Source organism: Amblyomma mixtum, chromosome 3 (assembly GCF_055824585.1).
Source record: "Amblyomma mixtum isolate Tamu chromosome 3, ASM5582458v1, whole genome shotgun sequence".
Classification (NCBI taxonomy): Eukaryota; Metazoa; Arthropoda; class Arachnida; order Ixodida; family Ixodidae; genus Amblyomma; species Amblyomma mixtum.
This window is the reverse complement of record NC_143014.1, coordinates 427,357,450-427,501,628: the sequence shown is the minus strand read 5'-3', so window position 1 is coordinate 427,501,628 and position 144,179 is coordinate 427,357,450. Positions and strand designations below refer to the sequence as shown.

General features: G+C 48.4%; 1 protein-coding gene across 1 annotated transcript; it reads left to right on the top strand.

The window, feature by feature from the left end:
• Window positions 1-53,789: 53,789 nt before the first annotated feature.
• On the top strand, window positions 53,790-120,521 carry LOC149358002 (uncharacterized). The gene is made up of 10 exons (XM_089576713.1): window positions 53,790-53,951; window positions 84,762-84,969; window positions 85,206-85,312; window positions 87,238-87,440; window positions 89,667-89,838; window positions 108,093-108,264; window positions 110,133-110,233; window positions 113,219-113,360; window positions 115,331-115,600; window positions 120,382-120,521. Exons 1-10 carry the CDS (start codon window positions 53,790-53,792, stop codon window positions 120,519-120,521), a joined length of 1,677 nt encoding a protein of 558 aa, XP_089432839.1.
• The last annotated feature ends 23,658 nt before the right edge of the window (window positions 120,522-144,179 follow it).

Sequence of the window (144,179 nt, the reverse complement as noted above, 5' to 3'; positions counted from 1 at the left end):
CCACTGTACGAGCTAGAAGCAAACCATACAGCCTGGTTACTTTTGACAAAGACTGTACCTCAGGCGCTTTTCGCCTACGTGTCAGAGACGCCAAGGTACAATTAATTTCATACCGGAAGGCTATCGCAGGTTTTCGAGAGCAGTGCTCGATGGGTGTCTATGTGCACTAAATAACACTAGCGGTGCTTCACCTATTCGGGACGCTGTAATAACGTCGAGGTTCGCGCTACGTGGCCAGACTGCAAAGCCATGTATTGGAGTGCAATCACCTGCCGGGGTACATTTTGCAGCAGATGTTTCTGGGGTGACAGCTCGATAAAAACCTGAATCGCCGTGACCCGCAAACAAAGAGCCATAAATGCGTGCTAGTACAGCTGCACTTTTGTGGGCATAGGTTTGCGGGCGGTTGACTGAATTACGAATGCAAGCGCACATTTGTAAAAGTATGCCAAGGAAAGAACAGTGTTACACAGGGTAAGAATGTCCGGAAAAAAGCTTCCCACAACAGTTACGAAACACTTTGCTTATCGAAGACAAATCTAGTATTCGAAAGCATCACCATTTATTCCTTTTTGGTACAACGAGCTTGCCTTGACAGTCGCAATATTTGCTATGATTGTTTTATTTTCACAGAAGTGGTATCTGAAATGAAAGGAAACGAGTCACAGATAATTTACAAGGTACTGCCATGGTCGGCAAGGCAACAGGCATTTAGTGCACGCCTAGCGAGGCCTCGTGTCCGATTACATGAGACCATTTGATACAAAATGGGCTGTTCGTGCGATGAACAGTAGCCGTATGGAAGTAGGAATAAACTGTATAAAGAGTGCATGTTGAAACCCGAATTGAACCATCCATTATACAGCATATATACCCTAACAGGAAGGGAGAGAAGAGGGCTCAGTCCAAGTCAGACAGTTGTCTTGTGATAGCCGGGTCGTTCTCTGGAGCAACATTTGAAATAGAATAGAAGGCAACACCGTAAGCACCGCAACAACGCTGATATTATGTTTTAACCGAGAAAAGTTGTTTGACTTGTGTTTTATAGCTAGTTACTGATTTGAGAACAAGCCATACCAAAGAGTTCCCGAAACAAGTTGAATAGTACCGCACTTTAGTAATTAATTGACTGCTTTACTGAAACGGGTTGCGGCCGGTTTTGTAATATACGTTATTTTCCTGATGTTGTAGACAAATCAGTACGCTCAGATGTCTCGAGGAGTCCAGATTCACCACATTTTATTTCGCGAAATACTCTTAGTGCTTGATGTTGCAGAAATATTTCAGCAAAGTCGAGATGTTTGTGTTTCTAGAAAAGCCCTTGCCCATAGTAAAACTTGACGCTAGGCTAGTCTGGGCTTAACTTGCCTATAATGATGTACTGATAAGTTCCCGATAAATTATGATAACCATTTTGAAAAGAAAATCCCAGTGCTTGACGGCGATGGATGCAGCTGGGAGCTGGAAAAGGGTGTCTTGCTCGGTATGCTTTACGTAAGCGAGCGTGAAGAACCCGCAAACGTGCGGCGGGTAGAAAAGAAGAAGAACGCATTCTGAATGTCTGCCGAACAACCTTTGCGCGACACGAGGTCCCTCGCCAGTCCCATAATCCAGATTTAATATCGCGGACAATAGTGCACAGGGCACGGATTCTGAAGTGGTTGCCTTTCAATAACATGCAGTTGGTTTCGGTTTGCGCAATTGGCTGGCGCAGGCTGTATAACGACAACCGCAGCGTTGGATAATCACGCGAGCCGAACACAACTGGTTGGGAAAGCCAGCCACGCAAAATCCTGCCCCAGGACGCGCGAAAGCCCCTAAATGATTCAGGGGCTTGAGGACGCGCAGCCGCTTGCGTAAATGCGTCACTGCGTCACCAGAGTCACCTAGGGGTCCTAGAATGGAGCATCCATGTTGCGCGCGCCAAGGGGTGCTCGTCTGGATGCGTCCTTTCTGCATACCTTCGGATTGGTGCAAAAATCGGCCCACGCAGTGTGTTGTCAAGCTGGTGCGCTTCTCAGTGTATGCCGCCACTCTGAGAGGCGTAGATAACCTGTATTTGGATTTTACCGCCAGTGCGGTTCGGCAGGCCACCGTCCCTTCTATCAGGAATGGACACAGTGATAGGAAAATGTAGTGCCGCCGGCAATACATTTTTGCGGGCGCTCGCACGACCTGGGCACTTCTGCCCACGATAGTACGCGCCGTCGACATTGGTGCAAATCAAACAGGCGTGAACATTCAGAACAGCATGCTGCCGGATGTGTAGATGAAATTCACTTCACAGTTTTTTAAACAATTTTTGATTTTCTTCAATGAGCCCTCGGTGAACTGGCATTCACACATGCATGGCCACCTGTCTTGTATTCGGCGCCGTTTAAGGGTACAGACCTTTGGACCGGTCGAGAGGTTTGTCGAAATGCCTCCTGTCTGACTGTCGCAAACCTGTTTCAGGTAGCGACGCGTATGGTGCCCTTTTTGCAAAGGTCTGTACTGTAGCGTCGGGAACTGGGCACGATGACGGGCCACTGTTAGGCGGCGAAGTCCAGGCTATCTGCGTCGTTAGCGATTTACCAAGCAGAGCGTCAAGAAATGGTCGTATATTCTCTGGCGTGCCCGAGCTGAAACGCAGTCATCCGGGTGGTCTAAAGGGCAGCGGCGTTGATGCGAAGGCCACGTTGTAAAGCCCGGTGTCCCAAACCTTTTACTAGGCCCAGATTTACATGGCAAAAATGCCCTCAGGGGTCTTGATCAATGGCTCCCTAAGGTCACTGGTTTGCGGATGGTATGCAGCTGTTCGCAGACAGGTTATGCGACTGTAGTGAAGAATGGCCTGTGTTAGCTTAGCCTTAAACGCTGTTCCACTGTCTGTGATATGAATTTCGAGCGCCATTGAGGTGGTGGTAACAACTTCGTTTTAAAGCAAAAAATTAAAAAAATGCCCTGAAGGGTCAGCTCCTACAGGCCCAAGAGTCCGCGGGCCTAGGTTTCCCGGAGAACGCTTTCCACCAGCCTTGTTTGGCCAGCTGGTTGAGCAACTCGCGGAGCAGCCTCCCGTGAGGGGAGGATAGGTTAGCTACGGAGGGTAATTCCATGGGCTGGGGTTATTCCCCACAGGTGGTTTTGTGCGACTAAGGGCGATGTAACTTCAGTGGCACTATCGTTTTATGGAGTTTTTGCATTGGTGCAATCGGTCACATGGTGGGTCACTATAATGATCCACTTTTACTTGATCTAGACCTAAGAAAACATCCAAGTGGATCAATTCCAATACAACATGAAGCAAAAAGTGACTTGGCTATACGCTCAGGCTCGGCCAGTCCTGTGTACGTTACAGAAAGTAAGTAACCGATTACAATTAGAAATACTGTAAAATGTAACTTACTACGATCATTTACAGCCTCAGAAAAGGAACTGAACAATTAGAACAAAGTAATCGATTACTGTTTCGTTTTTTTCCTCTATGCTGCTATCGCCTTAACTCCATTTCTTCAGACTGCAGTGAGCTACTGCGGCTTGCTTGATATTTTGTTAGACGTTATTACTTTCAAGATATGAATGTTTCGATGCTGTCGTCGCTAATTTTTCCACGTTTCCTCGTAAAGAGGACAACAACTACGTTGAACGCACACACTGTGCAAGCGCTGCAGGGAAGTGCGGTATTATAAAGTTCAACACTTTGCGCACAAGCTCGTTTTTGCTCACACATGCCGGCCGCTGTGGCTCTCATTGCCAGTAGCTTGCATCCGAACAGAGAGCGGCCAGCTCACGAGGAGCTGTGCTACCCTGCCCCACGTATTTATGTACTTGTGTTTAGTTTGCTTAACTGCCACGGCTACCACTGCTGACGCTGCAAGGCATCCCCTCAACTGTCGTGATGCTGCCTGCTAACCTCCATCTGCAACTGTGTTTACCTAGGATTGGTTCATTGTGGTAGGCTGTGTGGGCATGCATCACGCGTTTTAAACTGTTGGCTACGGCCAACGTGCTGCGAACTTTTGAAGGAGCTCGCAATATTCCAAAACAGTCATCTCTAGTGCAATTTTTTATTGCTGAGTTCTGCTACTGTACAAGCCGACCGCCCATACAAGAATCGTAACTTTTTTTTTCACGAATTTCCTCTGACTGTCGTATCGAACCGACGGCTGATAGGATATCTTGAAGAGCAGACAGTGAGCCAATAGCTGAAACATCCATGAGGGACGAGGCTCGCACCAGGGCGGCTCACTGCGGTTGGATTCGAAGCTCCGGCCTCCTTTCCAAAGCAGTGCTCGTAGGAAAGCCGAACACTATAGGTTGGGCCGTGACTTGTAGCCATCTGAAGAACCCGGCGGATATCTGGTTTACCGAAGTTGCGGAGCGGTGGCCTTGTTGTCAGATCATCTCGCCTCGTATTCGGAAGATGCGCGGTTCGATCGCCAGTTCCGCCGGGTACCCATTGGTTTTCTAATAGGTACAAGGTTTTCTTCCCCAACGGGGCGCTCTGCTCTACAGGGGGAAGTGCCTGGGAAAAAGGTCTCTTAGGCCAAACCACATACGGGGAAAAATTCAGTATGTTCTCAATTAGAACTTTTTACTGGGCTAGTTGGTACACGGTTTTTTTGTCATAACAAAGAGCAACATAAAACGGACACGAGAAAGATGGGCAGGACGACGTGCTAGTGACAACTGATCCCTTTACTGGAAGAAAACATCGCCACACCACCTATCAGCAGCAGCACACGTAAAAATTAAATAAGGCACCATAAACACGATAAGAGAGAACGCGTTTAACAAAAGACATCTAAGAGCGATAAACGTGTCCGATGAATCTAAGAAAGAAACGGCAAAGATGACACGTAGTATAGAGAGGGCCAAAGTAACATGTAGGAGTGGTATCTGACAGGAAGAAAACGCAATTAAAATGCATTAAAGAAGTAAAAAACAAAAAAAAAAACATGCAACATCATAAAAACTTCGGAAATGATTTTTTTCATTGTTCACTTAAGTCATCATCAGAAAAAGCACCGTACACGTGGTCCTAACTCAAAGGAATCTTCTTAAAAAGTCTTCTTAAGACTTGCACAAAAAGTCGGATGCATCGCTAACGCAATTCAGGCCCTTTTTCTCATCAAATGAGCTTCCTTCAATCCATGGGCAACACGTTCACCTGTTCGACCTAAGACAACTGCTTCCTCAAGAATAAGTCTGCATGGGGGCGTTGTTCAGAGCCCTTGCAATGAAGCAGCAGATTCTAACCCGTTCCAGTCCTCATCAAGCGTTCATGCTCCCTCAACTTTTCATTTAAACAAAATCCCGTGTGCCCATTATATACCCTACCTCATTTGAGGGGGATCTGATAAATAACCCTGTTGTTACATTCCACGAACCTATGCATGCGTGATTCCTTAGGTTTTATCTCCGTTTCTTCAGGCATTTATGCGCGAACACAACGCGACCATTTTACATGGAGCAGAAAAGCTATTGGCACCAAGTACTTTGAAGCTACTTGTTTTCAGGTTTTGAGGAACCCGGTGGGAGTAGGGGATCACTTCTGGCCTAACTCTTTCATCATCGATACTAGACTGCTTACGTTTCATGCTTTTCATGCTTTGAAGAAGGGACTCAACCACACCTGTGAGGACAGACCCGGCTTTTCGAGCCCTCACCATCTGCAAATTGATGTTCATTTGCATGTCATGACAACGACCACGACAACGATGGCTCGCTTCGCTGCCTTCGAGTGCATCGATTCATAAGGTAAAAATTGTTTCCCGGCACGAGGTCTGTGGAGAGCTCCAAATCTAAAAACTGCAATTTATCACAACCCGGCTGTTCTTCTATTAATTCCAATCATTCTGCGTGCTCACTAAAATTTATTAAACTCTCATTTACTGTGCTTAGTTAGGTGTGTGAATCCTGTGTGTGGAGATGAATAAAAAACAGAACCGCCGTCACGAAATGGCTTTGACGCCTCTCAAAGTTTTTTGCGAAGTAAGCGAACATTAAGAGAGCAATTTTCGGCTACATATTAGTCAGTGTTTTTGATATAAGCATTTCTAGTATAGTAATTTTCTCGGAGTAATCCAAAATTTTCGCAATGGCAGCGCACGCACGGTGATCAGGTAGTCTACCGATTGTATGAGACCTCTCAATTTTAGGGCGTTCAATATTCAACTTCTCGAAAATCACATTTATAACTTTGCTTAAAAAGTCATCGCCGTCTTCATCTGATTCTTCATTGTGGCGATGCAGGATGATGTTATTTCGTCCAGATCGGTTTTTCAGATCACCGATCATCCTTTCCAGATCAGAAATCTTAGAATATATAAAAAAATTCCGTTCATAAACTCTTTCCCGTACAAAAATGCTTCTGGCCAGAATAGTTCAGTATGAAAGGTCATTCTCTACTTTACATTCATAGATTACCGGGAGTCGTCCTACCCCTCGTGGCGCAGTGGTACAGCGGTTAAGCGATGGGGCCACTGCTTTGCGATGGCAGGCGTCCCCAGCAGTGGGCCTTCACAAGGGCTAGGTTACTTATCCCGAGGGACCAATCAATAATATAACTGTCACTGTGCGCAGTGTGTGGGCGCAGGGTCACGCTACCTATGTGGCTTACCTGCCTGCTAGATTGTTTTCTTTGGACCATCTTCCAGTGGCATGGCCGTGACTTTCTGCTCACAACGCCGACGCCGACAACGCCGATATCGGATTTTCTGGAGAACGTGGCGCTTAACACTGTCGCGTTAAAAGTAAAAGTGCAAGAACGGCTAGGGCTAAAATACGCCTGCACAGGTTCATGCCCGTGTCTTGCATGGATCTACACGTTCTCGTCTTTGCTGCGTTGTTTTACGGCGTACTTGCCCCATTGAACGACAACCCGTTTGTATGTGTGTGTGTGTGATAAAACTCGGTGGAACCCATTGAAGATGGAGTTCGCATGCAACCTGACAGGTGGCAGTTTAATGATTTGTCGCACGGGGCTGCACGGCAAGAGCAACCTGGATCGCAAAAATTCCATCGGTGGCAGCACCTGCATGCCATCCCATGGTAGTGGCGCACCGCTTAACCACTGCACCAGGGTTACAGGAGGGGTACGAGAACTATTAGGGATGTATGAATGTTATGTCGAGAAAGAGCATTTGTGCATATATAGGCATTAACCCATTAGCCGTCCCCTCATATCCTTAAGGAGGAGCGCGGCCGCGGTACGGCGGCGACGGCTTTTCCGAAGTTAGCGTGCAGATCAGACGTCGCGCAGGCGTCGCGGCGGCGGCTACGTAGATACAATCAGAGGTAAAATTGCCAGATCCGTGGCGACGGGCTAAATTACGCCACAGCTCACGGCGACTGCGTTCACAAAGTAAGCAGGCGGGCTTACGCCTTCTCAAACGTAAGAAGTCGTAAGTATCTCTGCCGTTTTTTTTTTCCACGATAGAGGGCAACGTGGAGCATACACTTTTCATTCTGATTATACAAAACGCTCTAGAAGTATTCGTGGTTTCAATCGAATCCTTCCTTTATGCGCCTTCTATGCGCCCCGCCTCCGTGCTCTGTGTAATCCTCCGAATTCGATGTAGCTGGATGGAAGCGGCAGTGCCATCGGATCGGACGCGGAGGACCTACAAAGCGGTTAAGGGATATTTCTCCTGTCGATCACTGCCGTAAGTGGCGCCGGTGACCCGTTTTTGTTCCGGACGTAATCTCGCGCCATGCTTTTCTTCAGGCGATTCATTGCCGCTCTATCCCGAAGGAAACCCCCACGCTAGCAGCAATGTTTGCCGTTAAATTGAGGCTCTCCAAGCGGTACCGTTGGTTAATGTTTTTGGAAAGGAAGTAAGCGATTATCGATAATAAACTGCAGAAAAAGGTAATTCTCCGGAAACCTACCGTTCTAAAAATATTTTCGATTAATTCCAAAATACCAAAGAGTTGCCTTATGACAGGTAACGAATTACTTGCGGCGCGTTACATTGAACTTTCCTTGCGACTGGTTCAAGAAAGCTGGTTGGAAGGTGAAAATGTTCGTTTAAACTATTAAAATGGCTCGGTTGCCCGTTGAGCTTTCATGCTGGCGGGAGAGATCATGACAGCCGGAAGCAACAGCAACATTCACGGCTTTGTTGGCGGCTGTGGCAAACACATCGCAGCTGTTCACGAGAGATTGTGCCTTTAATGGGACCTGTTGGTGCTGCATACGCATCACTGTTAACCTCTGCGCCGCCACGTCCCAACCGTGAACATCAGTGTCCCTAGACAACCGTATGTGCAGCTGCGTAGACTGGTATACGGTGACGTTCAGTTTGGCATCGGCGGACCGGCGGCGAATGCTATGCGCCTGAAAGAAGCGTGGGATGTCAAGAGTGGGCGCAGCGCCCGTAAAGCGAATGCATTAGCCATTGTGGAAGCTAGGTCGAAGGAACACACCGGCCCTACCATTCTAGGGAGGTGAATTACGTCAGCAAAGGCTTTCTATAGATCTTTTCACTGTTTACACCTTGTCCGAGCGCGCGTGCGTGTTATTCTGCTCTGCGCATGTGCAAGGGATGCCTCTAAGCAATCCGCCAATCAGAACGCTGCTGGCACAATGCAGTGTAAATATGGCTGCGTTCAAACGGCCAAATGCGAATGGTTTGTTTTGGTTTATAAGGGTTTAACGTCCAAAAGTTACTCAGGCTACGAGGGACGCCGTAGTGGAGGGCTCCGGAAATTTAGACCACCCGGGGTTATTTAACGTGCACTGACATCACACAGTACACGGGCCGGCAAATGTGAAAAGGTCTATAAAAAGCGGACATCGGTATGAGCGCCGCAAAGGGGGGTGGGGGGGGGGGGGGGTAAGGATAGTCGCTTCTCTCGCATCTGCTGTCTTAGCTTCGGCGCAGGCGGCTGCGGTGGGCGACTATTCCATCTATTTCTTGAAATTTTCGATTCCTAGACTTCCCTTCTATTCACACGATGCAGTGATAGTGGTCCGGCTGGAGGCAGTGGACAGGCGCGTGCTCTTTCCTTGTCTTTCTTTATACGCACACGCACCGGCACGCACACGCAAGCACACTCGCGCACACTAGAGAAGTGTCTTAGCTGTCGTCAAGAAAATATCCCACAGCATTTGCACCGATCTTCCAATACCAACAGCATCCAACAGAATGGCTTTGAGTGTCAGCGCCTGTGTAGACATTTCACGCACTGGTAATTAATGCGCTTTGTCGCCCTTATGTTTGCTACTGGTGGCCACGAACACCAGATGAAGTGTTTAATTCGGTGACGTCCCTGGCGCGAACAGCTTTTCACTCGAATCAGCCTTGTTAAGGACATACCGTAATATATTGCGAAGTATAGAGCGCAGGCTCTTAAGACGAAGATTCTTCGCCTATAGACAGTCCACGCTAACAAGATCAAGCGTCCGTACATTGTTTTTCGAGGAAAGGAAAGGTGCGGTAGCTCTGTTATTTCTTGGTGAACACCTGAACTGCACCATGAGAAAAGAATGGAAGGACGGAGTAAATTAAGGAAGGGAAAAATAGGAGCCGTAATTTAGGGCTGCGGATAAAATTCGGCCATCTGCAGCTCTTTACGTGCACTGACATCGAACACCATACGGGGTGTATTTCAAGCCTAGCTTCCACTTAAACGCGGCCGCCGCGGCAACGACTCAACCCGCGTCTGGACCGGCCGAAGCGCAGGTCGCGACATGAAAGCGCTGCGCACGACGAGACGCACGCCTCATTCGTACTCATGATCTCCCTCCTTTTCTCCTTTCTTTATTACTTCACGGAACAATCCACGTCTCCAGCTAGTCAGAGACTGCCACCGCGCCTACTTTTTCCTCGCAAGCATATCATAAAAAAAAAATTGGCAGTGGCTTAGCTCTGGTTAAGCCTGGATATACAAGCGAAAAGCTGCAGTTATGCTTTGTTTGACGTCATGGCTGTCGCAGTTCGCGCACAATGCACTGGGAGCACCACGATAACGGCGTAGGCAAGCGCGTTATTAGCCCTCCTTTGGCATGCGTAGTAACTGTGGTAAACACGCGGCTGCAACGAAAGGGCAAACGGTGGCGAGGAGGCGAGCGCGCAGTAGCCAACTCCCTCGCTACCACTTCTGGGTCTTCTTTTCCTCCTTCCATGGGGAATTTATGCGCCTCTTCTACGGCCGCCGCCGCCGCTGGCGCGTTCTCGCAACGCCTAGCGAAAGAACGCTCTCCTCCCGGGACGGCGGCGGCGACCGCGCGGCAGCGGCGAAGGGTAAAACGGTGGCGAGGAGGAGAAGCGGCGACGTAGCGCGCGCCGCGGCGGCGCCAAGGGGTGGCTCGCCCGAAGCGCGGTGTTGACGAGCCTAGTGAAGCTTTTCGCATCAAATCCTAGACACAGAAGCGCACTCTGTGGCTGAAGCCTCCCCCGCTCCTTTAGGCGATCAGACGCAGAGTCCGCAGAGCAAGGAGGCCCATGTCTAGAGCAATGATATCGCTGGTGGTGTCGGAACATTACTCTGGGGCTGTGAAAAAGTTGCTTCCTTTGGTCTCTAGACTGTCTGTTGTGGCACCACCATCGGCAAAGAAAACATCATTGCAGGTTGCTTTTTGGCTGGGAGCGCAAATGTTTCGCTGGCAATCAAGACGTTGGCATGTTCGAGTGCAGCTTCAAATCAATCAAATCGTCTTTATTTCTCTCTCAAGGAGAAAAGGGGGGACGGGTAAAAGCCGCATGACTGCGGCTTGACAAAGCCCGGCCCCCTCTATGTACAGTTCGGCAGTATTGCTCGTGCACATACAGAATTAAATTTCACACTTCCTCTCAGACCTAAATTTTTTTTTTTTTGCACCCTACAGAACAAAATCACTCCAAATGAAAGCACATGCAGTTTTAAATACATTCGAAACACACATTCTAGAACACATCAGGTTTTAAACATAAAAATTTCAAACACACTCTGATTAAAAACACGTTCAGTTCAATAATTTTCAATTTTTTTAAATTCTGGAAAAGACGTTACCTTTAGTGGTAGCAGAAAATTAAGACATTTTACAGCAAAAAAGCACCAATAAAAAATAAAAGGCACCAAGAAAAACACAAAACGCAATCATACAAGAGAATCATGTGATGTTGGCTGCAAGGAAATGTGCATGTAGCGCTCGTAATGACAATTTTTCCGGGAAGGTATCGATGAGCGCAAGGCTATTTAGAAGAATAGCAGTATGATACGAAATGGACTGGCGACCGTACTCTGTACGACAGTGAGGCACCACCCATGCGTCACTGTGACGTGTATTGTAAATGTAAGTGCGGGGGCGAAGGTTTAACAAATTCAGGATGCTGTGATTGCACGCCGATACGGATGAGCGATATGTACAAGATAGACGGTAAGGATAAATGCATTCCGTGGGAAGAAGCTTATAGCGCAAGAAGTAATCGGAAGTGTGTGCATGACAAGGGACATTAGCAATAGCACGCAAGGCACGTTTCTGGCAGATTTTAAGTTTCTGTATGTTTTCTTTCGTTGGAGTTGACCAGACTAAATGGCAGTAGTTAAGTGTCGACAAAAATAGTGCGTTATAAATTAAGCGTTTAACTGTTGTTGGCAAGAAGTTGCGGTGTCTGTTTAGTATCCCGCAAACCTTATTAAGTTTGTTGCAAAGCCCATCAACATTCCATCATTAACATTCAAGAAAACCTCGATCATTTGGCTAAGATCAAAGTGTATCGTGCAGGAGCTCGGGTGAATGATGCGAGGCGTAAGGGCCGTTGTACGATCGCTTTTGAGCGGATCCGCCAGGCAGGCGGACTGGCGGACCGAACGACCAGACAATAGGCATTCGCCCCGTTCGGCAGTAGGGAGGAAAGTCGGTGAACTTCAACTTTGGGGCGGACGAGCGAACCGCCTGGCGACCGAATTGCAGCGATTGGCTGCTTTTTACGTGACGTAGGCATCCGCTCTTGCCGGGGCAAGATGGCCGTCCGTCGACTGAACTGGGGAGCGAGGCATAGGTCGTGGCTGTAGTGGTGGCAGCTATGCCGCGAGGCATACTGTATTGGCCACATGTTGATATTACGAGTGTTCAGAGCGACTGCAAACTTCTCCGCGTGCAGCAGCGGCGAGCAGCGACAGTTTCCCGAGTTGAAATCGACGCTTATGTAGTTGACAGAGCGCCTCTTCAAACCGACGCAAGACCTACGCGTTGGCGGTGTCACGAAGTGTTTATATGGAGCTGTTTGTGGTTGCTGCAAGCGTTCCTAATTCCTGCGAGGATCATCACGCACAGCGGCGAACAACAGCTGCTCACGGTGAACTTCTGTGCGTGTATGAGCTGCCTAGCAGTGACTAGTATCCGCGTAGTGAAAGTGATTGCGATCGAAGCGAGTGCTTTTACGTCAAGGCAGTGAAATGTGCACCTTCGAGAGCTCACTACGCACGCCGTGCTTTCCGAATGCTGAAATGAACGTGGCGTTGTGCAGCTAGTCGCATTCTTTGCGATGGTTGCAGTGATCGCGACCGAAGCGTGCACATGACGTTGTTGCTGGCTACGCATTCGTTACCATTTTGTTCGCGATTCGTGTTGGCACTGTGCTTGAGAATTGCCGTGTGTGCGACTTGACGCGACGCGAGCTTGGCTGCACGGCCGTAGGACTGTTTTGCGCCGACAAGAGCGATGTCGCCATCCTTCTGCGCTTTGGTGCTCCATTCAGTACGTTTTGTGATGATGGGTGCTCGGGTTACGACTCGCCGGAGAAACTGTGTAACCTGTGTGAACACATCGGTGCAGTGCAAATGTATCTTCGGGAGCGTTATTTCTTTTTATTTCCTGCCGACTGTGCGCACATTTGCCTGCAATAAACATATCGGCGTGGTGAATGAGTGACTGAACACTCCTCTAGCCATTTCGGTTTAGGTTGTAACGACATGGTATTACGCGATTACAAACAAGAATCATTGCCGCTTTTAAATAACGACTGATTGACAGTGTACAAATCTCTAATATGTGCCAACTCATAAGTCTGTTTTTCATGAGCATTTCAATTGATGTAGCGCAGAAAAAAAAGTGTGGCAGCAGCTTATGCAATCAAAACTGTCCACAGAGCAAGTTGAGCATAACGAGTCTTGATGAAAAAGAAGAAAAAAATATTGAGAAAACCTTTGCCATTGCTTTTTTTCTCTTTTTGCTTAGCAGTGTTAAGTCAATATTGACAAATGCTTGGCAGTATTCAGTTTAAGTGGGATGTTGGTTTCCACTGCAATCAGAAAAATACAGTGGTCTTGAAGCACCTCATAAGCAATGACAGTGTCTGTTGTTGATTTTGCTCATGGTCCTTTTCGATCCGGAGATCAGTGATACGAAACTGGATGTGTTCGCAATGCTATTGTTGCAGAGCTGCTCGCGAAATCGGCTTTATTGGTGTTCAGCGATTGTTCTGCGGCGCTTCCTGGGTCAGCCGCAGCAGTTTGTTTAACAAGACATTCTCGAAGCTTTGAGAACGTCTCGTCGATGCACTTGCATATGTCTGTCTGCTACCACCTTCATTTGCCTGTGACTGCTTGCTACAGACATGACTATTTGCAGACTGCAAAATAAGCCCTCTGGAGCTGGTAAAGCTACGCTAGGAACAAAGACGATGGTAACAACATCACTGCACAGGGTACGAATTCTTGGTTTGTCGTCGTCCCTTAGCACAGTTTCGACATGCCAACTTGCCAGCGGTGCACCCCACAGTACGTTATGATCAAGTTCTGCGAAATTTACAGAAAGCAACAACGGGAAAATAAGCAGGTTGTATAGGCATATCTAGTGCATGCTGTACAGATAGCTTCCTGCCTTATCATAGCCTGGCCCCTCTGTTTTTAACCCTTCATCACCCAGCACCTACGGCCCTATTTGTGTTATTGGCATGTGCTGCAAATCACCAAACCCATTTCATACTCTTGACCCTGCTAGATTGTTTTGGCCCATTAAGTTGTTTGATTCACATCGGCAAGCTTTTAGAAGACATTTCTGCAATAGCCAACTTTTTCTTGTTCTTCACGCACATGCACCTTGACTGCAACATCCCCCTGTGATGCTTTTGTTCTTTGCTTTGAAAAAGCATGCGATTCCCCTATTTATGTGAGGCTGGTTTTCTCGTGCTTTAACTTGCATTCAATAGCTCTAAACTGGATCCAAGCTTAAACAGCCAGCGTTCGGCAGATTTCCCTTGCCAATTCTTATGTATCTTGCCTTCTCCTGCAATCTCAGACGTCCGCCAAAGCACTCCTTTGGGCCTCAGCTTTTTATTACTTGCATTATTACCGTCCCTTCGGTGTTTTGTCACATGCCTTCACTGACAGCCATATGGGGTCTGCCATATTGCAATCAATACCAGCATTTCCGTTCTCCAAAACAACAATTAGCATGCCCTGGATTGTCCTGTTTGCTAATGTTACTAAGAATGCACTAATATTGTTTTTTATTGTCAGCATTACATTTTGGCAACTTATAAGGCCTTCCGATAAAGGTATATTCACTGTATACTGGTTCAAATACCTAATGATCCTCATACACCCACCCACAATCTAGGATATTTACACAATGACGTGTCGTTAGTATCACTGTCTTCCAGGTTACTTGCATTCAATTAACCATGCAATTATTACGACACACAATATTTATGGGCATAAACTATTGCACTGGTATAAAATTGAGAAAAAAAGACAAATCAACACCATTTCATCACTGGCTCACGGGCATCAAACTCAGTGGCCCTATATGTGCCCCGCTACAAACCACACTGAATTTCACCCATGGCAACAAGTAACCACGGCCATGAAAAGGTTGGTTACCATTCACAGATTTTCCTGAATAGTTTTACTCCACGTAAGGACAGCTTTCCTGATATTAGTATGTCATCTCTCCAAAGCGCTATTGCTCATTTCAATTATTGTTAATACATCCTGTGCTGCTCTGTAATGCATTTTCCTGTTTTTTTATTGCTCCTTGATGCTTACCTGCATATCGTTTCATTACATTTACTTCCACGTATTTTGCTCGACTGTGCACTCTAGAGGTGATTTTTTTTATATGTTATGCTATAGTAAATAATTGACTCACTACATTTGTATAAGCGTTTCTTGTCCTCTGTCATTTGCCATCTGTACAGGAGCTGAGCGCACTTGTCATGCGGGCTGCCGCTATTTTTCTCCCCTCGTCACTCAAATTGCAACTCTGTTCCGACAAGACCACTATGTAGATGCTGAAATAAAGCAGCGTACGCAGGCATATGCTGAAAACTGTAGGCATGCCTAGGTTTAAGTTTTCACAACTGAGGAAGTCAGTAATAATGCTAACCAGAAGACACGAGCCTATGTACAATTGTCAACAACTTGAAATATTATGATACTAACCATTATTCGTGCAGTGTTTCAGGGGAATCCCCCCTCGGTGGAGTAGATTTGCAATAACAGATGAATTTCTCACAATCATCCACCCAAGTGCAGCCTTAATGCTACAAACAAAAGCTCTACCACTGTGTAGCCTTTTCTTTCAGGCAAATATGCCCCCACTTGTATTGATGCTAATGAGCATTTATTCTGTTTAGAGAAAAATAATTGCACCAAATGGGCAGGAAAGCACCATGAGCATACACCATGTTGAAATCGTACCTCAAAGAGGCGCACAGGGGGATGAGAATCAACCGACTCATTCCCAGTTGCAACAGAACCGGTCTGCACAATGTCAACATGATAGGACGGAAGGCCCAAGGCTCACTACAGTGCTCAAGCCACCTCTTTCAGTGGACAAACGCTAAAGCTGCTCTCAAAGTTAAAACTACTTATATTGTACGCGCCAGTTCTTTCCACTGTGTTAACATTCATTTCATCAGTGTGACCCTCATACATGCGTGGAGACAACTAAGACCAAAGCCAATTTGTTTTCAATATGCACTGTAAACTATACATCATAGCATTAAACAACGCAAACACCAGAGAAGACTCTTCTCCATTGTCTTAGTTGTTTAGCACTATGGTGTATAGTTCAGTCCAACCAGCCCAACTTTCCGTTATTGTAAGATGCACTGTCAACAAATGGGGAAGGGGTGTAGTGTAGGTTTCAAAAGCACCCAGCTTGGAGGGCATGATCCTACAGTTGCACAAATTAATAGCCTACGAAGCTTCATGCTATAGGGTGTCAAATCCCTTTGTACTCAAATAACTTCACGTAATCAGCATTGCTGGAAATGTGCTGCAACTAAAGCAAAGTAGTGTTACTGTTCAGCAGCACATGCAGCATGGCATCATTTGAAAATGTGCATGGTGCAAAGTCACTGCAATCCTTTTATGTACACCTAGAATGCAACTGTCAAGTATTGCCTCGAGCAGTTCTGTCAGAACGAAATGACTGAAAGGTTAATGTGCTGCTCAAGCCAAAAATGCCCAGTCCACAACACAGCACCTTGGAACACATGTTCTGTTAAGTATACACTCACAGGAGTGTTCAGCTTGTTGCCCTGCATTGGTGAGGTTCTCTTGAATTGGTTTGTCCTGTACATATCCATTATAAGTAACATTTGCTATGCAAAGTGTTCCAGAGCTTATATGGACATATCACACTACATGGATGTCAGTAAAGCGCACCACGGCATGAGGTTGCATGCATAAGGAGTGAACAATCTGCAACATGAGCAATAGTTGTTTCAAACTGCATGTTTATTCAGTTTGTAAGAAGAAAGGAATCCACAAGACGGTTGCCCGCGGTGCTCCTCAGCGAAACTGCATCTGCCTGTTGATCCGCGAGGTGCAAGCACCACTACTGTAGGCTGTGCTTATCACTGCACTGCACTACAGTAGGCCCCCTATCCGCCACCTGGGGGCTGCGCTCTCTAGCAGGCAGGTTCTGCCGAGAGTGCCACTGCATGGTCTGGTTCCCCAGCCGTTGAAAGGATAGGAAGGTGGAAATGTGAAGCACCTAAACACATAATCAGGGCACATAAACAAAGGTGCTGGCCAAGGTGATACTCGACACAGTCCAGAGAACACATGGAGTGGCACATACACATTCAACAATCTCGGAAAAGGATATGCACACGACCGCACTGTGGGCTGCAACACCTCCATACAGCTTCACAGCAACCTTTGCCACAAGCCTGAAAAGAAACAAAGCCACAGACAGACAGGCACAGGCACAAATAGACAAAGGAACGAAAAAAATGAAACGTCATCAGGCATGGCACACGCAAAAGATGAAAACCTACAGGCAACGTTCACACAACAGAATGACATGCACATGTACATGTGATGCGAGCTGTGCAGCCAAGCCAGGGCACTGAATGTGGCCGAATGGTCTGAACCTGGGCCATCCGAGGACCTCTGAAAGGGCCCGTTGAACCAGGCTCAGGCCGAGAACTGGTAGTGGCAGCAGAACGACAACACCGTTAAGGACTCAAGAAATGGGAACCCAGCCTACAAGTGCGCAACACATGTAGCGTCCTAGCACTGTGCTGCCACTGCAAGCCAGACATTGCTTGAATTCCGAAATGCAGCGCACAGAACACATGCAGATGGTTATTTACAATGCAGTGCGAGCTGTGCAGCGAGGCCAGGGCACTGAATGTGGCCGAACGGTTTGAACCTGGGCCATCCGAATGCCTTTGAAAGGGTCCGTTGAACCAGCTGCAAGCCAGAACATGGCAAAGGCGACAAAGAGTTCATGTTCCAGGAAAATGTAGCCTTCTACTTAGGACGTACAAAGCCAGATTCGAGTACTTTGTCCTGCCATGGTACACGCCCATGATCACTGAGAAAGTACCGCAAGAACTGTTCTCGCACTGTTTTTGCCCGAACTGTGTAGTTGTTGCTGCTGCACTGCCGGAGATCTGAAAAGGAGGGACCTGTGTTTGCATCAGCCCTCCACTGGCCATCAATTACTTGCCCATCCTCCGCCACCCTGTCAACATCAGCTGGAGAACAGTACTGAAATATGGTGTCCTCTTCGTCGTCCAGTGTCCTCAGGTAGTTGTGCAAAACTACAACGGCATACACTATAGCATCCAATGATATTGTAGATGCCCTGATGTCTTGACGAAGGATTCTTCACCGGTTAGCCAAAATACCAAATGCGTTCTCTACAATTCGCCTAGCTCGACAAAGCCTGTAGTTAAATATCCTTCTTTCTGAATTTAGGTTTGCTCCTGGGAAAGGCCTCATGAAATTTTCAGAGAGTGGGAAGGCCTCATCTCGGACCATGACATAGGGAAGTGTTACAGAAGTGCCTGGGAGCAGTCGCAGCTCTGGTATGGACAGGTGTCCTGCTTTTAACTTCTTCCCGAAGTCAGAGTCATTGAATAAGCCAGTGTCCCCACGAGAACCACACTCCCCAATATCTACTAAAGTGAACCGATATTTGGCATCACACACAGGAAGTAAGACTATGCTAAAGGTGCCCTTGTAGTTATGGAACAGACTTGCAGAGTTAGCAGGAGCCTCTATATCAATGTGTTTGCCATCAATTGCTCCAATACAGTTTGGGAAGTTCCACAGGCTTTCAAACACGGCAGCTATACGTCTCCAGTGGGCAGCTGTTGGGTGTGGAAGGTACAAGGGCTCGAGAACTTGACGCAAGGCAAGGCAGGTTTGCCTCACTATACGACCAGCCATGCTACCGGAGATCCTATAAGACTTTGCTATAATCCTCATCGTGGAACCATGTGCCAGGTACCTGCAAGTACAGAAAGCCTAGTGAGAAGGATGAATCGAAAACACTGAACCTATATTAAACACACACTGAAGCCCAAATAATGTCACTGAGTGAATAAACAAGCACAGTCTATGTTGTTGAAGGGTATAATCAAGAAATGCAAGCACATGCATGGTGCCACCCTTCAGTGCAGTCATAAACAGGTCAGGTGAGCATAAAATAAACCTTCAACAGCATTATTCTTCTATTCACCAGACTAATTCTTCAGCATTCTTACGAGCTGCAGTAATAGGACTGATCTGTCAGGCTTCTTGCAACTCACTTCTGCCCGCTTCACCTCTGCCTCACATCACAGAAGTGGTCTGCTGTTGTATGCTGTACAAATCAGTGAGCAGAAGGGCTCAGCCGTCGAGTATAAGGACCCAGCAAGGTTTGGCAGTTATATTTGACGCACAAGGTTCAATACCCTTGTCTCTAGGTGGTACCTGCTTCTGCCCACAGGTAACCTGAGTGCGAGGGGCACTCATACTACAAATGCCTGTATGCATTCAAGCAAAGACAAATCCTGGCAGACTTGCTGCAATACCCGCAGGCACTAAAAAGCAGCTTCATGATGTGTTTGCGTTATGCCACCCAAGTGCCAGACAAATGCAGTGAAAGCAACTTTTTCTGTCATTAGCTTGCACTGGTGGAAGAATTTTAAAGATTTTAACATCAGTTTCGGTATTGATTCAGTTCCGTACAGAATACTTTGCTGACATGAATTCCAAGACTGCCCGGAATGGGAGCTGGGCACAGTACACTTACAATAAGCTTTTCCAGTGCTTAGTACATCAAAAACAAACACTGAAAAGGAAATAATAACCTTGTCTTTTGTAAAGGAGGCAGAACTATATTTCGTAAAAAAAGAGTAGATCTCATCTCAGTTAAGGTGTCTGACGATAAGGTGTCCTGACTGAAGCAGATACAACCCGCAGACGTGAAGAAAAGGAAGCCACATGTTGCACCTCACATAAGGTCACTTAGGAATGAACCAGCAAGCAAAGTAGTCGAGGACCTGCTTTGCTAATAAGATAAAACGAAAGCAGTCGATTGAAAACAGCGTTACTGCAGTCTTAGCTCTGAGCTGAAGCCGTTGGAAGGCTGAAAGAATGAGCACACTTGGGCAGCTCACAGGAGCTAATCATGAGCATTTACAATCACACTGTGAGCACTTTTACACCGCAAAAGTTTTAAAAAGCTGAAGTTATTAAGCATACACTGGCTGTCATTGAAAGGCTACACCACAAGGTGTTGTGGGAATCCTGGCTTTGCGCCGTCGCCTTTGCGCGGCTGTGCCGGCCGCCCGCGTTGTTTCTCCTCTTTCCCTTGCTCCCGCCTCAGGCGGTGGAGAGGCGGCTGGGTGACTAATCACTGTCATTTAGCCACAGCTCCGCCCCGGCTCCCCAAGGGCCTTTGCCATTGGCGCCTTTTTGGCGGGAATCCGGGACCCGTTTTGGCGGCCGCGCATCCCGCGACCGTCCGAGCGGGGCCCAGAGAGAGAGATCCCTCCGAGACAGCGTAAGGTGCGTACGTTACTGTTTGTCCGTGCCGGCCTTTGCCGTTCGGACCAGTGCTTACTCGAGCTCGCCCGCACGTGTCCTCTGACCTGCAGCGGCTCGAGCCTGTCCAGCGGGGTCCAGCGACCTCAGACAGGCGTACCTTGCGTTGATTGCCCACTCTCTCTCGCAACCGGCCCAACGGTCGACACGAGAGAGAGATCACAGCACTGCCGCGGGGACATTCTCCTGCAGCGGCGTGCTAGCGGCGCATATTGCTCGAGTCGCTTCGTGCGCGCAGCGGAGCCTTGCTCCTCGCGCGCCCCCGGGACGGGGTGACGATTGAGTGTGTGTGTACTGCTGGAGGATGACGTGAATAAACGTCTCCTTTGTGAGATTGGAGGCCTATTTCTTTGCGGCGAATCGCTCTCCTCCCAGCGGAGGTTGAGTGCGCCGCATCGGTGTCCCAGTGTGTGTGTGGTGACGGCTGATCGGGGCCCTTGGCTCGCGCGAAGCTCGAACCCGCGGTGGGTGGTGGCCTGTGTCCACGTAGAAACCCACAACTGGCGCCCAACGTGATAAGTCATTGGCGCTTACGCTTTTGATGACACATTAGCCGAGCAGGTCGCCTTGCCGATCACGCTTGCGCACCATGTCTACCCCCAGCGGGGCACTCGGTAGCTACATGTCGGCTCCCTACGGAGTTGTAGCGTCGTTTGATCCGCTGGCTGCTGTTCCTTCGAATAGCCAGACACCGTGGTTGGCCGCGGCCCCCGTTGGGGTTTACGGCGCCACAACCCAAAATGTCGACCACGTGGCTCCCATTGGAGCTGTATCGGAAGCACCCTGCGGTGCATCCGCTGGTCACATGCCTCAGCTGTGCACGCTTTCCGCCCAGTGCGAAAGCAGTTCGTGTCACGCTGCCGCAACCGGCAGTTTCGAACAGCAGCAGCCGTGCCCCGCGAGCAGTCAATTCTGCTCTGGGAACGGCGAGGCGCTGGCCCGGTTCCCTGCGGAAACCGCGCCGCTCATCGAACTAGGAGCCTTGCCTCCCTCGTTCGTGCAGCCCGCCCAAGCCTCCACTGAGGCAGGGGTGCAGTGCGCTCAGTTGGCTGATGCGGCTCCGCGAGCCTGCGGGTCGGCTGGCGCGCTGGGCTCTCCTGATACAGCATTGCGACTTTTCCGTGCAGTGTCGAAAGGGGAGCACAAACGTGGTAGCTGACGCGCTATCCCGTGCCCCACTCGCCAGCGGCGCCTTGACGCCTGTAGGCGGAGGGGGCGAAACAGCGGACGAGCCGCCGGGCGGCAAGGAGGGGGAGCCCGCAAACGGGTTAACCCATTCCGCTAACCAGGCAAGCAGCGCTTCGCAAAGCGGACGAGAGGCAAAGCTCTTCGTGAGCGCCTCGGAGGTGCCGACGCGAACGGAAATTTTGGCTGCAAACCTGAGTGGGGACGAGACCAGGCTCCCCTCTGGGATGACTGGAATCGTTTTCAGCCCTAAAGAGCTACTGAAAGCCCAGCAAAATGACCCGTTTTGTCGCGAGGTGAACGACGGTCTCAGGGAGACGGAGCGCCGTGACGCTACTTGTATTGTAGCGGGCGCAGGGGGGCAGAAGCCAGCGTGTGTCGCGGCGAACCCCGGGGATTCATATTTGCTGGACAATGACGGGCTCGTGCTGAAGTACATAGCCACCGATGACGAGTCCATTTGTGGGTTTCTACGTGGACACAGGCCACCACCCACCGCGGGTTCGAGCTTCGCGCGAGCCAAGGGCCCCGATCAGCCGTCACCACACACACACTGGGACACCGATGCGGTGCACTCAACCTCCGCTGGGAGGAGAGCGATTCGCCGCAAAGAAATAGGCCTCCAAGTTCACAAAGGAGACGTTTATTCACGTCGTCCTTCAGCAGTACACACACACTCAATCGTCACCCCGTCCCGGGGGCGCGCGAGGAGCAAGGCTCCGCTGCGCGCACGAAGCGACTCGAGCAATATGCGCCGCTAGCACGCCGCTGCAGGAGAATGTCCCCGCGGCAGTGCTGTGATCTCTCTCTCGTGTCGACCGTTGGGCCGGTTGCGAGAGAGAGTGGGCAATCAACGCAAGGTACGCCTGTCTGAGGTCGCTGGACCCCGCTGGACAGGCTCGAGCCGCTGCAGGTCAGAGGACACGTGCGGGCGAGCTCGAGTAAGCACTGGTCCGAGCGGCAAAGGCCGGCAGGGACAAACAGTAACGTACGCACCTTTCGCTGTCTCGAAGGGATCTCTCTCTCTGGGCCCCGCTCGGACGGTCGCGCGGCCGCCCAAAACGGGTCCCGAATTCGCACCGAAAGGCGCCAATGGCAAAGGCCCTTGGGGAGCCGGGGCGGAGCTGTGGCTAAATGACAGTGATTAGTCACCCAGCCGCCTCTCCACCCCCTGAGGCGGGAGCAAGGGAAAGAGGAGAAACAACGCGGGAGGCCGGCAGCCGCGCAAAGGCGACGGCGGAAAGCCTGGATTCCCACAGTGTATATAGCACTTAGGCAGAACAAAGCATTTTACACATTAAATTGTGTACTGTCAACTGTCAGACCAAAAGCTGACAATAAGACAATTCCTCCCTACATATGGTACACTACAGGAAAGGCCCGACATGTGCATTTCGTCTTAAGATTTCACTACACAGTATCCACAGTTAATGGCACGATACTTCACGGCACTGTAAAAAATGATGAAAAAAATGTAACATTAGCCCACCTTAATGTGAATGCCAGCTTCTCTCCGGCCGACAAACTGACTACCGTACTTCTACGAGGTTCGATCAGGGGTCTTATCAGCTCTACGAGACGGTCAAGCCTGCACAATGACATGAGCAGAATGAAACACTTGGCTGTAAAATAAATATGATAACGGCATGAGCCGCAAGCATGTTCTGCTGACAAATACCGCATATGCGGAGCTCTATGGTGCTCCTAGTACACATTTAATCTGCTGAAGCCGCGGCACCGCTGGACACCGCTGTTCCGTGTCTGCGCGACCAAGCCAGGAAACATGAAATAGGGTTTGGTTTGGTTAAAGCAACAAACGTATTGCCTAACTGTCAACTCTGGTCTTTTTCCGAGGACCACTCTCGAGCCTGCCTGCGCGGTGAGCGCTTCACTGAAGTTAAGGGTGCAAAGAGGTCAGTGCCAATGTAATAGAAATGTTTGCGCGTGTGAACAGGTTTTGCATTCTAGGCCTGCTTCTTTATAGTAAACTTGTCATAAATTGTTCACATGTTAGTCGCACGAAAACGCACTTCTGCATTACAGCGAGTATCAGCATCTGCATCTGTCGAAAGCGTCAATGCGGCAACAACGCGGCCACACGTGCGAAGCAAACAAGGAAGATATGAACTTGTACTGTACCTTTCCACAGACATCCGGAAGTACTGGAAGAAGTCTGTTCCATCTCCATCCCTCATGTCCCGGACTAACATGAAGTACTCGCCCAGTCGACGCCGGTCTCTTAAAAGACGTCGTATAGGCTTGCGCCTACGCTTACGCTGCTGCTGAATGACTGCGTCGGCAGCGACGAACTGCGCGACTGATGGCCAGTTCACCCTGTTTGTGTTGCCCATGTAAGCAGTCAAAACCTCTACAGCCGAGCAACTCATCTGGTAGCTGACGAGAGCCGCGTACAAGAGCAAGAACTTCAAAAACCACGCCATGGCTATGCCGAAGTTCAGCCTAGGTGCCGGTCGCCGAGGAGCAAAAAAAGACCACGATTTCGCGCCGTCTAGGTTGCCAACAGGAGCATGCTATTGGATCGACGGCAATGCCGGGCGCGCCAATCGGAGCGCTTAAACCATCCGCCTCGTCCGCCAGCTCCAAAATTATCGTACAACACCCATTCCGCCCCACACCCGAGCGGAGGCTGAAAGCGAGCAGTTCGCTCGCTGGCGGATCCGCCCGAGAAACGATCGTACAACGGCCTTTAACGAACGTCCAGGGCTTGCAAGCGGGAATAGGCGCAGCGGAACAATGGCCGTCGAGTCCACATTTGCGTTCGCGTTAGGAGCAACCTGCCGAGGCCAAACGTAAGGCCTGTGCGAGGCCCAGAGTGCGGACCTTGAACTTCAAGCACCCCTCAAAATTGTCAAGATCCTCAGGTGCGGGCTTGTCAAGCAGAAGCCTCGCGCGAAAGATGCCTGGATCAAGTTTTAGCCCGTGAGGCAGAAGTAACCTATGATAGGTCACTACATTTTTCATGCGACCGGTCCCATGGCTCCGCGCAATGATGCGGCGACGAAAATTTGACTGACAGCGAAAGTTGTAGTATCTTAGTACAAGCTATTTAGTAGAAGCGATTTAGGAGGTACAACAGCAGCCGTGTAACGAGTTACGCGTAAAGCATTGTTTATTCGCAGTCGAAACCCTCCGTTCGTTTTGTAAAAGGGAAAGACACATAAACAACTCCCATTGTAGGTGGACACCACGGCCACGTGCCTCAAAGCGTGACTGGGGTGTCCAGTGACCCAGGGAGCCAGTTATACGCCTTTCATTTCCTCGAAACCACGGAGGGTTACGGCTGCAAACAAGACACCACTGGGAATTAGACTATCTGCTTCGTGCAAGCGGGCTCTGGAGTCCGTGAAGTGCGGCGGGAACGCGATAGAACCGAAGAATGCAAGCGTGAGAAGGCCAAGTATACACGTGAGCGTATAGACGTCAAAATGGGCCTGCCACTCCACCTCTCGGCAGCTAATGCCAATCAGCTTTCAGAGTATTATTAATGCGCCAAGACGGTGTGCTTGGATGTAAAAATCTTTTTCTTGCGAGCTGGCATGCAGGTACCTTCTGTAAAATATTGGATTTCACTGCGGCTATTCACCGCTTTTTTCACACATTTTCCACTGCGTTTGGAACGAGGTGGCGTCGGTATTTTCGTCGTGGGTAAAACAAATTATGATTAGATTGCCGGGCTTTGCCGGTTGCTTTCCGATGTGTTTCAGTGCACTGCGTCTTTTTTTATTTTGGACCTGCTAGTCTGACTTACGCAATGACCCTCCAGTGGCCATTTTGATTAGATTGAGGACCACATTTGCTTAAAAGCAGACTGTGCAGAAGCCTCTTGCGTCAAGCGCAATCTGACAAAATGCAGCACGTGACGTGTTCATTTTCTACTGCAATATGTGTGTCACTCGATCAACAGAGCGCTGTGTGAGTAGACTAAATGAAGCTCCTCCTCCGCCTGTTTTACATTTTTTACGAGCATGAGTTCAACATTACTTTTTATAGGTTGCATAGGGCATTCTTATCACAGATTTGTTACGGAATAGTCTACAAGGGCTTGGTAGCGCTTAGAGTTCCTGCTCGTACCTAAATTTCTTCCGTCAAACCACGTGGTGATAATTCCTACCTGTTCAATCTCCAGGGCGTGCTGGCTCGTAATTATAAAGTTAGAGTGTCACGGCTTAAAAAAATTGACATTGCTATATCTGCCACGCGCTGCTACAAGACGTTTGAGCAGCATATTCGGTTGGCCTGGCAGAGGTAATTATGCCGCATGAGCATATTTCGCAGTAACCGAACGAAGGAATCAATCCACGTTGGAAGTGCAAGAGACCAACAAGCATATGGTGGTACCCTAACCTTCTCTGCCATGTTCTAATAAGCTACTTTTGCCATGAGTCGTAATACGAATGCTGCAGACCATTGGCAGTAAACAAGCTGAAGCTGAAATGAAAACGTTTAGAATTGTTTTCGTTGGTGACGCGCTTGCTTACTGATCTAATCCACTTTAGAGGACATCGTATGTAGGAAACGGTACGAGCAGCGTAGTTTAAAAGCTGACTGAAGCGGAATACTTTGCCGCGTATAAATGGCATTTTATAGAGGTATCTTGAAAGGGAGCGCTGAAAAGAATATATCTGTAGATCAATGGAGTGCGTCAGGAATTCATCGTTAAAAGTTTTGCTTTTCAAACCGAAACTAACAAAATGCCCGCGATTTAAAGCCGTTTAAAAGTAACACTCGTGACCGGGGCGGCTCGCAACCGAGGCGGGCGAGCTCGCGTTGCGAGAGACGCGAACGCCGATCTTAATAAGTTACTTTTTACACTGTGTGCCAACTATCTGAAAGCTGTCAATTTTTTTTCCCCGGTCTGCCGCCATTTGCTTTCTCCCGTCTGCCACCGACAATATATGTCGCGGCTGGTACAGTTGTAGCGCAAACTTCATCAGCAGTCATCGAAGACAATGTGTATTCCCAATTCATTCATTCCAATTCAGGAAAAGACTGCTCCCTAAGGTAATATAAAAAAATTAGAGCACCAAGTGCTTCACAGCTTTCGCGTTTTGGCGCACTTAGGAAACGCATCGATACTTGCTTCGTATTCGGCGTGCGTGTTTGCGGACCGGAATGCTGCAGTGTCATACGAAGAAATTCTGGACGGAAACATTTGTCAATAGATGCTTAATTACTAACGAAATATTTTACAGATCATAAGATTTCACTACAAAAATCTGTATATCCGCAAATCTTTCCTCGGCAGGCTTGTAGGTTTTTGCTGTTAACGTTCTCGCTATCGTCAGAAACGTTGCCCAGTGGTGTTCTATGGCAGCCTTAACGACTCCATGTGAGCGAAGGAGAAACTTTAAAAAGAACATTTTGTTGCGCGTCGGAAGATTGAGCCACTGTCTCAAATATTTCCATAACCGCCTCTTACAACAATTCACCGTTGCCTCAGTGGTGCTGAAACTGATGCCCAAGAATCCTGGATTTGGTTCCAGTATATAGTACTCGCGCGTGAAATTTCTAAAGAGTCTTCCACCTCACAAAACCAAGGGCAATCAAACCATTAAAGGGTCCCTGATATAATTTGATGGGCATAATTTAATGCAACAGATCTGTAGAGGATGTCTTTGTGGGTATTCGAGCCAAATTTGAATGCTCTTTGTGGACCCTGTAATTTAGAACTAATTTATCAAAACCGCTGCTCGTGGTAGTTCACAACCGATTAGGGCGACACATCTCACTGCGAATCCCCTACCCTGATGACGTCAGAGGGCAGATTGGGCGAGCTTAAAGCCTGGCCCTACTGCCCACTCACGTCATCTGGGTAGGGGATGTGCGGTGAGGTGCTTCGCCCAAATCGGTTGCGAGCTGCTGCGAGCAGCAATTTTTATACATTATTTCTAAATTTTAGGGTCTACGCAGAGATTTTAAATTTGACTCGGTTCCCACAAAGCCAATGCATTCAGAGCCAATGCAGAAACCAATGAAATCATAGCTTTAATGAGAGAAGCAGTAGCGCGCAGCAATGGGACATCCCACCAATAACCAAAGCAGAAGAAAGGAAAGCTTCAGGAGCAATGAAAAGGGTGGAAGCAGCTGGTGAGGATCAGGTAACAGCAGATTTGCTGAAGGACGGAGAGGAAGTTATGGTAGAAAAACTAGCCACCCTGTGTACGCAATGCCTTGTGACCTCGAGCGTACCAGAAGTTTGGAAGAACGCTAATATTATCTTATGGTTTATGGAGGCTTTAACGTCCCAAAGCGACTCAGGCTATGATGGACGCCGTAGTGAAGGGCTACTGAAATTTCGATCACCTAGGGTCCTTGAACGTGCACTGGCATCGCACAGCACACGGGCCTCTAGAATTTCGCCTCCATCGAAATTCCACCACCGCGGCCGGGATCGAACCCGCGTCTTTCGGGTAAGCCGCCACTGAGCCGCCGTGACGGCGCTAATATTATCTCAATTTATCAGAACGGAGACGTCAAGGACTTGAAAAATTACAGGCAGATCAGCGTACAGTCCGTTGCCTACAAAGTACTTTGTTGGTAATCGCTAATAGAGTCGGATCCACCTTAGAGTTGAATCAACCAAATGATCAGGCAGGCTTTCGTGAAGGACACTCGACAATAGATCATATTCACACTATCAATCAGGTGATAGAGAAATGCGCAGAATATAAACGACCCCTATATACAGTCTTCATTGATTACGAGTAAGCGTTTTAATCAGTGGAAACCTCAGCTCTCATGCAGGCATTGCGCAATCACGGTGTAAAAGAGTGTGTTGTGCAAATATTGGAAGATATCTATAACAACTGCACAGCTACCATAGTCCTCCGTAAAGTCAGCAAAAAAAATCTAAGAAGGAAAGGTGTCAGGCAGGGAGAGACAATTTCGCCATTGCTATTCATCGCCTGTTTACGGGAGGTAGTCCGAGGCCTGGATTGGGAACCGTAGGGGATAAGAGTCAATGGAGAATGCATAAGTAATCTGCGATTCGCTGATGACATTGCCTTGCTAAGCCACTCAGGGCACAAACTGCAAAGCAACATCAGTGAGTTAGGCAGGAAGCACAGAACGATGGGTTTGAAAATTAACATTCAGAAATGCCAAGTAAACTTCAACAGTCTAGCAAGTGAACAGCAGTTCGCAATTGGTAGCCGGGCGCTGGAAGTAGGACGGGAATATTTCTAATTAGGGCAGGTAGTGACCACTGATCTGGATTATGAGATGTAAACAACTTTGAGAATAGGAATGGATGGAGCGCATATGACAGGTTCTCTGAGATCATGAATGGCAGTTTACCAATATCCCTAAAAAGAAAAGTATAACAGCTGTATCTTACCAGTACTCACCTATTGGTCAGAAACGCGGAGGCTAACGAAGAAGGTTCAGCTTGAGGTAAAGACAATGCAGCGAGCTATGGATGGTAAAATGATAGGTGTAAAGTTAAGAGATCGGAAGCAGGCGGAATGGGTGAGGGAACAAACGCGGCTTAATGACATTCTACTCGAAATCAAAAGGAAGAAATGGGCTTCAGCAGGGCATGCAGTGCGAAGGTAAGATAACCGCTGGTCCTTAAGGGTAACAGAGTGGATTCCAAGAGAAGGTAAGCGTAGCAGGGTGCGGCAGAAAGTTTGATGGGCGGATGAGATTGTTGAGGATTTGCGGGGTCGCAGCGGACCACCAGAGAGAGACGACCAGCGTGGCAGGCTTCTCGTTCTGAACTGCCCGTGCCGGGTGTGCGCCCCGAGCACGCGCTGTCCATCTTTATTTTTTTCTAGCACGCGCTGTAACGCCGATCTCAGCGCCGGCGCTTTATAGCGTCTCCGGGCGCTATAGGGCCCCCCGCCTAGACGGAACGGCGAAATTTGCGCGCCGACGGGGCAGAGATGGGGTAGCGAGAGATGGAGAGTCCGGTAAGTTCATGTCAGGTGCCGGGAAGAGCCGTAGGGTGGAGTGCGAGGGCTCAGGTGGACAAGCCTGGCTGCTTCGCAACGGGCGAATGATGCTGGGTGCCAAGTTGACAAAGGACATGGGGGCAGGGGAGGCCATGATCGGACCGTCACCGACTGTAGTGCTGCCCGCGGACACAAGTGTCTTCGGTGTTGGGACGTTGGAGCTGGTGTCGGTGGGAATCGGGCGCGCCGAGTACATCGTCACAAGCGCTGGAGTGGGCGAAACGGCTCCGTGGACTGACAGCAGCGGTGCTGCGACGGCAGCAGCTGTAACAGTATTTGGCACAGGTGTGACTGTCAACACAACGGTGAGAGCCGTGACAATCGCGGAGGAAGTTGCAGGGCTTGATGTCAGGTGCTTGGGTGAAGCGGGATCGACAGTCCGGAGCGGTTGGCCACGGATGATGCGCGTGGGAGCATGGGCGGCGGTAGGTGGGTGCAAAAAGGTGGTTGCAGTGACAGGCCGTGCAGCTGAGACTGCTACATAAGATGGCTGGCTCGGAGCAAAAGACACAGCTTGTGGATGAACAACTGACGCACTACTCGATGTGGGTAGCTCGACCATTCGTTGCCGAAGGTGGCTCAAGTCAGGCACCAAAACAGACGCTTGCTGCGGCAGTGTCGAGCTGCCAGGGTCAGAATCCGAGAAGCGGTTGACCGTACTGAGGGTTGGGATGGGGTCTCTTGGGCAGACGGTGTGGCCGCCGGGGTAGTGGGGCTGGTATGTGGCATATGCTGCGGTGGTGGCTTCAACCCCACAGCAGAGGCCTGCAGAGCTGTTGGCGGTAGTGACGAGGTAGACGGAGATGCCGGAAGCCTCGGCACGGCTGCTGCCGCAGAGTCGTCCTTGGCTGCAGGAGGCTCTGGCGACAACGCCACTGAAGCGCAAGGAGGCAGAGCCAGAGACGCGTGTCGGATAGTAGTGGGAGCAGGACACGAGGCGAAGCTCGTGCGGATCCAACCTGGTGTGGCGTCGAGAGAGACAGCCGGGCTGGAGACGCTGGACTGGAGTGGCGGCGAGGCGGCGAGGGGCTGCTGAGGCGGGCCGAATTCTGATGAAGGCTGCGTGGGCGCGGGCGAGGCCGGTGCAGGGCCAGAGGCTGGCGGCGGCGAGAACGGGTCCGCTGCGTCGTAGAGCGGCGGCGGAACGTAGTAGGCGCCGAAGTCCGCCAAGACGGCCGCACGCAGCTCATCGTATGGCCGGCAGCCGAAGGCAGAGTAGGTGAGCCGACGCAGGAGGTCGGGCGGGAGGATGTCGCAAAGGACTGCGTGTTTAAACGGCTGGATGGTGATGCCGTTCAGGTACATCGCAGCCTCCAGTTGGGCGAACCACCCGCCGACGCCTGCAGGCCGGAACGCCGGGAGCGGCGGGTCGAAACTTGGGTGCTGCCAGTACGCCATGCTAGGACGCCGCTGGGATAGAAGGCACGGTTCGCCGGGTCACCACTGTTGAAGATTTGCGGGGTCACAGCGGAGCACCAGAGAGAGACGACCAGCGTGGCAGGCTTCTCGTTCCGAACTGCCCGTGCCGGGTGTGCGCCCCGAGCACGCGCTGTCCATCGTTATTTTTTTCTAGCGCGCGCTGTAGCGCCGGCGCTTTCTAGCGTCGCCGGGCGCTATAAGATTAAGAAGTTTGCGGGGATAGCGTGGCGACAACTGGCAAAGGACCGGGTCATTAGGAGAAACATTGGAGAGGTCTTTGCCCTGAAGTGGGCGTAGTTAGGCTGATGATGATGATGGTGACCCACAAAGACCACCCCAAGAAATCTGCTGCACTGGAATGTGCCCATCAAAATCATTGCAGGGTCCCTTTAATTAGCCTTGAGCCCACTTCCTCAGCCTGTCCCACCAAGTCATCTGTAATCCGCTGGCGTCCATAGGACAGCTAAATAAATGATGTCCCGCACTGCGTTACATCTGGCATGTCAAGTAATTGCTTGAAATGCCACTAGAGACGGACATCGCCTGCTACATGGCTTTAGCGGCATTCAGACATGTGGTGTATCCCTCCCTAGGCGAGGCTGAGCGGGTGTGACTCGATGGAAACGTCACAGCTTCGGCAGGCGGCGAGGTGATCTACAGTCCATCTCACCAGATCTCACCAGGAAATAGCCTCTCAAATATTTCAGCACTGTGGAACTATTTTTAAAAGAATTACTGCAGTAATTATAAAGGTACAGTTTTTCTTTTTTTTAAATAGAGACAGCGTTTCAACCACAGTTTAAATAAGCGGATAAAATCCGCAAGAACACAGCACTGCAGAGACCTGCAGCTGTTTGGTGCGCCGCCATTCGAAAACTTGGCGCCCGTTGAGACTGGTGCTCTTTCCTTCCGAGTGATGGAGTCCCCAGTGACGGATTTACGGGAGAGGGAGAAAGAATTTAAGCAGCGGGTACCGTTCTAATAGGCTCAGGTTGCCAATGCATCCATAGTGCTTGAAACGACTCCTGAGGTGTAGTGTCAGCTTCGACAAAGGTAATTTAGGCGTTTCTTCGGCTGGCACAACAGATCCCCTCCTCAGCCGAAAGGTGTGTGTGGAGGGTGGAGGGAGGGGAAGAGGGACTGGTAGCAGCCCTCGCTTCACGCGTCGCGAAACCTGGTAGCTTGTGGTCTGCGGGATTTCCGCGGACCCATTTCTTGTTTTAGCTGGTGATTCGAATGGTAACAGCGACAGTCAGCTAAGATTGCGGCTACCTAATTGAGTATGGCGCAGGCGAGGGAGTTCCGACGGTTGTCTGCGTCATGCAACAACCCTCCCTCTCGAGCTTCGTAAACGCTCGGAAAAGATAATATCTTTTATCTAACAAGCCGAGAAGTTTGTCACGATTTTGTTTTCATGCTATACGAGGGGGTACCCAAAAGAAACCGGACTAATTTTTTGAATCGGCACAGCTACTGTGGTACCGCGTTTTGCCGCTAGGAGCGCATAGAACGAACATTTCAGAGTCAGCAAGCCGAGTGCCGTCGCTGAAGGAGGTCAGACTAGTTTAGGCAGAATTTTAGAGTGACGACTGTTTTGTTTGAGTGTCGTTTTTGCAATGGCTGATTTTCGTGAAGAGCGTGCGCCGGTGAAATTCTGATTTTTTCTCTGAAAAAGTGGAACGGAAACTCTTGAAATATTGAGAAAGACGTTCAAGGACGATGCTATGGGGACAACTCAAGCGTTCCTGAATTAAATCCTGAATCAAAGCAACAGTCATGCCAATGGAAAACTTCAAATTCACCTCGCCTCAAGAAAGCTTGTCCGGGGGAACCAAATCTCAAAACAATGCTGATTTGTTTTTTCGACGTGAGAGGAATCGTCCATTCAGAATTTGTTACGCAAGGTCAGACAGTTAACCAGGCTTTCTGCTTGGATGTTTTGAAAAGATTGGGCAACAGTGTTCGGTGGAAGCGGCCTGATTTGTGGCAGTCGGGTGACTGGTTTTTCCACCATGGCAATGCCCCTGCTCACACAGCCCTGTCTCTACGACAAATTCGGACCAAAAATGACATGACCTCTGTTCCTCAACCCTCATACTCACCCGACCTTGCCCCGTGCTACTTTCTTTGTTTCCTAGAATGAAAAGACAGGTGAATGGAAAGCGTTTCGCTGATGTTGCTGAGGTGAAGAAAAAAACGACGGAGGGACTGTCAAGCATCACAGAAGATGAATTTAAACAATGTTTTGAAAAATGGAATAAAAGGTTCGACAAACGTATCATTGTAAGTGGAGAGTACTTTGAAGGATATTGAAGGTCTGTGCTGAAAATGTGAACAAATAAGTTCAAAAAAAAAATAAGTCTGATTTCTTTTCGGTACCCCCTCGTACGCACCACAGTTAAATACTTTGCGACTAAAGCTCCGCTTCAGTTTTACCTCAAGCTCCAGTATAAAACGTCGATCTAGCGAACCTTATCAGGTGCAGCGCACACACTGCTTATATTATCCAGGTATTGATGACGAACCCGAAAAAGACAGGCATTCAGCACAAGCACGTACGACCCGGCCTTGCATGACGCACACCTTTAGCGAAGAGGAGACACACCAGACACTTGCCAGAGAAATCTAAAAGCAAGAGCGGACACTCCAATAGGCCTCAATGAAGGAGTTAGTTTAAAGAGAAAAGCCATGAGCACTACATACCGTCTTTCCCAAAACTAATCAGGTAATTAGTTTTGTTTCTTGCGCAAGTAACGGAGCCCTTATGACAACCTTTCAGCTCTAAATATGTGAATAGAAAACGAGAACCCTTTTTGCCTTTCAAGAACTTTTGGCCTTGAAGGGGGCCTGTAAGAGCGCCACCATATGGCTGAAACGCGAGGTCTTTTGTCTGGTTAGCTTTCGCAAAGACGGTACACTGCCTCCCAAGAGTGTTTGCACTGATAAAATGCACGATGACTAAGTTTCTTTTTGCCCTCATTGCACAGTTGTTAGCGCTTGCTGCGAATCGGCTTCATGGGCAATTGAACTAGTTTGGTTTTTTCAGGCGCTCTAGAAGAACCTCATCACCAGTACACTGCCGGGTATAGTGTACGTTCCTCTATTTTCTGTGTGGGGCATCTTTTAGACCCATATTCACCCACAAGTGTTTCGGTCCTTTTTAGGGACACTTGGTAGTTTGATTAGCGCCTTCCCTTTCAGTCACTACGCAGTATTGTTGAAAGAAACGGAGGAGCCACCACTCTGGCGCAGTGTTCTGGCAGAAGGCTGTTCTCACGAACGACGCGGGTTCGATCCCGGCCGCAGAGGTCGAATTTCAAGGGAGGCGAAATTCTAGAGGCCCGTGTACAGTGCAATGTCAGTGCACGTTAAAGAACCCCAGGTGGTCGAAATTTCCGGAGCCCTTTACTACAGAGTGCCTCGTAGCGTGAGTCATTTTGGGACGTTAAACCCCAATATATCATATATCATACCAAAGAAACGGAGGCATCACACTGAAGCAGTACAAAAGGGATGCCGCCTCCCCCCAGCAGGGTTGCTGAAAAGCTGTCCTATCTGTTCAACTCCCCGTGAAAGTAAAAAAAAAATGTCATATCCAATAAAATTCTGGCGCTGACACTGAGCAATAATTGGGCAGAGTAGCGAATAATGAAAGGAGCAAAAAGACGTGTGATCTTGAGGTCATGAAGTGATAGTAACCCCTCTATTTTGGCAACAAGTCGGTATCTACACGGCCCTCGGGTTTTAAAGCATCAACGCATTTGTCATAAAAATACTCCATTTAGAGCACATATCAAAAGCACATCGAGTTAGCTGCAGAGGGTCACGCTCTGGACGCTAGAAGAAAAAGGGGATACTGCTGTTAATGATCCTGAATCATTGGCTATGAGGGATTAGCTTTGACCACATGCGGTTCTGTATTTTCCACTGATATCGCAGAGCAGAAGCCACACTAGGGAATGGCTCTTTTTCTCCCTTCGCACTGAGTGCGTCTGCATTGTCATCGCTTCTCAGGCTGACCCATGTGATGCCGCTGCCATGCAGGATCAACGCGCTGGGAGCTCTTCTTAGCATCAATCACGTAAGGCCCGGATACCTGATGATCCCTACCACAGTGTAAAATGACGGTCAGTGTTACCTACGTGAAGAAGGAGCAGTGGCATATAAATCTAAAAATATGAAAAGAAAGGTATAACATGCTGGCTTAGCAATACCAAATATCGCAATCAAAATAAATGCTTTTCACGAGAACTTCCCTCATAGCTTTCTTTTTTTTCTTGAAAAGAAAGCACAAAGTCTCGCTCGACAAAAATAAAAAGGAGTAAGAGGACTCGTTGGCGTGGCTAAGAAATAGGTTATTGCGTCGTTGCAGCCACTTGATGGGTTTGCAGAAACTAAACAGAGCTGCAACCAACCTGTTTTTTACTTGCATATGAAGTTTGAATCCTTTTATGCTGATGCTTTTTGTATTGGTTCCGTAAGTTTGGCAAGCTGGGCACTAGGACAAGGACACAAAACACAATATTTTTTTGAGCGCTTCGAAATATTTTTTTTGGATACACTGAACCACTAATTCTCATGATGAAATATTGAATTTTGATCTGCTTCTCACATTCCCTCCGCATACCTATCATGCGGCTAAGATCATCATTGGTGTCGGAAGGCATGGAATGACCATTATGTAAAGCCTTCTCCCCAGTGCTTAGATCATTAGCCTGATTCGGTCGCTATCATGGGAAACGGCGACAGAAAGTGTTGTGGTGGCTACTAGGGAACACACAGTGAGAGCGCGGAAGGGAGCTTACGTTTATCTAACCTGCAGCACATAGCTCGCAGGATACCTACAATGCCACATCCGCTGACAGCTAGATATTGTGTTATCAGGAGTAAAAAGACCACGACAGTTTGTGGTCAAACAAGAGAATTTACTTGTATGCCACAAAACTAATTATGCGTGTTGGATGACGCGTTCTTTTGGCGCGGTCACGGTTTGGACGCATAGTCTCAGGCTACTTTTATTCGGTTTTCCATAAAAATGCCTCACAGGTTTGGGTTTGTGCGGCGCAAAAATTAAGGTTAAGGAGTAGCTTGATGTGATAACGAAGGCATGTCAGTTTTGGGGAAGCAATTCGTTTACTTTTTCTCTAAATGTGAGGTAAGCTCGTGGTCCCTTTTTATATTAACCTCATCAGTGTCAGAAGAGTGGAGAGTTGGGCTTGTTCGTTTACGATCATGTTGGGAAAAGCGCTAACACAGGACGGGGCAAGGACACAAAACTGGTGCTGACTATCAACAGGCGTATATTTTAGAAATACAGATATAAATCCATACAGCAACCTCGCAATCAAGATAAAGTGATTCAACTTGCTGCGCGAAAAGGTAGCGACGAAAAAGGCACCAGCTCAGCTCATGACGAAAGAAAATTAACTAGAGATGAACCGGCAAATAGGTGAACGGGGGTAAAAACAGGGTGACCGGGTGAAAACAAAATAAAAAACAATAAAATGGGTAAAGCAATTTTAACTGCTACGGGCGCGCGTCAAGGTTGAAATGAAGGCAAGTGGCGAGGTGAATGGCAGGTGCTCATTTCGAAAGGAGGAAAAGGATGACAAAACGACCGCAAAAATGGAGAACACCAAATAAAGTAAAGGCACATCGGGGAGGCTGCTGGCGAGTATCAGGACTGATGCCCAAGAAAAGCGGCTTCGTTTGAATGTAATGCGATAGACAGCGCACTGACACAGCTTTGATCTTTCTTATTGATGATAAAAGCTGCCCAGATTTCTCTAGCCGAGATTTCTCTTACACTGCACAAATAGGTTGTGGTGCTTTTTCTTACATTAATTCCGTTTAGTCTCTTCCCTATTCACACGTTTGCGCGGAACACTAAGTTTGTTCGGGGCAGAAAAAGCTTAGCACCTTAGTGCTAACCTTAGCACCAAAAACGAAACTTAGCACCTATATTCTTGAGCTTGTGGGACACACTATACACATAGGGAACAACGACTGTGCGCGATCGTTTGATGTCCATACGTTTCTTAAAATTTTCGCAGATTTCCTGAACACGTTTTTCTGCCAGATTGCGCAGCAGCTCCTGCGGGAAGCCAGCGGATCTGAGCCGGCTAACCTGCGAGTTGAAGCTGGTGAAGACTTGGTTTTGGCTAGATCTGTAGAGGGCGTTTTTGATTGCGGGCGTGGCGATGCCGCGTTTGATAAGCTTCGAGTGCGCGGATGTAAACGGCAGCATGCTCTTCTGCGAACGGGGTGCGTACTGCCAGCATATGTGGCCAGGGGAAAGGTAGAGCAAAAGATTCAGGAAGCGAAGCTTGTAGTCTTTGGGATATGGAAAGACCTTTTAGGTGTAAGTAATATTCGGAGATGATGCGGGCGGCCTCTTCAGAGGCGTTTTGGTACAGGGAGCTCTTGAAAATTATCATATAATCCTCAACATATCTGAAAACTGTAGTGAGTTGTGGTCTCGAGGCTGGCTGCTGAACTGCTTCTTTATCGGGCAAGTAGCAGCTCGCTCAGAACTGGTGCGAGGCAGGAGGCGATGCAAACAACTTTTTTGTGTATACATTTTTCCTTCGAACTTGACCAGGAAAGTGGAGAAATAGAAGGTTAGTAGCTCCAGGAATGTGCTCACACTGCATCCAACTGCGTTCTGGAACTGAACACTTCTGCCGATGCCGTCAGTCACAGTTTCGAGCAGCGCAGCATGCGGCACGGAGTAGTAGAGGTCCTTGACGTCAATGGAAAACAGGTTCATGCCAGCGGCACACTCTTCCTGTTGGAATTCGGCCATAGCCATAGAATTCCTAACGCGGTAGGGATCTTCAATCTTGAATCTGAGTAGGGAATCGTTAAGTAAACGCCGAGCGGTTTTTGCCAAGAGCTCCGCTCACAGACAGTGAAACGGAAAGGGTTACCCTTTTTATGTGTTTTGGCAGGGAAAAAGGCATCGAGGCAGAGTTTTTCGCCGTTATTTATCGACGTTGCTAGTTTTCTTAGGTTGGCTTCTTCACACTTGCTCAAGGTTTCGGCCTTCGCCTTCCCTAGACGCACCTTGACCCGTTAAAAGCTGGTAAGCACAGCTTCTTTCGCCTTGTAGCTGTAGTTCTCTGAACTCAACACCGCAAAGCCACCTTCATTGTCAGACTGCAAAGGTTTTATGCCTGCAGCATTTAGGGAAGCCTCTGTCCCAGCAACGTCAATGTTTGGTCCACACGTGGAACGGACAGGCAGAGATTCCACACCTTCCAGAATGCATCGGTCAGCTTCAGGCTTCGTCCTCGCCTTTGGGCAGTGCGTCGCACCAAGGCGAGCATTTCTGTCTTATAGACATTTGGTTAGGTGCTGAATTTCGACCCTCGATTGAGGGTATTCAGGACATCCGGGGGCAATGTGACGACACCTATCTTTTGAACCTCTCAGCGGTCGGGCGGCGCTGCATGCGGACACGGATTGCGCCTGTGCCGCATCCTGCGATCGGAGGCTTGGAGACAGGTACTGCTTTTCCAAGAATGCCTGTTCATCGCCTGCAATTAAGTCTGCCAGCGGGCTGGATGCCACAGTAGGTTGCAGCAGGAACTTCAAATCGCTGACCGCACTACCGAGTTCACTTGGCAAAAGTTGTTCCTTCCGCTTCCAAGAAAGTGTACAGCACTGCCTGCCCGAAAAAAGATTCACTAGATAGGTGGCGCCACATTGCCCCCGGATGTCCTGAACGCCCTCGAGTGAGGATCGAAATTCTGCACACAACCAGAGGTCGATAAGACAGATATGCTTGCCCTGGTGCGATATACTACGTCAAAGGCGAGGACAAAGTCTTAAGCTGACTGATGCATTCTGGAAGGTGTGGAATCTCTGCCCGTCCGTTCCACGTGTGGACCACACATTGACTTTCGGGGACAGTGGCTTGACTAAAAGCTGCAGGCATAAAGCTTTTCCAGTCTGATAATGAAGGTAGATTTGCGGTGTTGAGTTCAGAGGACTACAGCTACAAGGCGAAAGAAGCTATGCTTAGCAACTTTCATCAGGTCAAGGTGCGTCCGGGGAAAGCGAAGACCGAAGTCTTGAGAAAATGTGAAGAAGTCAACGTAACAGGACTAGAAACGTCGATAAAGAACGGCGAAAAACTCTGCCTCGGCGCCTTCTTCACTGCCGAAACACATAAAGAAGGTTCCTCTTTCCGGGTCATTGTAAGTGAGCGCACCACGTGGCAAACACAGCTCGACGTTTACTTGAGCGATTCCCTACGCAAACTCAAGATTGAGGATCCCTATCTGATTAGGAATCTTATGGCTCTGTCCGAATTCTTGCAGGAAGAGTGTACCGGTGGCAGTAACCTGTTTTCCGTTGACGTCAAGGGCCTCTATTACTCCCTGCCGCATGCTGCGCTGTTCGAAACTGTGTCTGACGGCATCGACAACCACGGAAGTGTGCAGTTCCAGAACGCCTTTGGGTACAGCGTGAGCACATTCCTGTAGCTATTAACTTTCTATCTATCCACTTCCCTGATCAAGTTCGAAGGAAATATGTATCCACAAAAGAAAGGTTTGCATCGGCTCCTGCCTTGCACCAGTTCTCAGCGACCTGCTGCTTGCCAGATATGACATGAGTTTAGATGCCAGTCTCGAGACTACAACAGAGTACAAAATTTTCAGAAATGTTGACGCTTATTTGGTAATTTTCAACAGCTCCCCGTACCCAAACGCCTCTGAAGAGACCGTCCGCACCAGCGCCAAATTCTCCTTGCACCTAAAAGATCTCTCCGTAACGGTTGAACATCCCACATGTTGAACATCCTTTCCCCTGGCCACATCTGCTGCCAGTACGCATCCCGCTAGAAGAAGAGCATGCTGAAGTTCACCTCCGCGCACTCGAAGCTTATAAAACTAGGTATCCCACGTCCGCAATCAAAAACGCCCTCTACAGATCTTGCCAACACCAAGCCTTGACCAGCTTCAACTCGAGCCTGCTCAGATTCGCTGGGATCCCGAAGGACCTGTTGCGCATCGTGGCAGGAAAACTTGTTCATGAAATACGTGGAAATTTTAAGAAGAACCATACAGACATCGAACGATCGCGCACAGTAGTTGTACCCTATGTATATAGAGTGTCCTACGAGCTCAAGAAGATAGGTGCTAAGGTTGGCGTTCTTGTAACTTTTCCTGCCCCGAAGAAACTAGGTGCTCTGCGCAAACGTGTTATAGGGAGCAGACTGAAGGTATTGAATGTAAGAAAAAAATACCATAATGCATTTGTGCAGTGTAGGAAAAAAGTTGTGTACGAAATTCTGCTGTCCTGATGCAGGTCCTATGTAGGGCAAACTGGAAGATATATTAACGTCAGGTTGCGCGAGCACGCTAATTCTCAAAATGCCACTATGGGGTCTAACTTAGTCATAAAAATTTTGTATGGCTCAGAGGAAGAAATACAGAAAGACACGGAGACAGATAGAGCGCCTTTCTCTCCGTGTCTTCCCGTGTTTTTTCCTTTGCGCCATTGAAAAATTTTATGACGAACCAACCAGCCCAACAGCAAGTACTTCTAACTCAGTCATTCACCGCACCAAATGCAAATGCTCTCCCCTCCTTGACAAAACCCGCATCATTACGAAACATTTCAGCCAGCATGCTCGAGAAATCTGGGAAGCTTTTATCATCAATTCAAGTTTATTTGGATCTATACATGTACAGATGACGGGAGTGCAGACATAAAGCCAAATGGATTTGGCTTGACGGGGTCTGTACCCCTACAGAAATGGCACTATGCACAATAAACTGGACAATTTAACTGCGAAGTTTCTGAGAAAGCTGTATAGCTTTCCTGTGTAGCCGTATGGCTGCTCTCGGGTGGATGGCAATGAGTAATTACCCCCTTATTACAAATCTACTCCACCTTGGGGGATTCCCCTAAACATTTGACCAACGCAGTTCCCAATTCGAGTTATTCATCAATTCGCTCTCGCCCTACCATAAGCTTGCTGTCCTGGTTAGCTCAATTGGTAGAGCGACTGCTCCGGTGAAGCGGTGGTCCTGGGTTCGATCCCCGGACCAGGACGAATTTTTCTTTAACTGCGAAGTTTCTGAGAAAGCTGTATAGCTTTCCTTTGTAGCCGTATGGCTGCGCTCGGGTGGATGCCAATGAGTAATTACTCCCTTATTACAAATCTACTCCACCTTGGGGGATTCCCCTAAACATTTTACCAACGCAGTTCGCACTTCGAGTTATTGATCAATTCGCTCTCGCCCTACCATAAGCTTGCTGTCCTGGTTAGCTCAATTGGTAGAGCGACTGCTCCGGTGAAGCGGTGGTCCTGGGTTCGATCCCCGGACCAGGACGAATTTTTCTTTAACTGCGAAGTTTCTGAGAAAGCTGTATAGCTTTCCTTTGTAGCCGTATGGCTGCGCTCGGGTGGATGCCAATGAGTAATTACTCCCTTATTACAAATCTACTCCACCTTGGGGGATTCCCCTAAACGTTTGACCAACGCAGTTCCCACTTCGAGTTATTGATCAATTCGCTCTCGCCCTACCATAAGCTTGCTGTCCTGGTTAGCTCAATTGGTAGAGCGACTGCTCCGGTGAAGCGGTGGTCCTGGGTTCGATCCCCGGACCAGGACGAATTTTTCTTTAACTGCGAAGTTTCTGAGAAAGCTGTATAGCTTTCCTTGGTAGCCGTATGGCTGCGCTCGGGTGGATGCCAATGAGTAATTACTCCCTTATTACAAATCTACTCCACCTTGGGGGATTCCCCTAAACATTTGACCAACGCAGTTCCCACTTCGAGTTATTGATCAATTCGCTCTCGCCCTACCATAAGCTTGCTGTCCTGGTTAGCTCAATTGGTAGAGTGACTGCTCCGGTGAAGCGGTGGTCCTGGGTTCGATCCCCGGACCAGGACGAATTTTTCTTTAACTGCGAAGTTTCTGAGAAAGCTCTATAGCTTTCTTTTGTAGCCGTATGGCTGCGCTCGGGTGGATGCCAATGAGTAATTACTCCCTTATTACAAATCTACTCCACCTTGGGGGATTCCCCTAAACATTTGACCAACGCAGTTTCCACTTCGAGTTATTGATCAATTCGCTCTCGCCCTACCATAAGCTTGCTGTCCTGGTTAGCTCAATTGGTAGAGCGACTGCTCCGGTGAAGCGGTGGTCCTGGGTTCGATCCCCGGACCAGGACGAATTTTTCTTTAACTGCGAAGTTTCTGAGAAAGCTGTATAGCTTTCCTTTGTAGCCGTATGGCTGCGCTCGGGTGGATGCCAATGAGTAAATACTCCCTTATTAATAAAGAGGACAGATACAATAATGGATAAACGAAAAAAAGCATTAGTAAACATTCTATAACAGAAGTACATACGGGAAAAAAATCAATGATAGAATGCTGAAAGGATTTAAATAGCAGAAAGCGTATAGCATAAAATTATACAAATAAAATAGCTTTGAAATTCACAAGCATAAATAATCAGTTACGAACAAGCAAAGAAAATTGGTTAGGCCTTCATGGCGTCAGTGTATACTACAGCAAAGCAAACAAAACAAAAAAAGGAATCCACAATGAGCCCATAAAAGGAGAGATACGTTGTTATTAAGTTTCTAATGAGTTTAACCAAGATGACAGTGTGTGGCGTAACATTTGTTGACCGTAGTTAGTGCGCACTTTAGGAACGTACCATGTTCCTCTGTGACGTGTGTTGTAAATGTTAGAACTCATTGTCAATAGACATAAATGCTCGAAGAATTTGGTGTCCTGTTTTTTCGCAGTAGTGAAACGCTTGAGTAAAATACTACGATATATGGAGGTGACCGGCTGTAAGTTAAGGGCACTGAAAAGAGGCTGCGTATGAGCGTCATATGAGGAATTAGCGATAGCGTGCACTGCTTTCTTCTGCAAAAGATAAAGTTTTGTGATGTTAGACATTGTGGTGTTTCCCCAGACTAAATGGCAGTAATTCAGATGGGACAGGAAGAGACAGTTGTAAATCAGCTTTTTCGCGCTCAAGGGAAGCAAAAATCGAAGTTTCGTTAGTATTCCCACAACACGAGCAATTTTGTTAGCAACTGAGTCTGTACAAAGATTCCAAAGTAAGTTCTCTTGAAATACGACCCCGAGGCACTTAATGGATAAGAAAGATCACACCTGTGTCAGTGCGCCGTCTATTACACTACTTTCAAAACAAATCGCTTTTCTTGGGAATGAGTCCTGATACTCGCTAGCAGCCTCCCTGATGTGCCTTTACGATTGTGGGCGTTCTTCTTGTTAGTTTTCACCAGATTATCCGGTTTCTGGTGTCGCTTTATCGCCTCTTTTTCTCCTTTTGAAGTGAGCACGTGCCATTCACCTCGCCGCCAACTTTCATTTCATCCATGCCGTGCGCCTGTAGCAGTTTAAAAATTTTTTACCCATGTTATTGTTTTTATTTGTTTTCAACCGGTCACTCTGTTGTTACCCCCGTTCACCTTTTTGCCGGTTCATGTCTAGTGAAGTTTCTTTGTCATGAGCTGAGCACGTGTCTTTTTTTGCCATCTATTCGCGCAGCAAGCTGAATCGGTTTATCCTAATTGCAGGGTTGCGTTATATATATATATATATATATATATATATATATATATATATATATATATATATATATATATATATATATATATCTGTGTTTCTGAAAAAAAAAGCCAGTTGCTAGTCAGCGCCAGTGTTGTGTTCTCGCTCTGTTCTGTATTAGCGCTATTCCTGAAATGTTCATAAACCAACAAGCCCAACTCTCCCGTCTTCTGAACTGGATCTTCCTTAAGGAAATATACCTGTGTAAGCGCTCGAAAGTTTTCTATATGCGTGTGAAAACTTTGTCGACTGCTGTTTATAAGTTAAGTAAAAGGAGGAACATCGCTTCATATCGAAACATTTATTAGGTCGATGTTTCGGCCTGAAGCTGCCCTGCATCAGTTTTGAAGAACACCCGCTTCTGACCGAAACGTGCAGCTAATATATGTTTCGATATGATGTTCCTCCTCCTTTTATTTAACTTATATGTATGTATATAAATTGAAATGGCATGACGTGATGGCAAGCCGATGACTGAGATGAGATGACGGATGAAAACAGGATGATTTAATGGCGGACGGTCTGGAGCGAGCCCTCCTGCCCGCCCCAATGCTCTGTTCGTCGTCTTCTAGTCCGTCACACTACTCAGGGCAGTTGAGCGACCGTCCCGATCGCGAAAGAGAAACTCGGAACTGAAGAAACAGTAGGTGTCAATGGAAGTAAAAAATTTTGGAGTACACAAGGAGGTGAAGGGCTTGCCGCCACGGTGGATGAGACGATCAGCTGATGAGCGCTGGCCCACGAAGCTTCTCGGCCACAGGCCACCTGGAGCCCTCGGCCGAGGCCCTAGACGCACCGAACAGTACGGACAGGGGGCTGCGTTCTTAGTTGTATGCAGCATCTCGGGTCAGTGAGGTCATGTAGGGTCTTTTAGCGGCCGCGTCGTCATTTCGTCCTGTCATTTGGTCGGGGCGCGGGACGAGGCTGGGATGAGCGGCGAGGTCGGTTCTGGTCTGGCGGGCTGGGCACCGCCGGGTGGTGCTGACCAGGTACACACGGCCGACGAAGGATGCCGAAGCTCCGGGGATAGGATGGCGATGAAGGTACCCCTCACACCAAATGTTACGCGACGGCAAGCCGATTACTGGGACGAGATGACTGTTGGTTGCAGGATGATTTATTGGCCTGGCGCGAGCACTCCTGCCTGCGCCACTGCACACAGTTCGTCGTCTTCTTGCCCGTCGCAATATACTGTACATATGTATATATAGCACAGATGGGCGTTCACTGGCAGTCAGCTGTTCTAGCAGTACCAACCGCAGCACGCGCTCGCCGAGAGCAGTGCCGCTGCGGCGCGGGCACTTCGTCGTTTCAATGGCCTCCGGTGAAATATGAGCCATCCTGGCGAGTCAAGGCATGGTGCACATCATTGGATCGTGTTAAGGCTTCAGGCGGCTAATGGGAATGGTTTCACTGCCACGAGCGCGTTGGTCAGAGGAGGCTGTCAACAGTTCCACGGTGTAGTTCACGGGGGAACTCTTAGAGACAACACGGTAAGGACCTGATATTTGGCGGGGAACTTGGACGACAGGTCAGGAGTGCCACAAGGGACCTAGAGCCAAACAAGGGAGCTGGCAGGCAGGCGGATAAAGGGTTGACCAGAAGCGGGACGTTCTATCTATCAATGTTAACCGCAGCACGTGAGGGATCGGGCTGGTTGGCTGCACTCTTCGGCATACTGGTCGATTTCAGAAGGAGGCAAGAAGTCAAAGGTATTAGGATGGTAGGGGAGAATGGTGTCAGGAAGGAAGCTAGGTTAGCGTCCTTAAAACAGGATGAATGGGGAAAAGCGAGTGGTAGACTGGACGGCGGTATTAGAGGCGTATGTGACAAGTGGCAGTACGAGGTCCCAGTTGGAGTGATGGGCAGTGATATACATCGTGAGCATGCCACAGAGCGTCGATTAAACATTTCGGCCTGCCCCTTCACCTGAGGATGGTACGCCATGCTTTTTCTGTGAACTACGCGTCATTCGTCTAGGAGCGCCTGGACAACATCTGGTAAAAGCACGCTGCCGCGGTCGCTAAGAGTCTTGCGGGGAGCACCGTGGAGAAGAACGAGCTGGCGAAGAATGACGAAAACTACTTCGCTAGCTGTAGCCGCCGCTATAGCGGACGTCTCGGCGTAGCACGTGAGATGGTCTGCGGCAACGGCAATCCAGTGGTGACCGAAAGTTAAGGCGGCAGAGGCCCATGAAGGTCGATGCCCATACGATCAAACGAACGGGCAGAGCAAGGTAAATGCTGCAATGGTCCGGAAAGGCGCTGCGGTGGGGTTTTGCGGCGTTGGCAGTCAAGGCATAAGAAAATGTACTTTTGTAGAAAGGTGTACATGCCGCGCCTGAAGTACCGGTGCCGAAGTCGCGTGTATGTTTTTAAGAGACCAGCATGAACGATCTTGGGTTCGGGATAAAAAGATGCATAGACCTCAGCGCGTAATGGCGAGATAAGAAAAGTAGCCGTCTTCGAACATCTGGCATGTTATTCGGGCATAAAGGAGACCGTATTGCAGAGTGAAGTGGCGGGCTGATGAATCGAGCGGGAGGCCGCTGGTGTAGTGCGGCTGGAAAGGAGTTGCACGAGAGAGGTTATCCAGGCGTCTTGATGCTGTTGCAGAAGCAAGTTTTGAGGGCGTAATGAAGAGAGCACTGTGTTAGTGCTGGAGATGGACGCATCGTCGGCAAGTAGCGGTGACCTGGAGAGGGCGTCGACGTTAGAGTACTTGTGTCCGGAACGGTATATGTCTCAGATGTCGTACTCTAGAAGTCGCAGTGCCCAACGACGAAGTCGGCCGTGTGGATCCTGCAAGGACGACCGCCAGCATAAAGGTGACTACGTCGAACGGGCGACCGTAGAGGTATGGTCGAAATTTGGTTATTGCCCACAAAATGGCCAAACATTCTTTTTCGGACACGGAGTGATTGATCTCGGCTTTAGACATCGTGCGGCTGGCATAGGCGACAACATATTAATGAAATCCAGGCTTAAGTTGTGGAAGCAGCACCAATGCCGTTGCCGCTAGTATCCGTGTGGATCTCGATGAGAGTGTTCAGATCGTAATGGCGAAGAATGAGTGGTCAATTAAGGAGCCTGAGTAGTGTGACGAAAGCAACATGTATATATATATATATATATATATATATATATATATATATATATATATATATATATGCATACACACACATTTGGAAGAGGCAAATCTCTACTTAGTGGTCGCTAATGTCACTCACACACAAGCTAGTAAGTCATTCAACGTTTCAGAAGATCTTGCAAATCTGGCAAGGAAGTTCATGATGTTTGTAAAACCAGTGGATGCTGAAATATCAGTAACTTCTCGTGCAGGACTTGACAGTCGCAAAAAAGACATTATAGTGTCTCACAATTACAATAAAAGTGTTTAAGAAGAAGGGCAACACCCCTTCCTTTTTTCTTTGTTCTGCGCGCTTCTTGACACATACACCAGTCAAAAATTACTGTGTCAGGGAGCTGGTAAACCACGTCTCGGTGAAGGCTAGGATTTCAAATTCATGGCTTAGCGAGGTCAATCCATTGTTTTTTATTACCGAAGCTGCGCACGTTTAGATTATAGAAGGAACAGAAACGAGACTGATCCTTTTTGTTACTGCAGTATTGAATGACACAGCATCGTGATAAGTGCCTTGCCCAGATGAGGCTTCCATCTCGAAGTGGCGGCGGCCTGAGACGATTGCAATTTTAATACCAGTTTTTCGAGGTCGCATTCGCCATAAATCCGTATAATGCTGGCCCCTTCACCTCTCCGTAAAAACACGTGCATATGTTCGTGCCACGTGAAATCAGAGCCTTTTTCTTCACTTTTCGCTCGTGCTAGGCATAAAAGGTGTTTAATGATTGCACTACTGCTATCTAACAACCATATGCTTGACGATGTTGTTTTGAAGCTAAGAGCGACTTCTCATCCATTTTTCTTTCAGACCGCTCGATGAAAACCGATCAGTCACAACAGGTTCTTACCCGGCCTTGCCGATAAGCGAATGAGAGAATCCAGATTAGAATCTGCTAGTTCCGGGCGCCCCAGTTTACGTGACAGGTCATTTAGGTTCTGGAATTAAGAGCTCCACTTCTCGTATGCAAAGCTGAAGGCCAAATGGCGGATGGATTTGACCTGTAACTGGAGGCTCGCCGGAGGTGTGGCTGTGACCTCATGCCACGTGACTTGTTGCAGCTGCTACCGCTCGTTCCGCCGATGCGCCGACCACTGCTACGACCACTCGCTCAGTTCTTTCCTTCCTCCATGATCTCGCCAGTTGCGTCACGTGAGTAACCACGTGATTCGCTCTTGCTGAATAAAGACCAGCGCTCGCCGCCAAGACACCGCATAGAGCCAGAAGCGGGCACCGGGAGGAGCTCGACTGAGCATTGGAGACGCCGGGCTGCTTCAAGCGATCCCTACGACAGAGAGCTTCACGGAGCAGCGCTGGGTAGAGATAAGTCGCGAAAGCGGGTTTGCCTAGTTGATGAAACCGATGAATAACGGGAGGTATACACTATCACGATGGAAAAAAAAACGCGAACAGAGCGGAGCTTACGCGCTCCGCTGTTCGCATTTCTTTTAAACACGCCCTTCCTTCGATACTCCCAAAAAGATGCCAAGGTTCCCCGTGATGCATTCTAGGGCCGCTCTAAAGTCTCTTTCTTATCACCCAGGTGAAAGCGCCATCAAAAGAAATTCGAACAGCGGAGTGTGTAGGCGCCGCGTTGTTCGCGTTTCTTTCCATCGTCATAGTACGTCTGGAGAAGCAGCGGCACAGGCAACAAGAGTAGCTCATGCGGAAAAGAGCACCGGATGCTGCCAACGTCTCCGCTTTGACATCGGCCACTGGTTCGGTTGCCTTTCGCTCCGTATAACCTGGCTGAGCCGAGCTGAGCCACAACCATTTTTCAAGCACCAAACCGAAACCAAACCAAACCAAACTATGTCGTAAATTTCTATGTTGTTGCTTCGGCTGTATTGCTCTAGCTTATTTACCAGAACGCCGCCGCGGTGGCTCAGCGGTTATGGTGCTCGGCTGCTGACCCAAAAGACGCGGGTTCGATCCCGGCCGCGGCGGCTAGAATTGCTTTGGAGGAGAAATTCTAGAGGCGCGTGTACTGTGCGATGTCAGTGCACGTTAAAGAACCCCAGGTGGTCGAAATTTCCGGAGCCCTCCACTACGGCGTCTCTCATAGCCTTAGTCACTTTGGGACGTTAAAACCCCATAAACCAAACCAAACCTATTTACCAGAACCTTCATTTTTTAATGCGAAAGTATTACTAGGCTATGTCGTCAGCGAACGTGTCACAAAACATATCCGCAGCGATTGTGGGGAACTAGAAAGAGATATCGTCAGTAGAGTGATTATAATCGAAAGAGGGTGATTTGAGGATGCTGCGCAATACTTTGGTGTCGATCGAATGATTAGTTAATTAATTAGAGCCAAAAATATGCGAAGAGTGAGTGTGGCCACAGCAAAAGTGGCGCTAAATTTGAATCGCCAGAAGTTCAGTACCACGCGAAGTACCACGTGATTGGGCCACGTGACCGGAAGTGTGAGCGGAGCGAATGCGCGGCGCCAAATTTGAATGTTTGAAACGGAGCGTTGTAAGAAGTAGAGAAATTGCACAAATTCTCTCATTGAGATGAATAACTGATCGCTAAGGAATTGATGCGTGATCGATTTGTGATTCATAAGTGTCTGCTAAGTGATCGATGAGCAATGGATAAGTGATCGATAAGGAATGTTACATCATCATCATCATCATCATCATCCTGACTACACCCACTGCATTGCAAAGGCCTCTCCCATGTCTCTCCAATTAACCCTCTCCTTTGCTAGTGTCCGCCACTGTATCCCCGCCAACTTCTTAATCTCATCCGCCCACCTAACTTTCTGCCGTCCCCTGCTACGTTTGCTTTCTCTTGGAATCCACTCCGATACCCTTAAGGACCAGCGGTTATCTTGCCTTCGCATTACATGCCCTGCCCAAGCCCACTTCTTCCTCTTGATTTCAACTAGGATGTCATTAACCCGCGTTTGTTCCCTCACCCACTCCGCCCTCTTCCGATCTCTTAACGTTACACCTATCATTTCCCTTTCCATAGCTCGCTGCGTTGTTCTTAACATAAGCTGAACCCTCTTTGTTAGCCTCCACGTTTCTGCCCCATAGGTGAGCACCGGTAAGATACAGCTGTTATATACTTTTCTCTTCAGGGATATTGGTAAGCTACCATTCATGACCTGAGAGAACCTGCCATACGCGCTCCACCCCATTCTTATTCTTCTAGTTATTTCCCTCTCATGATCCGGATCTGCGGTCACTACCTGCCCTAAGTAGGCATATTCTCTGACTACTTCCAGCACCTCGCTACCAATTGCGAACTGCTGTTTCCTTGCAAGGCTATTGATCATTACTTTGGTTTTCTGCATGGTAATTCTTAGCCCCACCGTTCTACTCTGCCTGTCTAGCTGATTGATCATGCTTTGTAGTTCTTGTCCTGAGTGTCTTAGCAAGGCAATGTCATCAGCGAATCACAAATCACTCAGGTATTCTCCATTAACTCTTATCCCCAACTCTTCCCATTCCAGTCCCCGGAATACCTCCTGTAAGCAGGCAGTGAAGAGCATTGGCGAGATCGTGTCTCCCTGCCTGACACCTTTCCGAATTGGAATTTTATTGCTGACTTTATGGAGAACTATAGTAGCTGTGCAATCGTTATAAATATCTTGCAATATTTTCACATAGCACTCTTCCACACCCTGATTCCGCAATGCCTGCATGACAGCGGATGTTTCCACTGAATCGAATGCTTTCTCGTAATCAATGAAGGCTATATATAAGGGTTGGTTATATTCTGCGCATTTCTCTATCACCTGATTGATAGTGTGAATGTGGTCTATTGTCGAGTATCCTTTACGAAAGCCTGCCTGATCATTTGGTTGACTGAAGTCCAAGGTGGTCCTGACTCTATTAGCGATTACCTTAGGAAATACCTTGTAGGCAAATGGACAATAAGCTGATCGGTCTGTAATTCTTCATGTCCTTGACGTCTCCTTTCTTATGAATTAAGATAATGTTAGCGTTCTTCCAAGCTTCTGGTACTCTCGCGGTCACAAGGCAATGCGTATACAGGGTGGCTAGTTTTTGTAGCACAATCTCTCCTCCGTCCTTCAGCAAATCTGCTGTTACCTGATCTCCACCAGCTGATTTCCCTCTTTGCATTGCTCCTAAGGCTTTCTTTACTTCCTCCTTCGTTACTGGCGGGATGTACCATTGCTGTGCTCGACTGCCTCCCTCAGTAACTTGATGATTACATTCGCTACTGTGTAGATTTGTGTAGAACTCTTCGGCTAATTCAACTATCCTATCCATATTGCTGATGACATTGCCCTGTTTGTCTTTTAGCGCATACATGTGGTTTTTACAAGGAATGATACATGGTTGACAACAAATTGTAATGGTCGATAGGTAATTGGTCGATAGGTGATTGATTCACGTGTTCCTCAAAAGGCATCTGTTCCTCAAAAGGCATCTTCAACAAGCTCCTCCTCCAACAAAACTAATTGCATACAACTCTTTTGTACGATCGGTACTCGAATATGCGAACGTTGTATGGTTTCCGCATACTAAATATCTCATAGGAAAATTAGAAGCTATCCAAAGAAAGGCAGTAAGATTTATGTTTAACAAATACAGACCTACTGACTCACCCATCGAACTACTCAAGACAGCCGGCATTCTCACTCTGGAAAATAGAGCTAAACTAGCACGACTAAAATTCCTTTACCAGTTACTCCATAATCAGCTTAACCTTGATAAAACTAGGTACCTGATGGCCCCAGAGACAAGACCTACACGTCACAGACATTCAGAAACATTAAAAGAGCACAAATTTCGTACTGACGGCCTGAAATACTCCTTTTTTCCACTTACAATAAGAGAATGGAACACCCTTGACCACTCCATTCCCCGCAGCATATCACTAGATATCTTCACTCAGTCAGTAGAAAATTATCTTCACTCGTAAACACACTTGAATTCTGAACCTTTGTTGACGACTTCCTTTTTATTGGCTTGCTATTTTTCTTACCAGTGCTTGTTCGTTTCTAATGTCATATATATCCCATGTATTGATTATGTTATCTTGTCTTGAACTAACTGTACAATCCGACGATCCTATTGCTGTACCCGTGACTTTTATGTATTGAACCTTAATTAAGTGCGACACTGTAGTCGTTTTGTATTGCCCCTTCAATCCTTCTTGTTCACTCTTTGTGTCCATTATTCATGACGTTGTTGTAGTTTATACTTTGTTGTGCCTTGTTCCAGCGCCCTTCCTGTTAAAATCCCCAGTGGATTGACAGTATCTCTAAATAAATAAATAAGTGATAGATAAGTGATCGATAATTCATCGACAAATAATGATTAGTGATCGATGAGTGATCGATAGGAAATTGATAAGTTACTGATGCGTGTTAATGATCAATTGTGTGCGCGATATAAAATATGTTTCTGCCAAAAAGTTTCCAGTGAGTTTGAGGGGTTGAGGGAGTAACATTCCGACATGACGTCACAATTACGTGAAAGACACGAGGTGACGGCGCCGTTCGTTGTGTATGTTACGTCTCATTCACGTGAAAGACACGAGGTGGTGCGCCATACGCCATTGGCGGATTGCGAATGTGACGTCACAATCACGTGAAACACATGGAGCTGGTGGGCGACATCCACGTCTGTCGCTTTCTCGCCGCCGGTGCGTGCGGATGCTAACCGTGTTGATGACGTGGTGTTTGACCGAAAGGCAAAGAGCATCAAATAGAGGTGAAGAGAGACAACCATTGCCGTGAAAGCGTCAATGCTTTCACATTCTCCCAACGCCGGTTGCCGCAGTAATGTCTAACCTTTTGGCGCAAGGAATGTTGCCAGACTCTATTACTTCAACTTTTTTTTTCCAAGCGGCAACATCCTTGCCCTCAGTATCTAATTTTACCATACTTAACTGAGTATTTTACCATACTTAACTGAAAACATGTTGGATTGAGTCCTCAATTCCGTCTGCATTTTCTAACAGTTCACAAAGGGCCTCAGCCTTTCCCACAGGTGGAAGGAGCAATAAAAGCTTCTCATTTACGTCGATCAGCTTAGATTCACGACTACAGCTTTCTGGCGGTATGGAAATGAATCCATTCCTTTTCTTACAATTACAGTCCTACTGTTGCAGTTAGCCTTTGGAAAGTTGGACATTACTGCGATGCCTGCTAGAAATGACGGCGGAAACAGCGGAATAGTCTCCGATATGATGTGAACAGTGGCATGCTTTCCAAAGGCTTTTGTGTAAACTTCAATATCCGCGTATTTTCGATTTCCGTGCTTTATTAAAAGTTCCAGCTTTTTTTTATAGATTTTCATTTTTCTCAGGGTTCCTTCTTTGTTCAGTTACTCTTCTTGTCGAGAAAAGCTGGAACGCAATGAATTTCCGATTTTGCTGTTTAATAACACACAATAATACGCTGTGATCACCATTCTACGGCGGCTGTGTCTTCAAACAGATCGAAAATCGCATTTTACACAGTGTTAAACAAGAGTTGCTCTTAGAACGCGAACTAAACCTGCAGCAGAAATCGCAATAATTTAAAAGTTTGTATTTGCAAACTCAGTTCATGTCCCGCCTAAGCCCATGCGGAGGCGAAAACCTAGGCTCACATGGAACCGGCAGCTGAGACGGCTGCTTTAACTGTCTGTTACCACTGGTGTCGGTCACCAGTAAGTCGAACGCCAGGGTACTGAGTAGCCTGGACTTGAACGAACCCCCTTCCTGATTACTGCACGCCCGTGCAGTAATTAAGTGCGGGCAGCCCTCTGTATCTTGCACTTCCTCACAATAAGATCGCAAATCATAGTGAAAAGCACCACTTTGGTATTCTTTGAAAAGAGTGACAAAATATACGGCGCTTGCGTTGCTTTCTACCATTATCCATCATTGTCTGACGCGTGCTTTTTTTTTCTCCCAGGCCAGCTCCAATACATTGAAGACAATAGCGGACACAGCTGTTACTAGGCTGATTTCACCTGCTTACGTATCTTCGCAGGCAGGGGGCTGCTTTAAAATCGGGGCCGTAATTTCCAGCAGGAAACTGACAGCCTTCAAAAAACGTTCCACCAACGCATGCGCATGTACTAGATTGCATGTTCCTACAGTTCTTGACCTGCAGCTGTGGAAATTCCTCTCGGCAGTAATAAGCGGCTTAAAAATATCATTGGCCGAGGCTTTATTGCAGCGGAACAAACTCTTGCACCCAGGAAAGGAAATTACAAGCGATGTCTGCACAAGTTTTAGCGCCGGAGATGCCCTCAGCGTCCGGAGAAGAGGCCTTGGGCTCAGAGATATCTGTTGTAATTGAAGACTGCGTTGTTAAGTCTCGAGTCGCAGGGACAACCATTCCAAATGTCAATTTTTCAACATTCTTCACTGAAGCTTGGCAAAAGTATGAGTACCGAACCGCACTGGTGAGCTAAACAATGTTTCTAGTTCTTTGTTCGGGTCATGCATTCACGGGTATTTCTAAAGAAAACAAATTCACAGCCGAGTGAAGGTTACGTCTGAGTGCCTGTTTTTCTGCGCGGTGCACCGTTGAACTAGCCCTGTGATGCGCTAGAGCGTGGCGCATTATGCTGTACAGGCATTGGCATACAGCCCTATAGCGTGAGATGGCATAACTGTAAATAGAAAAATGTGAATTTTGCAGAATTTCACTCTTGAGTTTGGAACAAATGTTAGGTGGGGCATCGACACGCTGTGGCTTGTGATGCGTGGCGGAAATAGCAAAAACTGAATACTATGCAAAACCGAGTCCTTTACCTGGGTGGTTATACCAAAAAGCGTGACGTTTCCCGTCTATACTGGGAAAAAGTAAAAATGAACAAGCGCGGCTGGCTTTGGAAGCTTTCCACATAAAGGAAAACACGGTAGATTGTATCAGTGACACGTCCGTGGCTCTGTACGTTGCCGAAATCAACTTTTTGCGTTCGCGTCTGCGTTAACAGCCGTTGGCATGACTATTGTGATTAGAGATTGCTTTTGAGCATGCGTGGCCAGGTGTATAAGTAAGCGTTTCAAGGAAGAAATAAACAGTTGTTAGTGCGCTTGTGTGTGTCCCTGTGTCTTTTTTCGTGGTTCGTCCTTTGATTGCGCATCCTTTACCTTCACAACGTCTAAGCACTATTGGCCGCAAAGTCTAGGGGCGCGAGCTGTCCCATACTCCTGGTAACCTCTTCGCTAAGGCTGATGCGTGCGACGGGTCGCCTCAACCCCTCGCACACACACTAAATTCAGGGTATCCTCCTCCAGAGCCTATTCACCCATACTGTGACAGATTTAGATGCCAACCGGAATATAAATGTTACTTCTACATCAGTGGAAACGCCGACTTTAGCACACATATCAGCGGCCGACGACAGCAGACACGTTCTGCAAATATGAGATCATGCGCACTCTGGAAAAAAATTTAGAGGGGGCACTGTGGTGATCCAAATTGCGATGAGGCGAAAGCCTTTCGACCAACGCTCTCCAGCGTCCTTGCGCTAGACTAGGAGAACTGTTTATGTCTTTGCTGGAAGTCGGCGTAGCATATTGGTTAGCACGCTCGGCTATGGAACGGCAGGATGGTGTTCCGATTCACGCCATGCACAAGATATTACGATTTTTTTTTTGCTCATCGAATGACACTTAGCGCACAGATGCGATGCACAGATACCGCGCACAGGTTTTCGCTCTATGAGCCTAGAAAGGCTATACTCTTCTCGGTTAATGACTAGTTAGTCATGACTTGTGACTAGTAGTGACTAGTTATGACTTTCACTTCAGATGTAACGGACTGACGGACAGAGCCATGGCTGCGAGCATGAGCCATTAAACGCTTTCGCCTCAAAAGTTCATTATCCAGCCAGTCGAGCTGAAACGAAACCGCTTAGCGAAGCAAGTGAGCTCATGCAGAGGGTGAATGCCTCCAGACATATCGCGGTTATAAAGTCGCTCTTGTACGAAAGCCTCATGCAGGCCGATTGGGCAGAAAAGAAAACTAACGACGCTTCGAAGTCTTACTCCTCCTCGGCATCAGTGGTAGCGTTGTTTTCGTCCTGTTGCTGCAGGACTTAGTCATCAAAATATTATTGATCGAGACAGAGATGATCAATCATGCTCGGTGAAAACCTCGCATGATCGGAGCTTCGCTGCACGTCTCAAATTAAACTAGATTTCTGGCTTATGAAAGCACTGTTCACGCTAAAATGGGATATTTCCGAACTAGAAGTTATCTTTTCAAAGCTCGAACATTCTGTGGTCAGCTCGCACCTGAAAAGCAATAAGTGCTAGACCATGCCCACGTTTCTTCCATGGATGGATGGATGGAAGGATGGATGGATGGATGGATGGATGGATGGATGGATGGATGGATGGATGGATGGATGGATGGATGGATGGATGGATGGATGGATGGATGGATGGATGGATGGATGGATGGATGGACGGACGGACGGACGGACGGACGGACGGACGGACGGACGGACGGACGGACGGACGGAGGGACGGAGGGACGGAGGGACGGACGGACGGACGGACGGACGGACGGACGGACGGACGGACGGACGGACGGACGGACGGACGGACGGACGGATGGACGGATGGATGGATGGATGGATGGATGGATGGATGGATGGATGGATGGATGGATGGATAAATACATGGGTGGGCGGGTGGGAGGGCGGGCGGATAGATGGACGGACGGACGGACGGATAAAGATAAGGCTGACCCCTTAAATCGGGCGACGGCTCAAGCCACCTCCTAGGCGTGACTCGTAAAATTTCACTCTTGTCTTGAATTTAGCCACCAATCAGATGACCTTCGCTTGGTTATTTCGCCGTTTAAAATCAAGTTTTCCTGCATTGTCGTTAAACCCAATGGTTTGAATAAATTAACCCCGTTGCTTTCAACTGTAGGGTGAAGCTCATTACAGTAAAGTATCTAGTGTTTAGCTGTATCCTCCTCCTCTCCACCCACACAGCATAACGTGTATATTTTGTGATACTTGACAAGGTATTTATTAGTACGCAATACTACCGTCCTGCCTTCGAACAGCGAAGAGCTTCCCATAGGATTATCGTTGATATATTTTTTTTGCCAATTTCTTGATTAAACATTATGTATGTTCCTGGTGACAATTTCTGCCTCATCCCTGTATTCCACTGGCCGCCCTCTCTCTCTGTTTAACCTTTTTTCTGTACCGGTATTTTCTGATTTGCCCTCCAACTGCTGTCCAGATATTTACTTTTTCAGTTTTCTAGTTCGCTTTCTCTATTCTCTGTCGACATTCCACATGTGCAAGCTGCTGAAAACTTTCGTAGCCCCCTGCTTTTATTCAATTTCCCTCAATTGCTCCTCGAATTCTATCTTGCTGCTAGCTTGTTTGCTCTCGAATGATGCTCATATCAAGTCATTTTGCACTCCTGATTAGTGTATTGCCATGTGCTCCCAAAGCAAGCCGGACTACACTAAGCTCTTTTAACCTTGCTTGAACCTCTGGTCTCATCCCAAAGATCGCATTGTCGAAAGTCAGACTAGGAGCCATCCCCCGCTTGCAGATACCTGCTAGCACTTCGTACCTATTGTAATTCTACAACGTCATATTGTTCATGACCGCTGTAGTCGTTGCCCATTTTTCACGCTCCGTCAGATACTCAGCGCCATTATTTATCCCCACCCCAAGGTACCTGTACTTATTCACTATATCTAGCCTGGCGTCCTGTATCCTGTGCTCTCCGGCCTCAACATTAAAGGTCATGACTGACGAAGAAGGATGGATAGCTGCCAATTTTTTCTTAATAAAATTGAGACCTATCTATCTCTCTTTGTACTGCAGATGCACATCAACCTCTGAAAACCTTCTTTATTGTCAGCTGTCAGCAATATATCATCCGTGTACATCACTCCTGGTAATAACTGTTCGATCCATTCTCCTTGCTTGAAAAAAGAAAGGTTGCAGGCAAGCCTGCTCCTCTCTTGTTTGATCTCTAATCCTTGTAGATACAATACGAACAACAAATTGACAGAGGACACCCTTACCTAAGCTCCCACTGTATCTCCCACTGTAAGCTCCCCATCTTATCAGTACTTTGTTAAATTTATAGACATCTTTTAATAGATTAGTTACGCCATCTTCAGCATCCAAAGCCACCAGTGAGTCCTACAAAGCCTCTTAACGCTGTCGTAGACTCCCTTGCTATGCAGAAATGCTTACCTCAGGGGCCTCTGTTCCGTTTCGGCAATCTCGATACCGATGAAAACCGACTCTTATCTAATCTCCTTTGTTTCCAGAACCCATTTTGTAACTCCCCTAGCGTCCCTTTGTTCTCCACCCATGCTTGCAGCCTGTCCTTTATAATCTGCGTCACCACCCTGTAAACCACTGACGTCACTGTTATGGGACGGTAGTTGCTTACGTCTGCTTTGTCCCCCAGTCCCTTATATATCATGCTCATCCTGCTTGATCACCATCCATCGGGAGCTTTCCCATCCAATATTATTTTGCTTACTACCTCTCCTAATGTATGCTTAGATTTTGGTCTGAATGTGTTTATTAACATAATCACAATACCATCCAGTCCTGTCGATGTGCTGCTAGGAACCTTCTTCTCTGCCCTTTCCCACTCTCTTTGTACAAGCGAAACGATTGCAGTAACCGGTCTATCCTCCTTCGATAAATTATGCGTAACATTTCTTTGTTTTTAAATGTTTCTGTAATCATTGTGCTTTTATGTTTCATTTCCTCATCCCATTACAGTCGAGTACATTGACCTGAAACTAAAACTGTGCTCTAGCCTAGTCTGATTACTCATGGAGTTCAAATGGTTTTAAATTTTTTTTATCTGCTGTTTATCCTTTTTTTTTCTTTTGAGAAGCATGGAGCCCCCTTCCTTCTAATTTTCTCCTTGATCAAATAGGAAGCATTTTTTGTCCACTTCAGCTTCTGCTTCTCTCCTTTGCTTGGAATATCTGTGTTCCTTGGTGACTTCCTGACGTTTGTCTATGGCCTTCTTGACCTCCTCATCCCAACAGCTCTTCAGTTTGCGTCTTCTGTCTCATTTTGGCTTTACTTGCACCTCTGAAAGCTATAGCTCAAACAATCGGGTGAAATGTGTATAAGTGAATACTGTTTCATTATACCGAAAAATTACTTCCTCAATCCATTTGGCTCCCACTTCCGTATGCTTTTCCAAGTAAACGATCTCGTCTGATAGTTCCTCTTGCCTCGTTTGTACATTGGTTTCTCTTCTGAAACTCACTTTGATACATCTGGGGTCACTACGTAGGCTTCTGGAGCCAAGTTCATATCTATTAATTAACCCTAGCCTATTGTACATCCCATGGGACACAAGTACATAATCTATCGTAGAGTGCAGAATCCCTGCCTCCATTTTATGAGCCCTTCACACTTCTCTGTACTGTTGAATCCCACTAAATCATGCCTTTCACACATATCCAGCAGCATGCTTCCTATCAAATCTGTGTAGCCATACAGGTCTTCTATGTGTGCATTGAATTCACCTAGTATAGTTATCTCGTTCTCTCTTCCTAGCTCATCAGTGTCCCTTGAGATACATTCTACCGTTTTTTTTGTGTGTTTTCCTTTTTGAGATTAGCTTCTGTCCACAGGTATACAAAGCAAATGAGAGTTAGTTACCCTACAACTATTCCTTTTAGCCATAAATGTTTATTAAATTCCTGTTTCACCCTTTTGCCAGTTCATACTCTTAAGAGGGCTCACCAGCTACAAGGCAACTCAGATTTGAACTTTTTCTGTCGATAGATGGCAGCACCTGAGTACCCCAAAAAGAAGGGAAGTTCTATTGCCCCTCCAGGTGTGTAAACTACACCGCGACCCTTGACCGCGACACGAAAGTATTCGTTCTTCCGCGTACAAAAAGTAGACCCAGAACTTTCTGTAGTTATGCGGCCAAGGTTGTGGGGACGGAAGCACAAAAAAGTTAGCCCATCTCAAGCCATTGAGCACAGAAGGATGTGGGGGTCATACAATGGACCATTTCCCAGTAACCCACCAATTTAGCGTTTCCGGTTTGGGTTGCCTAAGCTTCCTTGATTCTTTTCTGCGAAAATTCTTTTACAATGGTAGGGTGGGGTTACTGGTTTCGCCTGAGCAGACAGGTGCGGTCAGTTAAAATGGCGGAAGAGAGGCTTGGTGCATCCGCAGGACATTACCCAGAAAAGGTTCCATTGTGTTGAACACCTATGTAGTCATTCTCTAAATAAAAGGAAAGAAAGGAGCTCCTAGCACAAGGCCTTATGACTGGTTTTCTTCCCATTCCCGCGTAGCCTTCCTTACATAGCTACAGAAGCATGTCCTGGGTTGTAGTGACAGCCTGTAGCTTACTTTGCCTAGTCTCGTAGAAGGCTTCCCAGCGCCGAACACCCATCTTCCGCTTATTCTAAGCACCAACAATTAAGGCACCAAGCAAATCAAAGTTTGATGACACTTAAAAGGACGAGAAGTGTGGTTTGCAAAAGCACCGAGAGCGTCTTGTAGCTATGCATGGTGACTGAACGCAAACTTTGGCATTGCATAAGCGAGTGCTTGCTTAGCTCTGTTTACATGAACCAGTAACGCCAGGTTGAGTCGGGGGTCGGGCTGAGAGAAGTCAACCCAACTCGACCGACGCGTATTTACATGAACTCGATTTTGGCTAGTCGAGACCGGTTCATAAGCAGTGACACCAAGCGTCGAGCACCGCATTGCGAGCGAGCAGTGGTAGCATCCAAGATTCAGTGTTGTCGGTAACGCGTTACTTTTTTTCGGTAACTTAGTAGCGTACTAGTTACCATTTCGGAACTGTAACGGGTCACGTACTTACGTTAACATTTTTCGGTAACGTGAGGTGCCGCGTTACTAGTTACTTTTTTATTTCAATTGTCCCCCTCCGCCCCTTTTTCAAAAAAAAAACGGCGAAAATGATGTTGCAAATAAACAAATTGTACCGGTGTTCTCGACGACCATTGTTGCGGCTCGCATGCACGGCAAAAAACACCTGCCCTTGACGACGCACTCAACTAAAACAAAAAAAGCACGAACACGCAGTCACACACTTGTCTTCACCCCCAAACCACTCACATCCACAACTCTCTAAAGAGTGGACGCATGCCGAGCCACCAATGGACCATTTGTTCAAAAATCTGTAAGTCAGTTTCTGCGTAAGCTTGTTTTCCAGCCAAAAGGTCTCGTTCCACGCGACACATTCGCATTCCCTCATCTGAGCAAACTCATGAATGTCGCCAGTTTACTTCAAGATGGCCCCAAGAGAGCCGTCGAAAGAGTACAATGGTACAGCACAGAAAAGGGGATTGCAGTCAACCTGCTGTTTCTGCAACTGCGGCTACGTTTCAGGTTAATGAGTTCCTAAGCGAGCGAAGCTGACCTTGAACACCTTAACGTAAACACTCGCATTTTTGCGATAATTATGCAGGTTCAAGTAAAAAAGAAATTGTTTATGTGCGCTAATATATTTTTTCCGGAACTATGACATGTAAGCATTTCTTTATTGCTACACAATTTCCGCGTAATTTCGTAAGCAGAAGCACACCAAAATTACTGTAAATTTGTTGAGTTCAGCTGTTTTCTTTGTGAAGTTGGAATTAAATGAAGTGTGAGCTTTATAAAATTGTTCTTACAGCGATGACACTCAATAAAATTTATTGCCATGGAGTAACGGCAAAGTAACGTGCGATACTTCTTTTCGGTAACGGTAACGCGTTACCTTTTTTGTGGGTAACGTAGGGCGGTAACGCGTTCTTTTTTTTAGTGTAACGAGTAACGTATTTAGTTACTTTTTTTCGGTAACGCCTACAACACTGCCAAGATTGAGGCACACCACCGCTGCTTCGAAGGTGCGACAGCGCAAGTGAAAAACAAGTTTGCATTTATCCACTCCCCTCCTTTCGGCCCGGCAGCGTTTACAAGCACATCGGGGCAGGGTGGAGTTGAGTCAACCCCCGATCCCTCGGCGCGACTCGGCGCGTTTACGTGGACAAAGTAACCGGTTTTTGACCCGATAACTCGACTCACGTGTGCTTTGGTGCGAACAATGCCTTACTGTGTGTGCTGGGGGAGGGGTGGGTGGAGGTCAGGTGCTTTTGGGTGTGGCCTTGCATTCCGCTTCCTTTTCGCACCACAAGCTCAAGAAAAAAAAAAGCAGAATCCTTCCGAAATACAGCCCAAGCAAGAAAAAAAGGAAAGAAAGAAATCAAGTTCGTCCAGGTTCTAAAAAAAAAGTGTGCGCCCGAACACAGACAAGCAAGAAGTTGGTGGTAGAATGTAGTAGCGGCAAAATAATTTGTCGCCAGGTGGAGCCACGTCGCACTAGTAAAATTTTAGCGCGAAATTCAAATCACCACAGAAAGTACATACACAACTTTCAGAGCCTGTAAAATACAAACACTAGGTTAGATATGGATAAAATTTGCGGCTTAACAATCAAGAAAGAAAAAGGGAGGAAATGTTGCGGACGAAATTTTGATGCTTGGCTTAGTTTTTTCCCAAGATGACATGAAAGTTCGACATATCTAAAAGAGCCATTTTTCTGGAACTTTGCGTCTAATTGGTAAAAAAATGAAACTTAAACAATAAAATCTGTCCGCAACATTTCCTCTATTCACTAAAGACGAAAACGCTGCCACAAACCTCATGAAAATCGAGCCATGTTAAGACACGGTATAGCTTCTGAAAGTTCCCATGTATTTCTTATGGACACTGCCACTGGTGAACCCTCTTAAGAATGAATGCCCCAATTTCACCGCCGTTTCTGCTGCCCCCTGTTGTTTTGCAATATTCTCATGCATAGTCAGGATTACAGGACGGTTGCTCCATGTTCCTAAGATGTGTCTCCAGAGACCCATATACCACTTATTTCTCCTGCCTTAGCTGCTTATCTATTTCGTCCCATTTCAGTCTATTCCTACCATCTTGTGTGTTAATGTACCATATGTCTGAATTAATTTGGCACTGGCGCTTACGTCTGTTTCTCCTCCTATGGCTGCTAAGTTTCTTTGGTCTGGTTTCTTGCCTTTCTTCATCCTTGTGAGGACTCTTCGCCCCCCCCCCCCCCAAAAAAAAAGAAAAAAGCCGTTGCCTGGCAACCTGTTCTACCCCTACTCTCTTGCCAGTGGCGCCACTCTCGAGAATGCCATGTTGTGCAAAAGGGTGGGAGCCAGCTTCTTACACGTCCATGTTTAGGTGCATTACGACGAGCCCAAGTCGTCGGCTCATTACCCTAATGACACAGATAGCCTTAACCACCCTCCTTTCCATTCTGCTAGACTGCCTCTGCACTTGTAGGATTTTGCATATGATCAAATCCACCCTCTCAGATGCTTCTCTAAGCTTACGCATTCCCACTTCTAATTGCTATCAGTTACTGGTTCCTCCCCTTCAGGCCATTGTGGAGATCGGCATGGACAGCGACAAGTTCTTCTTTATCTATGTTGTCACCTACCACCCCCTCTGCTTTGGCCAGATCATCTACCTAGCACTTCTCTGACTGGGCCTCCACCTGCACCCGCCTGTCCGATTTCATTCGCTTTAGGGCAACCTCCTCAACACTCGCCACGATCGTGTCCCCCATACCCAGGAGCCTTCTGCGCACAAACCATTCACTTTCTACCTGCCACTGTTGCCCACCGGTTTGCGTAAGCTGGCCCTCTTTACGCCGTACGCTGCTGTCGCGTGTCACCGGGCCCGCTGCTACTTTCCCGCCGTCCTCACTCAAAGACCGCTGCGCTACTGCGCTGTAGAGTCTTGGACCCTTCCGCCCGCAGGACTACGGCCTTTAGGTTTTCCACATTGTCCTTGTCCTCCACTTGCCGCTGCTCAGTGCTCAGACCCGCGGTTGCCCACCGGCCACGACGTAAGTGCCTCCACGCACTCTTCCAACTCGTCCCTCTTTCCCGGCTCTTCTTTCAGCTCGCCCGCAGTTCGCTTTAACAGGTCGGTTTTAGCCCCCTGCCTCTTATGTGACTCGGCGACCTGAGACGTGGCGACATATACATCACCATCAAGCGGCCTTTGTCGTCCATCAGTAAAGAACACTGCGTAACTAACTGTTTCTATATATTAATTTGTAATTGAGAGTAAAGTAGGGACTGTCGTTAGGTTGTGCGCGAAAAGTAATTCTGATTGCCTACTCTGAATCAGCGCGGCAGTATTTGACTTATGAAATGCTTCCTGCACTCCCAGACTACTACCTTTCATTAACAACGAAATGCGCAAACATAATAAATACAGACACGAGACGAGGCTGATGGGACGAGGCAAACATTCAACTGATTCTATTGGCTTCAAGTAAGAGGTTATATAGGCAGTGTTAAAAAAATTCAGATCTTCTCGTCTTAGATAGTAGATATGCGCATGAGATTCACTTTAGGAAAGGCGTAGCGTATTGTGTGACGGCTCATATAGTCTGTTTCATCGCTTAACGTGCACCGTGCACTAACGCACTAAGTGCGCACTAACGCACTAACGCACTAACGCGCTCATATAGTCTTTCGGGTAAACCGCTCGTTTATTCGCTCTGAAATTTGACGCAGAGATGCATACGACAGTCTTGTTTTTTCAGCTCCAAACTTGGACCATGTGCTTTCCTGATTTGATCAGAATTAATAATAAATCCACAAGCTCTGCATACTTGACGAATCACCATAACAAGGAGCTTTCGCATAGTGTGTGTTTAGCGTCGCAACAGTCTGTAGACCTACAGGATGTTGACAGTCTCATTCGAGTGTTGAAGAGCGTCCCTCACCAGCCACTTTTTTAGAGCGAAAAGCTGTACTCTTCGCATTCTGAGCCTGAAGATCAGCTGGATATGAGATTTTACCTCTCACGGGAGGCACACCACATGCGCAAAATAGCGCGTGGTAGGTGCCTCGATCTTCATCTTCATTTTCACCTTCGTCGCCACAGCTGCGCTCTTGGCAGCCACGTCCACCGCTGCGCAGGCTGGTGCTCTGGACGCTCGCTCTTGCACCTGTGGTTCGTGATGCATCACGCGATTTCCTTTCGCTGAAGCAATTTGCTCTCGCTCACATCTTGATACAATATGGATGAACCAAAGCTAAACCGTGTCTAACTATACTTAGCCGAGCTTTCGCTTTCTATATCCTGGCTGAGCTCAGTTTAGCCACAGCCACTCTTTTCCCTTAGCTTTTGTTCGCAAGTGACAGCGCGCTCAGCTTTTTTGCTGTTTTTTTATGAGTGACGACTGGCACGACCAGTGCTTGCCACTGCCGAATAAGGGGGAATGATGCCAGCGTATGCTACACAGAACGCTAGGACTTACACCTCCGCCGGACGCAAGTGCCGTATCCGCTGCGTCGACCGCCACGTCGAATTAAAAATCAGACCTTGTTGCCGGCTGTGCTGGTAGATGGGGCATGCACCTCTCGGCCGGCAGGAGAGAACTTTGGCTACTTCGCGCTGCGCGCTGGCTTTGCCCACCACGAGACCAGGGAGGTCAAACTTCGTGTACCTCCCAGTGGCCTCGCATTACACACGGTATACCTTCAATTCCTCCTTCAATTCCTCCTTCAACTGTTCGCGGTGCAGTTATGGCGTATTGATATCTATGACAACGGACGACCGAGACACGCGGGAGAGGTGGTGTCCACATTTTTGCATGGCATATGCTTCACGCTTGGATTGGTCCAAAATCGGGCCTGCTTGGGGAGGTGGGTGTCTGTCGGAGCTAGGGCGAGGAAAAACCAGCTCTGACAGCGTTGAGGTGCGAGTTGTTTTTAATTGCGCTGCTCGCGCTGCGGCGGCCTAGCCCGAACTTCCTCCTTCTTGTTCGCCGCCGCGTGCCATGGCCTGCGAGCCGAGCGCGGCGCGAGGGGCGTTACAGGGCTCCCCCTCGTAGAGCGGAAGCCACAGGATACGCCCAGCGGATGTGCTTGGAGGAAGGTGCGCACAATGGTGGTGCAGCCGAAGCGAGAATGAGTGGAGAGGTGCCGGGCAAAGGAGTGGCAATGCAGGCTGGTTTGTGTCGGTCAGCAGCCACGACGTCTTCACGGCCGTTGACGTCTAAAGTGAAGGTCTTCTACGCACAATGGAGGACGTGAAACGGTCCACCGTAGGGCGGCGTCAGGGGTGAACGGACGTGGTCATGGCGGATTAAGACATGGGGGCAGGAGACCAGGTCCTGGCTGACGAACACGGACTAAGGGTGACGGGCGGCAGGGGTGACAGGAGTAATGTGACTAAATGTGTTGCGTAGGTCTAAGACGTAGGTGGAAGCGTCATGGATTAACGGAGGGGAGGAAGGAGAGAATTCCCCAGGGAGACGCAGGGGAACACCGTAGACTAGCTAGCAGAAGAATTGCCGAGGTCAGCATTCAGTGCCGAGCGAATGCCCAAGAGGACGATGGGAAGGTGGTCGGACCAGCGTTCCCTTGGCTGATAAGTGGTAGGGGAGCGTTCAGTCGTCGATGCTGTCGTTCCACTAAGTCATTGGCCAAAGGGTGGCAGGCGGTCGTATGGATGGGGCGGACGCCCAGAATACGGACAAGGGCAGTAAACAGGTCCGATTGAAACTGGCGACCGCGGTCGGTGGTGACGACAGACGGGCAGCCGAGCGAGATACCTAGCCGGCCATGAAGGCCGAAGCAACGGTCTCGGCTGTAGTGTCAGCAATGGGCAACGCCTCGGGCTAGAGGGTGAAACGATCCACACATGTGAGTAGATAAGTGACCCCACGTGATAACGGGAGCGGCCCAACAATAGGCGCATTTGTTTTTCCAGCCCCGGACTACTTGCTGACAGGTCTCGGCTTCGGCTCTGACAGGAAACAGGGTCATGGTCAGAGGACCTACTTGCCAGAGGCTGCTTGCGGACTCGCCACCCGTGGCGGGCTCCCCCTCGGTTACTGTACCAGGACGCTGTCATCTGCTAGCAGACGACGCAAGTCATCGCCACCATGACGCCAAAGCAACGCCGTGCGTGCGATCATGATACTGAGTCGATTTGAAGACCGTACCGTCAGCTTAGCGTAGGTGCAAAACAGAACTCAGCTTCGGGCGTACGGTCGCCGCTACTGATCGCGGCGAAGTTCGCACAAAGTAACCAAACTCGTTGCGGATAGGCAGATAGACGATAGCCTTCGCAAAAATGTTGACAAGTGCTATAGCTGCTCCAGTATACGAGTGGTTCACCTACGATGCTTTCAGGTAAGCGCGCAGACAGCATGTCGCAAAACAAGCGAACAAGAACCTCTTGACGACACGAGCAAACAATACGCGCTAGCAGCTTTGAACACGCGTCCGTGTGTAGTGGATTTCAAGAAAATAGAACGAAGATTCATGAACAAAAAGTCTTACGATGGCTCAGAGAGCAGCTACGGAGCTGATGTGAAGGTTGAACCTACGATATCGTTCTTCAGGAACACGAAAAGTACGCAAAATGCACACAGAGCCTAATTAAATATGGCTGGCAGCGCGGCGCGCAGCTGTCGTCTGGGGCGCGATTACGAGTCGCTCAAAATCGTCTCAATCGGAAAGTGTCTCAAAAAGTGTCTCATTTTCCCCGTTCCTATTGGTCGGTCGTGACCAGCGGCCATATTGGTTTTTTGCGTCACCGGCCGACGTCATAAGTGTGCCAAAAGTGTTGACGTTGCTCACCTAATTATGCGAGCCGATTGAGACGATTTCTTGCGACTGGAACAAGTGGTCTCAAACCGCTCGAGACAGAAAATGGCGGTTGTTTACATGGCCGGTGGCCGCGCGAGCAGCGGTGTAAGAGGGTGCATGAAGACGGTTTTGACGTGCCGGACGAGTTGTTTCGACGTTTTGACATAGGAAGGAGCATAATGGCTGTGCGACGAACTCGCCGTTGAACTTGGAGGTGTGCGGGTGAGTGCGCGGTCAGTGGAGCGGCAAGTGCCTGTGCGCGCCTTCGCCGCCGGTGGGTTTCAAGACACCGTAGGAAATGAAGTAAACGTCGGCGTAGCCCAACCGACTGTGCAAGTGTTTGCGGTGAGTTGCGGAGACCATTGTCAAAGTTAAGTCGCAGAAGGTGCGCGCTTTCCGGCGAGACCCCTCAAGACAAGGCGGCGGCGAAGGTGGACTTCCTTCGCATAAACTTTCGCCACCGCAGTATCCCCGGCGGCGTCATCCGAGCATCATCCGAACGGAACGGCACCACCAACACGAATATCAAGTGCTTAACCCGAAGCGGGCGGCATGAGTTGGTTACGAGGCGGAAGAGTGATTGTTGCCGCAGTGACCGGGCGTGCCGGCTCTTAATTCCCGCTGTGAGATTGCAAGCTCCCATCAGCTGCACCGGTCTGCTTCCGTATGTCGGCAGTTGCTGCAGTGTGATTATTCATGGTCGCCGGGTATTTTCTGAACAAAAATAAATATAATCACGCATCGCCCTTGGAGCACATTTGCCATCGATAGCAGCAAGGTGAGTTCACACTGGCGAGTCGCGGAGGTCGCGCGACAGGCTTAAATCGATTTATTACGCTCCCTCCCCGCTTTACATGTGCTTCGCAAACCGTAACTAATTGACCGAAATCGGTCGCCTAGAATACTAGCGCGACGATTGCAACTCGCCAGTGTGAACTTGCCTTAAAGCTGCCTTCGCCGGTTTTCGAGCCAAGCGCTCCTTCCAAATTGTTCTCGGCAGACTCGTAGCAATCACTGCCTTTAAACAGATTTTTCCGCGCACTTAAGACGTCTGCGCAGTACTTTGATTCTGCGTAATGTGTAAAAAAAGAGCCGTCGAATCAGCTGATTTTTTTTCTGGCTGCCATGTTTACGATGGCTGAATATGTGCATGGAGGGATAAGGCTGAATCGGTTGAATCAGGCGGCAGCTCACGCCGCCTAGCCGCCGCTACCGACGCTTTTCCAGCGTCAGCGCACCCTCGCGGCAGCAAAAGTGACTGAAGAGCAAACTTAATTGCAAAATTGAGGACGCTTCTTCTTTTGCTTCATGTCGTTGAGTTTGAAACATAGTTTGTTAGCGAAATAAAACATTCTTCAAATTATTAACGGCGTGTTTACAGAAAAACTTTAGCATACGGTCCCTTATTGCGCAACTAAATGCTTCCTGGGTGGAACCCTACTATTAGACACCACAACCTCGCTGCTAATTGGTTGATTCTGCCGTCAACAACTCGCGATGTCGTCATTTTGACGTCAGAGTCTCAAAATTGAGACAAAAACTCGTAATCGCGCCCCTGCTGCCTTCGCCGCAGCCCCAAGTAGCCCGCGGACAGCCATAGGCGAAAAAACGAAGGCGTTGCTATAGCGATGGAGGCAGCTTTCTGACTGGTGGGCGGAGCTTTCGGGCTGCCCGAGAAAAACAAATACCGGGCTCGAGTCCGCAAGGAGTCCCGGACAGTCCGAGGCTGAAAATCAAATGTGCCCTATGTGAACATCGGAAAACCGTGCGTCAGGCGGCCGAACAGGACAGGCAGGAGTGACGGTATACTGGTGACCTTTGACGCGCTGGCAGTGAAGGCAGGTTCGTGCGCAGTGGCGGACGTCGGCGTGAATGCTTGGCCAAAAGAAACGAGTTGTGATCAGCTTCTGCGTCGCAAGAATACCAGGGTTGCTCAAGCGGTGCAGTTTATCAAAAATGGTGCGAAGGGAAGCCAACGGTACAGTCTTTGCCAAAAGTAACCAGGGTGCATGGTTTCCTTCTCATCCGTATAGTAGAGCTCTTACGGCTTCCCTAAAGATCAAAAAGTTCTTTGAAACTAAGGACAGGGGTTCTCCTTACCATAAAGAGATTTAGAGCTTGAGGTCTGGCATAATAGCTTCAATATACGACTGAGAAGCAAACCATGCAGCCTGGTTACTGTTGGCAAAGACTGTACGTAGGGGCGCGAGAAGCCGGTGGATGTCTCGTACGCAATGAACTGGGAGGAATACGGCAGTGGACATTCGGCGAAGGACAGGGACGTCAATGAGGAGCGAAGATGATGCAGCTTTGGATCGTTGCGTTGAGCAGCCGCTAGCTCCTCCATGTCCACTGGTTGCTCGGGCGCCATTGCACTAACACGAGAAAGAGCATCAGCAGCAGCATTTTCCGGGCCATAGACGTGACAGCGATCCACTGTAAACTCGGAGATAAAACCCAGTTGGCGGATCTCGCATGCAGTGTAGATGCTGCTGTTCCTTTGGAAGGCAAATGGCAAGGGCTTATAATCCGTAATGACGTGAAAGTCGCGGTTCTCCAGTAAGTGGCGAAAATGCTGGATGGCGAGGTACACAACGAGAAGTTCTCGACTGGAGGTTCTGCATTTAGTCTCAGGTGGTTACAGCTTTTGGGAGAAAAAAGCGCGAGGCTGCCAACTAGAGACGTGCTGCTCGAGAACTGCGCCGACTGCAATTCTCGAGGCGTCGGTGACGAGGCGCAGTGGAGCGTCAAGAACTGGATGTTTGAGCAAAGTGGCGTCTGCGAGCGCCGTCTTGGCAGCAGAAAATGCAGCTGCAGGGTCTTCAGTCCACTCAAACGGCGCAGCAGAATCCTTTCCAGTAGCCAAAATATCGGTCAGAGGCTTTGGGAAAGGGGCGCACTTTGGTAGAAGCGGCGATGCAAGTGCAGGAGGCCCAAGAATTCTCTGAGCTTTTTAAGTGACATGGGGGCTGGAAAATCTTGAATGGCTTTGACTTCGCTGTCGAGAGGCCGAATACTATGTGGAATTATAAGTTGGCCTAGGAACTCTATTGTAGGTACGCCAAAGAGGCACTTGTTAGGGGTTCACGATGAGCCCATATTCATCAAGTCTTCGGAAGAGGGCGCGCAGATCAGTTTCATGCTCAGACCCGGATGAACTTGCGACGAGGAGATCATCGATGTAATTGAACGCGAAGTTGAGACCGGGTCACCAAATCTGTCTGAGCTAAGGCGAGGAAGAACCAGCTCTGACAGCGTTGATCTTCGAACTGGTTTTAATTGCGATGCTTGTGCTGCGGCGGCCTAGCTCCAACTTCCTCCTTCTTGACCGGCGCCGCATGCCCTGGCCTGCGAGCCGAGCGCGGCGCCAGGGGTGCTACGTACGTATCGCGGCGCTAGGGGTGCTACATATCGTTGTCCACCTGCTCTGCGCGCGGCCGCGCGCACGCTTTACTTGGCTCTTCGTACATCCTTTTTTTTTCTTATTGCACAATGTTAAAAACGGTTGCGCTGTTGGTCAGCAATGATAACCGTAGCGCTGGGACAATGTATGCAGAACAGAAAGCACATTTTCCATAGCCTTACTGACAAATAATATATCCTTCTTGTTAATGTCAGTATAAAATAGACATTTCTCAAAATAAGCTATATGTCTATATGTTAAAGCATTCAGTACAAAACACGTAATGTGTGTCGACGCACGACAGGTGTTAAGTTTGTGTCAAAAGGCGCAGCTGACATTTTCAGTACATTATTTCCTGCATGATTCACAAAACATGTGCGATCACTCATTGCATACTGTGCACGCAATACAGAAGGCTCATTCTGTCCACAGTGAGTGTACGCAATTTGATGCATTCATGATGTACCTTACAATCGTAGATAAATGGAAACAGTTGTGTAGTATTTATGTGAAGGCGTGAAAGCAAACAACTATCACGCATGAGGCCTTCATTGTCTATTCTATATACGCGACATTAATAGAATTCAGTTAACATACAGATGCATAACCAGTTTTCACGATACGCTCACTCTTCTGCGCACCAAACACGATGACTGTGTCGTTGACAGAAGTGACTAAATCATAATTCATGATCCACAGCACCGAAATGAGCGATGGCTTCCGAGAAACCCATCGCTGGTTGCTGTTCCCGTTGTATACGGGAGGGTCTCGCTGCCCTCTTCGCAATTTCGAAGGTCACGAGCAAAACACCAAACACCCCCATAGTTGTCGCAGCACCGATATCACCAACACATGGTGGAACATGACGCTAAAGTGCTTGTGACCGGCGCCGCAAAGCAGGCAACAGCGCTCGAGATAACGTGACTGCCGGAGTTCCCGAAACGAGAAAAGTGCGCGCCACGTTTGCAACGGGCTGCGCCTGTCAGAAATTCAAGAGGGAGATAGAGAGATATCTGTTCTTCTTGTAGAACCTTCTTCCGGTTAGGTCTTGTTTTTTGCTACAGGCGCTACCTCTAATGCGTCATTCGCTTACGTTCATAACGGATGGCGGCGCAGTTACGGCTTCAGCGGAGGTTTCGGCAATTAGCCTGGACGGAAGTTGCTCGCGCATTCAACCTCCTGGTGACACTACGAAGACGCTCATATCACGCTCATCACTGAGACATCCCTGACACGTAAAACTACACAAAATTTTCTGATGTGTGAATATCACTTATTGGTTACAACGTTATGTGCCAAGTCGAAAGGAGTTGATATAATTTGAAGGGGACCGCTCAAACTACGTTGAGGTAACGTTCTTTGTGCCGCAAGGCACAGTTTTACTTTCCATTCTTTTTTGTATACTCATCAATCACATTGATAATAGCATAAATTGCAAGAGCCTAATGTCCATGGACGACTGAATCATGTACAGTGTTTGTCAGAAGTAACCAGGCTGCACGTTTTTCTTCTCAGTCGTACATTAAAGCTATTATGGCAGCCCTGAAGCTCTAAATCTCTGTATGGTAAGAAGAACCCCTGTTCTCACCTTCAAAGAACTTTTTGATCTTTAGGGAAGCCATGCGGGCTCTGTTATACGAATGAAAAGCAAACCATGGAGCCTGGTTACTTTTGACAAATACTCTACAAAGTTATGAAATTGACTCTTAGCAACTAATTCGTGCAAATTTCTGAATGGTGACGCGGCTAGTCTATAAAGCTCAGCTAAGATTGGACAGTCTGTATTACAATCGCTAGAAAAAAAACGCACCGATTTACACTAATGGAATTGACATAACACGCTGAAAACAGCAGATTAACATAATAACCTAGGAATTCTAATCGCGGCTGAGCTAAAACGGATTTGACACGATTCGTATCTAGCATCTCAGGCACTCCCTGCATGCGCTCTGTTCACTAAAATGTTCCTAAAATCTGCTACTCCTAAGACAAAGTTATGAGCTTGCCCCTCACTCGTTTCCCTCTGTGCTTGAATGTAATATTGTCACGGAGTGGTGACTGCTATCCGGTGAAGAGGAAAACAGCGAGAATCGCTTCTAAACGAAACTATTTCTTTGGGCTGACTTGCGCCCGCAGACAACTGAATCACTCGCCGGCGGTGTAGCAACAAGCGTACTCGGCGGTCGTCGAACAGAATGCCCGCCGCTCTCGGCCGTGCTCTTTTGAAAGCTTATATCAAACTTTCTAGATAAAGGTTGGAAAGTTACTAGGACACTCTGGAACAACGTAGAGTCCGCTCCGCCTGGATGCGATCAATCGAGATAAGTATAGGCGCGTCTTGCATCACAAACAAATCGTAAAAAGCGGCGTGCCGGCAGCTTTGAAGAATGAACAAACACTACAAACATTCGCGGAATTACTCCCCTCTCAAAGAAGCACCGACCCGATGCTTTAGTACACAATGCGGCCATAACTAACTAAAAGGGATTGTGTAAAAATAAACACCAAGGGTGTAAACACACCGTGTTTTAGCGCGCAAATACGGCTTTGGCCGGACGACATGGACAACTTCTGGTCGTACGCGGCGTCGCTGGGATGCAGTCATGTCGTCAGGGACGACTTCGTAGTCCAGTTCACCTAGCCGTCGAAGGACCTTGTACGAGCCGAAATAGCGGCGCAAAAGTTTTTCACTCAATCCGCGGCGGCGAATGGGCGTCCAAACCCAGACTCGGTATCCTGGCTTGTATTCCGCGTTGCGTCTTCGCACGTTGTAGCGTCTGGCGTCGGTCCGCTGCTGGTCTTTGATCCGTAATCTGGCAAGTCTTCGGGCTTCTTCTGCGCGTTGAAGGTAGGCGTCGACATCGACTTTATCTTCTTCGGTATCATTGGGCAGCATGGCGTCTAGCGTGGTCGTGACCTCCCTGCCATGGACCAGCCTAAAAGGAGTCATCTGGGTGGACCCCTGAACTGCGGTGTTGTATTCGAATACGATGTAAGGCAGGATAACGTCCCAGGTCTTGTGTTTGCCATCGACATACATGGTGAGCATATCGGCGATAGTTTTGTTCAGGCGCTCAGTCAGTCCGTTGGTCTGTGGATGGTATGCAGTTGTCCTCCGGTGGCTCGTTTGGCTGTAACGCAGGATGGCTTGTGTCCGTTCCGCCGTGAATGCTGTTCCTCTGTCCCTGATGAGCACATCGTGGGCGCCGTGTCGTAGAAGAATGCACTCCACGAAAAATTTGGCGACTTCGGCTGCTGTTCCTTTCGGTAGGGCTTTTGTCTCGGCGTAGCGGGTTAGTTAGTCAGTCGCTATAAGGATCCACTTATTTCCAGATGTTGACTTCAGGAAAGGGCCAAGCAAGTCCATGCTGATCTGCTGAAAGTGCCTTGAGGGGGGTTCAATGGGATTAAGAAATCCTGCTGGTCGGGTTGGAGGAGTCTTTCGACACTGGCAATCTCGGCAGGTTTTCACATAGTATGTGCGACATCGGCAGACAGTCGGGGCCAGTAATATTTGCGTTGAATGCGGCGGAGGGTGCGAGAAAACCCGAGATGTCCAGCTGTCGGCTCGTCGTGTGAAGCCTGAAGAACTTTTCCGAGCAGACTTGCAGGTACAAGAAGGAGGTAGGCTATTTGTTCGCTGCAGAGTTCTTCTTCACGAGGACATCATTCTGTAAACAGAACGAGGATAATCCTCTTTTGAATGAGGCGGCGGTGAGGAAACCTTGCCTTCCAAGTACTCGATGAGGCATTTTAGGTCGGGATCCGAGCGTTGCTGTTGTGCAAAAGAGCTGGAGCTGATGGGTCCCAGGAAAGCGTCCTCATCGTCGTCTGGCGGCGGTGCATCTACAGGGGCTCGTGACAGGCGGTCGGCGTCAGAGTGCTTGCGTCCGGTCTTGTAAACGACGGTGACGTCAGCCTCCTGGAGGCGCAGGCTCCATCGAGCGAGGCGGCCGGAGGGGTCCTTCAAACTGGCAAGCCAGCAGATCGCATAGTGATCGCTGACCACCTTGAATTGTCGTGCGTACAGGTAGGGGCGGAATTTCGACGTAGCCCAGATGATGGCAAGTCACTCCTTCTCGGATGTCGAATAATTAGCCTTAGCTTTGGACAGGGAACGGCTAGCGTATGCGATGACCTTCTCCACTCCGTCAGTTTTCTGATCGACGACAGCACCTAGGCCCACACTACTTGCGTCGGTATGAATTTCAGTCTCGGCGCTTTCATCAAAGTGCGTGAGGATCGGTGATGACTGAAACGGCGGTGAAGTTCCTTGAAGGCTTCTGCTTGCGGCGCTTCCCATTTAAATGACACATATGTCTTTGTCAGGCAGGTCAGTGGCTCGGCGATGCGAGAAACGTTCTTTAAGAAATGTCGGTATTACGCGCACAGTGCGAGGAATCTGCGCACAGCTTTCTTATCGGCCGGTGGCGGAAACATTGCGATAGCAGCTGTTTTATGCGGCTCTGGGCGTACTGCCTCCTTGCTAACAATGTGGCCTAGAAACAGCAGCTCTTCATAGGCAAAGTTGCACTTCTCTGCTTTCAAGGTTAGCCCGGGCGACTTGATTGCGTCTAGTATTGTTCGAAGCCTTTTCAGGTGCTCCTCAAAGGTTGAGGCGAAGACAACGACGTCATCTAAATATACCAGACAAATCTGCCACTTCGGGCCTGCCAGCACTGTATCCATCACTCGCAGAGATGTCGCTGGTGCGGAATAGAGACCAAACGGCATCACCTTTAAATCAAAGAGGCCATCTGGAGCGATGAATGCGGTCTTCTTGCGATCTCTCTTGTAGACCTCTATTTGCCAGTAGCCGCTATTGAGGTCCATCGATGAGAAATACTTAGAGTTGCAGAGCCGGTCCAGTGTGTCGTCGATGCGGGGGAGGGGGTAGCCGTCCTTCTTTGTGGTGTTGTTCAGGCGGCGGTTACCAACGCAGAATCGAAGTGCACCGTCTTTCGTTCTCACTCGAACAACCGGTGCCGCTCAGGGGCTCTTTGAAGGCTGAATAACGTCATCACGCAGCATTTCTTCCACTTGGTCCTGGATGGCTTGTCGTTCTCGCGGCCACACTCGGTAGGGGCTTTGGCGCAGAGGTCGGGCGTGCTGGTCGTTGTAATGCGATGTTTGGCAATTGGCGTTTGTCGGACTTTCGGCGATTACGAGAAGCACTCGCTGTAGCTTCGAAGGAGATTGCGGTTCTGGTCTTGTCTGGTCCGGGGCAGGGCTGGGTTTATGTCGAAAGTGGGCGAATTTTCTTTGTCAGGAGAATCTTCTACGGATGAATTGGAGAGGCCGAATGAGTCTCGTATGTAGAATATTTCATCGAGGAAAGCAATCGTCGTTCCTCTGTTAACGTGCCGGTATTCTTCGCTGAAATTAGAAGTACTTCAGCTTGTCTGTTTCGGAAATGTGCGATGCCTCTGGCGATGCCAATTTCTCGGTCGACAAGCAATTGCATGGTCCCATCGATAATGGCCTCTGTGTTATTCGCTTCCGTGGCGCCTACGGTGACGATGACGCTTGAGCGGGGTGGGACACTCACTTGTTCCTCCTGGACACTAAGTGCAACGCGATGTTCTGGAGTTCTCATCGACGGGATGGGCTTGTCCATGGAAAGTGTGATCAGCTTGTATCGAAATCCATGTCCAAGATCACTTCGCGGGAACATTGGCGTAGCACTACGAAGGTCGCGGCATAGGTATGTCCCTTGAGAGTCACTCGCACTGTGCATCGTCCTGATGGCGCAATGAGGTGGCCCCCTGCGGTGCGAATTTGCGGGCCGTCCCAAGCGGTCATTACTTTTCTCAGCTGCGCAGCAAATGGTCCGCTCATCACCGAATAATCAGCTCCTGTGTCGACTAGAGCGGTGACTTTCCGGCCGTCGATAACCACTTATAAGTCGGATGTCCTGGCTCTGGAGTTGCACGTCGTCCTCGGCGTCGGATTACGGCTTCGGCTGGTATGTGAATCGTGGGTGGGGCGTTTGGTGGAAGCTTTTCTTGATGGCGGCGTCGTTTTGAAGGTGGTTCGCGTCGTGGTCGCGGTTGTCGTTGTATACGGCGTCGGCGTAGTGGGTGCAACGTCTTCATACGGCGTGGTCACTGGAGGATCTTCGTCGTTTCCTCGGCAAGCAACCTAACCACCACAGGTTGCTTTATTTAGTTTCCCCTACGAAGGCTAGGGGCCTTCTGCGGACAGCCGCGGCCTAGCTTCGGCCCGGTGATGCAAATCGTGTGGTGGACGGCGACGGGGAGCGGGAAAGACGGCTTGAAGACGCGTGCTCCCCTCTGCGTAGGTAGTCGTCGATTTCCCGTGGTCGCTGGCCGGGGAGCGGTCGAGGGGCGTCGATGGCGAAACCTTGCAGCCCGATGCGTCTGTAAGGGCAGTGGCGAAGTATGGGCCCCAATGGAAACATAATGGGCGGAAACATAATGCGACCAGTGGAGTCCTCCACTGGTCGCACTTCCTGGTTCCGTTGCTTCGCTCATAAGATGGGCGGGCGGAAGCTAGGAAACTTCGTTCTTGTAGAGCTGGTGCCCGTCGAAGAGGGCTTGGGGGCTCTCGTCGAGGCGGAGGACTGCGTAGTGCTGCGGCGCAGGTCATAGCTGTAGCTTCCGTTGGTGTCTTTGGTGACGGGGAGCCAAGTGCATGATGCACTTCTTCACGGATAATGTCCGTGAGCGACGCCACCTGAGCCTCCTGTATCGGCTGGGTTAGGGATGGCAGCAGTCGGCGAAGTTTTTTTGCGAACAATTTCGCGTATTAGATCTCGAAGTTTACTCTCGCTTGCAGGGGTATCTCGAGGGGGGGCTTGTCGGATGCACTTTGTGGGGATTGAGCTTCTTGGGCTACCCGAGTGTGCGCCCGCTTCCGCCGTTTCGTTCGTTAGAGAGACCCCCCGTGGGGTGTCCGCGAGCGGAATGCGGCAGCCGCGCTGCTTGTCCTCCCTTGCAAGGGAAGCTCTTCCGAGAACCGCAGTAAATCACCCTCCCTTCCGTTCCTCCCGCTTCGACCTCGCGTCCCCATTGGGTCACTCGGAGTGACAGTTGGGGGCGTTGTTTCGGCGAGAGGTCCCGAGCGGGAAATGAGCGGGGAGATCGCCACCGACTCGGGCAGCAGAAAGGTGCGTAGAGTTTGGCTCCCGGGTGCCCCGGCCTGTGCCGGGGGCCCAAGAACGCGGGTGCTTTGACGTGCGCATCTAGTATGTATGCTTGAGTCCAGGCCCGAACTTCCGGAGTCGTGTAGCCCGCCTGTGCGGGGCCGACGCGCTCCGGATTCGGAAGGGCCTGATTTGGCTGGTTCTCCGTCATCGCCGGCCATTGCTGGTGACGACGCGCGATGAGCCATCGATGTGCGACCTGCGTCGTCAAGATGTGCTCCGCGTTTACCCCATCCTTCCTCGTTTTGCGCTGCGCGTGATTTAACCCCTTTGGTTGGCCGCGCGGCATGCGATCGCCCTTAGCTGTGCTGTCCCGCGTGTATGTAGTCTTTGCTTTGCACGCGCGGCTCCGCGGGCCCGCTTTCGGGTGCTGCGGCGGGGCTACGGGTTACACCGAGGTCTGGGGATTAGTGCAGTGTTATGTAATGCAGCTTACTGTGTAATAAACACTTGTGCTCTCAAATAACTGCGCCTTCCTTCCTTCGGAGCGAGAGCGCAGGCGCGCACCAAACGCTGGCAGTGCCCTCAGCTTGCTCTGGCCCGAACCCGCGATATGTGGGCGAAGTGCTTCTTAATTAGCACACCGTCACTCCGGTGTTGACGAACCCACAATTTCAAGTGGGCCGCCGCGGTGGCTCAGTGGTTATGGTGCTCGGCTGCTGACCCGAAAGACGCGGGTTCGATCCCGGCCGCGGCGGTTGAATTTCTTTGGAGGAGAAATTCTAGAGGCCCGTGTACTGTGCGATGTCAGTGCACGTTAAAGAACCTCAGGTGGTCGAAATTTCCGGAGAACTCCACTAAGGCGTCTCTCATAGCCTTACCGCTTTGGGACGTTAAACCCCACAAACCAACCAAACCAACTTCAAGTGGTCGATTGTAGTGCCGGGTCCGGGCGTCCAGGGTCTTTTCGATGGTTGAAGTTTCAGCTTCAAACTCGGCGACGGTTTGTGGAGGATCCCGGATCAGGCCGGCGAAAAGTTGCTCCTTCACGCCACGCATCATGAGCACAGCTTCTTTTCTTCAGGCATGTCGGGGTTGGCGAGCCTCAAAAGGCGTTTCATATCTTCCACATACGCAGTCGCGGTCTCGTTTGGGAGTTGAATTCTTGTCTGCAGCAGGACCTCTGCACTTTCCTTACGTACGACGCTGGCAAACGTACCCACTAGCTGCTTCTTGAAGGTAGCCCAGGTCGTGAGGGAAGATTCGTGGTTTTCATACCACGTTCTCGCAGTGCCATCCAATGCAAAATAACCATTTCGAAGCTTAGCGCTGTCGTCCCAGGTGTTCAGCGCTGCCCCACGGTCGTACAAGTCCAGCGAGTCTTCCACATCTTGATGTGGTTCTCCAAGGAAAGTCGGTGGCTGACGGGGCTGGCGAAGCACGGCAGGCGTTTGCTGTGCACCAGGTGCCATCGTGAGGGGCATAGCTGGATAGCAGGGCAGCACCTCCACCAGATGTCACGTAGTGGTTACTGCAGTCCGGTGAACAGGAAAACAGCGAGAATCGCTTCTAAACGAAACTTTTTATTTGGGCTAACATGCGCCCGCAAAGAACTGAAAAACTCGGCGGCGGCGTAGCAACAAGCGTGCTCGGTGGTCGTCGAACAGAATGTCCGGCGCTCTCGGCCATGCTCTTTTTAAAGCTGATAGCAAACTTTCTACATAAAGGTTGGAAAGTTACTGGGAAACTCTGGAACAACGTAGAGTCCGCTCCGCCTGGATTCGATCAATCGAGATAAATCTAGTGGTGTTTTGCATCACAAACAAAGGGATAAAGCGGCGTGCCCGATACACTAAAAACATTCGCGGCAATATCGTTTGTTGATTTGCACCTACTAACTATTCTGTTCCACCGCCACCTTGGATCAGTAGTCATGGATTTCGGTTGCTGACCCGAAAGACGCGGGTTCGATGCCGCCCACGGGGGTCGAATTTCGATGGAGGCGAAATTATAGATGCCCGTGTCCTGTGTAATGCTAGTGCACGTTAAAGAACCGCAGGTGGTCGAAATTTCGTGAGCCCTTCCCTAAGGCGTCCCTAATAGCCTGAGTCGCTTTGGGACGTTGAACACCCATAAACCATAACCACTCTAATCTCAAACGGGACAGCGTTCAGCGGGAAGCGATAAGGTTCATATACAACAGTCCGTTACCGTCGTAGCAATTCCCCAACACAACTTTTGCGCAAAGCAGGTCTTCCATCGATCCAAAATTGTGCCAGTTACTTAAGTATCACATTTCTTTTTCTAATTTTGCGCAGCGCATTCAGGGTAGATGAACATAATTACATGACATCCCCAAACGCCGTGAATTCAAGAGCAAAAGATGGCAAGCACTTGTGGGAATAGCCGCCGCTGTGGCTCAGTGGTCATGGTGCTCGGCTGCTCACCCGAAAGATGCGGGTTCGACTCCGGCCGCTGCGGTGGCATTGAGATTGAGGCGAAATGCTAAAGGCCCGTGGCCTGTAGGATGCCAGCGCACGTTCAAGAACCACAGGTGGTCGAAATTTCCGGAGCCGTTCACTACGGCGTCCCTCGTAGCATGAGTCACTTTGGTACATTAAACCACCATAAGCCAAACTATACCCAACTTGCGGGTATACATTTTTCAAACTGACGCACTCAGATTTCCATTCTCTCCTGAAACCGTCCGAGACTGGACACTTCTACCGAATAATATTCTCAATTGGACTTTAGATCTTTTTTCTTGGACGCCTTGTGAAACCTTGGTTGAGTGTACGTGCCATATTTTGGGCATGTTTACTTTTTGCTACTTTTTCTGTATATATGATTGTCTCTCTACATATCCTTTACTCACCACTAGGTGTATTGCAACCAAGGGTTTTCTTTTATTTATTTATTTTATTTCAAAATACTGCAGGCCTATGTGGCCCAGGCAGGAGGGGCAAACAACCTAACAATACACAAAAGAAACGAAAAAACAACACAGCATCATTCGGCGATAACAAAGGGAAGATAAAAACAACAGAATTAAAAAAATACAAAATGAGAGCCTTTGCTTTATTTCGTCCCGAGGAACCAGGTTGTACGCATATTTTAGTTCCTTTCCTGCAACAGCCTACGGGTAGGCTAGCAGTGTATTGTAAATAAGTAAATAAAGTAAATAAAGAAGTGAGTTTAGGACTTTCGCAAGAGCTGGAACTATGGCCGGTCGCATAACTTTGCCCTTTTTTTTGGCGAAACACTGTTTTTCAAGCTCCTCAATCGTGCAAAGAGCGGAAAATCACCACTGGCGGTGAGGTGATTTCGGCTGGGACCCTGTGGCCGCTACACCTCGCAGCTCTCGCACTTTGGTTCAGTATATAACCGCCCAACGACAGGTTTCTCTATTATTGCAAGTTTGCCTCCGCACGTCATCGCGCGGTAGAAATGGGCCTTTGTTGCATAGCTTGTACCGAGCGCAGAACTTCAATTTTGTTGTCTCGTTTTGAACGAATGGAGCTCAACGGGGTCGCCCACGTGGCGGCAGCTGGGGTTAGACAACGACGTCTGGATCGCTATTGCCCTCTAACATATGAGGATGGTAGAACGGACGTCGTTTTCAGACAGCGATTAATTACACTGGCAGCCTACCAAGAAAAATATAAAACTTTACGTGCTCAAAGATTAATGTTAGCTGGCACGACGATAAGAGAAATGGACGGCTGTTTTCTGCATATCTGGCGATAACTATTAAACGAAATGTATTCGTTTTAGGGTCGTTGCGTGCTGTTGTATCTTTTCAGGACTGGATAAGGATGTGTTTGATAGAAATTTTGATAAGTTGGCATACAGAACCATCAAACTGCTGCGAGTGGTAAGCCAAGAACTTGAAATCACAGCGTTAGGCCAGCTTTAGTTTTGTCTTGTGAACAAGTTTTACCCAAAAACGGCTCTTAAAACATTTTTTCCACCTTGAACATTATAAAGGGTTGCCTATTCGCTGCAAACAGTTCAGTAAAAGCTGCCCTGCAAGAGAAATAGTACTGTGAGAAGGCGGTCTCTCGTTTGAATAACCTGTAAGCATATCTAGTTTTATTTTGTTGTGCGGCACCCAACTCCACCCACCTTACCAATCTGAATGAAAGAAGTCGAAAGGAGAACAAAAGAACACTTATGTTGCAAAGAGCGTCCGCAAGAAAGGAACGTGAACGCATTTTCAGCGAATTACAATCTGACTTGCCGTAAATCTTCACTTGCAAAGCCTATTCACCTGCGCTTAACTAGATGCACCACGAATGAATAACACCCTCCTCGGCATTCGTAGCAGATAAGCGCAACTTTTGCCGTAAGCTAAATGAATGTTCTGTCTTTCACCTGAAAATGTAGAAGCGGTGCGTTTTGATCCGGCTTGTTCCAGAAAAGCAAATATTGTGCGCTTCTGATAATGAAAGCGTACGACAGAAAGAACTGCACCTATCCCCACGCGTCAACTGAGTATATGCCCTGTTGTTTATCGATGAGTGACAACACACACAGCAACCAAGGCTCAGAGTCTAGAAAAGTTACAAATAACAGTGTCTCGATACCTGAATGGGAGGTTTAAGTACTGTATTCATGGAGGTGTGAACAGCATATTTGTCTTTACTGAGCACCATCGTAGCTTGAAGTATTGCCAAATGTCTGAGCTTTAAAAAGAAGAAATCAAAAGGTGATGAGCATTAGCCGGTTCGCGAAATCATTAGCGCCATGATGCAGCCCCGCATGATTGTATGACATTTGTGCTTTTTGTTGTTTGTTGTATGTTGTAAACGACACTGAGCGTCAGAAGCATGCAGCTCCGCATGATTGCATGACAGTTGTGCTTTTTGTTGTTTCTGTTGTATGTTGTAAACCACACTGAGCCTCAGAAGCATGCAGCCCCGCATGATTGTATGACAGTTGTGCTTTTTGTTGTTTCTGTTGTATGTTGTAAACGACACTGAGCTTCAGAAGCATGCAGCCCCGCATGATTGTATGACAGTTGTGCTTTTTGTTGTTTCTGTTGTATGTTGTAGACGACACTGAGCCTCAGAAGCGGCTCCGAGCGGAAACCTTTTAAATTGTCGACCCTGAGTGACTAGCGTCACGTCGTTTAACTAGTGCAATCTTTGCCAACAGCAATTGCTGCGAGGTTGGTTTCTGCCACCTTTCAAGCTCCAAATTTCTGTAAGATTATGAGATCATGTTTGCATACCTTCTAAGACCTTTTCGCCCTTAGGCAAGCTGTAAGGGTTCAACTATACAGATTTGAAGTAAACCATGAAGTGTGATTACTTTTGGCCTTGAATACAGCCCCTGAGGATACACAATTAAGCTAGGACACACAAGTGAAATCCGCCTTTGTTCATGACAACGGTGATAGAAATTCTTGAAATGTTGGTGAGATTTAAGCATATTTGTAATTTTAAAATGAAGTACATGGTTCTAAACTCGCAAGTGTTTGTATTTAATGATATATCACTAGCACTTCATACCTGTAGACCCACCCCTGAAAGGAAATTTGCGAAGAACTTTTCAGCGCTAAATTTCGAGCTCGGAGGCGAAGAACTCGATGAAACAAAGCAAGGCATTTCTGATCGCGCTTTTTTCCAGCTCGATATATATGCATGACACTTCCTTCGTTGCAAATGGGTCAGCTCAGTGGTCGTAGTAATTACTCGAGTTTTCATCTGAGCCAGTGAAAATGCTGTTAAGGTATGAATAACCGACGAGGCTCAGTAGTAAAGATCTCAGAGTTCGGAGCAAACTCCTCAAGATATTAGGGCACGTCGTAGAAGGGATAGTAGATAGAACAGCTAGCATTCCAGACGAGGTCCGCCAGACACTGGACATCAGCCCTCTGCCGAGAAACATGGACCCCAATCTCCATGCCGCTAGAAGGCAGGCCAGGGCAGACTATGTGCAGCGGAACCTAGCCACAATGAAAAACACAGTATACACAGACGCGGCCCTCTATCCATGGGACCGCAGGACCAGAAAGTTCCGAGTCGCGGCAGCAGTACTAGACCACATGGGGGAACCAATTAGCAGCGCGACATTAAGAAACTGTACGATAACGGAGGGGGAGGAAGCTGCCGTAGCTCTAGCGGCGGCCGAAGGTTACCGTAGGAACAAGCCTTTGATAATCCTAACAGACTCCAAAGCAGCATGCAGGAACTACATACAGGGCAAAATAAGCAAGAAAGCGCTGAGCATCCTCCTCGAAGCAAAGCTTCCAAATAAGACCTTAAGACACAGGATTTTCTGGATACCGGCACACACCGGGATAGAGGGTAACTCGAGGATAGACAGCCTAGTTCGCGAGATCACGAGCCGAGTAGGGAAGTCAGAAACCCTGGAGGACCCCATGACGGTGGAACCAACGTATACAGAAATTTAAACTACCACAGAGGGCAGAGATTCAAATACCCACCACCCCACACATCATTAACACAGCACGAGGTGGTCTGCTGGCGGAGACTACAAGCAGGGACTTTCCACAATTTATACATACTACACAAGATGTTCCCTACAAAATACAGGGACACATGTTCGTGGTGCAGAGCAACCCCCACGCTATATCACATCACATGGGAATGCGAACGTAACAGAGCATTTCACAAGCTAAATGACCTGAATGCGGAACAATGGGAGGGTCTGCTGACCAGCAGCGAGCTCACGGCCCAAAGGGCACTGGTGCAGCACGCCTGCGAAGCAGCAAGACTCAGCGGTGCCCTGGAATAGGGGCGCCGACCTTGTGAAGAGGCCGAAGACATAAAGACATCGGCCCACCGCTAAAACCTGATTTTTGGGGCAATAAATGTTTTTCACTCACTCACTCACTCACTCACTCACTCACTCACTCACTCACTCACTCACTCACTCACTCACTCACTCACTCACTCACTCACTCACTCACTCACTCACTCTGAGAAGAGATGTGGAGCAGTTTCACTTAGCCTCGGAAGAGACCAAAAAGTGTGGGAATTTTCCCAATGCAAGGTGTCATGCTCGTGCCGCTCTATCTTGATTTTCCGTCATATGCTCTCTCACAGGTTGATGCCAAGTCTGGCTCTCGGTACACCTTCGGCGAACTGCTCGATGTGTGCCGCAGGGTTGCGGCGGGGCTTCGGAGACTCGGCCTGCGCCTGGGAGATGTGGTCGCTTTCCAGGCCGCCACCAGCAATGAGCTCCTAGTCGCCATATGCGGTACTCTCTTTGCTGGGGGCACCGTCGCTTTGATCAAGACCAATCTCACCGAAGGTTAGTGGTGGCCATAGGGCGAAGCTTTATCACAGTCATCTCTTAAACCACCTTAACAACCTGTCTGCCTTAACACCTTAACAACCTGTAGTAAGGGAGCTTTTTGTCCTCCTAAGATTTCGTGTTTCAACTGTGTAAAAATAGATCCAAACTTGAAAGAACGAGCTTATTGGGTCATCTTAATATTATTGCACCTGTTTTGAACTGTTTAGTTTTTATTTATTTATTTTTTTCAGGAGAGTCTCGGTACCAGTTTGAAGATGTCCAACCAAAGTTTGTTTTGTGTGACGGAGACGACATCGAAAAAACTGAACAGGCTTGCACAGAAGTTTCTTCAGTTGAGGTAACTATTTGGGCAGATTATATAACCCATAATTCTCTTTTTTCTCTGTTCATGCACCTGTTTGCATCCTCCACCACATTTTGAAATAACGGTTCTAAATGGTGCTAGGAATTCTCAGCTGGCAACTCCAGTGCTCTTCTTTCATTTAGCGCATTAAAGGTTAAAGGCGAAGGCCCTGCTTTAAAGTGACACACGGAATCCGTCGCCTGCTGTGGAGCTCGGTCCTGTTCACATTATTTCTTTTCGGTGTCACATGCTTCCTGGCACTCCTTCAGGAAAGGAAGCATTTTTCACAACTTCGTTCACACCTGCCCAGCCGCCATTCCCGCGGAACTGGGAGCAGCGCCGTTTCCACGAATCTTGCGCGCATGCAGTGCAGGAGGCAGGAGGCAGATGCGATCCTTCCGACAATTTCCTGTGCAGTCCTCGAGCACACATCTCCAGTACAGAAGTAGCAATGATGTCGCCCCGGTGGCTCAGTGGTTATCGTGCTCGGCTGCTGACCCGAAAGACGTGGGTTCGATCCCGGCCGCGGCGGTTAAATTTCTTTGAAGAAGAAATTCTAGAGGCCCGTGTACTGTGCGATGTCAGTGCACGTTAAAGAACCCCAGGTGTTCGAAACTTCCGGAGCCCTTCACTACGGCGTATCTCATAGCCTGAGTCGCTTTGGGACGTTAAATCCCATAGACCAAACCAAACCATAAATAGCAATGCGCTAGCCTAACATCGTTTTTCATTTCATTTCGTTTATTTTACCCTCAGGGCTTTCACATTACCTTTCACTTGCACTTTCCGCATGCACTTTCCGCATGCACTTTCCGCGCAGAAGGCGTAAAAAGTGCTAAAGTTCGAGCTATTTTGCATGATGCACTAGGCGCAGCAATAGCTGGGCTGGACGAGTGCAGCTAGAGTCTGGAATTTTGCACGACTTCGAGTGAGGCGTTTTGTACACAGCTCGGCCATGCAACACACGCCCGGATCTGTCTCTGACGCTCTGTAGCACGACGCTCCGTGGGAGCTCGGTGTATCCAAGAGAATTGAATTTAGGCGTTGTGTGACCCTCCTGCCCCCTTACACCTACCCGCCACTTAATGCTGCACGCGACTGCAGTACGAACGTGATCTCTGGAAAAGTTCCATAGCCTCGCTTTCCCCGCCGAACATCCATCGTGCTTTCTCTCCCCCTCTGACTACTACAGCGGAGGCGAGCGAGCAAGCCAGCGCAGCAGATTCTCTTTTTCTCTCAGCTTCCACCTTCAGCCTCCGCTGAATAGAGCTGCGCGCAATAGGTGGCGGAAGGTGTCCCGAAAACCCCAATCGTCTGGAAAAATCAAGGTGTTCGGTTCTCATACATTTGGCACACTGAATCCATTGTAACCATCCAGCTAAAATGCGAATTTTGAAATCGATGCTTGTAGCTTTGTATGTGTAACGCACTGCCAAAAGCCCTGAGCGGAGCCGCATGGGCATGAAGCCAATGTGCACCTATTTTCAGTGTACAGTACTTGCACAGCCAATTTAAACTAAAAAATATGCCACCAGTTAGTGATATGAGAAAAATAAAAGTGATTTTGGCTATGCTTACAACTCCATGCAGTTGCCTTTCTGTGCTCACTGCAGCAGAAAACTTTGACATTTAAAATAAATTATTGTTAGAGCTAGTAAGGCCGACCCCCCCCCCCCCACCTCCAAGGAAAAAAAAGGTGCACACATTTTGTTTTACTCTAGTTCATGGCGTAATATTGATGCAAAATACGTTTCTCGGTGCATAATAAGAATACCCAGTCAGGATGATACACGAATCCCGTCTGTTATTAACACACATGAACCACAGAAATGTTAAGTGCGTCACCTGTGGTTTATATGCACTGGTATGCTTCACTGCGACTACCGCAGCTTTGGTGCGCACATCTATTTTCTGTCCAGGTGTTCGTCGCTATCACCGGAGCTTACGTAGGAGCAGTCACTCTGTCGCAACTGAAGCAGTCTCCTCTTGACGGCCCTGAACCTCATGTGAATGTGGGCCCAGACTCGGTGTTGGCGATAATATACTCAAGTGGCACCACGGGACTGCCTAAAGGCGTACAGCTCACGCACCGCAGTGTTATCGCACAAGTGGTAATGTATGGGTAAGCATAGCAGCACTGAACACGCACCTTTACAAGGCGGAGACCCAGTTTTCGGCAATTCATCGCCACTGGTCGTGACCTTTTATCAAGGACTTCACTGCACGACTCTCATAGAGTTAGATAAAAGGTTTTGCAACATTTTTCAAAGATGGCCTCGAGATGATACCACAGACCCGTGGGTTCCGTCCCGGTTCCAGCCTAACGCCTCTAGGTTTTGTACGGCGCACGAGACGGTGAATAGACTCCGCAAAACGGCCACAGTGTTGGTCCTCGTGTACACCCTTTGCCAAAGTTTGGAGCAGGGGTGTTTGCTTCTGGGACACAACGTGTGGCTATTTTTGCATCCCCAGAGTTCCAAATCTCTTGAAGGTGAGAGGAACCGTGGTCCTCCCAACTCTGATAGTTATGACTTTCACGGATGATAAAAGAGCCTCACTATCGAGCTTAGAAGCTAACCTTCTTGGCCTGTAAACTTTTGACACATGGTATACGGAAAAATAAAGAGGAATAATAGAAACGCTCAGGCTAATTTTGTTTTTTTTTGTGCTAGAATAATACTTCCCTGAAGCATGATGAGATTAACTGGTCACTGACCATGGTCAAACACAAATGACATTTCGGGAGCGCTACGGCTCCCTTGTTCACAATGAGCAACCGGCTGGACGTACCGGCTGTCCGGACGTCCGGGACGGTCAGCCGGTTGCTCACTGTGAACAAGGGAGCCGTAGCGCTCCCGAAACGTCATTGGTGTTTGACCATAGTCAGTCACCAGTGAATCTCATCAAGCCATGATTCCTGACCAGACGGTATGAAGTCGAACCCTCGACTACTTCTCTGAAGCATCCTAGTCATTCCTGATCGCAGCATGTAGGCACGGCCTCCTTGTAGTCCACCTCCCTACAAATTGTCATACATGACGGAGGCCAACAGTCACTGAAAGCAAGGAGCATAGCGGATTTTTATTTTTTATTGGTGTGGTATTGGAAGCCACAAATGAAACCAGCAAATCGAGGTCTGAATTCGGACCTGTTAGAGCGATCACTGATATACGAGCGTCTTCGCTACCGTGCACTGGTTTATCATGGTTCGAAAGGTCACCGGAGAGTGTCATTTGCAAGCTTCTCAATCGTTTCTACAGGTCTGGAAATTCGGGATTTCATTTGCTGACCCTAGCTATCCCTTTTAATGAGGCCTCCAACTTCTACTGAGACTTTCCATAGAGAAGCATTTGTTTTAAAGATATGCATTTTAATTAAAATTTAGTTGAGCTCAACGATTGCGACAGAAGTAACAGCTGTATAGACTGGTTTAAGCAGCACTCTGGAATAAATCCCCCACTGGGCGAACGGATCGAGTTCAGGAGTTAAGGCTGGGTGACGCCGGCCAAAGGAATGGTTTAGGTGCACCAAAGCTTGATCATACACAGCATAAAAAGCATAAAGACAAGAGAAAGCGCTAAGTAACAACTATTTATATCTCGGTGTATCGTGTAAAAATAAATAGTCCTTACTTTGCCGTTAATCTTGAACGTGCCTTTTCTCTTGTTAATCCCAATTACACTTATTACTCCGATATTATAGAAAGCACCATTTTTTAAAGTCGTATATTGACAGTTATCCCCAGTTATTTTCTTGCTACCAGAGTACAGCCAAGCTACTTGCTAACGAACTGTGTTGTCCATATTTTCTTGTTACCAGCCTACACCGCTTGAAGGGATTTCGTAATATGAAATATGCTAATACCGGGATATCTTTGAATTACATGAACCTGGCCGTGCCATCGCCTTACCTACCAAATTAGCCAAACTGGTAGCATGATATTTACGGCGTGGCTGCGGAATCCTGCTCGCGATAAGAACTACGACAAGCTCTCAGCTTCAGGCGTCTCAGAGCGCTGTCTAGCTCGCCGTTTTAGCCGCACGGAAGCGTTTTAATCTGGCTTGTGCGCGTTGATAGAAGTTCCCTTTCTTTCTTGACAGGCGGGCTTCTCGTGACTAGCTTACTTGCCTGGAATTATATCAAGCAAGTCGTCAGGTTTGTTGCGCGAACACATGAAAATAAAATAAAAGAAGAATAGCAGTGTTTATTTTTCTCCCAAGAGCATTGGTAATGGCCCTGACAAACGCTGTGACAAATATATGCAAGTGTTAACTTCCAAGAGACTATAAATTTGAACACATAACTCAAACAGAGTATGGTAATAAGCTTCTGCAATGCTTGCTTTCAGGCTTCTTGGCCCGTCTGTGTTTGACAAAGACGACACACTCATTACCACAGGGCCAGTGATGCACATCGCCGGCTTCTGGCTTATCTTCAGTAGTCTCGCCCATGGCTGCAAACTGGTTTCGCTGGATACGTGGGACATCGGCTTGATTTTGGTGGCCATCGAAAAGCACAGGGTATATCAATATTTTATCATCTCATTAATGACTGCAAACTCATTTGGAAATCCATAACCCCAACGTGATTTTAGCCTCCTCCTCTTACCTCTTGTCACGAATATCACGATGTGTAAATATAAAAGAAGTGGGGTTAAAAAAAAAAACTCAGTTTTACGCAGCAATCCCAGTCACAAGTTATGAGTCTATGATGCCCAGGGGGTCTTCTACAAACTATCAAAAATCAGTAAAGAAAGGCGTGCACAGACAAGATCCAATGTTAAGGTCTCGCAAGGAAACGTACTGAAGGAAGCCAACAGTCCCTGTAACCAACGAAAGTTTAGGGGAGTGGGCTTTCATTTTTAAGGCAAAAGCCTTTAATGTCTCATCGTTGTAAGCAGCAGTTGTCGACAGAAATGTCACGCTTTTCAATTGGTCGAAACGGTCGTGACGTCACAGTGCGCGAATTTCAAACGGGGCCAATTGTACTTTGGCTAGTAACCATGCAACCAATTGAAGGGATCAAGTAGTGATGCTCCAAGTAAGTGGGACTGAGCTTAGTGAATTGCATAATTACCCAATTAGACTAATTAACTTTTCTAGTAAGGCCATATAAATAAATAAAAACGAGTAGGAAATTGGTCGAGCTCGAAAATCGAACCCCGGTCTACGGGGTGCGAGACGAGCATGCTATCAACTCCGCCATGCCAGCTCGATGGTTTGGAATGAACAAAGGCGTGTCTAGTGAATACGGTGTCTTCGCTCACTCCCATCCTCCTCCCTTCCCTTCCGGCGAGGTTTAGGTGTCCACCGAGATATGAGAGACAGATAGATTTCCTTTCCTCAAAAACCAATTTACTAACGAGCGAGGCGTAGAACCGAATGGGCGATGACGTTCTGTGGACTCCCTTGCAGCGTTGCAAGACGCTGTCGCGTTCCACTTAGAGGCGAAGCTTAGCATCTTCACCACACATCAGTGACCGCACTTTAGGCAAAAAAATTCCCCCTGAATTTTGACGGGTGTCCACCGAGATATGTGAGAGCGTTACTGCGGAATTTGCTTTCCTGAAATACAATTTTCATTTTCTTCATTACGGCCCATCTTTATCTTTCTTCTTTCACTCCCACTTCCTCCCTTCCTCTACGGTGCAGTTCAGGTGTCCACCGATATGACAGAGAATTACTGCGCCATTTCCTTTACTCAAAAAGCGTTGCGTTCAAAGGGAAACGCATCGCGCCGAACGGGTGGTGGCGTTCTGTGGACTCCCTTGCAGCACTACAACACGCTGTCGCGTTCCACTCCTAAAGGCGAAGCTTAAGCGTCATGAATTACGAGTTAATTAGTATCATCGATTAATCAGTAATTAACCATTAATTGGTGATTTGTCATCACTTAGTAATTAGTACTCAATTACATGTGACGCTACCAGTGCCACACAAGCAGTCAAAATGGTGCGGAAAACGCTTTCGCCTCTACGCACTTTAGACAGTCAAAGTGCCCCCTGAATTTTTTTTTATTTATTTGTGGTGTTGAGAAATGAACAATGAGCAGTGTGATCATTTTACCTAGAAGATAACAATTAAAAAGTAGACGAAAAGACCGCGACATGCAGCCGGTGGGATCCGAACCCAAGAACTCCACATGCCCGGGCGGTGCTCTATGAACTGACGATGGACGGCTGTCCATCTTCCTACTTGCGAATGTATTTGTGTTGCGTACAGCTTGAACTGGAGGTGTGCGCACCAGCACCACCCTATACCATAGCGACGAACATGGAAAGTGTTGTAATACCGCAAGCGCTACGTGGAGCGTTATCTAATGGTGAGTGCGGCAGCTGTGCGAGGACAATCTTACTCGGCCTAAGAGATCAAGACTGTCAGAACTGAGGCCCTCGTTAACTATTCACATACCCAACATTCTTGGACAGAAGCATTTAGCGGGAAACCTGGGATGAACGCAGTTTTTTCATATATCGTAAGATTTAACTACAACAGTTAATATATCCGCAGATCACGCGACGGTAATCTTGAATTTTTTTTCTATTAACGCTTTTGAGATCGTCAAAAGCATTCGTCATTGGTTTTCTATGGCAGTCATAACTGTTTGATGCGATTGATGGAAACACTTGAAAAGAATGATCCTGCTAGATATCGAAAGATTGGACCGTTACCCATAATATTTCCATAAGACTATCGCCCCATTTTGCAATTTTCAAAATTTTTGTCCGAGAGTGCTGGAGATCAGCAGACATGGCTTTAAATGAGTGGCTTGTTTTGATATACGTATGATACATATAAAAAAACAATGATTATGTAAACCAAAAAAAGCACACAGTAGTGGTTTTTGTTAATAGAAATTATTATTCATTATTATGTGATCCACCAAAATACTTCAAAAGTTTGACAAATAAACGAAACGTAAACAGTTGCGTCAGCAGCGACCTTGCGCATGAGACTGGTGCCAGTAAGCCGCACTTGTTTCTTAGCTTTGGGCTGTAGCACGCTGACGCATGCTAAATGGTAACCTTTTATGTTATTTTTTCGTTCCATACGTGGCGTAGCAATTATTTTGGCTTGTTACTGATTGCCCAGCATGATGTTAGCTGAAGGTCCGTGTTTCAGTGCAGGCGATAGTTGCTTCATTTTGACACAGGAGTAATATAAAAACGCCCTTGTGCTCATATTATATTATCATTCAAGCAGAAAAACCAGGATGACGTCATTAATCAGGAACCCTTACACTGCGTCTCTCCTCATAGCCTGTAATGGTATTTTTGCGAGGAAAGATCCCGCATTCAATGATGATATTGATATAAAAGTTGAGTAACATTGATATTTAAGTAACGAAATTTTCCATCACTTAATAATAACCAAGCGTACCTGGCTGTGAGCCTGGTGCATTGAGAAGTTTCTTGGGTTAGTCGTTTCTTGGGTTAGTTTGCTCGTGATTTGCGTCAGACAGGGATATAGAAGCTTTGCCGGAAAGGGTCCCTGCCTGCCATCGTTTTAAATCATCGGGTGATAGTAATAATGATACCTTTAAAAAGGTGATCGCAGCTCAAAACATAATCAATATTGCCACCGGCGCTAAAGAGGACTTTTTGAGGCAGAGGAAGACGAGGATTTCGGAGGAAGAATTGTGCGGCTCGTGCTATATATTTTAATTTTAATCATTCTATTATTCTACTTAGTTTTTATTTTCTCCCGCGCATATACCTTCTCGGCACTCATCACCGCACCTTGGCCAATCCCCCCGCGTGGGTATGTGCCATTTTAATGTCGAGAAGAAGTGCTCTCTCTCCTCGGCCGTTCTTTCTGACCCCATTAAGCCTGAGGACATCATCATCATGATCATCTTGCTGACCGCTGCTGTGCTCAAGTATTCGGCCTTCGTTATTGATCCCCCAGCAAGGCTACTTACCTATGTGACATCTGGTGGAGGGTGCTCGGTACGCATTCCACGTACCGGACGCCCCCTACAAGCCGGGAATCAAGCCCAGGACGCACGCCAACGGTGGACACACCAGTTCACAAGGCCAGTCGACGACTGAAAGGCCTGCCTCCCGAATTCGGACTTCTCCCTGACCGCAAGGCAATAAGAAGCGTCGGCGTTGACACAATCAATCCGCCAACATCAACAGCGCCAGTTCTGCTCCACCACCCGCGGGACCCACCTCGTTCTCACGGCTTTACACATGGAGATTTCGAGGGCTGGCTAGAGCAGTTCGACCGAGTGGCCGTTTTCAATGCGTTGGACACTGCTTAGCTGTGCAATGTGTACTTCGCGCTCGAAGACTCTTCCAGGACATGGTTCGAGAATCATGAATCCGGCCTCCGCACATGGGACACATTCAAGGCAGAATTACTGCGCACTTTTACAAGTGCATTTCGCAAGGACAAAGCTGAACTACTTCTCCAGAACCGCATCCAGCATCCAAATGAGAGCGTGACCGTGTACGTTGAAGAGATGAAACGGCTTTTCCGTCGCGCGTACCCGAGCATGTCGGAAGATAACAAAGTGCGTTTCTTGATGAGGGGTGTCAAGGAACAGCTGTTCACTGGCCTAGTGCGAAGTCCCCCGGCGACCGTCGCAGACTTCGTCAGTGAGGCGGCAGCAATAGAAAAGTCCTGTTTAGCGCTGGTGTCATTGCTGGAAATGCTGGATACCGACGTCTCCCGCCCATCTCGGGGCCCTGGAACAGCCCCTGTGTTCCTTGTAAAGAAAAAAGACCGAACATTGCGGTTTTGCGTCGACTACCGTCGCCTAAACAACGTCACGAAAAAAGATGTTTATCCTCTGCCAACAATCGACGGCGCATTGGATTGCCTCTGCGATGCAAAATATTTCTCTTTCATGGACCTGAAGTCGGGGTAGTGGCAAATCGAGGTCGACGAGAGGGACCGCGAGAAGACGGCTTTGATCCCTCCAGACGGATTATACGAGTTCCAGGTCATGCCTTTCGTTCTTTGCTCCGCACCAGCCACGTTTCAAGGACTCATGGGCACCGTTCTTGCCGATCTGAAATGGCACATTTGTCTTGTGTACCTGACGACGTGATTGTCTTCGCCTCAAATTTTTATGAAGCACCTTCGTCGCCTCGACCTGGTCCTGTAGGCTATAAAATCCTGTGGCCCTACACTTAAAGCCGAGAACGGTCATTTTGCTTACGACGAGGTGCAGTTCTTAGGCCACGTAGTCAACCGAGACGGCGTCATTCCGGATCCAGAGAGAAACGTTGCCATTGCGAATTTCCCGGTGCCGCATGACCTGACAGATGTTCGTCGCTTCCTCGGCTGATGTACTTATTACCGCCGGTTTGCCAAAAACTTCTCGAAAATTGCCGCACCCTTTACCTGCTTGTCCAAGGCTGATGTGCCGTTCACATGGGGCACCCCGCAGGAGCAGGCTTTTCAGGAATTCCGATGTCGCCTTCAGACACCACCCGTACTGGCACATTTTGACGAAAATGCCAACACAAAGGTCCACACCGATGCGAGCAATGTTGGTTTGGGTGCTATTCTGGTTCAAGTGCTGAAGGGCCAACAACGTGTGATCGCCTACGCAAGTCAGGCTTTGTCCAAGAAGGAGGCCAAGTACTCTGCCACCGAAAAAGAGTGCCTCGCCATCGTATGGGCTATTTCAATGTTTCGTGCGTACCTCTACGGGAGACCTCTCAAAGTCGTCACAGACCATAACGCGCTTTGTTGGATAGCCTGCCTCCGGGATCCCTCAGCGCGCCTCGCAAGACGGAGCCTGCGCCTTCAGGAATATGGTTTGGTTTATTGGGATTTAACGTCCCAAACCAACTCAGGCTGTGAGGGACGACGTAGTGAAGAGCTCCAGAAATTTCGACCACCTGGGGTTCTTTAACGTGCACTGACATCGCACATTACACGGTCCTCTACAATTTTGCCTCCATCGAAATTCGGCCGCCGCGGTCGGGATCGAAGCCGCGCCTTTCGGGTCAGCAGCCGAGCGCCGTAATCGCTGAGCCACCGCGACGGGTTCCATCAGGAATATGATATTACTGTGACGTAGAAGTCCGGCCGTAAACATTTAGACGCCGAGTGTCTTTCCCGTGTTCCCGTGTGCCCAGCTCCGGAAGACCCTATTGACGACGACGCCTTTTTGAACGCCCTCAATCCCACCGACTTCGCCGACCAACAGTGCACTAACCTGGATATCCGAGCCGTACTTGACTTCGTTCAAGGTACACGCGCCACGCTCCCTAAGGCCTCCAGCCGCGCTTTGTCTTCTCTCTGCCACCGCGACGACGTTCTTCTCAAGAATTTTGCCCCGAACAGTCGCCAGTGCTCACTTGTGCCAGCAAGCCTACGCGATGAAATTTTGCACGCCTGTCACGGCGAACCTTCTTCAGGCCACCTCGGCGTCACTCGAATCCTCGCCAGAATTCAGGAAAGGCACTTTTGGCCTCGTCTATCCGCAACCGTGACGCATTATGTACGAACTTGCCGGGACTGTCAGCGACGCAAGTTACCACCTCCTAAGTCTGTTGGTTTTTTCAAGCCCATTCCGCCCCTATCCAGTTTATTCCATCAAATTGGTATGGACTTGCTTGGTCCGTTCTCTACATCCACCTCTGGATACAGAGTAATCGTAGTAGCTACTGACTACTCGACGCGCTACGCGGTAGCGGCAGCTCTCCCTAAAACAGGGTGAGCTCCCTAGTGGCACTGCCATTGAGACCACCAAATTCTTCGTTCATCAATTTGTTTTGCGGCACGGCGCACCAGAGGTTTTGATTACTGACCGAGGCCCTGTCTTTTCGGCTGAGTTAATGCAACGCATTCTAGTTCTCAGTTGCACTCAGCACCGCAGGGCGACCGCCTACCACCCCCAGACAAACGGACTAACGCAACGTCTCAACAAGACACTTGTTGAGATGCTGTCGATGTACGTGGACGTTGAGCCTAGAAAATGGGACGACGTCTTACATTATGTCACGTTCGCTTACAATACCGCCGTCCAGAAAGCCAGCAACATGACACCATTCTCTCTAGTTTACGGACGCAAGGTAACGACAACGCTCGACGCTATGCTTCCCCAAGACGACCCCGTAAGTGACGACATTACCACTTTTCTCCAACGTGCCGAAGGTACTCGCTACCTCGCCTGGGTGCGTATCCAAGGGAAGAAAGACCGGGATGCTCGCTGCTGCAGCCTGCGACGACGAGATGTCGAGTTTCTGGCAGACGACCTTGTCTGGGTTTGGTACCCGATCCGACGCAGTGAAATGAGCGAAAATCTCCTGCGCCGTTATTTCGGTCGCTATATAGTCCTCTGTCGTGTCGGCGAGCTCAACTACGAGGTTTCTCCTCACAAGACGCCCGAACCCCAACGACGCAAGCGCTCCGTGGTGGTCCGCTTGGTCCGCCTCAAAACTTACCACGCTAGGGCGCACTGACTTTGTGCCGTGTGTGCTAATGCCACCACACGGGGAGGGCTAATGCCGCCAGCGCTAAAGAGGACTTTTCGAGGCCGAGGAAGAAGAGGATTTCGGAGGAAGAAGTGTGCGGCTCGTGCTCTCCCTTCTCGGCCGGTTCTTGCTGTCCGCTGCGGTGCTCTAGTCTTTCGACTTCGTTATTTATCCTCCCGCAAGGCTACTTACCTACGTGACAGTATGCCTATTCAAAATGGCACACTTTATGTGATGCCATTTCTCGCGCTTTCAGCGTTCTCTCGCAAGACGTAAAGCTTTGAAACAGTTACGCGCTCCCAAAGTTTACCGTCTGAGATCACGGCAAGCCTCTCAAAGTGAAGCAGCTTGTGAAGCTGCGCGATTGAGATGGCAGGGCACGCTGTGTTCAAGGTAAATCCACAAGGTGTCGCACTTTTGCTTAGCATGGTTTAACGGGGAAAACATTACTCCAGCCATTACACGCAGCGGTTGTTGACAACTAAATATGAATTCGCTATTTGTATATCTCAGAAGGGCACTGTCCGCTCTCCGTTTTGTTGTGATATGAACGGCCGACGTTTTCAATCTGTCTGGCCCTAGACTAGTTCTAGAAGCATGTTAAAATACCTACAATTCTTGTGGTTTGCTGTGAGGGCTACAGAATATTGTTTCGGCGCGCAAGCTGCAGGAAGGTGGCACGAGCGCTACTGTAAGTGAAGAAGAAAAATCAATGCGGGGGATAAAATGCTGGCGTGACTACTTTGCTTCGTGCCAGTGAAGAACAAATATTTTGTAAGACTCCTTCAGAAAAAGTCGGGCACTCTGGAGGCCTGTTCATGCGCAGCCTTGCAATAGCCAACCTCATTTGAATGAGCGATTTCAATGAGCTTGGTATTGACTGGCTCTCGATGTCTTGATTTGACTGTTGTTTCAATCGCAGTAGGGTAGATAGCTATATCACTTTACCTATGAATCGCCCATGTAGTTACCATTCCTACGGAAGTCAACTCGCTGCTAGATGTAATTTTTCTAAGACGCAACCTTATGGAGACTAGTATTCAGCGTCTGGTTGGAGCACATGTGCTTGTTACCGCTTCTTCTACCGATAAGTTCGCTGCCCTAGTCTCAATCCGCGGTTCCATTTAGTAAAATTCAGAGGTTCTTCTATCTTCCTCGCACCAGAGGTGCACCGCCAGAGACGGTTTGTTTAACTTGAAGACTGAAGCGTTCTTCGCACCAAGGGTGCCCCGTCAGAGACGGTCTCAAGATGAGTTACGATGTAGAGGTGAGGCGAATACTTGAAGTTTATATACAGCTATTTACATTCCATACAAGTTCAGGCACTACACACAAATTAAGCGGCAAAACGACAAACAACAAAACAACAAAAAGGTGCAACTGGCTAATACTAGAGGAGGCCCCTACTCGGCGTAGCCGAAGATGCATAGCATCTCACCTTAGCGCAGAACCCTTTTTTCCGGCTCCGGGGCGCGGCTTTAAAGACCGAAAGGCCCGGCCCACATTTGGTAGCACGCAATCATGTTACACTGCTCACATGATTGTTTTACCGAGAGCATGGCCAGCCCTCCAGCTTCCGTAGTGCAAAACGCCCTTTCCATTGCAAAATAAAAGTAGAAACAAACACAAATACACATTCGTGCCAGCACGTGCGCGAATCGGTACCGCGGGGCGGGGGGGACACCCGTATTTCCCGGCGCGTTCGCGAGCGGCCGCGTTCCAAGAAAGCAGACGCTTCGCTTTAAGCGCCCCCAGCCGCGTTCCGATGACCCCGCGTACACTACCGATCCCTTACACGCCCTTCCCAAGATTCTACAAAGGGCCCAAATGGCACTTTTAGAATTATAACAAAGAAGGGATCGGTGTCTGTCACGAAACGACACTGTGGGTGACATACCGCAGCTACACAAGCACTGGCACCAACAAAACCAAAAGCAAAATAATGCACACGGGCACCAACCCAACATTACGCAAAATGCTTTGGGGCACCAAGAAAACATAAGCAAAATGCACACTCTAATACACACAGGGGCATGCCTGCCGTGCGCCGTAACACGGCCTTCAAGTTTATGGGTTGCACCCAATTCACCACCTCCAAGTACACACTCGTCCTCGCGAATGGGCACACTTGCACACAGGCACTCGCAACCGGTGCGTTCATTGCCACTCATATTGGGTCCGTAAGCGGCCACGTGAGCCTCCTCGGTCGCACCGAGCGTCCCCGTGTGCGTTCGAGCCACTACGTGTTAATCAACCCGATTAACGCTTGACGGTCACTCACTCATTAGGCTGGTGCCACAATGGGGCGATAACTAAAAAGTAGCTGCCATCCAGGATCGAAAACGTCCTGATCCTCGATAAGTCCAAATACCTCAGCACGCGACACACTTGAGGGTAAGCTTTCTCCGGCGCGCCGGTTCGAACCTCGTACTGCGTGAGGAACATAGCCCCTGTCCAATCTAATCATATCAGTGCGGCCACTTTTGCCACACTTGATTTGGCGTTCTGCAGCACGGAACGTACTGTTCCCCGCGCCGACTTTCAATGTGAAAGCCTCGCCCTTGCCTCCTGGTACTTTGCCTCGCTTCAAGCCATTTGCCTCGTTCCTGCAAGGGAAAACATTGAAATTGCCGCTCCCTACTTTATAGGCGCTTGCCGGCTTCACGGCATCATCTGACTCTGAGGCTGCATGAGCTCCCTCGCAGTCAATTGACCCTAATTTGCCTTGTGGCAAGTCGCCGCTCATTTCCGGGTCCTCAAATGACCTGGCCGGACACACATAGGGTGCGTTCGACAATTTCGCGGCGTTCTGCCCGGTCGGCCCAGCAGGCCCACCTCCGCTCTCTGCCTCGGATGGAATCTCCCTGCCATCAGTAAGGCTACGGGGCACTTCACGCCCTGTGCCTGACATAGTGTGCGGTTGCGGCAACGCTAGGTTTCCTGCTGTCACTAGCTCGCCGATCTGCCGTCTGTCGTCGCTGGTCGTTTCACGCGGAACCAACTGCTCTTTTTCGCAGCTTGCCTGAGACCGAGTTTTTGGAATTGTCAGAGTGACTTCCAACAATCCTGAACTCGCGTCCGCGTCCCTGGTATCATTTGGGGTAGAGCTAACCTGTGCAGCTGGATCGTCGGAGTGCGCGTTCACCGCCTCTAATACCGCGACACTGCGTTCCGTCACGACGCTTTCATCAACTGCGATTCCAGCTTCGCAGAAATCTGGCTCACTTTTTACTTCTGCCTGGCTGTTTTCTTGACCTGTGCTTGACAGGCATATGCCTTTGCCTTCCATCATTCGCGGCCTCTCCACTCGGGACTCGGAGCAGTTCTCCCTGGTTAGTTGACTAGCTCTCCTAGACTCTTTGAGCTTAGCCAGCTCGAGCTCTAGCTGCTGGCGCCTTGCTTCTAACACCTGCTAATCCGGAGGTTTTTCCTCGCATAGCGGCGCCTTTCCTCCATTCACTTTTGCAAGCTCTGCCTGAAAATAAGCCAAGCGCGCCTTCGCCAATTCCACTCGGTACCTCACATCGAGTGAGGGCCGGCTTGGATAACTCTCCATACCGCCTTCCGTACCCCTCAACTGTTCTACCGGCTCGAACACATGCACAGGGACGTTAACAATGCGGCGAAGGAAACTCACAGTTTCGATGCGTCGGTCCGCATTGCTAGTTCCTTGGCGTCGGAGTCCACCGCCACTTTCACCGGACGCTGCGAAGAGCTATCGCACGCCGCTGGTCCTGTGCACGCTGTCGTCACTTGCTGCGACCTGCCGGTGACCGTCGAGTTCGCGGCGCGCTGCTTTCCTTCACCGGACGCAGTCCCGCGTCGCTGGACTACTGCCGTGGTCCTTGCGTCCTTGCCGCCGACTCTCCGCAGGTCCTTTCTCGAATGCTGCTGTTGCCTGTCCGTCGCCTTTCTCCCTGCGTTCAATCTTCTTCCTGCGCCGTCTTCCGATGGCCGCAGGATCCTCGTCGACGGCTCCAGTAAAATTCACAGGTTCTCTTTCCTCTTTGCACCAGAGGTGCCCCGCCAGAGGCGGTTCGTTCACTTGAAGACTTAAGCGTTCCTTCGCAACAGGGGTGCCCCGTCAGAGACGGTCTCAAGATGAGTTACGATGTAGGGGTGAGGCGAATACTTGAAGTTTATATACAGCTATTTACATTGCATACAAGTTCAGGCACTACACACAAATTAAGCGGCAAAAGTACAAACAACAAAACAACAAAAAGGTGGAACTAGCTAATACTAGAGGAGGCCCCTACTCGGCGTAGCCGAAGATGCATAGCATCTCACCTTAGCGCAGAACCCTTTTTCCGGCTCCGGGGCCCGGTTTTAAAGACCTAAAGGCCCGGCCCACATTTGGTAGCACCCAATCATGTTACACTGCTCACATGATTGGTTTACCGAGAGCATGGCCAGCCCTCCAGCTTCCGCAGTGCAAAGCGCCCTTTCCATTACAAAATAAAAGTAGAAACAAACACAAATACACATTCGTGCCAGCACGTGCGCGAATCAGTACCGCGGGGCGGGGGGGACACCCGTATTTCCCGGCGCGTTCGCGAGCGGCCGCGTTCCAAGAAAGGAGACGCTTCGCTTTGAGCGCCCCCAGCCGCGTTCTGCTGACCCCGCGTACACTACCGATCCCTTACACATTTCTTCTTCATATCGCCAAAACTTCAACCAGCTTAACAATGTCTTAGCGCAAACCTTCGGTGATCTTCCACTAGAGTGAACATAGGTCTTTTTCACCTTTCTTAACTTGAGAACTGCAAGAGGCCACAGCTGCTCTTTTCAAATTAGTTTCAAATAACGCCACACTGCAATACTTAGGAACAGGGAGCGGCTTACTCTGCACTGAGTATTTGGAGAAGCACGGAGCTAACTTTTAGACAATGCGAGTATATTTTGCGACTGAGAAATGGATTGAAGTAATGTTTTTAGCGATCGACTTAATTCCGTCTTACAAAAATATTCTTACGGGGATTTATCTGAGCGGCAGCTGCCACAGACCGCAGTCGTGAACACAGAACAGCTCGCACCAGAACCAGACGCAATGCCGTCATCATCCAGAGCACCGCGCCAGGAAAATGTCCTCGTCGTCTTGCGACTAAATATCGTAACTGCCTCCCGCCAGGAGACATGTGGTGCAGGGGTGGAATTCTGTTGGTCAAGTTGACCATTTGCCCACAGGAGAAGTAAGGACTAACGGAACGGGACAGTAACTTCTCACCCAGGCCCACACATTGGGCGGGGAGCCTGAGCAGGGCAGTGGAGTCACGGCGACGAATGTCGTAACGGCGTTTTTAGTGGTCTGAGAAGCACGGAGCCTGCACCGAGCAAAATGGCGGGCGGCATCAGTTCAGGTAGTGGCAACGCAAGCATAACTGCTGTATATTCGTCAGGAGGCAGTAAGCTGCCGAAGGGCAGCTAAGAGTCGCGGCCAAGGAGCAGATGGAAGAGGGAGTATCCGCGTTATTGTGGCTTGAGGAGTTTTAGGTGAACGTGACGAAATGTAAACTGACGTCCCAGTCACGCTGAGCGTAGGAAACATACAATATATTTATGTGTTATATGTTTATATATACGTTTATATTTATATAAATCTGTTTGCATTATGGCAAATGTGGTGGTAGTGGTTTATTTAAAAAATAAAAAGTGAAGCAAAAGAGTGTTGCCAGCCGCGGCAATTGCTATCTAATATCTTAAGCACCCGAGCTGCAACCGGCGGAAACGAAAGGGAAAGGAAGAGGATAGTGAGGAGAAGTATAGAGGGGAGCGACAGCGAGAAAGGACAGGGTAGAGCTTTGTACACTATTTACAAAATGCAAAAGTAATCAAGTTCGCGCCGCTCGCGCGCTAATGTCCAAGCATTGTCCGAAAAAAAGTGCGCGCGAGCGGCCACTGCGCACAATCACTTACACAAGAAGTAAACTGTATGTACATAGCCGCGCGCACGTAGCGTCCTGTCTCGGATTAATCGCGCGCGCGGCACACTGCACTAGCGGCCGGGGTGGGGCGCCCGGCCGCGTATACCGTCCGAGGTTGCACCCACGGAGCGTTCGTGTCACGCGTGCACTACCTGGCGTAGAGCAAGCGGGGAGTCAAGTCCGCCTGCTCGATGAACGCACAGAGGCTCACCATTGTTCTGTCACGGGTGCGCGCACTGCCGCGCGGCCACAGGAGCGCTTCGAGACTGTCCGGGATGATTCCCAGCGCCCTGTAGGCCGCGAGCATCTCGCGACGCGGCACTGCAGAAGCGGTACAGCGAAGGAGCATGTGCTCCAATGTCTCCACTGCGCCGCATTCAGCGCACGCGTCGCTCGACGAAAGTCCGTGGCGCACCCGTCTTTCCACGGGCCACACGCAGCCGACGCGCACTCGGATGATCATTGCCCGCTGGAGGCGCGACAGTGAGCGCGCGCCGACGAGAGAAATGCGCTCTCCTCGCGCGATGCGAGGGTCCGGGTGTTGCTGACGGAGGTGGTCGTAGATCACCGCACGCACGTCTTCCAGGGCGAGCGGTTCGTCGCTGGGAGGAAGCTGATGTGCGGCGGTGGCGAGCTCGTCGGCTTGCTCGTTGCCGCGGATGCCGCAGTGACCGGGCACCCACTGCACGCGAATACTGTATCTGCGCTCCGCGAGGCGCTCAATGCGCTCGCGTAACGCGCACAGCAACGGGGTGCCACGGGCGGGAGTCTGCAGGCGGCTGAGGGCGGCACGGGAATCACACAGCAGAGCACACCTGGGTGGCGGCGTAGTAAGGGTGAGCACCAGGTCCAAGCCCAGGCGAAGACCCAGTAGCTCCGCCGTGGTCGAAGAGCCCAGGTAAGCCACTCTTTGCTGGCGGTGCAGCTGCAGGGCGGGGATGGTGGCCGCTGCGGCGAGCGAGCAGTTTTCGCTCACCACGGAGCCGTCAGTGAACACAAGCAGATGGTCGCGCAGTTGCTCGTAGATGACGGCTCCGGCTAGCTGCTGCACTGCACATAGTGGTGTGCTGCGTTTTCCCGCGATGCCGACGATCTCTCGCTGTACCTCCGTCGTGAGGGGCCGGGGGAGCAGAGGCCGTAGGGGGGCGTGGCGCGCGTCAGCTGGTCATATTCCTGCAGTGCCGCGCCCATTCTTGAGCGCGGGTAGTGACGAAGGCGCTGCAGGAGTTCCGCGCCGTCTGGTGCGCGGTGAAGGCGGTCAATGTGGTGCAGCGAGCGCTGCGTGGCCTGTAGCTGCAGCGGCCACGCGCCCGCCTCGGCCAGTGTCGCCTCGCATTGCGAGTTTCCCGGTAGACCGAGGCAGGTCCGCAGCGCTTTGCGATGCTGCACCTCCAGTGCCTTCCATGATGGTTTGCGCACCGTGACGAGGGGCAGCGCGTAGAGTATCGCCCCTAAGGCTGCGGCGTTGTAGAGGCGTAGCGCAGCCTGCTGAGAAATCCCCTGGCCCCGGGCGGTGAGCTTGTGCACAGCGGCTGTAGTCCTCTTCATCTGCAGGCAGGCCCTGGTCGCCGCGGGGCGGAAGGAGAGGCGCTGGTCGATTTCCAGGCCGAGGTACCGCACGGAGCTCTTCCACGGCAGCGGCGTCCCAGCCAACGTCAGCGGCGCCAGGCAGGCGCATCTGCGAGCTGCGCAGGCCATGGCTGCAGTCTTCTCCGCGCAAAACGCCAGGCCGAGGCCCCGCAACCGGTCGCCGATAGCGTCAAGGAACCCCTGGAGACAGTCTCTCACGCGGGAAGCCTCGCCCAGAGGTCCCAAGCACCACAGAGCGATGTCGTCCGCGTATATGGAGATGTACACGCGGTGACGGTTGCCTGTGGGCAGACAGCCCGGCACCGCCGACATCGCCACATTGAAGAGGAACGGGGACAACACCGACCCCTGCGGCACGCCTAGATCCACCGGGCGGGGCTGAGAGAGAGCCGCTCCCACACGCACGCGAATAGTGCGCGCGTTGAGGAACCCCTGCACATAACGCAACAGACGACCGGCCACGCCCGCCTCTTCCAGCCTCGCGAGAATTACCGCACGGTGGACGTTGTCAAACGCACTCGACACGTCGAACAGCAAGAGCAGTGCTACCTGCCGCGCCGCCACGGCGTGCTCGAGTGCGGAGACAACGTCCGCGATTGAATCTGCCGCGCAGCGCATCCCGCGAAACCCTGTCTGACGCTCGTCGAACAAGTCTGCCTCCGCGGCCCGCGCATGCAGGCGTTGGAGCGCCATATGCTCCATCAGTTTGCATGCCGCCGACGTTAGCGCCACTGGCCGGCATCCGCTGAGCTCCGTGGGTGGGCGGCCTGGCTTCGGTATCGGGCAGACGACCGCTGTGCGCCACTCCTCAGGCAGCACCCCGCGTTCCCACACCAGGTTGAGCTGCCGCAGGAGGACTTGACGTTGTTCCGCGTCCAGGTTGCGCAGCATCTGGTACGTAACCCCGTCTGGCCCGGGCGATGAGCGGCGGGTGCAGTGGTGCAGCGCATCGTTCAATTCCGCCGCTGTGAAGATCGCGTTGCACGGGCCGTCATCCGGGGCGCGGGAAGAGTACCTGGCGTCAAAACTGGGGCCCGATGTCGTCACTGCACTGCTCGCGGGACGCTGTGGCGCAAATCGGTCAGCGAACTGCTCAGCCAGCTGTTGGTTTGTTTGGCCGCTCGAGATGGCGAGAGCGGCCAGGGGCTGAGGGTTCGCCTGAGGTGTAGTGATGCGCCGCAGGGTGGTGAAGAGCCGCCGCGAGCTGCGATCCTTCTCCATCGTGTTGCAGAGAGAAGCCCACTGCCGTCGATAAAGCTTGTTGGAGTGACGCCTTGCCGCTGCGTCCAGCCGATTGTAGACCGTCCAGTCTTCTGGCTTGTCCGTCCGTCGCGCCCTGCGTTCCGCCTTGTCCCTTTTGTCGCGCAGATCGAGCAGCTTATTGTCGGGTGTTGGCTGACCTGCCCGCACCTCTGCGCGACGCGTGGCTGCGAGGGCGCTCCGGACAAGACTGGTGAAGTAATCGGCGCCGGACGCAGCGGCGGCGTCCACCTCCTGGCGGAAGCGGCCCCAATTCACGATTGCGTACGTACGCATGGGGCGCGCCTCTTTAGCAGTGGGCTCTATGGTGATGGAGAAGTGATCCGAGCCCCAGAGTGATGGTGCACGACGCCAGGTCGCCTCGATGCCGCTGGACGCGAACGCAACGTCGATGCAGGAGCCTGACGATCCACGCCGTCGGAAGGTAGGCTGGCCAGTGTTGAGAGGAGTGAGTCCCAGCTGCGTTGCTGTGTCATGCAGGTCGTCGCCGCGCCGGTCGCTGCGCGCACTGCCCCACGCACAATGATGGGCGTTGAAGTCACCAACTATGAGCTGGCGCGGGGCACAACACGACGACACTGCACGAAAACACAGCGCGTTCCACGCCACAGCTGGGCGCACATAAACACTGGCCACTGATGTGTCAACACCCCCGACGCGCACTGTCACTGCCACGCACTCCTGAACGTCACTCGTCGCCGCCGCCGTGCCGACGAGCGCGTGCTGGACGTCGCGTCGCACATAAATGGACGCCCGCGATTTCCCGGGTCGATGGGCTGGGTCGCCGCAGGGGATCGATGCACATGACTCCTCCTCACACTTCGTTGGTGAATGGTAACCGATGTAGCCAGGCAGCCGCCTTTGGGGCTCCCCATCCCGCAGCCGGACGTAAGTTTCCTGTAGCGCGATCACCTCTGGTTGTTCGGATGTTATGCGTGAACGGAGCTCAGCGTATCGCGCTGCAAGGGAGCGGACGTTCCATTGCAGGACTGTGGGAATGCGGGGTACTGCCCGGCGACTAGCCATGTTGTTGGCTGTTTAGTGCAGGAGGGCCTGTCGCTTCCTCACAGATGCGGCGACCCTCGGAGCCCTCTGGCAGGAGCACGCTTAGTGCTCGCAGCGCGGCCTGCAGGCGCTCGATTAAGGCGTCGCGTGCGTCCAGAGGGGAGCCACCGGAAGTAGTCAGTGCGGGCCTCACTGGTGCGGTGCGGGAACCGGCCTGCTGCTTGGGATGCTGCCCCGCTGCTTCTGAGGCCGGAGCTGCTGAGAAGGCTGCTGCTGCTGCTTGCTGTGGCCCGCAACCTGCACATAGCTGCGCTTGCTTGGTTGCTGCTGTGCAGCCTGCGGAGCCGTTTCATCGCGTACAACCGCGCGCACGGCCCGTCGTGAGAGAGGCACCTCTGACGAAGCCAAAATCGTGGCGACATGCCTCTCTCGTTGCCAGTGGGGGCATGAAGGGTCCGTGGCAGGGTGTCGACCGCCGCAATTTGAGCAGCGCGATTTTCCGCTGGTGCACGCTCCAGTGTCGTGTGGCGCACCGCAGCGGGCACAGCGGGCAGCAGCTCTGCAAGCCTCGGTGGCATGGCCCAGGCTGGAACAGCGGGAACACTGCAGTGGGCGCGGGCGGCAGGGCCGGACAGCGAGGCGCCGCCTGTAAATGAACACATGCGGCGGCGGGATCGGCGCCGCAAATCGGAGAAGCAGCGTGCTTCCCGACAGCGACGCCGACGTCACTGCCACCGCCGACTCCACTGCGGCAAGCAGCTGGTCCGCTGAGCGGCGCGCGTCCACGCCGAACACGAGCCCACTGGACTGGTTGCGAGGAGCTGGCTCCCTGACGCACACAGCCAGGCCACGGATGACAGTCGTGGCCAGAAGCGAGCCGAAGGTAGCTGCGCTGCCGGTGTCCACCGCCACGACGTTCCGCGGCCAAATCAAATTTCGTTGTCTACCTTCAGAACGGCTAGAAAACACAGTATGGAGTGAATAAGGCATTCTAAAGGTAGCGTTAGTCTGCGGTGTTTGCGGCGGTCTGGAGCTTTGCAAACTTTTGTTTCGTGCATGCATTTGCCGTGATTCCGTGGCCGATCAAACAATTTTAATGCATGGAGTTGTTTGTTTAGATATAAAAAATTCTGGTGGCTTGTTGCACGCAAACGCGCATAATTAGTGATTCCTTGGTGGACTCTTGATATCTGCCGGTTCATTGCGCATTTAGTTCGCAACGGTAAGCAGACTTCAGCGCAAGCAAGTGTGATGTAATCCCGCAGGCTATTTTTCGGCGCTCTGTTGCAGTGGTCAACGCCTAGTGATGTAAGCAGCATATATGGCGTTATTTCGTTAACCGAGCCCTGCAAGCGCGCCGATCCGAAGCAAATGGCGCCGTACATTATATTTAAAGTGTTGGGGCACCTCCACGAACCACAAGGTTTTATTTCTAGTAACGCGACCTGTTCGCTGGACGAACTTGAGAGCGCTTAAAGAAAGTCAGAAAATGGGGATTCTAGCTCTGTAATAACAGCCAGGTTGCAAAAGTGAACGTCACCCTTTTCTCTGTTGACAGCCTACAATGCTTCCGCTGTATCCTGTATTTTTCGCAAAATTTGAGGAACATCCATTGCTGAACCATGTGGACACAACTAGCGTCAAAAAGCTTATAACAGGTGGAAATTCCGTGAACTCGTCTGTACTGCCGAGAATCATAATGAAGCTCGGCTTGAAGGGCGTCATACAAGGTATGTTAACTCATCCCTGTCTTTGTCAATTTATTATTCAGTCAAGAATTTTTGATTTTGTAAATTTGAACTGTGGTATGAAACGTAGCCCCATAACATGTTACCAAGGCAGGAACGGAATGCGCGCTCATCACGACCCGCCCATAACCCTCCTCTGTTGCCCGTTTATCTTAGGGCAGTGCCCCCAGTTCTAGTCAAGCGCACCAGGTGCGCCTCTATTTACGCTCTGGGCCTATGAAAACGCTGCTCCGTCAGCTTCCGACCTGCAATGAATGGTGCCGCATGTTGCGCTGTGTGAAAGCTATCATCACAGAAAGGGGCCTTGGCTTGCAAAGTGCTCAAGGACAGCTGCTTGTGCACATGCGCAAGAGGGATTTCTGTGCGACGTAGCAACAGTTCGCTTCGTAGCAGGTGTTATAAAAGAAACAAACGCTCACCCTTTTACCTCTGCGTGTTGCTCTTGCTGCAGAATCTCTGAAGTATTCCGCGGTTAGGAGTGCTCAACGTTTTTTTGGCATGGGATGCCGCGAAGGCAGGCTCGAAACCAGACTGTGACAAGTCTCTCTAGTGACGAGCAGGTTAGAACGTCGCGTGGCTGATCACAGAGATAGCGCTGTTCACAGCGACGCCTTGAAGAGCTCTTTTTTTGTGATTCATGCACTATTATAGGAACCATGGTGTTGAGTAGAGGACACTAGCAACTATTCTGGATTAGGGAGAGGGAGACAGCGAGAAGGGTCTGTTGCAAAATGTTGACTCCAGAGCTAGATTTAAAGGAACCATGACTGTGATTAAGATAGCCAGACGTATGCATTGCACATGTTCCCTGCAGACGTTGGCTTCGGAGTCACGTTCTCATGCCTACAGGATGATTACTGTATGCTCTCTTTTTGTGTGGTTAAAACTAAACACTCCTCTAAGGCAAGCAATCTATGACGAGCCATTCTGTACGACAGGCACTGCTAGCATATCCATGCCAGGCCTCAATAACAGGTAACGAAGCTAACGCATCATAGCAGTAAGACGCACCAGTGCTCTTAAGTGATTGAATTCAGCTAGAAATCATTCCCTAAGAAAAGACTGAATCAACAGGAACGTGGCCAGCATTTTCCCTCGACACACAGGCTTTCCTGCGAGCGCCCATTAAAGTGAGGTCCGCTTGGCAGTTGTGCTAAGGTCAGTTACTTAATTCTCTAAATATGACTGAGCAGCTGTGAGCATCAAGTTTAGTTCAACTTAACTCAGCTTACAACTGAGCTTAGAGTTCAATTCAGTTTTCGCTAAAGTAAACGCGCTTGATAAACGGCTGTGAAATTGTTCAGAAGCGCTGAAAGTACCGATACATTCTAGCACATTCTCGCACATTAATGAGCTACAGCATCTTTGCCCATGTGCGCCCTGCAACTGCCCAAGGGTGTATTAAGATGACCGTGGACTTCGTGGAATAGTTCTCGAGAAAAAAAAAAAGAACTCATGCTTTTAGAAGGAGTACCTTCAGCAGCTTTCTCTCTTTAGGGGTGCGTGGGGGAGAAAACAATGGAATAAATCGGGAACCTGCGCGGTTACTCTTTTCAGTCGAGTCACCTTTTCGCACCCGTTAGCAATATTCACCTACGAATGATCAATGAGTCTCTTCTGTGTTCTTCATTAATTGCCGTTCTGGTGCTTTTACAAATTGCTATTATATTGAAATCCAAGGAGAGCAAGGGAATGTAACTGCTCCGAAAATGAATTTCTACTACGCTGGAGTCAGTTCGCAAGCTAGTTGTTGCTTTGTATACTTTTTGAACTGATTGAATGCGAAAAAAATTATTGCCATGGCCAGTGTAATAAATACGTGCTTGTGTATTTTTTCTCTCGTAATTCAGTGTATGGTATGACAGAGCTAGGCGCTTGCGTTGCATATTCGACGCCGGCAATGGATGACGTCAGGAGTGTTGGATATCCGGGGCCTTTTGTGGAAATGAAAGTGAGTGTTCTTTGTAGAAAAATAAAACATCAAGAATAGACTCCACTCTTTGCTTTCCTCCCTAAAGCCGCATGCACAATACAAAATCACGACTGATAATTGAAATACCTGGAAAATGGCAAATTCTATAGCTCGATATTTTGTGCAGTGTGCTTTTAGTTTTCAAACTAACGGACGTAGTGCGTGAAAGACCGGAGTGAAGAGACAAATGTGGATGCGCTGTCGTTACTAGGTGCGGAAGTTGTCCCATATACGCAGGACAAACAAGAACGAAGTGCTCGTCCTGTTTTTGGACTTGTTGAGAATGGGTATAACAAAAATGTTGCCTAAGGAAAGAAGGAAGATATTTCTCTGGATGAGCCTACGTGATAAATCTTCTGAGGGGAGGGCTCTTCAACCTAATCTTGGAGCATTTAGTGGAAAACCCATTTGCCGCTGATTTGGCGCTTGTGCTGTTCGATAAGTTCTCTGTACACCTCGGCGTAGGAAAAAACGTCCCCGGAAGATATGCCCCCGGAAAAAAAGTACCCTGCGGAAGGGCTTTTTAGAAAAAAAAGTCCCCAAGCGAATATTAGACATTAATATGTCCATTGCTGTCGTCCATGAACAGGTACACATTTACCAATCCAACCATTTACTTCATTTCATATAGCAGCATCGGAAATATGCGTCGCAATATCATGAACAAAGATATGTTTTATCAAAAATATACCCGTAGCTGTTACAGGCAACTCAATCTTTGTAAATTGTGTTGAGATTGTGACGAGGAGGTAAGGTGATGGGTTTGAATGTATTGCTTGAGCTGTGTCTTCGTTTCCCTTTTTTATTCTTACTTCCCTCACTAAACTTCTTAGAAAAAGTGTAAGACATTCGGGAGGTAAAAAATTCCTGTATACGAACGCTATTTCCTGTACAATAATATTCGATAGAAATATTTCCACAGCCCCACTTATTGCAAGCCAAGAGAAGAAAAAAGTTAAAAATTTATAAAGCTTATTTATTGCTTTTCCAGAGAGGAAGCTTTTTATATTTCAGTAATAAACTTCAGTGCAACGAAAACAACTGCAAACACCGTCCGTTCACAGAGGAAAGCTTTATTCAGTTATTTTTGTTTTCAAACCAATGGTCGGAAACCGCGAGCGCGAGACTACGTCAGCGTTCGCCAGTTCACAGCAGGTGCAATTGCGCAATAAAATGAGCGCCATCTTCTCAACCAGAAGGCGAGTGCCTCCGGGAGAAGGGCATGTAAAATATTAGATTTTCCAGCGTTTCAATTAGAGAAGGATAAAAAAACGAACAACGGCTACTGCCAAGAGAAACCCTGCAATATATTGTTCACGAAGGTCTAAAATTTTCCAGAATAAACTTCTTGTTGTCGAACGGCCTAAAGAAGTGCATTTGTATGGAGCTCAATAAGAAAAAGAACGGCACTGATGTTTTTTTTTCCTTGACTTCCTCGCTTTTTCTTGCCTTGTTTTTCGGAAAGCAATATTTCACCTTCCTTTTTATACCACGTGGGTTTGTAGCCCTTTCTTGAGCTTTCCACACAATTCTGTCAATTGCGAACTCAAACCTTTTTTGCACAGCGTCCTCTGACTAGTACGAATTTCTGCGTTTTAGGCGAACTTAGCATCCTTTGTCTCGCAAGCAGTTGTAAAAATTAACCACTGGTGTTCGTTCGAAAACTCACGTATTGCTTTTCTTGAGGCCATGGATATGTTATTTATACCTAATAATATTTCGAAATAATATAAGGCATTGCAAAAAAAGGGGAACACGAACAGAGAGTAGACAAGTGTGGGCACTGAACTTGCAACAACTCAGATCGGAGCTTGCTACAATGTCCCTAACTCTTCCTTTTGAAAAAAAAAAATTTATGTTTTCACTACTACTACAATGTCCGATCCTGGGACTAGCGTTTGCCCATGCGCAAACATGCGAGCTTTTTGTGTGAGCTCACCAACACGCCCAATCGCAGCATTAATGAAGTGATGCTTGTTTTGAACTGAAATTGGAAGTCGCACCTGAAAGGGTTAGGCCCGTTTCTTAATTTACTACTCAAACCCTAGATTATAGAGCAAGCCTTGATATATCTTAAATTAAGTGCTGACGTCTCAGATCCCCTATTGACTTGGCCAAGTTAAACGTTCAGAAATATATCATCGACCGCTATTATTTTTTATTTACTGCACATCTCTTGGCGCTGAATTAACGGGCTACATATTGAAGAATAATTAGAAAGCAGAAGTTCTTGCGGCTATTTTCTACCCGTATGATAGGCTTGACGAAAATTGTCCGCAATCTTGACACACGTGCAAGCAGTGCACAGCTTCTGCTGTCATGCTGTGTTCTCTTCGCGGCTGCATCAACACTTATTCTTAATTGCGTTTAACGGTAGTACATGTCCGAAGGCCGGGAAATTAACCAATATCAGAACGTTCTTTTCCCTATGCACTGCTGGCGTTGTTGTTGATGTGGCTTCAGTTGCATGGGTCGCCTTCAGGCGTGAAAATAACCGCTTGCATTGTATCCTTTGCCTCTATGAAACTTTGACAAACTTAAGCAGCCTACCAAGACCTGTCCATATAATGCATGCGTACTGACAAAGAAAGATGTACATATGCCATAACACTATCTAATCCACGGCCGTGGGAACAGTGATATGCCTACAAGTGAGACATCCAGCTGAATTATGTTAATTTGGTGCGCATTGAAGTCACCACCTAGAGTACACATTTTCTTTAGTATCGGTCATCGCAGTGGCGTGAAATAATTCAACAAAAGCAAGGCATGAAATAAAACAAAAACTAGAAACAGCTTATGCTTGCAACTCCTCCATTGATGCATACAAAACAAGTAACGCCCGCCAGAGTCGTACTTGAGGGAGAGCTGCTTTCCCGTCTTCATTTTCTATTCGTATTCGCAGAAGCTTTCAACAACATATCAGCGCTTCTGACATTCTTGAGGTTGCCGTGCTTTCCCCAGGTGGTGCAGCAGAACACGCGGAAAACTCTGGGTCCCTACGAGCATGGAGAAATTTGTGTGAAGAGCCCAGGCGCCTTCAAGGCTTACCTCAATAACCCGAATGCGACGGCTGAAGCCTACGAGAACGGCTTCGTTCGCACCGGTGGGGCACCCTTTTTATTTTCGATTCAGGACAGCGTTATAAAGAAGATAGCTAAAGGTGTGGAACCATGTTTGGTGCAAATACTGTATGTATTTTATTTAATTTTAATTTTAGTAACTAAAGAGGTGTTTAATTCTCTGGCAGTTGAGACTGTTATCGTGCGATTTTTCGTATAGTGCGGTTTCTTCAAAAGAAGAAAAAGAGGAACATAGCTGCCTGTCTCTCATTTCTGCCTGACCTCAAGTCACTCTGGGGCCACCCCATAATTGATGCAGTGAGCCTTCACAGTAAGGCAAAGCGTCGCAATAGAAGACACTGCCTTGTGAACTCTCATTGTGGTGATCGACGAACGCACTAGCCATCCTCCATTTTATTTTTGTAATTGAAAGATTGCTTTATTCCTTACTTGTTCTCTTCATTGTTCAGTTGAGTTTGCCAGCCACACAGTACGCTGCATAGTGTAAGCATTCACAGAACGAATGAAGGATCAACTATTACCCTTAGTTTTTACCGTCGTCATGCAGAAGGGAAAAGACTGGTAACTGTAATTCGGTAGAGAAAGCTATATTTGTTATTACGGCAAAATCCGCTGCCACAAGGAAGCACTTGGAATTATTTTTGCTGCCCCGCTCAGAGTAGCCTAGCTGTGGTATCACGGGAATTTTGCGCTGCATTTCGCCTGTGTCACAGTCTGGCCTTCATGACGAATCACTGCACAGCCGTCAGGCGAGATGAGGGGCCACAAAAACCTAGGTTTTGCTCTCCTTTGTTTTCTGCAGTGCACTTCGAACAGCACTGCGGTCTTTAAAAGGCCTTCCTAGAGCTATTCTCTAAAAGCACGTCAGGCGCAGTTTTACCGCACAGGCTATTCATCGTCGGTGTAGCGCGGTTTTGTCGAATGTGTTGAATCGCTCTCGGGAGGGAAGTTTCATGAAGAGTTGTAGAAGACCAATGGCTTGTCTGTTACGCCGCCGTCAATGAAGTACGCACAAGGAAGAAATAAAACACACATCATCGGTTGTGCAGAAAGGAAAGACGCAGTAACTTCTCACTTAGAACGAGAACCTATGCCGCTCAGTGGGGTCGGGATGACGGAGGGAGTGAAAGAAGGGAGAGTCACTGTAGTGGAGGAAACCGGAGTAATATCGACCACCTGCGGTTTTTCAACGTACACTGACATCGCACAGCACACGGGTGTCTTGAGCGTTTTACTTGAATTGAAACTTGACCCCCACAGTCAGGATGTTACCTCGCTTCCGATTAGCGAAGTGCGAACGAAATTTACGAGGGAAGGCTTGAAATATTTCAAGATGTTTATTCTGAGAGACGTTTCGAGACGCCTCGTGGATGCTTGTCGTGATAGCGCTCTCCAACACCCAACTACGAAGGCAGGATGAGGCTTGAGGTAAAGGCCTGTGCTCTCCTCCTCACACGCTTCTCCCTGTCCCTCACCTGCTTCCTCTTCATCCCACTCCGCTCGTCCTCCTCCGCGGACACGAATGCTTACGCCGACTACGGGATTCTCGAGGGTCTTCGCATTAACAGCTACCGCTGTAAAAGGACTCAGGCAGCTGGGCATGTAATCATTGTGCGCGGAATGAAATCTTAATGATGTCACCCTTTGTCGCTTCTTGTGGAAGCTGTCTCCTGAAAGTTTAGTTCATTATGAAATGCACCTGCAGCAAACAATTTATGCGAAGAAGGAGCGTTTATCAAACTAATGCATAAACACATGGCTGTGAAATCAGTTTTTGTTTTTTAAACTCTTCTTAAGGGAGGCTTTTAGTATGTGGAGAACTAAGCAGGGCAACAACCCATAGTTGCTTAAGAAGCAATTACATAGCGCTACCTTAATGGCGTCCACAAAGTGATTTTACGTACGAGGTGTGAAATCAAAGTGCATGATATACAGAATGCGAAAGGAGCGCCACGAGGATTTTTCACTGCTGTTCTCTTTCGGCGCGTTGCAGGTGACTTGGGCTACTACACTCCCGACGGCCGCTTCTACGTGTGTGGCCGACTGAAGGAACTGATCAAGTGCATGGACCAGCAGGTGGCCCCGGCCGAGCTGGAAGAGCTGCTCTCCTCCGACCCTGAAGTGCGCCACGTAGTCGTCGTTGGAGTGCCGCATCCCCTGTACGGAGAGGCGGCACGAGCTTTTGTGGTGCCCAGACGACTGCTCCAACCGGGAAGCCTCGAAGAGCAGAGGGAGGCCCAGAGACTGCAGGAGCTCGTGGCCGGTATGAATGGTCGCGCTGAACGGTGGTGGCATTGCTGATTGCTCTTGCTAACCAGCAATTCAGAAGCGCCATCGTCATGAAAAAAAGTACGCGGTGAAGCTGGGCCGTAAAACCCAGATGTACGCTTAACGTCGCGGGATACAGTCGGACAATTGGTGATATTTACTGAACATGAGGCCCTATATATAGCCGTTAAACATAGTGTTCCCACCTATCTTCCCTCGGCTCTCCCAAAACTCTGACCTGTGATGGATGGGTTTGGACTACTTTCGACGGAAGGCGGCACTTCATACCTCCACGTTCTTTTTTCGGGTGCTGTCACATCCCTCTTTTGCTTTCTGTACGATTAATCGACAAGCCCGACGTGTAGCCTGGTTTACAGACAATACTCTCACGCTGACTTTCAAAGACAGGCAGCGCAAATGCAAATGGTTTTATGTGTGCGTAAATTTTGATGAGAAATGTTTTCGTTTACAAAAAATTATCGCGGTACAAATTAAAAGCATATTCCATCCTTGTTTTCAAGAGTCCGAAAATTTCCTTGATATTCAAATTGGTTTGGGGACAGATTACTGGGGGGCATTGCCGTTTCACAAAACAGCCCCTCTGATCAGATGTTGAATAATGGAATTGAGTGGGCGAGTTGGTTTTCCATCTTGACAGTGAAAGCGCTCAAAAGGACAGTGGAAAGTAAGCGCTTTTTATGTCTTTCCTTTTCTGTCGTCCTTGTCCTTTTGAGCGCTTTCACTGTCAAGATGATCAGATGTTGATGCCACTTACAGGAATGACTATACTTCACTTTGTTTTTTTTTTCACTTTGGCTACCGCAGCTCGCGTGAACTTAGTCGCACTAATATTAATCGGCGTTCAGGACAAGTTACTATCTCGGACGTTTCCATAATGAGCGCGATCCTCAGCCTTTGCTGCACCTGTCTCTCCCAAGTACTCACACATCACTAGTGATGATAGTGCCTGGTGTAGTGATGCAGTTTCACATCCTGAAGCTTCATGTGGAGTGTCAGACACGCGTTAATGGACAGTTCCGGAGTTGTTTTCACCACCTGGTAACTTTATCGTCAACTGAATGTGTTGGGGTCGCCGCGTCCGGAATCCAGCCAGGCGATCTTTTGCTCATCACATGAAATTCTCAGCCCTTGCGTCTCCATGGCATATCCTCTGACATCATAGCCAGCGCTGGAGTCCTGCAGTTATTCGTTTAAGCCCTCTCGTAGACATGCTACTTACACTCGCACATGCCCGTATTTTGGCAGTTCTGGGCTGAACTATAGCCGTGAAAGAATGCGCATTGATCCAGTTACTTGTGTAAAACTCGATTTACTACAATGAGTTTACAACGCCTCTGATGTTCCAAGAGTTTTAGAGAGTGACGTGGTAAAAAGATTCAGTGGATGACTGGAGTAGCCGCCCCTTAGCAGACTGTATCGAAACTTCTCGAAAGAGCTCTTTAAACTCACTGCCAACCTATCAAGACCAGCTGGCGCTTCACAAGCTAGTCCCCATCCGATGGTTAAAGCCTTTTTTAGGTCAAGGACATTCTGCGACGCACTATAGCCCCATCTTCTGGCGTAGACGTGGATGAGGGGACGGCGAGAAGCGGCGGAAGTGGTTGAGATCGTTGACGAGCGATTTTCACAACCCCCGGAAGCGGTGACGGTTCAAGGAACTTAGAGAGAAGTACGGCAGTACATATGATAGCCTCGTTATGTGGGTGGGTCTCAGGTGGTCCGGGGCCCCCCACCAGTATTATCAAGGGACCTGAGAACCCAGCGCTAGAATGTAGAGACTGCACAAATCCAAACCAGGCAGCCATTTTTACAGCAATAGCTGTTAAGTGCCCGTACTTAGGTTTCACGCCGTAGCAGTGTGTCGTTGCCTGTCGTAGTTGTCCGCGTAACCGGCGAGTGCGTTGCCATGGGAACCATTTGGAGGGTGGTTACCATGCCAGGAGGATGAATATCACTTGTGTTGAGAATGCGTAACAGGTGGATCCACAGGAACCATCTGTAGGGTGGTTACCTTGGGAGGCGAACGGTATGGCGAGAGAGTAAGAAGGCGCAACCAGTCGGCGGTTGTCACAGAAACCATCCGGGTGGTATAGTTACCCTGGAAGCACAACAAGAGGTATGCTTTTGGAAGGAGGCTTTATGGCGAGAGCATAGGAAGGCGTCACCAGAGGTTAGCTTCAACAGTGACCGTCTGGAAGGTGGTTACCGTGAAATGAAGAGGATATGGCTAGAGAGTGAGTGTGAAGGCGCACCTGGTAAGTAGTTGGCATGGGAGCCAACCGAAAAGGAGTAATACTGGAATGAGAAGAAGGATTGCCGCGGGAGGAGGGTATGGAGAGAGGAGGAGGATATGGCGAGAGTGTAGGAAGGCGTATCACGGCAACCACCGACAACTAGGTTACGATGCAAGGAAGAGAAACGGTATGGCGAGAGGGGAGGAATGTGGCACCGGCCCTCTGCGAAGCCGCTGCAAAACGCGCGCCCTACGTGGGGATCATCGGCGGCGCCGCGCTTCTAGAACGGTGGTCTGCAGAGGAGACCAAGACGAAAAACGCCGATATGTAAAAAAATAAAGAGCAAACCCTAGACTACACCGGTGTAAGGTCGCTCTGATACTCTCCCGCATCAAATACCAATACCTTAACAGCAGTCGCTGAATCTCGCGTTAACCAGTGGTAACAGTACTGTCAATATTTTTCTTTCTCTCTCTTTCCCGCCTCCCGGAGAAGATTAATGGTCTTTATAGTTGGCACTATTTTTTGCTTATTTCCATTATGAATTTATGTGCTTGTTTGTGCACTTTAACTACACGCTTTTGTAGAAAACGATGTGCAAAACAGGGTGCCTGCCGCTTTCTCTCTCTTTCCCTTGATTTCCCCCTTTACTTGCGCACGAATGAGTAAAGACCCTCCTATGGAGCCAAAAGAACTGGTCATACTGGATTCTTTCTTTCAATAGCGTAAAATGGTCCGCTTTGCACTCTGAATATTATCAATGGTTAGGTCCAGGACCCTTTTCCCGAGAAGTTCACCCTAGAAAAGCCCAGCACCAGTTCGGGGGAAATTTGTAGCCATTAGAAAACCGGTGGGCACCCGGCGGCACTGGAGGTCGAACCCAACACCTCCCGAATGTGAGGCTGATCTGTGTGGGCTTCTGCTTGGCGCTGCTCTACCGTGGACGAAAAATCAGTAGTTCGGGTAGCAGAGCGAATCGGCTAGTGGTATGTGTATAAGGTTCCAATGGAAGTTTGATTGTTTTATTAAAATGAGCCCTGTGGGGTACGCCATCTGGCCTGTTGCGTTTCAAAGGATCTGTCGCAACATCCCTCTAAAGCGGCCAGTCTGTGTTCAAAAGAACTGATCCTTATGCGAAAAAAAAAACAGATATCATCATCAGCTACGGTCTGTTGTGATGCAAGTGCGTCGTGTTGAGCAGCCCATTTGACACCGTGAGGAGCTCTGCCTCACACACTGACACCTCTAAATACCAGAGCAGGTGAAGTGTTGCGATTGTGGCGAAAAAATTGCCGATAAGTGATATTTTTCCTCTCTTTAAATTCGAGCTATTTTGAAGAATTGTGTGAAATAAAACAAAATGACCTATGGTCAGATATACATTGGGCAAACGGGACGTTGTATTAACACACGACTCGGAGAACATCTCAATTCATTAGATTCTAATCGCTCCACTAATCTAGTTGATCATTGCCGAGAGTGTCAATCCTGTTTTCCGTCCTTGCATTCCACTGACGTTTTGTACAAATACCCCGACCAGTTGACCAGGGAAATCATCGAGGCGTATAATATGGCAAAGAAAGCAAGATTGTGTGTCGGCAAACCATTCCTGCTCCTGCGTTACTGTGAGGTTGCATATCTGTATATCACTTGGTAGCACGTGCGTTCTGGTTTTGCTGTTTTTCGTTTTCTGTTTCCTTTTATAAGCGTGTTTCCTATGATTAAACTTTAGTTGAGAGTCAGCGCTTGTTCCTGTTTTTTTTTCCTTTCGTTCCCGTTTGTTCGTACTGTTTTTTGCATAATGTATCACCAACTGGCCCGCTTAGCTATACTGTTGTAGACCGCCTTCCCTATGAACCCTCGCTGTAAATTCAAAACATACGAGGAACGGAAATCCAGCGTTATAACCGCTGAACTATTGCTGCCTTTGTTAGATCTGTTGTGCACCAGAGTGTAACTGATTCGGTATTCCGAAATTCTTTCGAAAAAATTTATGACAGCCTAATTTCCAGACCCTTCTTTAAAAACACACGATACCTTGATTTCTGAGTCGCCATCCGCTCCTCGCATTGTGGCACTGTTGTTCTCATTGCTATTTATTAGCATCCCTACATGTGATCGAAAAGCAGCGTGTTTGTAAACAAGGTGTTCGTGCTCGAGTTGTACGCATACGCGAAAAAAATGCTATAACTTGTAAAAACAAGTAGCACTCTGTAAAAATAAAAACGAATAAATGAATTGCAAAGCAAGTTGCGGAATTAATCACAGCAAAATATTAGAACAGCCGTACGCTGCAAGCTAAGGATACCCAGGAAGTTGAAATTTATCCCTACGATGACGCTTGACTCGCAGAAGCTATTAACAAAAATACCTCTCCTATAACATGCCTTTCAGGAATACTGCTACCACTTTCCTCTAAAAGAGTCGGCTATGACTTGCTGTCTACTGCTGACGTCTTCTGTGGTGGTGAACTGAGGACGAGTACCGAGCGTAAAATAACCCAACATTTTTCTCATTTCAGGCCGTCTCGCTTCACACAAGCATTTGTACGCTGGTGTGGAGTTCATGGAAAACATACCTCGCTCAGCCAACGGAAAAGATCTCCGAAGCTCGCTAAAAGAGGCCTACGTAAAGTTGCACGGCAAAAACGCAAAGAAATAGGACATGTTATTAGCAGACTCGTCCTGCATTGCTTGTCTCATAGCGTGGTCTAGTCCGTTCTCCGCACCGAAGAAAAAATAAAACATTTGCCAAAAGTAATTAGCCCAATGGGTTTGCTTACAAGGTGTTTAGTGTGGCTATTTTAGCATACATGGAAGTCCTAAGCTTCCCCATCTAACTTATGGTCTTATGTCCCCACCGAGCTTCATTCTCTATTCGTATTACCGAGAAAGGTAATTACTAACATTTTTCTTCACACTGTTACTTAAAAAACAAAACAAATCAGTCTTTTTTTTAACCGACAAGTCTGGACTCTTGTCATAAGACATGTGTGCACGTTTCTGAAAGCATAAATGCCCCTAACACAGAGCATGGAGAAAGCTGTGATAGAGAACTATCGAGCATAACGCTGAGAAATCGTTATGTACGTTCATGGCAACCCTCATATTTGGCAAATAAATTTCCCTTTAGTTTAAGAAAGAGAACATTTGCTCTCGTATGAAGCAAATGTGCAAGCGTGTTCACACTTTCATTAACTAATTTGTTTCGATGACTTTTTCGAATTAAAAAATCGTAGCGCAAAGAAGAACCCGAAAACTTCAGTTCGGAAAACGTGCGTTGGAATAACCTGAATAAAAACGTCTGTCTGTCATTCAAATTGTTCTGTCACCTTCGTACATCTTTCATGCCCATTTGGCCGATATAATCTATACATGGCTCAGTGGTGGCTTTAAGAAACCGGTGCACAGTCTGCTGTTGACCACCAATGTGTGACTGGTTCTGCCTTCGTGTAGCATCCACTAACAAACATTGCCAACAAATTTCCAGAAACGGTCACGGTGGTTTTACGACGCCACTTCACCCGTGTCATGTCATTTGGTCTCTGCAATTGGTATTGAGTTCTTCACCAGCAAGTGAATTGCAACAATTCTTGGCTTCACTCTAGAAATCAACCTCTATCACTTGGAGACATGCGCGACACGTGACAGCAGCCGAAGTCTTTCTGGCAAATTGCTTGCAAGACTTCAAAAAGTGTTTTCATTATTCCCGATTTTCAGTACGAACTGCGTTTCGCATAAATTTGATTGTCGATTAAATGTACCGTCAACATGGGCACTAATCAACTATTGCAAAAAAGGAGATATTAACACCTTATACCCGATGTTTCAGAGAAGCCCACTGCTATTTTTAAGAAAGACATTTTAATGTAAAAAGATGGCTTTTGCGGCACAGTAATACCAGTGTTGGCGGACATCCGAAAACACGAGACATACGTTAATCAGTGAAATGGGTAAATAAATTCTGATTGTTAAATTTTTATGTTACAGTTAGGCGTTTGGTTGAAATTGGACAATTGGAGTGGGCGGCTTGCAACAGCCGTATCAGGGTTTATGATTTCGTAAGCACGATTACCCTCGGCGCTGTGACTCAACAAATTTTGGCAATCTCGATCCAAAAAATTCAGGGGGACACTTTGTTGACCTAAAGGGCGGTGAGCCAAAAGGCTTTAGCGCGATGTTGCTGCTTGTGTCACTGATTTGTGGTTGAGATGTTAGTTAAGTACACAATTGTTTATAATTATTAAATGCTGGAGACACTGGAGGGCGTTAGGGAGGCATCCGTCTGATTCGACGCCATTCTGCAAACACTCTCCAGCGTCCTAGACAAGGAGAACTACATACGCGTTGGCAGGAAGTGGCGCAGCCAGTGGGACGCTCGGTGGCGGAACGGAAGGATGGTGGTTCAAATCCCATCCTGCACAAACATTTTTTTCCTCGTCTGACTAGAAGAAGCGTGGCACGTCTGCTGACAACCTTTTGTCGACAATGCTGAGGCATTAAAGACTCTCGCCTTAAAAGGCGTGCGCTTTCTTAAAGCGCACCTTTGTGGCCAGCGAAAAACATCACCTCCGGCTCACATCACTCGGCGCAGCTGACACGTGACCTCTGTCCCGCCCGAGCTGCGGTGCTTGCTGCTGCGCACTAATCCAGCCCACACAAGAGAGAGAGGAGGTGGTGTTATATGTGCGCCAGAAGTGGCATGCACTGAGGCGTTGTTTTGCGCTCGCCAAAGAGGCACGCTTTTCGAAATGTGTGTGTTTTCGAAAGCAAATAAAGAAATGACAGCATATGATGATTTCTGCAGCACAAGCACGCGATCAGAAAGGCCCAAACATTTGGAGAGATTAAGGTCTGAGGAGGGGGTCCTTTGTTCTCGCTGACTAGTCGATTTATTTTTGGACTGGGGACAGTACGCTGTATATACAAGCTCTGCTGTGTGTTTCAGCGAAAACTGTCCGCCAATTCTGTAGGTACTATTTTTTAATTTGATTAATTGTGCCTTCATGGGTGTGAGAAATCGCAGGTGGCAAAAAAGTGAAATCTTTTATAAGGAGGCTGATAAGTTGAAATTTATTCTGCACATTTTGGATACTACTACAGGACGCCACATGTTCAGTTTTTTCTATAGGCGTTAGTAGCTACATCACGTCCGGGTCACCACTGTTGAGGTATTAGCGGGGTCGCAGCGGAGCACCAGACAGAGACGACCAGCGTGGCAGGCTTCTAGTTCCGGACTGCGCGTGCCGGGCGTGCGCTCCGAGCACGCGCTGTCGTTCTTTATTTTCTTCTGTCGCGGGAACGCCGATCGCAGCGCCTGCGCTTTATAGCGTCGCCGGGCGCTACAATAGGTTTTCAGAAACGATTCCTGTCGTCACTACGGCGGAAACAAATTCGGCCCTCCAGGTTTCTTGAACCAAATCCGTGCGTCAAAAGAGCACGTGCACCAAGTCACTGGGTGCTGTACACCCGGCCAAATCTTCACCTGGCGTAATTTTTCCATCCCAAACTGCACCTTGTAAAAGGCTCCTTACGGCTAAACCACTGGCATATTCATGCTGCTGGTGGTCCATTTGTTTTCATATTATGCTTGAATAAAGTAATGGCCTGTTTAAAACAAAATGATTAGTTTCCATCGCCTGCGGCTACGAGAAACCAAAACAAGGGCGATACGTAGCCATGCTTCTGGTGGCGCAATTGCACTTACTCTGAGTAAACTACTTGTCAAGATGGGAGGAGATGTAGTTTGCCCAAAGGAGGAATCTAGATGAGCCATAACCATTGCTTTATGTGCCGCTAGGCTCGGCTCCTCCTAGGTGCAGAAAATGCGGAATTCTAATATTTTTGATCCATTCTGGCAACTACTCCCCTCACGCATAATGTATAAAAAAGTGGACCACGAAATGTCACCGCACGCGTCAAATTGTAGCATTAATATGACAGTGGTTTAGCTGACGGAACCTTTTAAAGGGTGCAATTGGGTATGCAAAAACTATGCCAATTAAATATTTGGCCGAATGTATTGTTGGCCGCAGAATACATTGGACCACTCCATAAGAGGGCGCTAGCTGGAGGGACTACCAGCGCAGTCTGCACGTGCAGATGCAACCCGAACGACGCGCGGAATCGCAGATTCAAGGAGTGGACGGAGTGACACGTGACACGGCGTCACTCGCTCCGCCTCATCTGCGGATGGCGCAGGCTCCGCAAGCCATAAAAAAGCGCATGGTTTTTTCCTCTACTTTCTATTGTGCACCCCTATCCCGGAGCGGTCTCGCTGCCATTAATAATACCAATTATTGAGAGTTTTGTTCGCTTTGGTTTGGTTTACCCGGTCAAAAAATTCTTTAAAGTTCCTTCAGGGAGCCAACAGGATTCTTGACTCTCACCTCTACATGCACCTGAAGGTCCTGAAGGAATCTGCATGGAGGCTCTGTTTGCAATGGCGCGACTCTGACGGTGCTGAAGGCATCTCCGTCAGCAGCTCTGTTTGCACCGGCGCGTCTCTGAAGGTGCTGAAGGGATCTCCGTCAGCACGTCTGTTTGTACCGGCACGACTCTGACGGTGCTGAAGGCATCTCCGTCAGCAGCTCTGTTTGAACCGGCGCGTCTCTGAAGGTGCTGAAGGGATCTCCGTCAGCACGTCTGTTTGTACCGGCACGACTCTGACGGTGCTGAAGGCATCTCCATTAGCAGCTCTGTTTACCGGCCGGCGTGACTCTGACGGTCCTGCAGAAATCTGCATGCAGCGCTGCTCTGTCTGCGGGCGACGTTAGCTTCGACCGTCACCGGTATAGCTGCGAATCGCTTCGGGAAAGTTATAATACTGGCAAGAAGCTTAATTGTACGTTTTAATCGGTTTGTGTACCACACATCTTGTAGTACCAGCACAACCGCTCACCGGTGGAGATTTATTTGGCCAGAAAGCAGCTTACAAAATTAGCGGGGACATATCTGAAACACACGTACGTATGCTCAGACACATACAATATTCGTGCAAATTGCATGATTCTTGCAAGCACGCATTAATGAGCTGCGCGCCCTTCCGATAGTGCCTGAAAATTCTTTGCACGGAGGCCATGAATCGCTGTAGAGCTCGCGCTCTCGATCATATGCTTAGCTTTCAAGGATCATCCGGCCGGCTTCACTCGATCCTGGCTCATTTTCGGCAAAGATGTACACATATCATATATCAATATTGGACGGTAAACGTTGTCTCGTAGTGAACTTGACAACTGATGCGTACAACCAAGCGGTTCGCATAACTGAAGTACTTCTGCGTTTCGTGCGAAGCATATATATGGCCACCCATGCAAAGACGGCCGGCCGCTATTCGGCTTTGCTGACTTTTCTTCACTCGTCCTCGGCGCAGACGATTCCAGGCGCACGGCATAAACTACGGCCAGGTGAAAAAAAAAATGTGTGTTAGCTGCGCAGTTAATTGTAATCTAGGGAGAACCATCAATTGAGGCGAATGAATTTTTAAAAGGTGCTGCACAATTAATTCTAGCTTAACGCGTTTGTGCGCGTTGCGCGCAAAAAGTAGAGCAAATGTGGTATCGGTACGTACGTCGATCATACTTCATACTCAAAACTGATTATGTTCGACCTTTCCGCTATGCATCTGCTGCGCACCGCGTGCAGTGAATCCGCCCGCTATCAGGGCATACACCGGCCAGGAACTGCGCCAGTCGGAATTAACTTTTTCTACTACGCATAGCCTTCCCTCGATCCTCGATCATCCTTTCAGCAAGGTGGAGACGCTGCATGCATGCTCGATCGTCCAGAGCTTCCTCGATCGGGCAACGAAACCAGTGCCCATATTCTACGCGGGGGCGCGTGCCCGCACCGATTTTCGTAGTCACGAGGAATTCATACGCCAGCGCACCTTTCAGTCGGGGATTAAGGTGACTGAATGCAGCGCACAGCGCTATAAGCGCGGCAAAGACGTGCAGCGAATTGCTCGCGCTGAACGACAGCGCAAATATTTTTTTTTCCATGGCGCGACGTTTCTGTTTAAATAATTTTCACCAAACAGGAAAGCGCCCTGCACTTGCATTGACTGTTGAAGCCAAGCGCAGTGAGTACACTGAAGTCCCCTCGAGGCATCTGTGTTGTCATGAGAAGCCGCGGCGCACAACTCATGTGCGGCTCTCCTTCAGTCTTTATCTCCCAAATTCCCCTCCCTACGCAGAGTAGCATGCCAGCGATATTGAAACGCCGGCTAAATTCTCTGTATTTCATTAAAGAGTCTCTCTCTCTCTGGCGATGTGTATCGTTGAAAACATTAAACTCGCCCACCTAGCACCGCGATGTCAAGTGAACATATTCCTTGACGCTGGATTCATGATCTCTATGCAGTTAATTCCCAGCCCCCTGTATGTCACACTAAGTGAATGGGGATTAACCACCACATCACACCAACTGGCCAGCTCCACTGGCTGGAGGACCTTCTTTGAAAGGCATTTGCGTAAAAATTCTTCGTATCACTGTAGGGTATACGGCAACTTAATTGACAGCAGTAACAGAATTTTGGTTCCCGGAACACACCCATGGAACATGTAACGCTGCATCAAAAATAAGTGCAGCCAGTTTTGAGGCTTTGAGGTTTTGAGGATTGTTCTCGCAATCACTCTCCGAAGGTACCATTCCAGACGACTGGGAAGTGGGGAAGGTCGTTCCCGTCCACAAATCAGGTAGTACTGATTCACCTCTTAATTATCGCCCCATTTCATTAACAAGTGTAAAGTGCAAAATCATGGAACATGTCATTTACTCTCAAATCATGCAATTTTTGGATTCAAATAATTTCTTCCATCCATCACAGCATGGATTTCGCAAGGGGTTCTCCTGCGAAACTCAACTAGCCATTTTTCTACATGATATTCACGCCAACCTTGATACTAACCTGCAAACTGACTCCATTTTCCTAGATTTCGCTAAGGCATTCGACAAAGTACCTCATCAACGCTTGCTTCTTAAACTCTCCCAGTTGAAGTATACATCCGAACATAATTGCATGGATTAAAACTTTCCTCACGCATCGCTCTCAGTCCGTCGTCATTAATAACCAACTTTCCAACCCGCTTCCAGTAACCTCTGGCGTCCCACAGGGTTCTGTTCTCGGTCCTTTGTTATTCCTCATATATATTAATGATTTACCCCAGCATGTCTCTTGTCACATCCGCTTGTTCGCCAATGATTGCGTCATTTATCGCTCAGTGACTGACCATTCTGACCAAGAATCCCTTCAGGCAGACCTGCGCCATGTGCAAGACTGGTGCTCCCAGTGGATGATGATGCTCAACTCTAACAAATGCAAGTGCATGTCCTATCACCGCCGTCGAAATCCTCTTGTTTTCAAATACACAGTCTGCAATTCCCCAGTTGACCTCGTCCAGTCATATAAATACTTAGGAGTCACCATTTCTAATGATTTATCTTGTCGTTTGCACGTGACTAACCTGATATCATCTGCTAATAAAACACTAGGTTTCTTAAAACGTCACCTACGGGAAGCCCCACAACACGTAAGACTACAAGCGTACATCTCATTCATTAGAACTAAACTTGAATACGCATCACCCATCTGGAGCCCTTATCAAGAATATTTAACACACGCTATCGAATCTGTTCAAAACAGGGCTATCAGATTCATGCACTCCTCATACTAGTAGGACGTCAGCATATCATCCCTCAAATCGTAGTCAGGTCTAGCTAATCTTTCTAGTCGCCGTCGCATAGCCAGTCTTGTCCTGTTTCACAAGTTCTTTTATTCACCACTAAAACAAGAACCATACATTTGCGCACTTCCACAACGTAGGTCCCACCGCATCGGTCATTCTCTTCAAGTTTTGCGTCCACGAGGCCGTGCCACTGTTTTAGCCAACTCATTTTTTTCTCGTGCAGCAGCTGACTGGAACGGCCTTCCCCATAATATTGCTGCCATAACATGTTCATCATCATTTTCAAGCACTGTTGATTCCTGCATTTTGTAAACCCAACCCCTTATGTAACACCCTGGAAAAGGGTCTTTAAGGAAAATAAAGTGATGTGATGTGATCTACAAACATGATTTATTACACACACTAGGCCACAACAACAAAGCAGAGGGAGTAATAAATGTTGGACAGGAACGTGCATTATTCTTTACACTTAAAAGCAGCAAACATTTTAAACACATGAAAAAACAAGGATGGCAAAGCATCATACTATCAGGCTGCAAGGCCAGGTATATCCTTATGTCTAGAGACCAGATTTTAGGCAAATGCCTATTTTTTTCAAGGCATCATAGGCGCACCATTTTTACATATGAGCATGAATTAGGCGTTCACGACATGTTTAATACACATTTGATGATGCCTATAAATGCCTATTTTGGGCGTCAGCGCCTATAAATGCCGATTTCCAACGTTGGTGCCTAAATATGCCCTATTTTGAAGAAAATGGCCCTCATATACGTTGTGGTTTTGTTTTCAGGTTCTCTTTGTTTTCGAATCCATTTCGGTTTCGAGTTGAACCCACACATGGCAACATTAAATGACTTCGTCACTTGGGTGTGGTGAACACTACTCCAACGCCGACCGTGTAGACAATGTCAACCACATCAGCCAAAAATATCGAAATAACCTTTTTCCTGTTTCTGCCGTTTTGTAGTTACAGCTTGTAAACTCTGGCCGTTAAAATGGTAGTTGACCAGATGGTGCTACATTTTGGAAAGTACATGAAGTACGTAAGTTTCGTCCACATAATTCCCAGTGGGTTCGAGTTGAAACCAACTGCAAATTGTTCCATAAGCTGGCTGGATAAAGTTTAACTGGATAAAACTTGCCATATTGGTAATCTGCCTTATAATCATTCCTTGTGCCTCATCTGCATGTCATCCTAATCAAATAGCCTTTGGCAGCAGTTTTCTTGGAGCAGGCCGCACTGGTCAGCTGAGAGCCGTGCCAGTCGTGCGTGCATACGGAACACATTCATGCACTCAAACAATGTTTGATGCTTGTATGAATATCACTCTTTTGGCGTCACTCCTATGTCATATTATCTCAACTCTTCAATCGAAATTATCTCAACCCTTCAATCGAATTACTTTAGCAGTGATTACTATATGAACGGTGTTTATTTATTATGAATCCCCAGTGGATGTACGTAGGCCCGTGCTGAACTATATAATTATTTTCGGCATATAAAGCATCAACAGCACTCAGCGGCTACATTTTTAGCATCTCGTACTTATGGTTTCCAGACCCTTCTAATAGCAAGCACCATTTTAAGTCCGTGTGACTTCCGACACTTGGAGCCACTAACTATAAAACGCAGTTTACACAAATGGCGACACATTTTTTAATGTTAAAGCACCGTGCATGCCTGCAATAGATAAGTTTAATTCCTATGAGGATGACTCTGAACACATGTCGGATGCTTTAAATTCACATTTGCATCAATTGCTAAATGCATGGCCTCTTGTTTTACTATTGCGCACGACAAGCAAATTGTTTGTTTCCAGGTATGCCAACGCATTTTAAAAGGCTTTGTAACCATCTCTTTTGCTCTGCTGAAGCATGCGTGTTGTATGAAAAGCTTCACGACAGCTTTAAAAAGAGTGCTTCTAAGGTTCGCACACAATGGTTAAGATCTCAAATCATTCCGGCTGTTTTTACTTTATATGGCAGATATTGCGTGCTGATGTTCGGATCTGATAAGTGCAATTTTGATGCAGTTTATAGTGCCTATTTTTCTTTTTAGGTGCCTAAAATCAAATTTTAACCACCTATTTTTGGCGCCTAAAACATGCCTTCTTGGTGCCTAAAAATCCGGCCTCTACTTATGTCATATAAATCCCATCAACAGACTTTGTCAGCATACATGGCAATGTGTTCTCTCTTGCATTATTTGCACTAAATACTTTGAAGCATAAATGTTCCAAGAATAAAAGAAACTTTGAGATTAGTGTAATATTGTCACGTACTTGTGATGGCTGCAGTTTGGCAGTCAGGTAGACAGCAAAACGGCTTCCAAAAAAAACACTGTTGGGCTCTTTCACACCCACAAAGAACTGAACGACTCGGCAGCGGCGTAGCAACAAGCGTGCTTGGCGGTCGTCGAAGACAATGCCTGCCGCTTGTGGCCGTGCTGAATTTATAACTGACGACAAACTTTTGACAGTGTGACAATATGGAGCAACCTCCCGTCACAATCTGAAGATTGGTGTAATTGCTGCTAACTGCAATGAATTTCATGGCCACAAGTTTGAAAAACGTTAAACACACCGAAGAGCTACCTTAAAGGAATACAAAAATAAAAATACACTGAAACGACCTTCATGAACTGCACATCATACATCACTACCAGATCAATCTCTTTCCTTCTGGTTGGGCACTTCACACAAATATGAAACATTATTAATACTAAAGAAAACACATTGCAGAGACACATCATCAAGGGAGTGCAAACAATTATTCTGATCAGCCGGTGGGTGCTGACACTGCATGATATGTAGGACATCAAATACAAGTGGTGAAACAAGAAGCCTTTGGGAGTGAAAATATATACAGTCTGCAATCTCAATAATTCCAAGTACATAACAATATGAGCCGTCTACCATTTTAACATAACAAGAGCAGGTCTTTTTTGGAGTCAAATAATCCGAACTGTGTATAATAATGCTGCCAATTTGTGCTCGAAAGTACCTAGACATCTGAGGAATGCAGCCAAAGTGTGAATTGAAAATCATTTTTAGCTGCTCGGGAAATGAAGGAACAGGGTGTGGCACACCTAGAGCACATGTCTGGTAGCTGTTTGTGTGCTGAGCGCCAATATTTTTCTTGGCAAAAACCAAATGAGCTTGGAGCTCCAAATTTCTTTCTAAGCTTCGGTAGCACTGCTGCATTATGCACCGCTCAGAGACCTGCATAGGCACCAGCTTGGCTGCTGACACAAGCCGCAGTGCACGGCCAATCCCATCTTCAAAAGGAAACGTGGACACACCCCATAATGGGCCAAACATGCGCGTAGCCTTAGAAAGGTGCAGCAGCTGGTGAACATTATATGTCATAGCTGCCTCACCATAGAGCCTCGCTGCTTCTCTAGTAGCACAGTATGTTACTGCAACGTTGCCACAACATTGCCAATGTTGTACTATGTTGCGCTAACATTCTTCAACATTAGATAATGTTGCTGCAATGTTACCAAGCAACATGCTGATAACGTTGCTCTAAAGTGGTCTTTTCACATTGCAGCAATATTGTCAAATGATGAATAAATGTTGAACCACATACATTGCTATAACATTCATGCTATAGGTTAATTATCTGCCCTCTCTGGCTATTTCTGAAGCCCAAATAGAAAATCCGGTACCAGATCACTTCCCCTCACCGTGAGAGTATTAATTAGTTTATTAATTTTTACTTCGAGTGCAAGTTTGCATGTGGTGTATGCAAATGGTGACACTAAGGTAGAAAGATATATTTCTATCTGAAATATTTTTAAACAGCTGGAATTACTTTGTTTTTAATTAAACAGGCAGACAAAATTAAAACTGCCGAAGAAATTTAGTTCTGGTTTCACTGACGCCCTGCAGTCTAATGGTCCAAATCCAAATCCAAACCGCGGCTACTCGCGGCCGCGCCGAGAGCCAAATTCCAATCCTGCGGCGTGCGCTGGTCCGAGAACTCGCGTGTCAGCGGCAGTCATGGCAAGATTTTCACGTTTTTTGTTCTTCTAGTACAGTTTTTTGGCGGTCGTCATGCCCGCACTGCTGTGTTTCGTTGTGGTTTCACTGGAATTCAGCTGAAACAACAAAGGCTTGCCCAGAGGATGACCTCAATGGTGAGTGATTTCTAGACTTGCATTGTTGTGCTGTGACCTGTGTTGGTTGGCACAAAGCCAGTAGTGTATATATGTTACCCATGCCCTTCGTGATAGTTTGATAAAGTGCTACATTCGTTGTATCATGAAGAGAATGAAGTGTTCGCTAATCGAGGTGTCCTTTCGGCAACGACGCCGAAGAACAGCAGAGGCTGTTCACGACGAACTAGAAAACCGTTTTCGTCAAGGGTACCCACGATGGTGAGAGCCGGCTTTTGCGGGTACGCATCACGAAATGCTACCCTGTTTGACAGCTGTCAGTCTTGATAATGGTCATGGCAGCAGATTGTGCGCAACAGGAGCAGAACAGTTTCAAGATGCCTTTTCATCGCATAATGTTATTTTTTATCCTCTTTATCAGCGCCGGTCAAGGACGCAGTTGAAAGCCGCAGTTCTCACTTGTCAGATTTTAGCACCGCTAGCAGCATCCCTGACATAGAAAGTGCAACGTAAGAGTTGTCGCGGATTTCTGACAGTGAGGAGTTGGTGGTTTATGAAGATAGGATGACACCTGAGTCTGGTTCCGCTACTCAATGTCTAGAGCACGACTTGCGCGTGTGGACAATTAATAGCCAATTGCCTGCTTCTCACCTGCATTCCCTGCTTAAAGTGCTGAACCACCAGAGTTACCCACGGATTCTAGAAAATTACTAAAGACGCATAGGCATAGTGATCCAGCAGTGATGAGCGATGGTCATTACCACTACTTTGGAATTTTTCGTTCTCTGGAAGAACATGTTGTGCATGTTCCTTAACGTCCGCACTTTGTGCGAGGGCATTACACCAGTTCTCATGCATTCTACTGGAAGATAGCATAGATCCAGTGACATTGTAAGCAAGGAACCAGAATTTATTCTTTCACTTAACACTGACGCTGCTGCATCATGCCAGTAGTGTAGTCTTTGCCCTCTCATTCTTAATCAGATGTATACTCTAATAACCAACATTTATGGGACTGTGCAGCGATTTGCGCCAAGGGTAAGAAAAGTGAAATATTCATTGGTATTCAATCATCCTTCATCATCATCAGCCGGACTATACTCGCAGCAGGGCGACAGCCTCTTCCATATTCCCCAAATTAGCCCTTTCCTGTGCTAGCTGCATCCACTTGACCCCTGCACCCATCATCAATTTGTGATCTAGCTTATGTAGCCCCGGAAGAATCGGCCGTTAGCAACTTTGCCTTTCAAATTGTGCACAGCAGTGAGGCTGAAAAAGACTATAGGCTGGGCCTGCTCTCTCAGCTCGGTTTACTTTGTCGGCCATCCGCCATGGTACAATTGAGGGAAGACAAAGGGAGTGATGTGCAACCACCTCCAGCCGGCTACGCCTTCATCTACAAACGCCCTTGTGGGTTTAAGCAATTGAATGGCCGTCCCCATGGCTGACACCAGTAGGTCCGCTTGTAAGGCAGGATTCGAGCGAGACAGCAGCACTGGCCATTGCTGTGAGGTGCGGGAATGGGAATTTTTGTTTGTACATTATTTGCTTGCTTTTGAGGAATTTTAGGTGGCATGAATAGTTGATGTCTTTTATGTAATGAATGCATTTTTTAGCCACTTTCAGAACAATTTGTTGCTCAGGCTGTTAAAATATGCTTGCGCTGCCAGGGAAGGGCGGATTTTTTTCTCACTATTTTGGTTTAGGCCAAGTGACTGGACATAAGTTCTTTGTACAGAGCTGTCCAATGTCTGTGTTCATTGAGGACTGTAAAAGATTTGTTATTAGACGTGTGCCCACCAAGATGCTTATATTAGGAAATTTTTGGTTCTTTCCTTTTTCTGCAGGGATGCAGCTTCGCTTGTCACATCATGAATTAGAAGAGACCATCATCGTGAGCAGCTGGAGGCTACCAGAAGACAAGTATATTTTAGACGTGCTAAATTGTTCAGGCAAATGTTGACAGTACTTTAAATTTGTAGTTTTCCAGTGCAACGGTGCATGACCAAAGAAGGGAAGAAGGATACTTGAAGAAAACAGCGCAGCAACAGGGACAAGAGAGAAGATGAGACAGGTGCTGACCAGCAACTGAAGGCTTATTGAAAAGGAACGCATAAAATATACTCTCTTCACAACCAAGAGAGTGCACGAGCTGCGCAAACAACACTGATAACCTGTCAACTTCAGTCATGGTGGTCAGGATACAATAGTTCACAATCGTTAACAAGGACGGATGGCCATTCATGGCTGTGAACTGTTGAATCTTGACCACCACCATGACTGAAGTTGATAGCTTATCAGTGTTGTTCGCGCAGCTCATGCACGCTCTTGGTTGTGAAGAGAGTATATGTTATGTGTTCCTTTTCAGTAAACCTTCAGTTGCTAGTCAGCACCTGTCCCATCTTCTCTCTTGTGCCTGTTGCTGCTGTTTTCTTCAAGTATGTACCAACTTGCCGTTTTACTGAAGTTGGGAAGAAGGATAAAACACAGCACTCACTGACAACTGGTTATTTAACGGCGCAGACACTGCTTAAATGCCTTCAGACCAGCGGAGCAGGAAAAAAACAAAGTTATCACACCTTTATCATAAAAACTATGAAAGAAACATCATTTCTGGGTTATATGATACAACTGAAGTATTGCTCGCACATTGTGAACCAGCTTTTTTAATATGATGCGTCTCTGTCCCTTCACAAGCGGCTTGCTTCTGCTAAGGATCTTCACACTTGAAAATCTCTGTACAATCACTGCAGTGCTTGACAAGTTTGGAACCTGTCCTCATTCTTTAGATCTCTTGCATGCAGTTTGCATTTACGGGCCTCTAGCATTTTGCATCCATCGAAATGCAACCACCGCGGCCAGGATAGAACCCGTGTCTTAACAGGCCAGCAGCGAGCACCATAACCACTGAACTGCCGTGGCGGCTCATGTATGTGTGTGTGTTCCGTAGGGCTGGAAAACTATGAACTTAAATCAGTGATGCTAACCAGCCCAACAACTGACTCTGCTGTTCATAATACCTCTGCTCCTTGTTTCTAAATGACCAACTCGGTGGCACTGCTACTTTGTTTAGTTGTTGCAATTTTGTGCACAAAATGAATGTCTTATATTTGGGAAACACAAAGTCCAGGTGGTGCATGTTTTCAAGGTGTGCTATTGTTGTGTAAATAGTTTACTGAAGTGTTTTGTATTTATAACATGCCAGTTGAGAGGTGTGTGCGCATTTTCATGCTATGGTAATGTGCCTAGTAACTGTTTAAAACATTAGCTCTGGTTCTTGTTCCTGAGTAGCTCACATGTGTGCTGCTCATCCCTTTTTTCTTAGCTAAGCTACTTCATCAAATTGCATGTTGTAGGTGTCACCATGCATGTATATCTTAGAGCTTAAAGTAAGTGCTCTTGGAAGTCATCTTAAGGTGAATTCACACGGTGGACTGAATTGCAAATCTTGAGGGTGAACTGTGCATTATGTGGCTTGACGTCACGAATTGACGCCAACCAATTGGTGTCTGCAGATGGAAAGAGGAGGGCGTTTTTTTCTATTAGGACAAGATCTGCTGTTTTCATCTCATGTGTGAATGCTTTCAACATGCGGACACTGCCTTTACTTGAGGTGATGCTATAGACCTTTTTGCGACCTCATCCGTTGTGTGAATATACCGTAAAAACCCGCGTATAATACGAACCCGAATATAATACGGGGCTAAGATTTAGAGACGCGAAATGGGAAAAAAAGTTTCACCCGCGTATAATACGAGTAACACAAGCTCATAGAAGACATTTATTCAAATCGCATCCCGCACTTCACTTCAATTACTTTGTTCTTCAGTAGCGCTTTCTTCGAACATTTCTTTGTTCGACAAATCATCTCAAATGTACTCATCTTCCGTGCCATCGAGGGCGTTCGAGATGCCGCACTTCTTAAGCCCGCTTCAGCCGCCTGGTTGGCGTCACTGCAGGCTCACCTGAGCGCATCCACTCTGCGAAGCACCGCCTGACTGCGTCCTTGAACGGTTTGTTTACACAACCATCAAACGGCCGCAAAAGCTTTGTCGCGTTCCGCTGCACGCGAAAAGGGTTTCTTTCTGTTGTGGCTATCCACGAATGCTTCCTTCGACGACACCAAACTGCCTCCCGGCCGCACCGTTGCCGATGTTCTCCGCAGCCAAAATCGATTGAAAGTAGCCGAGTACTGTTTTCGAGACCGTGACATCGTGCTCTCTAAAACAATATCCACTTCACGAAGCGTGCCTTACATGCTAGCACGTGCGTTGTCAACAGGCACACGGCACACCGCGACGCCCCGGCGTACCCAACGGATCAACAAAGAAACGACGTCGTGACGTCGTTTGTCGAGAGTAACGAAGCCAAGCCGTAGCCACGTGCCAATAGCGAAGGCAAGCCATAGCCACGCCGCAAAAACGAAACCAAAACATCGAGCAACTTCGAAAATTTTTGTTCGGATCCGCAAATAGTATGAGGCGGAAATTTAGGACGCTAATTATGGGAAAAAAACCTCGTATTATACGCGGGTTTTTACCGTACCTTTGATGTGCATTTTGGTGTAAGGACATGAACTCTAACTATACCTAATTCACAGAACTGGCCCCAGCAATGACATCCATCGATGGGGCGAGTGGCAGTGGGCCAGACGAGTTTGGTGAGCGAACCTTCTTGTGATGCATGCCATTTTTTATTTTTCATAATCAAATCGGCCTAAGAAAATGTTCACTGCAAACAAAGGATTTGTCGAATGAGCGCCTGTTAACCCTGTCCTGTGCCACTTGAGGGCGCCTTATCCCCTGAAACTTCTACTCTCATCCTTCCACCATCTCTGCTGTTCCCCTAACTTTGACTGTATGTGCTACATTGACCTTTTCTTGAAATTGGTTACATACCCTTCCCAGGCCCCATTTCTTTCTGTACTTTTTATCTCTACTTTGTGTCGCTCTCCTACTCTACTGTGTGATTACATCTATACCTTTCGATAGCTTGCCGTCCTGTCTTCAGTTGCATTTCAAGCCTTTTCATTAAGCTTCATGTTGCTTTCCCATAGTTATCTAATAACTAAAAGCTTTTTAAATGATTGACATCCCCTTTCTTGTGAATTAACAAAATATATTAGCATTATTCTGGTCGTCTGGTACATTCAAAGTTTTTAGGCGTTGTACCATGTACAGGTTGAAAAGTTTTCTGGCACAGTGTTCCTGCTGTCCTTCAGCAGATGCGCAGTTAATTGAACCTGACGTCTTTTTTTTTTTCTTTTTGCATTGCCTATGAGGCTTGCTGTACTGCCCCTTTCATTTTTGGCAGGATAGGCGATTTTTCTGAACTGCTCTCGCTCCGCAGTGTTCTGCTGTGTTTTTAAGGCTCGTTTATGGGGGTTCAACGTCCCAAAGCGACTCGAGCTATGAGGGACGTGGTAGTGGAGGGCTCCGGAAATTTCGACCAGCTGAGGTTCTTTAACGTGCACTGACATCGCACAGCACACGGGCCTCTAGAACTTCGCCTCCATCGAAATTCCATTGCCGCAGCTGGATCGAACTCGCGTCATTTGGGTCAGCAGCCAAGCATCATAACCACTGAGCCACTGCGGCCACGGTTGTCACTTGTCACTTAGCCCTCATTATTTCACCAGTTATCTTTTTAGCCATCAGTGTTAGTGTAGCAGCCGATCAACTCTGCACTGAGATGTGTTTCTCATAGTATTAATGTTTCTACAAGTTTTAATACAGCATAACCCTGCTGATGTACTCTTCACGGGACTGAAAAAAATTGGCTGTGGCTTAGCTCAGCTATGCCAGACATACGTAGCGAGAGGTAATGGACCTACAGAGGCTAGGCGAACTCGTCGAGCTGCATCTTCACGGCGTCGCTTATTCAGACGTTCTGCACGTTCTTCCTCGGTCTCGTCGCCTTCGCCTTGTTTCGTTCCAACAGCTAAGCCTGGTTTGTTTCAGCCTCTCCGACTCGCTCTCCATCTCTGGCCACAGTAGCTTCAACGAACCGCCCTCTTATACAGGCCGCTACATGTGCCTGCTGCTCATTCATTCATAAATCTTTAATCACAAGGATGACCTGAGGCCTAAGGGGGAAGTGGGTTGGTTAGGTGAAGGTGAGGGTGTCGGTCTCTGACATGAAGTCTAGCAGGGCACTGAGCTTGCGCTTGGCGTTGGTACTGGGGGCCGTCCAGTCTTCATATGTCTGGATGTGGTAGGCAGAGGTGTAGCAGGCGCAGAGGCTCGCAGTGTCAGGACAGGTCCAGATCAGGTGGTGCAAATCAACAGAGTCAGCAGGGCAATTGGGGCAGCCGATCCTGGTTCGGTGCCATCGACTCGGGATGTCCGGGGTGTACGCTGCACCGGCTCGCACCTTGTGAGCGAGAACTTGGGCCGGGTGAGAAAGTCCAGAAGGAATGGATGGAGTAATGTCTGGGACAAAGTCCCACGACAAACCCCTCTGCTCTTGTTAAAGGCGTGTGATGATAGAGTGAGGTATTATGAGCGGGATGGGAGAACAATAAGGGTGGTCCGAGTTGGTCGGCTCACGTTAAGGCAATGCCGACGGTCTTCCTCTAGCTGCGCGCCAGCAGCCTCGTGGGCAGTCCTGTTCCCGGTCCCTTGTGCGTGATGTCCGGGTGTCCAGTGAATGCGTACGGAGACTTGGGAGGTCTCTTGCTGTGCCTGCTGCTATCTCTGGCTCTCCTCCTCCTCTGACGTTGCACCAGATGGCGCGGCTCCATCTGGCAACGGTTGCTAGGCAGCGGCGCAAGAAGCGGTGTGACCACGGTGTGACCACCGCCGCAGTGAAAATGCTACTTTGCGACCAATAGCTCTTGCTACAAAAAAAAAATGCAAGAGCGAGGAAACATTAGAGGCAGGAAATAGGACAAATTTAAAAATGACAGGAATGAAGAACTAAACACATTTATTGCAGTGCTGGCACTTGAAAAAATCATGCAGCATTGTCTGCTGCATTTTCTTACGTCCGGTGAGGACTGCTCATTTCTCCAGAATTTACGGGGCTATGTGGCTGTTGCGATCGTTGCAAACATACTTTCTGAGAATGTCTAATGCCGCTACAGCCAACATAATGGTTGGTTCCAGCGGAGGCTAGCCCTCTTCCTCTTTGTTGCCGCTGCTGTGTGCATCCAGAAGTCACAAAAAGATGTGATGAGGTGCGGAAGGACAAAATCAATCGCGCCAGCCACACTAACACTAGGAGCACAATTACAAAGAAACAAGGATAGGTGAAGAAAAAATTAGCTGTGGTTTAGCTCTGATTAAACATGGCGAGAAGCGGTAGCTTCATGTGGCTGCGCTTTGCAAAGCTTTGCTTGTTTCTAGTTTCTCGGCTTGTTTAAAGATTGTTGTTTCTTTGGACTTTGCCGCACGTAGCTACGTGAAACTACTGCTTCTCACCAGGTTTAACCGAAGCTAAACCACAGCTGATTTTTTCCTATACCCGTGGTGTTAGTTTTCTGCGTGTGGAGCGCTAATCTTCCTCTTTGTATTCTTCGTCTTCCTCTTGTTATTCCTCTTCAAACTCCTCTCGAAATCGCCTGTCACTGATCAATCATGAATTGCTCGAATCACAAATTACCATGATATTGCATGAGCGGCTGTGTAACCTAGCAGTTAGTATACAAGAAGCACATATACAGGGTGTCCCAGCTAAAAGTAACGAAGCTTGTAAAAAAGAGGATGATCCCTAGCCGAGTGAGACCAACTGAGGGTTGTTGCCAGTCGCGTGTCCTAGTTAGGACTGATGCTTGGGCGAGTTGGTATGCCATGTTCAAGAAGAACAGCGCGAAAAGACAAGGACCACAGGAAGATACACAAAGACAAGCGCTGACTTTCAACTAAAGATTTATTGCTCGGAATGTGGAAATAAATACATCAGGCTCTAAGCAACAAAAAGAACACATAGGGTTGATACACACTTGTCCACGCACACAAAAAATACCAAACAGATACAGCAGCATTACTTCCTTGCAGATAGAAATTCTAATTCTTTCTTTGACAACGATAAGGAGGGACTACTGATACATGCGTCATTTAGCCGGGCGATTTCAGCAGCTTCAATGATTTCTCGAGTCAGCGTATTGGGGTGTCTACTTAACACTTTTGTTTGTTGGAAGAATGGTTGGCACGTTTTGCTTTCGCAATCTCGGCAGTGGATGCCGAGGTGCCCTTTAACAGTATTATAAACAGTGATATCATGTTCTCTCAGGCGCTCGTTCAGGCATCTGCCCGTCTGGCCAACATACTGTTTCCCGCACGAAAGTGGAATAGAGTAAATGACACCTTCTTGGCATGCAACAAACTGATTTTCATGCTTTATGGAACACTTTTTTGGCGTGAATTCATCATTCACTTGTTTACACAGTTTCCCAAGCTTTTCGGGAGCCGAAAAAACAACTCTTACTTGAGCTCGGTTGCCTATCTTCTTTAGCTTATGGGAAAATTTATGAATGTAAGGAACAACTGTTGTCTTTTCTTTTACCTTGGCAGACTCTGTCTGATCATTCTTGTTGTTTTTGTTTGTTTTTGACAGAGTCTGCCAAGGTAAAAGAAAAGACAACAGTTGTTCCTTACATTCATAAATTTTCCCATAAGCTAAAGAAGATAGGCAACCGAGCTCAAGTAAGAGTTGTTTTTTCGGCTCCCGAAAAGCTTGGGAAACTGTGTAAACAAGTGAATGATGAATTCACGCCAAAAAAGTGTTCCATAAAGCATGAAAATCAGTTTGTTGCATGCCAAGAAGGTGTCATTTACTCTATTCCACTTTCGTGCGGGAAACAGTATGTTGGCCAGACGGGCAGATGCCTGAACGAGCGCCTGAGAGAACATAATATCACTGTTTATAATACTGTTAAAGGGCACCTCGGCATCCACTGCCGAGATTGCGAAAGCAAAACGTGCCAACCATTCTTCCAACAAACAAAAGTGTTAAGTAGACACCCCAATACGCTGACTCGAGAAATCATTGAAGCTGCTGAAATCGCCCGGCTAAATGACGCATGTATCAGTAGTCCCTCCTTATCGTTGTCAAAGAAAGAATTAGAATTTCTGTCTGCAAGGAAGTAATGCTGCTGCATCTGTTTGGTATTTTTTGTGTGCGTGGACAAGTGTGTATCAACCCTATGTGTTCTTCTTGTTGCTTAGAGCCTGATGTATTTATTTCCACGTTCCGAGCAATAAATCTTTTGTTGCAAGTCAGCGCTTGTCTTTGTGTATCTTCCTGTGGTCCTTGTCTTTTCGCGCTGTTCTTCTTGAACATGAGCGTGTCCTAGTCTGCAGTATTTTTTTTTATTAAGCAAACATGTTTAATTAGCAGAGACTAATTAGCTAACTTTTTAATTATTGCCTACAGGAAGAAAGTGACAATGCAGGAGTTGTAGATCCCATAGAAAAATAACCGTTTGCCGTGTTTGCAGCCAAGTACCACTGATCGAGCTTCTTTTATTTGACTTAAAAGAAAGCCCGCGAAATACAAAAAGAGCCACGTGATAGGGAAGCAGTTTCAGCGCTTCCAGACGACCAGCCAAGCAATGACATTCGCTTATCTTTGCAACGTTGTCCCGAACGGGGTTCGGCGTTTTGTGATGGTTGCGAGATATACGCAATTAACTCTCGCATCGGCGCTAGGGCGACCGTTTCTTCAGCGCGTGACGGGGCAAGTTAGCGGCACGGCCAAATTCCTATTAGTCGAGGCGAGGTTACGCGTGAAAAAGCGCTCCATGCGAGCCCCGCTTCACTTCCTTGCAAAGCAGCACCCGCTCACTTTCCATGACGCATAAGCAGTTCCTGGCGCATATCTCGCCACCTCCTCAAGACCCCAAAAGCTGTTCGGGACAGCGTTGCAAACATAAGCGGATGTCGTTGCTTGATCGCTCGTTTGGGAGCGCTGTAACTGCTTCCCTATCACGTGGTTCTTTTTGTATTTCGCGGGCTTTCTTTTAAGTCAGATAAAAGAAGTTGTATCAGTGGTACTTAGCTGCAAACAAGGCAAACGATTATTTTTCTATGGGATCTACAACTCCTGCATCGACAATTTCTTCCTGAAGGAAATCATTAAAAAGTTTGCTAATTAGTCTCTGCTAATTAATTACTTTTGTATAATAAAAACTACCGCAGACTAGGACACGTGACTGTTAACAACCCTCAGTTGGCCTCACTCGGCTAGGGATCATCCTCTTTTTAACAAGCTTGGTTACTTTTAGCTGGGACACGCTGTATATCTCCAGTTTTATTGAATTGTCACACCGTGGGTCTGAAGCTTAGTGGTTAGCGCACCTGGCTCTCGCCCAATGGACCTGAGTTTGAATCCAACTGATTGTGAGGTTTATTTGTTTGTTTATTTTATTTGTGGCAGACTTGAAGGTCATGTTGCGTACATGGCGATCTCAGCCGTGCACCTGTAGCAGTGAAGCTACTGCTTCAAAAAAGTGCAACCACTGTTGATGATGATGGCACAGCCTGTCTGAATGCCGTCTGCCTAACACAGTGGTGCTAGACATGCCAGGCCAAGTAAAGCAAAGCTCATCAGGTGTATTGGACACCTGATGAGCTGAAGAGCCGCAGCGTGACTGGCGTGCTTTCAAATAAGTGCCGGTCTCTTGGCAGAACAGAGGCGAAACCGGCACTTACACCGGAAAAAGTCTCTTTTCTGAAAGGTGCTAGTGGTTTTTTTTTCTTTGCTTTGAGTAACACCTAGGCAATCAAACTTTGCTTCAGCCAAATACAGTCGCGCTCACTTACAGAAAGCGTGATAGTCATGGAGATCCTGTTCATTGTATCCGAGGTTTGTAACAACTGCAATGTCCTTATTGCATCCAAAACTGCAAAGTCGGGCAAAAGTGACGTTTAGTTTTTGCAAGGTGTGTTATGCCCATACGTTTCTTCATGCAGGCTCTATCACAGCACTTTCAGAGATCTCCACACTGTTTGTGTGGCTCTCGCTAAGATCCGTTCTGCCAGTAACATGATTTATCTATTTGGTTGTGAAATTAGCGTTCTCAGCGACTAGTGGCAAGTCATTGTGCGCGTTCTCCGATCTTGCTGCGACAAAGATAGTGCAATTGACATATCTGCACAGAATGTATAAATAGCATTTCCCGTTGTTTCAAGTAATCTCTGTCTTTGGTTTTCATGCAAGCATCTCAATGCATCCAACAACACACAGCAGACGCGGAGTGGGTAGGCCCATGTGTCGTCAGCAATCAGAGGTTGCCAGACAAGCAGTCAGTTCGCAAAGGAAACGAAAATTGTTTTAAAGATATCTGCAGCACGGAATCAACTGAAAGTTTTGGGTATTGTAATTTAATGTTTTGGGAATTAAATGGTACAACAAGGGTATGCACGAAAGTAGGCTTCATGGCCCCTTTAATGGTGAACATTCGTTTCTGTGTTTTTACAATGAGAGTGGTAATTCTGAATCTCACTTTTGCATTTATCATGTATCTAGTTGTGTTCAAATGTGGCCTATTTTGTGTTCTATTGTGCAGCTCTGTTTCATATCTACATGGGAGACATACCAAAGGAGCTTGCAGAGAAGAGACTGAAAGCCGTGCGCAAGCACCTCTCACAGAAGCTGGGGGACGTGCAACGAAAAATTGGAGGTCATGATGTATAAATTTATTTTGCCACTTACCTACGCCGAAGCCGCCAGGCGTCCCCGCCCAGAAACGTTCGTTTCGTACCAGCATCCACCGCAGTCGACACCATTCGTCCTGCCTGGCCACCACCGCAATGTTTCCGTCCATGGCGGACACCGGACAACCTACCCATTTGTTATGTCTGCGGCATTCCTGGTTATGTGATGCGTCCCTTCCGCCGCCAAGTGTTGTCCCCTGCTGCCAATACTGACCCTCGAGGTTACGCCTACGCCCCTCCCCAGCCTTTTCACCGCACTTCGCCTTCTGAGACCACTGCTTCCTCCGATCTCAGGCCGTCTATTCGCCGCAGTGCTCCATCTCCGCGTCGTCGCTCGGTTTCCCCGATGCGCCGTCGTCCCTCTTCCCCTTCGGAAAACTAGTGCCCGCAGTTCCGGAGGCAAGAACTGCTTGCTCGTCGCCAAGCTCAAGACCTCGGCTTTCTCCGACAAATTTGATCGCGGTTTCTGTGGAGGGCACCGATGCTTTCGCGCTTGTTGACACTGGTGCTGCTGTATCTGTACTAAGTGAGAAATTGTGCCGCCAGTTACGAAAAGTGATGACTCCGCTATATGGTTTTGTGCTTCGCGCCGCTAATTCGCAACTTATTGCGCCTTTGGGGGCATGTACAGCCCGAGTTACTATTCAGGACGTTCTGTATATTGTTGAATTCATCGTCTTCCCATGGCCGTCTCACGACGTCATCTTAGGCTGGGACTTTCTCTCCCAACATGACGTTGTCATCGACTGCGCTCGTTCCGAAGTCGCCCTTCTTCCCTTCGGCGACGACTCTGTGAACGCTTCCACTAACTTGTGCTCCAAGCTGACTGTGGCTGATGACGTCATGATCCCGCC

Excerpts from the sequence above, each read along its gene's own strand:
- LOC149358002 (XM_089576713.1), top strand. The coding sequence starts at position 53,790 with ATGCCCTCAGCGTCCGGAGAAGAGGCCTTGGGCTCAGAGATATCTGTT. Across the intron at positions 53,952-84,761 it reads ATGAGTACCGAACCGCACTG|GTTGATGCCAAGTCTGGCTC; the intron begins GTGAGCTAAACA and ends GCTCTCTCACAG. Across the intron at positions 84,970-85,205 it reads CAAGACCAATCTCACCGAAG|GAGAGTCTCGGTACCAGTTT; the intron begins GTTAGTGGTGGC and ends TATTTTTTTCAG.